Genomic DNA, 115,406 nt, shown 5'->3' on the forward strand with positions numbered 1-115,406 from the left:
GAAACAGCTCATTGCAGAGAGAGTGAGGAGCTAGATGCGGGGGGGGGAGAGGGGGGGAGAATTCCAGGGGCACATTGCTGGAGAGGAAACTGGGGTTCCAGGAACAGGGATCCAGCAGTGGAAGCGGGCCTTTAGGTCTGGCAGGAGGGAGTCTAGGAATGGGGCAAACCTGACAGGAGCAGGGGACCAGAGTGAACATGGGTATCTGGGGATGGGGAAACAAGAACGGGGATCCTTGGGCAGTAGGATTGGGAAAAGAGTCGAGTCTGGAGCCAGAAGGGGAGCAGTGGGAAGGGGGAAGGATCCTTGGGGAGCTAGGAGATGAGGACCAGTGGAAGGGAAAGAAAGGGGAAGTGAAGGCTGGAGTCAAGAGAATGGAGGCAGGAGTCCTGAAGAAGGAGGTCATAATGTGAGCGGCTTCAAGGGGCGGGACCCTGGAGACCATGTGGATGAGGAGTGTGAAGTGTGTGCAGAAGTTATATGTGCAACTGAAGAGAGGCAAGGAACAGCTACCCCCAAACTGTCAGAGGTAGTCAGGGTTCATCCCCTGGGGTATTAGAAGGTCGTATACATCCCAACGTGATACTGGGGAGTGCGCCATCTCACATTGATCTGTGGGGCCAATAGCAGCTTCTCCTGCTATTGCATGGGGAGATCAGGTGCTCCCCCTCCCAATGGCAGGGCATCAGGTGTACACCGTATTGTTGTGGGGGCAGATGCCTCCCACACCACTGCTGGGGTTCTGGGGCCACTTTTGCCTACACCACAGACTGGCGGCGTTTCTCTTTCCCATCTGTCCTTCATGAGGTGTCAATTTCTAGCTTAAACCAGGCGAATGGTGTATGTCTGGGATCATGGTATGTCCATGGGGATTGCTGCGTACGCCCCACTTAGCGCTTCTGACGGGCTGCACACCCAAGGCCATCAAAGAGGCCAGCCTCGCTGTCTGGGCTTGAGGGTAAGGAAATCCTTTCCTCCTTTTCTGCCAGCCAGCTGTCTGCTGGTACAGCACAGTAGCGCCTGCCGTGTGGGGTGGGACCTTAGGAGCCCTGCAGAGATTAAGTTTCACTTTTGGCGTAAACCATCTCGAAAATGTGCAGAATTTAGAGCTCCAAGAACTTAAAGCTCACGAGCCAAATTCTCACAGGGTGTAAATCAGTACTGCTGCATTGAGTTTAGTGGATTTACACCTGCTGAGAATATGGGCCTACAAATGCTGTAGGATTTCAGCCAGCATACCAATCACTAGGAACTGTCCTCACTCCGGCGCTGGAATGAAAATGATTAAAAACAAATCAAAGGGCATGTGCATATCAGCACACCCACTGCTGTCACTCCTGTAACTGCCACACCTGCATGAACCCTAGAACTGGATGAAATCCTTCAGTCAAAACTGAAGGATTTAGAAGCAAACCAAAAAAAAAATACTTTTTTCAAAGCCAAAACTTTCACAAAAAGCTTTCTGGTTTTCAAAGTATTTTGTTGTTGTTTCTTCAAAACTGGACATTTTGAAAATTCAGAGTTTGTTTTTTAGGACTATTTTCCTCTGGACCCTCCATCCCTTGCCACTTTCCCTCATTTTTCCCCCAGTGTTTCTTTTTGCCACTGAATTCATTAGAATAAATTATACCTTAAGGATTTATTGAGATTTTTGTTTTGTGTGGGGTTTTTTTTTTAAAAAATTTTGTGACCCTGGAAAATGTCCAGAATAGCAAGAGGAACAATGACTCTCTAACTGTAACTTTCTCCAGTTTAGTTGGAGAAGTTCTGACAAGTTACAGGGCATGAAAAGGAAAAAATGGGGACGGGCACAGGAGGAATTAAAATATGAACAGTGGCCGACAGAGAACCTGGATACTAAATTTTTGTTGCATTGAAGGCAAGAAAAAAGAAGGGAGATAAAATGTCAGTATAACAGGGTCACATGCCCCATGCCCTTTGGGGGGTAAATCTGGCCCAGTGGCAAAGTCTATACTGCCCCCTATCTGGGGTAATTATGGCCCAGTGTATGAGTCTATAATGCCCCTATCTGGGGTAATTATGGCCCAGTGGCCGAGTCTATAATACCCCTTGTCTGGGGTGCAAGTGTAGTGGGGGGCTGGGCCCTTCCTCTCCACCGGGCCCCAGCTCAGGGACCTATCGGCAGTGGGTGGTTCCACCACTGGCTCAGCGGGGAGTTACTTCCAAAGCACGCCGAGTTCTCTGGGATACCTCCTGCTCCCTGCCCAGGCTGCTTCCTACCCTGTCCCCATCTGGGCTGGCGAATGCTGCAGCGTTCGCAGCTCCAACTTGTGTGGCGGCTCTGGTTGGGGCAGCAGCTGCAACTGGCAGCTCTGGCTGGTCCCACGAGAGTGGTTGCTCCTGGGCTCTGGCAGGCGCTCCTTCCCCTTTGGTGGTCAGCCCTGACTGAGAGGCTCCACCGGCCTTTATACTGACCTTCCGGCTGGAACATGCCCAGCAGGGCCTTGCGGGAGGAGCCTTCTCAGCCCAGCAAGCCTGGTTAAACTCTGTACTGCCAGTGTGTGGTTGATACACCCCATCACCCTCCCTCCCTTAAGAGAGACTCCTGGGGAGGCACTTCTTCATCCTCCTTGGCGACTATGCAGGAGAAAAAGTCAACATTAGCATGAGCTTTCCCGGGCCGGTGTGCCACCTGGAACAAATATGGCTGCAAGGATAAATACCAGCACATAATCCACGCATTTGAGTCCTTCATGCTACGCAGCCACTTAAGTGGGGTGTGATCTGTCACGAGCATGAACGTATTTCCCAGGAGGTCGTACCGAAGGGCCTCAGTCGCCCATTTCACTGCTAATGCCTCCCAGCCTACATTGGAATATCTAGTTTCTCTAGGGAACAGTTTGCGGTTCAAATAGAAGTTGGAGTATTCTGTCCCTTCCCGTCCCTGGAAGAGTACTACCCCGAGGCCCACCTCTGAGGCATCCGTCTGTAAGATGAATCGGGTGGGGAGAGCACAGGCTCTGAAATGCAGTCTTACACTCTGTTGTCCACTCCACCTTCCGGGATCGCTGGGCTCTTGTTAAGTCAGATAAAGGGGTGGCCAATGTAATGAAGTTAGGTATGAACCGATGGTAATATCCCACCAGTCCCAGAAACTGCAGGACCTGCCTCTCTGTGGTGGGAATGGGGTAGTCCCTCAGGGCCTGTACCTTGTCTACGTGGGGCCATAGTTTCCCCTTCCCCATGGTATAACCCAAACAAGTCACCTGTCGATGTCCCAGGTGGCATTTGGCTGGATTGGCTGTGAGGTCCGCTTACCTCAGAGCTTGAAGGATCTGCTCAAGATCGTCCAGGTGGTCTGCCCAGCTCAGACTATAGATGATGATGTCATTGATTTACACAGTGGTATATTCAGTGGGGGCCCAATACTTTGTTCATGAGCCTCTGGAGGGTAGTGGCAGCCCCATGTAACCCAAAAGGCATCACAATAAATTGGTAGAGCCCAAAGGGTGTTGGGAATGCTGTCTTCTCTTTCTCTGCAGGGGGTAGGGGGATCTACCAATATCCTTTCGTAAGGTCTAGCATTAAAATAAACTTTGCCTGCCCCAATCGCTCCAGCAACTTGTCTACCCAGGGCATGGGATACGCGTCGAACCGAGAGATAGCATTTACCTTACGAAAGTCCACGCAGATCCATGCAGTCCTGTCTGTTTTGGGGACTAGCATGATTGGGCTCTGCCATTCACTCTGAGACACCTCCACTACCCCTAGAGTCAGCAATTCCTCTCGCCCGATGTCCTACATTTTCCAGGAAATTGGGTGGTGGTAGTTCCTCACCTTCTGGCCTGGAATGATATGATAGCGATATGATAGCTGATAAGCCATGTCCTCTCCAGCTGGGCAGACAGGACCTGCAGGAATTGAGCTATCAGCTCCTGCAACTGGTCTTTCTGTTTGGGTAGAAGGTCTGGGCCCACGTCCACTGGCCGGGAGTCTTGCGGATCCCCTGCTTGTGGTCCACGTTTGGGTTCTGAGGGGTACGGGGTGATCATCATGGCCTCTCATTCTATCCAGGCCTTTAAGAGGTTTACATGATACACCTGGGTTTCCCTCTGCCGCCCTGGCAAGCGTACCACATAGTCAACCAGTCCTAATTTCCAGGTGACCTCGAAGGGGCCCTGCCACTTCACCAGTAACTTGGACTCTGCTGACAGACGGAGCAGTAGTATTTGGTCCCAGAGCTTGAAAGTCCTCACCCTTGCTCCCTTATTATACTGGCAGGCCTGCTCCATCTGGGCTCTCTGTAAATCTTCCCTAGCCAGACATCCCAACTCTTCAATGCATTCTCTCAATTGCAGCACATGCTGCACCGACCCTTGGGCATCTCCTGCACCTCCCAAGTCTCCTGCTCTTCCCAATTCTCTCACGAGGTCCAGAATTCCCCGTGGACGTTGCCTGTATAACAGTTCAAATGGCGAGAAGCCCGTTGAGGCCTGGGGATCCTCCCTCAGAGCAGGCAGCCAGTTGTCCCGAAGTCGGGGATCGTCCTCCATGAATTTCCTCAGCATGGCTTTTAGTGTCTGGTTAAAGCGCTCCACCAGGCTGTCGGTCTGGGGATGGTAGACAGAGGTTCTCAGTATTTGGATATTCAATAGCCAGGGCTCGACAATTAATACAATCTACTCACCCGTGGAGAGCAGATTGCAACCCGGAAGAGCCGGGTTCGGGCGATCTGCATATGCGGGGCTCACCGCAGTTCGGCAATCCCTGTCAATAGCCAACACAGCTCCACCATGAGTTTGGAGGTCACATTTGTCCCCTTGTCTGTCAGAATTTCCTTTGGAAGCCCAACACTCACAAACACCTTCAGGAGCTCGTCCAGTATAACACACGCTGTCATGGCTCTCAAGGGGATGGCCTCCGGTTGGCAGGTAGCATAATCTGCTATCACCAAAATGTATTTATGCCCACTCAAACTCCTCTCTAAGGGTATGTCTACACTAGCCACCCTAGTTCGAACTAGGGTGGCTAATGTAGTCATTTGAACTTGCAAATGAAGCCCGGGAGTAAAATTTCCTGGGCATTTGCATGTTCCCGGGTGCCGCCATTTTTAAATGCCCCGTAGTTCAGACTCCCTGTCCACGGCTACATGCGGCATGGCTAGGTAATTCGAACTAAAGCCCCTAATTTGGACTACCGTTACTCTTCCTGCAATGAGGGTCTGGCTGCACCCCGAATCTACCAGCGCTGTCAGTGGGACCCTTTTAACTTTGACAGGGACCACTAGGTTCACCCAGTCCCTTTGCCTGACCAGTGACCCCGCCACTAGCACCTGTCCATAACTGCAGTCCATGAAAGGACATTCCCTTTTAAAATGGCCCTCCTGGCCACACTCATAACAGCAGGCCCTAGCTGGCCCCATCAGATGAGGTTTGCGCGGGGGGGTTGTGGCTCCTGATGTTGGCTTGTTTCTCCCTGGGCTGACCCGCCTCTTCCGAGCTTTCTCATTCAGCTCCGCTCGGGTAGTCAGGGCAACAGCAGTCGGGGCAAATGTGTTTGCTCAAGGCCTCCAGTCCTTTTCCTTGTCTGTCACCCTTGAGCTCTCTGGTCTGGGGGTTGGCCTCGGCAACCCCTTGGCTACCTCATACTCCTCCATCAGCGAGACTGCCACAGCCAGGGCCTTGGGGCAGTGCCACTGCACCCACTCCTCCCCTCCGGGGGCAGGACCTGCACAAACTGCTCCAGGGCTACCACCTCAGCAGCCACCATCAGTAATGGTCATGGATTCGTTGGGCCACGGCCTGGAGCCTGGCTCCTGGCGCATACTGCTTCAGCTGCAACCACCAGCAATAGGTCTCTGGACTCACCCCAGCCTGGTCTAATACGGTGGCCGTCACTCAGGGGTAGTGCCGCCTGAGGGTCCAGGTTTCAGTAAGCCATCTGAGCTAGCCCGGTCATGTACGGCACCAGCAGCGTGGCCCAATGGTCAAGGGCCCATCTGGCTGCGGTGGCCACCTGCTCAAATGTCATCAAGTGTGCCTCAGGATCATCATGAGGCCCCATCTTGGAAAGCCATATAGGCTGCTCGGCCACCCCTCCACCAGTATCTGCTCCGGTCGTACTGTGAGCAGGAAGAGGGGCTGCCTTCCAAAGTGTGGCCATTTGTTTCATCCACTGCTCTTGCTGATGGGCCGATAACTCCCTCAGAAGCTGCTGCTGATTCACCAATTGCTGAATCAGCTGGTTTTGTAATTGCTGTTGTGCTGCATGCTTCTGCTGGTGGTCCGCCAGCCATTCTAACACTTTACCGGGGTCCATCATGGCCTTCAGCCATGCCTGGCAGGGGCCCTCTCTCCCTCCCTGGTGCTGAAACATAAAACCCTCTACATTCCCCCATGGCAGGGGAGGGATTGTCACGCATGTCCACATTCTCCACCAGTGTCACGGAGGTTGCACACCCCACGCCCTTTGGGGGGTAAATCTGGCCCAGCGGGCCAAGTCTATACTGCCCCCTATGTAAGGGAAATACGGCCCAGCGGGCCAAGTCTATACTGCCCCCTATGTAAGGGAAATACGGCCCAGCGGCTGAGTCTATACTGCCCCCTATGTAAGGGAAATACGGCCCAGCGGGCCAAGTCTATACTGCCCGCTATGTAAGGGAAATACGGCCCAGCGGCCGAGTCTATACTGCCCCCTATCTGGGGGAAATATGGCACCGCAGCTGAGTCTCTAATACCCCTTGTCTGGGGTGCAAGGGTAAGGGGGGGCTGGCTCCAGCCCAGGCTCAGCAGGGAGTTACCTCCGAAGCATGCTGATGTCTCTGGGATACCTCCTGCTCCCTGCCCTGGGCTGCTTCCTACCCCCATCTGCTGGCTGACCCCATCCCCACCTGGGATGGCAAATGCTGCAGCGTTGGAGGCTGCTGTTGGTGTGGCGGCAGCAGCAGATGTGGCTGCTATAGCTGGTGCAGCAGTAGTGGTGGGTGCTGCAGCTGTGGAAGTGGCCCGTGGCTGGTGCAGCAGCTGTGGCTACAGCGGCTCTGGCTCTTGTGGCAGCTCTCTCTGGGGCGGCAGCTGCTACGGCGGTAGCTCTGGTTCGTGAGGCGGCTCTGGCGGGTCCCACGAGGGTGGTTGTTTCTGGGCTCTGGCAGGCGCTCCTTCCCCTTCCGTGGTCAGTCCTGACTGAGCTTCTCCACCAGCCTTTATCCTAACCCTGTGGCTGGAACATGCCCAGCAGGGCCTCGGGGGAGGGACCTTCTCAGCCCAGCAAGCCTGGTTAATGCCTCTATTGCCAGTGCGGGTTGATACACCCCATCACAGTCAGCAATTAGAAATTTCAGCAATTTATAAATTAAAATTTTCAACATTTTTCAAATAAAATATTTCACAAAAAAATAATTAAAAATAGTTATATTTTGAATCCTGCAAAATAGAAATATCTTCAAAATCTTTCACAAAATAGCATTTGACATTTAACCAGCTCTGATCATCTTCCTGCACTCTTCTGTATGCCTTTCAATCCCACCTTCCCATACCACTTGCACCCAGCCACCCATAGAGCCAAACCCTCACAGGGCTAGATTCATAAAAGTACTTAGTTGCTTAAGTCTGGATTTAGGCTACAAAGTCCCCGTTTTGGTTCCCATATGCAATCCACAAAAATGCCTGCTGAATCCATCTAAACTCACTTGGGGTCTAAGTTTTTGCAATGAAAATTCCCTCGAGTCTGTGTCTCTGTCTCCCTCTAGGTTTCTGGCTAAGCCCCAGAATTATGCACAAACTAAGGAAGAAAAGTGGCTACCCAGTGCCACCTAAGTCCAGTAGCCGCGCTTAAGAGGTCAGTTACTGAACGGAGCCATGCACATGAATTCATACAACAGGGCTGAAGAGGTGAAAGAAGAGGAGGAGAAGAGTCTCCTTTATAAACTCATGTTGATTGACATTACTTATATTACTCTCCTTTAATTCTTTATTAATACAGTCCTGTATCAGACACCCTGTTATCTTGCCCATGTTTGGTGGTAGGCTAACAGGCCTATTATTATCTGGATCATCCCATAAGTCTTTAAATATTGGCAAAATAGTATTTCTTCCAGTCTTCAGAAACTTCCTCAAGGTTTCAAAACACATTGAAAAATCAATATTAATAGTCTAGTGAACCTCAGTCTGTGCTTTTAAACCTCCAAGAGTGAGATTATGCAGACCTCCTGAGTTAAACGCTAGTTTTAGAAGCAGCTGTTTAACATTCTGCTGAGTTTCTATTAAAATGGCAGCAGTGGTTCAGAATTATCATAGGTGGTGGCTACATAGTATCTGTTTTCCCCTCAAATATAGAACAAAAGCTTTTATTGAACACTCCTGCATTTTCTGCATTATTATTGACAGTGCTGCCATTGCTAACCAGTAATGGACCAATAACATTCTGAGAATTGTTTTGTTTCTAATATAATTTTTAAAACCCCTTATTGCCCTTAACTTCTTGGCCATAGATTTCTCTTCATGTCCTTTTACTTCCCTAACTATTTCCTATAGTTCCTACCTTTTGAGTTATATTCTCTGCCATCAAATTCTCCTGTCGTCCATTTCCTATCAAATTATTTTTATTAATACTACTGTTATCTTAAAGATGCATTTATTTTCTATCTAAGATAGATTGACCTTTTTAACCAGTCTCTCTCTCTTTGTCAATTCTGGGATTGAGGGTTTTTGGCTATACAGTAAAGTCTTCTTAAACCATTCCTAATTATCTTTCACAATTTTAAGTTTAAATACTCTTTCCCAAATAACTTGGCTCATCATAGTTTTCAGCTTTGTGCAAATGTTCCTTTTAAACCAACAAAGTACATATGCATTTCTGGTTTGGATTTTATTCTGCTTGTGTAACCCACACACCTAGGCTATGTCTACATTGGCGGGTTATTGCGCAAGAAGGGCCGGTCTTCCGCAGAGAGTCCACACTGCCCACTTGCTCTTGTGCAAGAAGATTTACAGTAAAGAGTGGTAGGAGAGGGCTTCTTGCATAAGAGCTATGCTCTTTTCTAACAGGTGTAAGTCCTCTTGTGCAAGAGGGCAGTGTGGATGAGCAACAGGGGTTTCTTGCGCAAGAAAGCCCTATGACTAAAATGGCCATCAGAGGTTTCTTGCGCAAGAGAACGTCCACACTGCTATGGATGCTCTTGCGCAAAAGCACATCTCGCACATGGCAGTGTGGACGTATTCTTGCACAAGAACCCTTGTGGAAGATGTTCTTGTGCAAGAAACCGCCAGCGTAGACATAGCCCTAGTGTGGTTACTGAGCAATGAAAGTGGTACCTAGACCACAGCAACAGTTAAGGCCACGAGACCTCCACAAGCTGAGAAGCAGTTAGCTTTTAGCTCAGAGGGTAGAGGCTCCTATACTCCACTTCAGAGATCCCAGGTTCAAATCCACCTGGTGGCAGATACACTTGCACATAACAAAAGTATAATCAAATCATAGGACTGGAAGGGAAGGTACCTTGAGACTTCATCAATTATAGTATCCTGCACTCATGGCAGGCCCAAGCAGTGGCTAGACCAGGACTCTGTGCTCATTTAGTTTGTCCTGCTGTGTAACATAGGCCAGAGAACTGCCTCAGGGTAATTCCTGGACCAGACCAGGCCTGCTGATGTGGGGAGAGAGGACAAAGAGGACATCTGCCCTGGGGCCCAGTGATTCAAAAGGGCCCAGAGCCCTAGACCCTTTAAATGACTGCCTGAGCCCCAGGTGGCACTGAAGGACTGGCGATAGGAGGCTAGTGTTAGCCCTGCCACTTCTGCCCAAGGCACTGCTCCTTCTACAAGCCTGGGATCAGCTCCTTCTCCCACCTTGCCCAGGTGCCCAGCAAGTCTTTCATACACACACACACACACACACACACACACACACACACACACACACACACACACACACACACACACACACACACACAGATCCTTTAGAAAAATATCCACTCGACTTAAAAATTGTCAGGGATGGAGAATCCACTATGACCTTCTTACACGGGTTAATTACGCTCACTGTTTAAAATGTGCACTTTATGTCTAGTCTGAGTTTGTCTAGTTCAAATGCCAGGCATATTCGACCTTTCTGTGCTAGACTGAAGAGCCCAGTATTAACTATTTGTTCCCCATGTAGGTACTTACTGACTAGCATCAAGCCACTCCCTAACTTTCTCTTCGTTAAAACACACATTTGCCGCCTTTCCACTCCCATCCCACACTCATTTCTCTGTTCCACATGATCCCTGCTTTCCTTCCAGTCCCAACACTCACCTCACCCACTTTTCAGCATCTCCTTCCTCTTCCTTAGGAGCTTGGCTCCCCATCTCCCACTCCCTACAAGCCACCTTCCCTTCTCTGACCCTATGCTCCATCTACTCGTCCCCTATTCTGTTCAAAGCTTCAGTATTGCTATTTTCCCTATGACATTTATTTGGGCTTCAGGACAGGAGTCAGTTTTTCAGGGTGAGGCAGGAGGTGGGGGTGCAGGAGTCAGGGCAAGGAGGTAGAAGGTGAGGGGCACATGCGAGGGGATTGGAGGTTCAGGGCAGAGAGGGAGGAATGCTCCCACCCTGTGATCATTTGTGAGTGTAACTGTCCCTTCTATCACACATCCCGATTCCATTTGATGCGAAACAGTTGCATTCCACACATAGCCCATTGTCCTGGCACAGTGACCATGCTTTGAGAGGAAGCTGCATGCCATATTTTATGGTCCAAGCTCTTATCATTTAGGAGGAGCTCTTAAACAAATGGACTTAAGACCGGAGGGACACACAGACGGCCACACAAATGCTCTCAAACATATAGTAGATTGGACAAGGGAGAGCTACCCTAACGCTGCATTATTGGGTATGGGTTGTCTGGACATCATGTTGGTTACATATGATTTGTTTGTGGTAATGGTGATACCGAGTTGTGAGTAGGTATGTGTGAGAAGGTGAGCTATGTAGCTACATGGCTGTATGCTTTATTTTGTAATTTTTGCGTTGGAAATAAGTTACCCATAATAGCCTGAAACTGTAACACATTTTTCTGCATATTTGAATTTCCCTGGATTCTTTGCATTTTGAAACTGAAGATATTGCAAAGGGGGCAGAGAGACCAATTGTAAAGTTTCAAGTTGTCCACCTATCTCCTGTGACGACTCCTCTTGCCTCCATCCCCATCAAAAGTTTCATCCAACAACTGAAATGGATTGGGCAGCCTTAGACTCTCAAGTAAGAGACGCTCCCTCGCTGACCTGAAAGCCTTTTATCGACCTCCCCGTTATGCCTCGTAGGATGAGGTTTACCGGGGAGGTCGATAAAGGGCTTTCATGTTGGCAGGGGAGCGTCCAGACTAGCGCGCTGAGCCGACAAACAGCTGATCAGCTGTTTATCGGCTCAGCGCAGCAGCCATTTAAATTTAAATGAAGCCGCAATTATTTAAATTGCGGCTTCATTTCCCTTTGCCAAACAAACAAATCTACATGGCTCCGTCGACGGAGCCATGTAGTTTAGATGTACCCTAGGAGTTCCAAAGCTAAAACCTGTGCAATTATTTGCAAGTGTAGGGATAAGTGTTGCATGTATGTTTGATTGTACAAATGTATCTTGTAAATGCACAAACCTTAACAAAACTCCAAAGCTAATGATTACAACACAAAAGCCACTTCTGATTCTTTGTATGCAAAGGTCTCTATAATCTTTATTTGCTAGACACGGGAAAGAATAAACAATAAATACAAAGCAGAGTGACAGAGTTTTACATTTTGTGCATCTCTTCAGTCACTTTGCAGCATGGTGACATCCTCACTCTTCTCCTTCAATCTTCCTGTGAATCTCGCGGCTCTTCACCCGGAGTTTGTTGACCTGGGACTCCGCAATGTCAGCTCGCTCCTCAGCCTCTTCCAGCTCGTGCTGGATCTTGCGGAACTTGGTGAGGTTGACGTTGGACAGTTCCTCCTGAGGAAGGAGAGAGAGTTGAGAAAACCCAAGTACTGCCCCTCCCCCTGCATCTGGGACTTACTAGCATGTGATTGTTTCCTAAGGGGACATGGAAGGCCCAGACTGTCACCCACTGACTGTTTCTTATCTAAAATGTAAGCACAGACCTTCCAACTCTTGCTTTTTTCTATTTCTTTTAAATCATTAAAATCAAATTGAAAATAGATTTCCAAAGATTTTAGAGTGATTTTTCTTGAGATTTATACATTCAATTATAACTCCTTTTACCTAACCAAATCATTTTAAAGCAATCCTATATTTTATTTTAAATACAGATAAATGACAGTAAATGCTTAATTGTTACCAACAATATGCTGCGTGATAGACATAGAAACGAAAGCATCCCATTTAGAAACGTACTGCATCCCGTACAGCATCCTGTGAGTCCTTCAGGTCGATAATCTCCCAGGTTTAGAGTTAGACTATCAACAAATTACTCTTCCTCATAACATACATCCAGCTTCCTCCAGCTAGAATGAGGTGCACCATTCAAAGGGAGGGAGGAAGGTTGGCACTCAATTAATGGAGCTTGTGCAGTGTTAGAGGCTCTCTACCCCTCTCGCGCAGGGTGGAATGGAGCGAGAGATGTCCATTTTAACTGTGCATGTATTATATAGAAAGACAATGCTAGTAGTTTAATTGTACTGTGAAATTTCTTGTAAGGGAGTTTCTTCATTCCCCTAAGCACAGAAATCATGGGCAGGAAGTTACCCCAAAGTAGCAGAGCTGGTGTCAACTAAGCTCAGTTTGCCAGTAGGGCTGAGCCCTGCAGGGTGGCAGAAGTACAATCTTTCCCCTGAAGACTTTCTCTCAGAAATGGGGGGCAGTGGCTCTTTCTAATGTTCCCACAGGTTGGGAGATGAGGAATGGAGCTGGCAGAGCTGTCCCTTGAGTACAGTGAATCAGGGCAGGGGTGAATCAGGGCAGGGCAGGGCAGGGGTGCATGCGCGTGGCACCACCGCATATGCGCTGTGGCAAAAGGGGGCCCCGTGAAATTGTGCTGCCCTGGGCCCCGCAAAATGGTCATCTGCCCCTGAATCAGGGTAACTGCTCTGGGCCCCACAATTTGGGGGAGCCCCATGCTTCAGTGAGCATGTATCATGTGGGACTTGACTCAGTCTTTGGCAGTGGCAACGGCAATCCCAGCCTGCCTCGCTCAGCTCTGTCCTGACCAGGGTCAGAGCCAAAGCAAGGAGTCAGACTAGCATGGTCAAAATGGCCAGCTGAGTCTAACCACTCTCCATCTCTTCTACCCCAGCTACTTTTAAAAGGATCAGTGGAATTCTATTTAATATAAGGAGCAGAGCAAAACTGCTCTTTCCTTTGGGGTAGATGTCCCTGGGTAGGACTTGGAAGATGCCAAAACCATTTTTGACTATTATATATTCATCTGTTGGTTCTGTTTGTCTTGGTAGCTATGATTGTTAAAGGCTTAATTCGAGCAAGGCTCACATGTAAGCAGGAAGGGAGACAATAGCTTCAGATGGCACCATACACCCACACATAAAGCTGGTCTTGGTCCCTTTGAAGTGTCCCTCTGACCATGCTAAGCTCAACATCTGGGTTTGGTATAGAGGCATGCGGAACCCAAGGTAGGAAACTGAAACAGCAGAGCTTAGGAGTGGAAAATCCTGAGCCACTGAAGTATAGGGAGAGAAGGTGATATAAGGACTCCGTGAAATCAGTCTGCATCCTAGACCCAGAAAAGGGGATGTCTGGATGAGCTAAGCCTACAAACTGAGGGGTAACATAGCTTTGCATGTAGACTGTTGTGTGAAGAACCTTCTCCTCTTGTTATACAGCCCTTCTGCTGAGATTAAACAATACTTTGTTTTGAGATGGCTGTTGGATTCACAGCTCCTGAAGAAAATACTTGCAAGGGAGCTGAATCTGTCAGGCCTGCTGAAGAATCACAGAATCATTCCTCCAAGTGATACTTACGGACTCCTCAGATTGTCTCTTGTAAGCTTTCACTTTCAGTTGGAGCTTGTCTACCAGATCCTGCAGCCTGAGAACATTCTTGCGGTCTTCCTCAGTCTACAAAGAGTTTGCAATGGAAGAGATTCAAGTCATTTCCAAAGCATGTGTCTATGTCCTTATTAGGTAAAGGCACATTCTGTATAAAATATTTTGGTAAATATGTAAGCTGGATAATAAAGATTCAAACGTAAATGACTACCTGTTGCACTCTTTCTTTTGTTCCATAGTACTCCTGTAAACTGACTTCCTGTCTGAGAATTCTAATAAAACTCCTCCCCTGTAGGTTCAGGTGCAAACAGTTTGTGTTCCCCAGGGAAGGATGTGGCAGCACAGTGGCCCTCCCTCCTTACCTGGTAGGTCAGTTCCTTTACTCTTCTCTCATACTTGCGAACCCCCTTAATAGCATCAGCGCTGCGTTTCTGCTCATTGTCAACCTCACCTTCCAGCTCACGCACCTGAAACGAGAAATGCATTGTTGTGTTTCACTGGGACCGACATAGGAAATGCTTCCACGTGCACAAATATGAGGAACACGCACTCTGGCCTCCAGTTTCTGGATTTGCTTCTTGCCACCCTTCAGTGCCAGCTGCTCCGCCTCGTCCAGCCGGTGCTGCAGGTCCTTCACCGTCTGGTCCAGGTTCTTCTTCATCCTCTCCAGGTGGGCGCTGGTGTCCTGCTCCTTCTTCAGCTCCTCCGCCATCATGGCTGCCTAGTGAGCAAAGAGAGGAAACCGATTCAGAAAACCAACCCTGTTGGGTGAAAACACGGCCATGCTCTCCACTGAAAGGTGCCTTCAACTCACATCAGTGATTGCTTTCTTGGCCTTCTCTTCTGCATTGCGTGCCTCCTGGATTGTCTCCTCCATTTCACTCTGGAGCTGGGAAATGTCAGTTTCCAGCTTCTTCTTTGTGTTGATCAGACTGGTGTTCTGTTTAACAACAACAATAGAAAAGATATTTTTCCCATTTGCCCCAAATATCGATTCTTGAGCATGCCTCAATATTTGTATTTAGTATACAGGATACAATGAATATTTTTCCACAGCAGAATTCTCTTCCAAACACCTCGTCCCTGCCGAACATGAACAGCTAGTCAGAGATGTGCTGTGAATATTTGAAGGGCTCTCACAATCCTGACCCCCAGCCTGGGACAAGCCCTATGCACCAATTATTGTAATGTGGCCCATTACAAAACAGAATAATCTCTGGTTCAAAACACTTCCTCAGCCCCAGGGACTGACAGAAATGACTTAAAAGTATCCAATGATGCAATCTGTATGAGAGACATGAAAGCCAATCCCAGAGCCTCTGAGACACTTGCTCACCCCATCTCCTCACTGCAATTAGAACCCTTCTCACCCTTGAGTCACCTACAAAAGAATAACATGAGGAAAGCCACGGGTGGCCTGGCACCTTTCTGTTTAACCAAGGTCCATCCTAGGGGCGTTAGCATAAAGGCCATTTCAGACACAAACCTCTCCAAGCACCCCCCAGCTGTACTCTGTGGAATGGACCCAGCAGTCTCCGGCTGTAGTGTTTGTAGGGTTCTTTTCACACTAGACCCTGACCTGGGTGTGCAGGAGCTGCACTCGTTCACTTGCATCCAGAAGCTCCTGTTCAGCCACTTTCCTGGCCCTCTCCGTCTGCTCCAGAGCCGCCCTCAGCTCCTCGATTTCAGCCTGCATCAGGTTAGCTCTGCGCTCCACCATGGCTACCTGCTCCTTCAGGTCCTCTTGGCTTCGGAGAGCATCATCCAGGTGTATCTGGGTATCCTGTGAAAGCAGCGAGAGCAGTGACCTATGGGTTGCAAAGCCCCAGGAAAGCAGAGAAGCTCAGCTGAGCTATCGCACCAGGTGTGTTTGGCTGACTGTACCTTGAGCACGCCTTGTGTGTTTCGCAGATTTTTCTGCGCCTCTGCAGCTATGCGATTGGCATGGCTCAGCTGGATCTCCATTTCGTTCAGGTCCCCCTCCATCTTCTTCTTCAGCCTCATGGCTTCATTTCGGCTCCGGATCTCTGCGTCCAGGGTGCTCTGCATGGACTCCACCACTCTGATGTGGTTTCTCTTCAGCTGCTCAATTTCCTCATCTTTCTCTGCAATCTTCCTGTCCACTTCAGACTTCACCTGGTTCAGCTCAAGCTGGATGCGGAGGATTTTGCCCTCTTCATGTTCAAGTGAAGCCTTAACCAGAGCAAGCGAAGGGTCAGCAAAGGGAGAAAATGGTATTTGCCTGCCAAATAGTGTTAAATGCTACCCAAGCCTGGAGCGTAGTGCTCTGTACAGCATGGACACCGAGTCCAGAGCCTCCAGCACAGCATGTGCTGTGCCCCTGTCCCTGTCAGGTATCCCACCACGTTCACAACAGCACACAGCTCCAAGCCTTTTGGATTCTCTCTTTGCAAGGCAGTGACTAATGGTGCGTGTACCTCAGCTTCCTCCAGAGCGGACTGGATTTCCGATTTCTCTTGCTCAATCTGCTTCTTCACTTTCTCCAGCTCATGGAGGGCCTTTCCCCCCTCTGCAATCTGCTCCGTGAGGTCAGAAATCTCCTCTGTTGGTTACAGACAAATAACTAGTCAAACAAAGGGTCGAGGGGAACGGTTCCTGAGCAATGCCCCCCCCCCACCCCCCAGACAGATTCAGGTTGCTGTGCTGCCCAACTTTCCAGACGCCCCGTGTTAGGAGACGAGATCAGGGACTTACGCTGCAGGTTCTTGTTCTCCCGCTTGAGAGTTTCAAGGTGATCCAAGGTTTCCTCATAAGCATTCTTCATCTTAAACAGCTCTGTGCTGAGAGCGCGGGACTCCTTCTGGGAAGCTTCCAGTTCAGCCTGCGTTTCCTCATATTTCTGCTTCCATTCTGACAGAACCTGGAGAACAAGAAGACCTTAATCTAAGCAACGGAGATATGAGAGGCTGCGCCATCCAACTCCCCCAAAGGCAGAGCTCCAAATACCTTGTCGAAATTCTTCTGCTTCTTGTCTAGAGCCGCGCAGGCAGCATTAGATCTTTCCACGTCAATCATCAGGTCCTCCACTTCGTTCTGCAGCCTCTGCTTCGTCTTTTCCAGGGAAGCACATTTGGAATTGACAGCTTCCACGTGTTCCTCAGCATCCTGCAGTCGCTGGGCAAGCTTCTTCCTGGGAGATTGTCAATACAGCCCCCAGTTAGCGAGCAGTATGGGAAGCAAAGTGTGTGCAGCTGCTCAGGGATGTGAGACAGCACAAGTCACCTCTGCCGGGCTGTGAGCCCTGTGCGATACCCCATCTAGGCCCTTCCACAGTCACTTTTATCCAATTCATATGCGGTACTTTTTCTCCGATAATTCCTCTGCCCTCAGCGTGCGCACACACACACACACTCGACAGAGTTATCAGACTCTGCCTCTGTATACCCAAAGTGCCTAGTTGCCAATTTCCAACCCATGTCACTAAATGCATATAGTGGGACTCCTCTAGTCACCCCTCCAAAATCCACATTCTTGGCCTCTTCTGTTCCTATCACTGACATCTTTGAGTCTTCTCCCACCCCAGCACCTACTTGGCCTCTTCCAGTTCCTCTGTGCGCTGAATGGCGTCCGTCTCGTATTTGGTTCTCCACTGGGCCACTTCACTGTTGGCCTTGGACAGGGTGCGTTGCAGCTCACCCTTGGCTTCCTGCTCCTCCTCATATTGCTCCCGGAGCAAGTCGCAGTCATGGCGAGCAGACTGCAAGGCGTGGGCCAACGCGTTCTTAGCCTGGAGAAACAACAGGAGCAACACAGTGGTGTAGCTAAATGTCCTGGGAATCCCTCTGAGAGTGAGCGCCATCAGCTGATGGAGTGATAGAAACATCAGAGTGTATAGGGAACGTTTAATGCTGATCCGGCTGAATATAAACACAGTGCAGGAAATTTACCTGCATTTGTAGGGGTTGTGCTGGTAGATTAAATAGGTGATTGCCCACCCTTGTTTCCAAATCTGCATGATTTTATACGGCGTTAAAGCATATAAACCTTTGTAGACGATAGATCAGGCATCAAACGAATCCTACAACCTCCAGATCAAGACAGTGTTGTTGGAAAATTCCTTACCTTTATCTCCTCTTCTAGTTGCCTCTTCAGTTCCTCAACCTGTTGCGTGAAAGCCTGCTTGCCTCTTGAGAGCTGAGAAACTAATGTATCTTTCTCCTCTACCTGACGTGCAAATTCGCCTAAAAAAGACAAAGTGAAATAGTAAGATTTAATGTTATTCAACTGAAAATTATGGAAATGCTTCTTTTTCACAAAAATGAGACAAAATCATATGCTAATGGTATGGGAAGCTCCTCTTACATCATCCATCTTTGCCCATCTCTTATTCCCTACATTTTGCAGTAGCCTTTTTTATTCCCATGTCATTTTCTAGACCCGTGGAAGCTGACTGCAGCTTGCTGTGAGGAAGGTTTTCCAATAGTGCTAGTTATGCCTCCCTCACCTTCACATTTCCATTAAAATAAACTAGCTGATCACTTAGTCACACTGTACGTTATTAGCTTATTAAATGATTTCTCATGACTTGTGCCTTCCGCCCCTTGGTCAGAGCTGGGTTAAAGGATTTGAGGATCTTCTGCACTGGGGAAATTGGAGCCCTCATCTTCCTTAAATTAGAGACACTGCATGTGATATGCAGTCTGTAAATATGACAATATCACTTAGTCAGCTGGGATTGTGCCAAGACTCTAATGATTATTAATCCATCTGTCTGAGAAATGTGGAGAATGCATCTGAATCACAAACCTTTCCCTCTCGCACTTACTGATTTCAGTGCTGGACCATGGATTTGATTTCAGGGTTGAGCGGAAGGTTGCATCGTACTGCACAGCCACACACAATAGAGCTCAGTCCCCCCAGAACTAAAATGCATGCCTCAGCCAGCCAAACCCAAATAATCTGCTAGCTCTGCAATGAGATTTGGTTGCTTTCTTTTACTGTTGACAGTAAAGTTGCTTTCAGAACCTCAGGTCACCATAGGACTTAGCATAGCTTTTTCATATAACTGGAACTTTGGAAATAATAACGTATCCACCTGTCACTAGAGATCAGTCCACACTGCACTTAAGCCCAAGGTTTACAGAACTTGACCTAGTGGCCTTGCATTTGAGTGTCTACACTCAGTTGTTACCTTTGCTTCTTGCGCCGTAAAGCTATTCCTTGACTCTTGCAAAAAGCACCATCTGTTATTATCATTCTCATCTTCCTAATCTCTAGCTCCTTTCTCTTACTTTTATCCTTGCTGTGTTTTACAACTCTCACCATGTCAGTTTTTTCTGCAAATGTTATTAGTGTGTCTTTCCCTCTCTCTTTCTTTTTATTCTTAGCAGTAGCAGTGGTAACAGGGTACTCAATTGTGTGTTAAAAATAAAATAAAAATTGTTCTGCCTTTATTCCATTCACATGCAGTATTCAAGGAGGGACTTCTACCTGACATATGCTCATCTAGAGTGCTTATAAGCGTCACATAGAAGCTACCTGCCATTCTAAGCCACAGAGAGAGAAATCCACCATTGTCGGAAGTATCCCAATTCTGAGGCATAGACTGGCCACATTTCTATCTTGAAGCAAACACTTAGAAGTGTCCTACCTGATTCTGTCTGTAGACGAGCTCTTTGAGTGCTCAGGTCATTGATCAAGCGCTGGTGCTCCTCTTCCTTTGTCTTAACCTCACTCAGCTGATCTTCCAGAGAGCGGCACATCTTCTCAAGGTTTGCCTGCAAGGTGTGAAACGGACAAAAAAGGCTACACACCTGGCTCTGTTGCATTCTGAGATCACTTGCTTACTTACCATTAACAAAACTTTACAATGATCAGCGGGGAGGGAAGGGAGGACAGACAAGAAAAAGACGAGAAAGCAAAAGGAATGATGTTGAGACAAATAATTTGCAAAAGTTTTATTTTTTCTTGTATTATTTAAATTTTAAAAATTTAATTAAAGTTTCCAGGTAATAATAACTTTGAAGGTCTTTACTGCTAACATAGAATCCTCAGTTCCAGTCCCTGGCTCACATGGCAGGGTCAAGTACCATCTATATAATCTCTGATAGATGTTTATCTAACATGCTATTAAATATCTCCAATGATGGAGATTTCACAGCCTCCCTTGATATTTTACTCCAGTGTTTAAGCTCCCTGGGTATGTCTACACTATCACCCTAGTTCGAACTAGGGTGGTTAATGTAGTCATACGAACTTGCAGATGACGCATGTTTGCATGTAGCCGGGCGCCGCCATTTTTAAATGTCCGCTAGTGCGGACTCCGTGCCTGCGGCTACATGAGGCGCGAACTAGATAGATTAGGCTTCCTATTCCGAACTATCTGTACGCCTCGTGGAACGGAAGCCTAATCGGAACTACCTAAGCCGAATAGGAAGCCTAATCCGAACTATCTAGTTCGTGCCGCGTGTAGCCGCGGGCACGGAGTCCGCACTAGCGGACATTTAAAAATGGCGGCGCCCGGCAAACATGCAAATGAAGCCCGGGAAATTCAAATCCCGGGCTTCATTTGCAAGTTCGTATGATTACATTAACCACCCTAGTTCGAACTAGGGTCATAGTGTAGACATACCCCCTGACAGTTAGGAAGTTTTTTCCTAATGTCCAACCTAAAGCTCCCTTGCTGCAATTTAAGGCCATTGCTTCTTGTCCTGTCCTTAGAGGTTAAGGAGAATATGAATATTTTTTCTCCCTCCTCCTTGTAACATCCTTTTAGATATGTGAAAGCCGCTATCAGGAGCGGCTCGAGGAGAGCTGCAGGCAACTGGCGCCCTAGGTGGAATGCGCGATCGGTGCCCCCGCCTCCATAGCCCTCAATGGCATGACCTCATCATTGGGTGCCGCGTTAAACACGGTGCCCTAGACAACTGCCGAGGTTGCCTACATCCACGGGCTGCCCCTGGCTGGCATCATGTCCCCTCTCAGTCTTCACTTTTCCAACCTAAACAAAACCAGTTCTTTCAATCTTCCCTCATAGGTCATGTTTTCTAGAACTTTAAAATGTTTGTTGTTCTTCTCTTGATCTTTTCCAGTTTCTCCACATCTTTACTGAAGTGTGGTTCCCTGAATTGGGCACAATACTCCAGTTGAGGCCTAATCAGTGCAGATGAGAGCGGAAGAGTTACTTCTCAGTCTTGCTCAAAACACTCCAGTTAATGCATCCCAGAATGATGTTTGCTTTTTTTGCAACAGTGTCCTCCTGTTGACTCATATTTAGCTTGTGGTCCTCTATGACCCCTAGATCCCTTTCTGCAATGCTCTTTCCTAGACAGTCACTTCCCATTTAGTATGGTGCTAACCTCAACAAATGAACATAGACACATTGGCTATGTCTAGACTGGCATGATTTTCCGTTAAAAGCATTTTCGGAAAAGCACGTCTAGATTGGCACAGACGCTTTTCCGCAAAAGAACTTTTTGCAGAAAAGCGTCCGTGGCCAATCTAGACACGCTTTTACACAAAAAAGCCCCAATCGCCATTTTCGCGATCAGGGTTTTTTTGCGGAAAACAAATCTCAGCTGTCTACATTGGCCCTTTTGCGCAAAAATTTTGCGCAAAAGGGACTTTTGCCCGAATGGGAGCAGCATAGTATTTCCGCAAAAAGCACTGATTTCTTACAGTAGGAAGTCAGTGCTTTTGCAGAAATTCAAGTGGCCAGTGTATACAGCTGGCAAGTTTTTCCGGAAAAGCGGCTGATTTTCCAGAAAAACTGGCCAGTCTAGACACAGCCATTAGGACTGCAAATTTTCTTTCTTTAGGAAACATTGGCTGTCAGCCTCAGACTTTATTTAATCTCACATTGTGTTCTTATAGACAAAATGTACCACTTATTTATCATAATAAATTTGCTAAAATGCTATACATCAACTCATAGGATTCTATGTAGAACTCTTACCCTTCTTTTACATCTGCTTACATCTAAATTTGATATAATTAAACTTAAATCCTCTTTACGTGTCAGCTGCAATATCACTTAGTCTACAGACAGTATTTTCCATATGTGACTCTGTACCTTGGCTTTGGAGACAGTCTCCATGTTACTAGCCAGGTCGTCAATCTCCATCTTCAGTTCACTCTTCTCCTTCTCCAGCTTCTGCTTGACACGTTGCAGGTTGTCGATTTGCTCCCCCAGCTCTGCTGTGCTGTCCGCGTGCTTCTTCCGGAGGGCGGCAGATGTGGCTTCATGCTGCAGAGTGGCCTCTTCAAGGTCTCGGCGCATTTTCTGGAATTCTGCCTCCCGCTTCTTGTTCATCTCAATCTGAGCCGCTGTGGCCCCACCAGCTTCTTCCAGGCGCTCACTGATCTCCTCAAGTTCCCTGGAGAGATCCGACCGCTGCTTCTCTGCTTTCGCCCGGGAGGCACGTTCAGCCTCTATCTCCTCCTCCAGCTCCTCAATACGGGCCTAGGGAAGAGCAGGAAACAATAAGGCTGTGGCTTCTCCACAGGGACGACACCAATAGGGCTGTTGACAGTTATGTGGGCACAGCACCGTTAAAGAAATGCTGCCTACATTGATACAAGGGATTTCTGGTGGCAAAGGAACAACGCTTTCCTGAGAGAAGGCAGCTACTTCAGGATTCTACTGCCCTGAGAGAAATTTGGGTTGTAGAATTATAGAATCACAGGATTGGAAGAAACTTCAGCACATCAAGTCCAATCCTCTGCTAAAAGCAGGACCAATCCTAACTAAGGGTATGTCTACACTACAAAGTTAATTCGAACTAACAGCCATCAGTTCAAATTAACTTTCATGGGTGCTACACATACAAACCACTAGTTCAAATTTAAATTGAACTAGCGGAGCGCTTAATTTGAACTAGGTAAACCTCATTCTACGAGGACTAACGCCTAGTTGGAATTAACCAGTTCAAATTAAGGGCTGTGTAGCCACTTAATTCGAACTAGTTGGAGGCTAGCCCTTCCCAGCTTGCCCTGGTGGCCACTCTGGGCCAAACCAGGGAAACTCGTCTGCCCCCCTCCCGGCCCCGGAGCCCTTAAAGCGGCATGGTCTGGCTACAGTGCTTGTGCCAGTTGCAAGCCTGCCAGTACCCAACCAGCAGACCCTGCACCTGGCACAGCATGAGCCCGCCACCCGCTGCCACCAAGCCCTCCACCTCTTCCCAGGACCAGGCTGGCGGCTCCCAGGAGCCTGCCCGGGGCTGCAAGAGGCAGGCGCCTGCCTGGTCTAGTGCAGAGATCATGGACCTCATCGAGGTTTGGGGGGAGGCTTTCAACATCCACGATCTCTGCACTAGACACAGGAACGCGGCCGTCTACAGCCGCATGGCTGCCATCCTGGCCACCAGAGGCCACATGCAAACCCAGGAGCAGGTTTGCATGAAAATCAAGTTGGTCCAGTGAGACCCCCGATCCTGAGCCCTGAGCTTAGAATGGCCGTACTGGGTCAGACCAAAGGTCCATCTAGCCCAGTAGCCTGTCTGCCGACAGCGGCCACCACCAGGTACCCTGGAGGGGATGGACCGAAGACAATGACCAAGCGATTTGTCTCATACCATTCATCTCCAGCCTTCCACAAACAGAGGCCAGGGACACCATTCCTACCCCCTGGCTAATAACACTCCATAGACCCAACCTCCATGAATTTATCTAACTTCTCTTTAAACTCTGTTATAGTCCTAGTCTTCACAGCCTCCTGTGGCAAGGAGTTCCACAGGTTGACTATTTGCTTTGTGAAGAAGAACTTTCTTTTATTAGTTTTAAGCCTGCTGCCCATTAATTTCATTTGGGCTATGTCTAGACTGCAGGCTTCTTTCGAAAGAGGCTCTTTCGAAAGCATCTTTCGAAAGAGCCTCTTTCGAAAGATCGCGTCTAGACTGCAGGCGGATCTTTCGAAAGAGAAATCCGCTTTTTCGAAAGAGAGCACCCAGCGAGTCTGGATGCTCTCTTTCGAAGACGGCCTTTTTACATTGAAGAACGCCTTCTTTCGAAAGAGGAACTTTCGAAAGAAGGCGTTCTTCCTCGTGAAATGAGGTTTACCGCCATAGAAAGAAAAGCCGCGTTCTTTCGAAATAATTTCGAAAGAACGCGGCTTGAGTCTGGACGCAGGGGAAGTTTTTTTGGGAAAAGGCTACTTTTCCCGAAAAAAACCCTGAGTCTGGACACGGCCTTGGTGTCCTCTAGTCCTTATATTATGGGAACTAATGAAGAACTTTTCTTTATTCACCCTCTCCATACACCACATGATTTTATAGACCTCTATCATATTCCCCCTCAGTCTCCTCTTTTCTAAGCTGAAAAGTCCCAGTCTCTGTAGCCTCTCTTCATATGGGACCTGTTCCAAATCCCTAATCATTGTAGTTGCCCTTTTCTGAACCCTTTCCAAGGCCAAAATATCTTTTTTGAGGTGAGGAGACCACATCTGTACACAGTACTGAAGATATGGCGTACCATAGTTTTATACTTCCCCTCCTCCTTCCCCTGGCTTCCCCCTTCCAGCTCCCTCCTCCCAGGTTTCCCCCTCCCCTCTCCCACCCACCCTCTTCCCCTCTCCCACCTCCTTTTCCCAGTCTCCCCAGAGGTTAATCCCCCCTCCCAGTATTGTTAAATAAAGAGAGTTTCTATTTTTGAACACACGTGTCCTTTATTTTTTAGATCAGGAATGGGGGCTAAGGAGGGGTAAGTGGAAGGAGGTGAGGGAGGAATGGGGCATGAGCCCCCGATGGGGAGGACTGAGGTGGCTCTGTGGGCTCCTCGGGGTGGAAGCCTGCAGCAAGTGCAGCCGGGCTGATGGCCGAGTGCTGTGATGTGCCGAGTGTGGGCACTCAGGGCACTCCAAGACAGGACTGCTTTGCTGTCCCTCATCGAGTTAGACAAGCAAGCAGGGAACCCTGAGAACTGTCTGTTCGGGGTGGGGGCCGGGTCCCTTTAAGCACAGCCCTCGGCTAGCCTGAGGCAGCAGCTGCACGCTCTAAGTCCTAACCTGATGCCCTGCCAGCCAGCCTTAACCTCGGTTCAGGGTCAGCCTTAACTTCTTTCCGGCCAGCCTTAACTTTGGTTCAGGGTCCACTCAATGTGGACATGCTATTTCGAATTAGCAAAGCGCTAATTCAAATTAGTTTTTAGGTCTAGATGCACTAATTCGAATTAGCTTAGTTTGAATTAACTAATTTGAATTAAGTTAGTTGGAATTAGTGCTGTAGTGTAGACATACCCTAAGTCATCCTCTTTGGCACTCCCCTTTATGTAGTTGGAAGCTGTTATCAAATCCTTCCTCCCTCTTCTCTTCTGTAGACTAAATAAACCCAAATCCCTCAACCACTCCTCATAACTCATGTGCTCCAGCCCCTTAAACATTTTTGTTGTCCCCTGCTGGACTTTCTCCAATGTGTCCACAACCTTTTTGTAATGGGCTGTTGACAGAATTATGTGGTCACAGCACTGTTGAAGAGATGCTGCCTATTTTGATACAAGAAATTTCTTTGGCTTGCGGGTATATTATATTCATTGGGTTCGCCTCTTTCCAATTTACTTTATTTACACACAGCTTAACGATGTTCTGGGTCCCTGGTACAATTGTCCCTTCTTTCTCCCTGCTCTCATCAGCACCTACATTGATGGGAGCTTTTTTCCACCCACACAGCTTCTCTGCACTGAGGGCTAGGTCAGCAGTGCTGTGTCAGTCCCAGACGTGGTTCTCTCAAACCCTTGACCAACATAGCTATATCACCCTAAGACCACAGTTAAGAAAGATCGCTTCCTTCTAATGGAACTTGTTCTGAAGGCCAGAAGAGAAAGAAATTATGACTTGCCTGCAATTCTTTGATCTTCTTCTGGAGCTGGATGCCTAGGACTTGCTCATCCTCAATTTTGCTTTGGAACTGACTTATTTCAAAGTCTTTCCTTTTCACACACACAAACAAAAACAGTTAGTGCCAGAACCAAATCCAAACATAATTGCATGGTGCCATGACACCCCCTGCAATCCATACTTACTTCTTCAGTTTTTCCTCCAGCTGCTGTTTATCGTTTTCTAAATCCATTGTGGATTCCTGGGCCAGCTTCAAATCTCCCTCAAGTTTCCTCTTGGCTCTTTCAAGGTCCATGCGGAGTTTCTTCTCTTGCTCCAGTGACCCTTCAAGCTAAATAGAAAAAGGCCATGAAATCTCTGCTAACGAGAGCCTAACTTCACACTGGTTGTATCCTCCCCACTTGTTGTTGTGCCTACATCATCCACTTGCTGCTCCAGCTTGGTTTTTGCTTTGGTCAGTGTGTTCACTTTGTCCTCTTCTGCCTGCAGGTCGTCCAGGGTCTGCTGATGGGCCTCCTGGAGTGCTTTCTTCTCCTTGGTTAGTTTAGCGATGGTCTCGTCCAGCACTGCCATCTCCTCAGTGAGGTTTTTCACCTTTCAGGTTGAACAAAGGTAATTAAAGACCACGGATTAAAAGGTTAGTGTGTGTGAAAGGACTAGTCCATATTTTAGAACGTGTGTTAGAGATTTTGGCACATACCTTGTTTTCTGTGGCATGCTTTTCCTTTTCAACCTTGGCTAATGTTAACTCGAGGTCATCAATATCTTTCTTTAGCTCTGAACATTCATCCTCCAGTTTCCTCTTTTTGGCTGTCAGTTCAGCGTTCATCTCCTCCTCATCCTCTGCTCTTTCAGTCAGCTCCTTAATTTTAGCTTCAAGTTGGATTTTGGTTTTGATCAGCTGGTCACATCTTTCCTCAGCATCCGCCAAGCCATCAGATTCCTGTAGGGGAACCATTATTAGGGTCTTTTCTAAAAGTGTTTTGTTTTTTTATTTCACTGTTCTTTGTCTCGTTGTTTTTCACTGCCTCTGATAATTCCTATTTTCAGTTACTCATAATATTCTTCCAATAAACAACCATTTGGCTTGAAATGTCTCTGTCTTCAACACAAAACAATTAAAAAATATTTTGCAAATATTTAGTCATAAATTTGGCAAATATTTTTAGGCCTCTGGTAGCTCAATATGGCTTTACTCTGAATTTCAAAGTTCAGGCTAGCTCCTGCAAACAGGTACATTTACATGGAGACCATGATTTCATTTGACTCCATATGGGAGAACTCTGCACCCAGAGAACCCCACGGAAGTCAGTGAGATGCCATGATGCCAGACGCTCTAGCAGGACATTGCTTTCATTTGCATCTGCATAATATTAAAACTAAGGACTAATCTTTCAAAAAGCTTGTCTAAGAATCACAGAATGGTAGAGTCATAGAACTGGAAAGAAGTTCAAGAGGCCATCAAGTTCAGTCCCCTGCACTCATGATAGGACCAAGCACCATCTAGATCATCCCTGACAGGTGTTTGTATAACCTGCTCTTAAAAATCTGCAATGATGTAGATTCCACAAACCCTAGTCAATTTATTGCAGTGTTTGACCACCCTGACAGTTATAAAGTTTGTCTTAATGTCAAACCTAAACCTTCCTTGCCATAATTTAAGCCCATAAATTTTCTCCTTCCCTCTTGTAACAACCTTTTAGGTACTTGAAAGCTGTTATGTCCCCTCTCAGTCTTCTCTTTTCCCACTGAACAATCCAATTCTTTCAATCTTCCCTCATAAGTCATGTTTTCTAAGCTTTAATCATTTTTGTTGGTCTTCCCTGGACTTTTTCTAATTTGTCCACATAATTCCTTAAATGCGGTGCTCAGAACTGGACACAATTCTCCAGTTTGGACCTAATCACTATGGAGTAGAGTGGAAGAGTTACTTCTCGTTTCTTAGGGTATGTCTACACTAGCCCCCTAGTTCGAACTAGGGTGGCTAATGTAGGCATTCGAACTTGCAAATGAAGCCCGGGATTTAAATATCCCGGGCTTCATGTGCATGTTCCCGGGTGGGCGCCATTTTTAAATCCCCTTAGTTCGAACTGCCTGCCTGCGGCTACACGCGGCAGTCAGAAGTTAATCTGAACTAAGTCCTTAGATCGCATTAACTGTTACTCCTCCTGCAATGAGGTGTAACAGTTAAGCCGAACTAAGACAGTCATTTCCCATTCTGTAGGCGTGCACCTGATTGTTCCTTCCTTATTGGAGCACTTTGTGTTTGTCCTTATTGAATTTCATCCTATTTACCTCCGACCATTTCTCCAGTTTGTCCAGATCATTTTGAATAATATTGTCCTCCAAAGCACTTGCACTGGTTCTCAGGTCAGTATCAGCTGCAAACTTTGTAAGTGTACTCTATGCCATTATTTAAATCATAACAGAACTGGACCCAGAATTGATCCCTGTGGAACCCCACTCAGTAAGCCTTTCTAGCATGACTGTGAATCATTGATAGCAATGCTCTGGGAATGGTTATCCAACCAGTTATGCACCAAACAACCAATAGCCTAGTAGAATCTTAAAGACTAACAAAACATGGAGATGGTATTATAAGCTTTCGTGGGCTCATGATGCCATCTCCATGTTTTGTTAGTCTTTAAGGGGCTACTAGACTATTGGTTGGTTTTTAAGTCTTTCCTGTTACAGACTAACTCGGCTCCCCTTCTGAAGCTATTGTATGTGTAGTTAGGACTATTTTTTCCGATGTGCATTACTTTACATTTATCAGCATTACATTTCATTTGCCATTTTGTTGCCCCATCACTTAGTTTGGAGAGATCTTTCTGAAGCTCTTCACAGTCTGCTTTTGTCAATAATAGATCCCTATTGCTATATTCTTACTACTGGAGCGTGGAATTACTGTCCATAGAGATTCTATGGGACATTTTGGCTCATTTAAGATTTTTACTTCATTTGATTCTACATTTTCTTTCACATACAGTGCCACTCCCCACCAGCATGACCTGTTCTGTCCTTCTGATATATTTTGTATCCTGGTATGACTGTGTCCTATTGATTGTTCTCATTCCACCAAGTTTCCGTGAAGCCTATTATATCAATATCCTCCTTTAAAATGTGGTACTCCAGTTCACCCATTTTACTATTTAGACTTCTAGCTTTTGTGTATAAGCACTTTAAAAATTTGTCACTATTTTTCTGTCTGCCGTTTCCTGATGTGTTAGACTCTTTTTCATCCTTCCATCCTCTCCTCTTGACTAGAACATATAGAATCTCTATTAATAGATGTGTCTGTTCAATCCATGTGCTCCTCCACACCGGTCGGCTTTCCCCCACTCAGCTCTTATTTTAAAAATGTCTCTACAGACTTTTTAATGTTAAGTGCCAGCAGTCTGGTTCCATTTTGGTTTAGGTGGACCCCATCTTTCCTGTATAGGCTACCCCATCCCAAAGTTTCCCCAGTTCCTAATAAATCTAAACCCCTCCTCTCTACACCATCATCTCATCCACACACTGAGTCTCTGAAGCTCTGCCTACCTACCTGGCCCTGCACGTGGAACTGGAAGTATTTCAGAGAATGCTACAGAGAGGTCCTGGATTTCAATCTCTTTCCTAGCAGCCTAAATTTGGCCTCAAGAATGTCTCTCCTACCCTTCCCTATGTCATTGGTACCTACATGTACCACGACCACTGGCTCCTCCCCAACACTACACATAAGTCTATCTAGATGTCTCGAGAGAGCTGCAACCTTCGCAACAGGCAGGCAAGTCACCATATGGTTCTCCCAGTCATCACAAACGCAACTATCTATGTTTCTAATGATTAACTCCCCCATTACTAACACCTGCCTTTTCCTAATGACTGGAGTAGCCTAATTTCCTAATGAGTGGCCCTCTTTCAGCTCAGTGGCCCTCAAAATTGTCGTAACCAAGACATTCTCCCCAGATAGACTAGTTTTTCTAATTGCACAAGAAAATGCCTATTATATCAATATCCTCCTTTAAAACAAGGAACCCATCCTATTATTTAGACTTTTAGCATTTGTGTAGAAGTACTTTAAAAATTTGTCACTATTATCACTAGAATTTGTGGGGTGTGCTGAATGAACTTGAGCAGCACTTTGATTGGCTGGACAGGGAGCAGACAATTCTCACAGTCAATGTTGTGTGCAATCAGCAGAGCTCGCCAAGCAGTGGAAAGCCCCACTGACCAGCTGCATGGTTCGGCACGTTGCGCATGCGCAGACCGTGCTCACTGTGATGCGCGGCTGTGCCGGCTTGTAATCTACTCGCCACGGGTGAGTAGATTACACTAATTGTCGAGCCCTGGCAATCAGCATGCACATCACTTCATGTGCACTTGCTTTGTGTGTGTGTCACTTTAGTAATACCAGTAGGAAAAAAACCATGTGGATGAAAACCAGCAGAATCTGGCAACTCTGTACATGGGCAACTGTAAACAAAACATCTCGCGGGCCACACACAGAACCACAATGGACCGCATACAGCCCTTGGGACATAGTCTGTCCACCACTGTTTTAAACACTGGAAATATTTTGTCCTGGTGAAAAACAGATCCCGGTACCATAGGTGCTGGAATTGAAATGTGGGGGTGCTGCCGCCACACCTCAAGGCTTGAAGTGGTTTCCATCATATACAGAGTTTACAGTTTGGTTTAGTGCCTACACCCTACTACACAAATTGCTCCAGTGCCCCTGCCCAGTGCTGGTAATGTGCTGCTTCCTGGGAAAGTTGCATTTGGAACTTTCAGCTTGGACTGTTCCAGTGTGCAATAAGGGTTGAATTGGTTGGCGATACTCACAGACTGCACTTGGAGCTGCAGGTCGTTTTTCTCCTGTAGCAGGCTCACCATCTTTTCCTCCAGTTCCTTCCTTTTGGCCTCAGACTTAGCAAGCTCTTCCTTGGTTTTCTCAAACTCCTCCTTCATGTTGGCCATCTCCTTCTCAGATTCAGCACTCTTCAGCAAGGGCTTGATCTTGAAGTAGAGCTTCATCCAGGGCCAGTGCTTGACATTCATGAATGAGCGAACGTTGTACTGGATACAGAAGACAGACTCTCTATAATGCAATACAGATATATGATCAGTGTTATTGGCCAAACTATGTGAGTGCAAAGGCCATATTCTGCAATGCTGCTAATTGTCAATGGCATTTATGCAGTCAAGTATCCTCATTTGAGTTCAGATGGGACCAATCACATGAAAAAGGACTATTCTAAGGGTTACAAAATCTGGGTTACTTGAGTCTTAGAAAGTCTAGGGGGTGTAAAATTCTGCTCTTGGTTTCCTCAGTGGGCATGCTGAATTAATGCATGTTCTTGTAGGTTCATGCTCACGTACCAGGATGGAGTTTTCACTCCCTCTTCATACACCCCATCTGTAACTAACCCACTCATTCTGATGAGTGTTTCAGAGCCTATGTAACTCTGGAGAGATTCAACTCTCATGCTTAGGAGCCACAAAGAATGCAGCATACAAGTGCAGAACTGAAAGTTGTAAGTTAAAGTTGGCCACCTCTTGTCTAATGCTCACTTTCCTATATCTCCCTGTTCCTTGGCATACCAGTTATGCCAGACCACACTCCCAGAGAGAGCTGGGCAAATAACTGATTTGTTGGTTCACTGGAAGTTCTGAACAATAAATTCATAGAATCATAGAGCACTAGAACTGGAAGGGACCTTGAAAAGTCATCAAGTCCAGTCCCCAGTCAAAAAACATTCAGGCTGGGTTAAACTTGGGGTTTTCTTTGGAATTTTCAGTGAACTGAAAAAGTTGGAAAATTTCCTTTTGAATTAAACAAAACACATCCTTCTCACATTTCAGTCTTTCTTAAAAGACCACCGAGACCTCTGGAGCTTGAGGATTCGGCTCTCACCTACAAGGGGGTGGAGCTGTGTTCAAGTCTCTCTTTCTGTACTAATTTAATTGGTTATACTAAATGGAAAGTTTTAGCAAGAGAGACCAGCTTTGTTCCCACCTGAATAGTCTATAACTAGAACCCTATCAAATTCACAGCCATGAAAAATGTATCACGGACGGTGAAATCTGGTCTGCCCCCATGAAATCTGGACTTTTGTTTACTTTTACCCTATACTATACAGATTTCGCATGGGAGACCAGCATTTCTTAAATTTGGGGAGCCTACCCCAAAAGGGAGCTATATGAAGGTCACAAGGTTATTTTAGTGGGAGGATCATGATATCGCCACCATTATTTCGGTGCTGCTTTCAGAGCTGGGCAGCCGAAGAGTGGCAGCTGTTGTCCAGGCACCCAGCTCTGAAGGCAGCACCCTGCTAGCAGCAGTACAGAATAAGGGTGGCAAAGCCACACTGTGCCTCTCTTACTTGTGTGCTACTGCCTTCAGAGCTGGGCAGCTGGAGAGTGGAGGCTGCTGACTGGGGCCCCAGCTCTGCAGACAGCAGCACAGAGGTAAAGGTGGCAGTGCGCTGCTGCTAGTGGTGGCTGTCTCTTCAGAGGTGGGCCATCCATCACTGCTCTCAAGCTCCCCAGGCTTGAAGGCAGCTCCGCTGTCAGCAGCAGCGTAGATGTAAAGGTAGCAGTACTGCAACATTCCCCACAATAACCAGGCAACCCAGATATTTACAGCACCATACAGTGACAGATTTAAATAGCTGAAATCATGAAATTTACGATTTTTAAAATCCTATGTCTGTGAAATTGACCCAAATGCACCATGAATTTGGGAGGGCTCTGCCTATAACCTGGTGACTATGGCACTCACCTGTAGGAATGAAGACCCATGTCCATGTTGATACTTCCAAGTGAGGATTATAACCTGGATCTCTTACTCCCAGGTGCTCTATTAACAAGTATTTGAGGGGCTCCCTCTGCTTTGTGATGGGCACCTATGTCCCCTTGTGAATCTTGCTCAGACATTTCCTTGGGTCAATGTGAAACTGCATTTGCCACCAAAGAAACTATTTGTCTGAATATTTTCACCCAGCTCTACTCCCAAACTCTCACACACTGATCCAGTGGGTTAATGAGATCTAATTTAGCCTGAGAGAAAAGGAGCATATCCTATCATTTTGTTCATTTCACCTCTGGGGCTTGAGCACAGACCCAAGAGACCAGACACAGTTTATTGCTACCTCCTTTCCATCATTCTCTTGAACTCCACTCTCATCAGGAAGCCACGGCACATGGCTTGTGTGCGGGTGATCAGCTGTGCCAGTTTATCATCTCTCATCTCCTCCAGAAGACCCAGAAGTCCTGCCTTGAAGAACACCTTAAGGAAGAGAGTGTTACAGAACATCACTTTCATTCTGGACAGAACACAAATAGACAGTGTTTGAATCAGACAGTGTGTGTACCTTGGTGTGACCAAATTTATACTGGGTCTGATCAATATCAATGGACCCAAGTAGTTTCTCAGAAGCCTTTTTGCTGTCCATGAACTGTCCTTCGGGAATAGCACTCGCATTTAAAATCCTGTATCTGTAGGAAGAAACAGAATTTGACAATGCTAACATTCCTAAAACTATAATCACAATGTCACATTCCTGACTGGCCCCATTGCTGGGATTCCCCACAGCTGAATTAAGGAATGAATGGAGCTGTGAGGAAAGAATTTCCTTCTTATGCTTTGGGATGACATTTCAGGTCAGAAGGAAGCAAAGTGATAAAACTGGAAGTGACGAGGAGTCCTGTGGCACCTTATAGACTAACTGAAGTGTAGGAGCATAAGCTTTCATGGGCAAAGACCCACTTCGTCAGCTGACATGCATCTGACGAGGTGCGTCTTTGCCCCCGAAAGCTTATGCTCCTACACTCCAGTTAGTCTATAAGGTGCCTCAGACTAACATGGCTACCCCTCTGATACTTGAAAACTGGAAGTATCACTGCTTTCAGTGCATTTATACTAACTACCCCCCATGCAGAGAGGAAAATGGTCTCCAGAGCTGTCAGTCTAACAAGTTTCACAATCTCTATGTAAAGAACTTCATGTTTGCAAATATGCATGCATGTCTGGGGAGACAGGGAATCCTTCAGCCAAACCCGAGAGATTGAACTGTTCATCAGTGCATTCTAGCTGATGCTGCTAATTCAGCCCATGACAATTAGTTGTAGCTATTTCCCATGACACCCACGCTATCCAGAGCTGTGATTCAGTGGGTCACCGAATTCTGTGATGCACTGGTCATGTCACTGCCACTGACATTGTTCTCTCATGAAGCCCCTATTCTGAGTTTCCACAGACATACCCATCATGAAATTCAGCTTTATGGTATTTAAAGGGTTATTAATGTACATGGCATGGCCACTCCACTTCTCACCCACCCCTTTCCTTGCTCCATGTGCAGGAAAAGTCTGGCACTTTTCCTACTTTTTAAACTCCATCACTTTGGTTCTAAATTACTTCCAATGTCTTCTATAAACACAGCATGTTCTGGGTGCTGCAGTGACTATATCATTGTTATGGAATGAGTCTGACCTCTGTTTAAAATCTGCATAAACAACTCTGCTGGGGAATCCTTTCCTGCAAATTCTGATCCCTTCCAGCACGCCGTTACACCTGAGCTGGTGAAGTACGAGTTCATGTTCCATGGCACCTTAACAAATCACAGCATGAATTAGTACGTGATTGTGTAGCCCAGAGGGAACGGCTGCTTCTGACTAAGATCTCTGTGTGGCAGAGACGCTTACCTGGTGTCTTCGTTTCATTGGGAATGATACAGCGCACAAAGTGTGGATGGGTGCTTCTCAGATTGCTCATCAGCTTATTTAAATTCTCCTGTGACACCATAAGCAGAGGTTTAGGTTAGCCAATGTTATGCACTTACAGACAGAGTAAACCTGTTATAACGGGACCATGCACATAACAAATGTAAACAGATTAGCTTGCAGAACTTGCCAGCTGGAGTCATTCTATGCTGAGGTGCCCTCTTCCTTTGGATCTTGAACACAGTCGTTTAATAGTGATAGAGATGTGGCCGTGTTAGTCTAGTCTAGCTGAAACAAAAAACAGGACTATGTAGCACTGTAAAGACTAACAAGATGGCTTATTAGGTGATGAGCTTTCGTGGGCCAGACCCACTTCCTCAGATCAAATTGTGGAAGAAAATAGGCATGACCATATATACCAAAGGATACAATCAAAAAAAGTGAACACATATAAAGAGGACAAATCAAATTTCAGAATAGAGGAGGGATGAGGGGGGACGGAAGGTAAATGTCTTGCCAACAACCACAGGACATACCACACTAATACCAACCCTGGAACTTTTCCTTGCAACAAACCCCGTTGCCAGCTTTGTCCACATATTTACTCTGCTGACACCATTATTGGAACTAACCAAATCAGTTATAAGATCAAGAACACATATTCCTGCGCATCCAGAAATATAATTTATGTCATCATGTGCCGACAGTGTCCATCTGCTATGTACACTGGACAAACGTCTCAGACGCTTCACCAAAGAATCAATGCACACAAAACGGATATCAGACAGGATCACAAAGAAAAAACAGTTTCTTGCCATTGCAACCAGAAAGGGCATTGTCTCAACGACTTGATTACCTGCATCCTGCTTCAAAGACATTTTAACACCAGACTTGAGAGAGAAACCGCTGAACTGTCATTCATGCGTAAATTTGACACTTTACGCCAGGGTCTTAACAAAGACACTAATTACCTTACCCATTACAAATATAGCTTCCCCAATTATCACCTCTAATATCATTAGCTCACAGACAGTTACCTTCCCTCTCCCCTCATCCCCCCTCTGTTCTGAAATTTGATTTGTCCTCTTTATATGTGTTCACTTTTTTTGATTGTACCCTTTGGTATATATGGTCATGCCTATTTTCTTCCACAATTTGATCTGAGGAAGTGGGTCTGGCCCACGAAAGCTCATCACCTAATAAACCATCTTGTTAGTCTTTACAGTGCTGCATAGTCCTGTTTTTTGTTACAGTTGTTTAAGTGAGATATAAAATTGTGAAAGCAGCACTAGTTGAGCAAGCTGGAAAAGGGAACCAAGACAGGGACATCAACTGATGGGAAACAGCCACAAGGACTGAGGATGAAATTCGCAAAGACAGATGATTATCTGCAAACATCAGTCTGTCATTCTGAGCAAGGTACGTCTTTCTGTTCATTACATGTGGAGAATGCTGCAGGGATGAGCAAGGTAGGGAGCAGGTGCAGTAGCCAAACAAGGTAACAAACAATACACTCAGTAGGCAATGTGTGCCATATACCGCCCTTGAAATCCAGAGCTGAATAGAAGGCTGCACATAGCCCTGTAACAATTTCCACTGAAAGTGAAGGATGCAGGGATGGGGATATTAAACCCCTTAACAGCATCTCAGGGAGGAGGAGGGTTCTCTTAAGACTGATTTGGTTTGGTGTGTTTGTTTCTGACACCTTCAGCCTGGGGGAGCAGACAAAAGGATGGACTCTGCTTTCCACTGCACTTGTGTATATTCAGAGTAGCTGTGCCACAGAACAGAAATGCAGTCACTGCGCCCATCTCTACTGCCCTTGGCACAGATTAGCAGGGAAGCTGCACTGTTAGCTATTGAAGGCTGCCCTGAGACACAGTTCCAAGTGCCTGTAGCACCAACAGCTTATACTGACTTCCAGACATTAGCTCAGCCATGCCTCTTTCCCTCTGCCATATTCCCTGTGCTAGTTGCTGGAGAGTAGGTGGTCTTGGACCCACCTGAAGCCCTACTCCTTCTACGGATTTCCCCGTTCATACGACACATTCTCTAGTCTGGCACACTCTGGTCGGTAGCATCCGCGGCCTGCATGATTTTAGTTAGCCAGATATCCACTTATCATGCTATGGCCACATTTTTCATGGTCCCATAAAGTTTATTTACAGCCACCTGTCCTGGCTCTCAGGGTACGTCTACACTACAAAGTTAGTTCGAACTAACGCGTCTAGAACTAAAAGCTAGTTCGAATTAGCATTTTGCTAATTTGAACTAGCATGTCCACACTGAGTGAACCCTGAACAGGGCTTAAGGATGGCCGGAAGCAGTGCCGGCAGGGCATCAGAGGAGGACTTAGAGTGTGGAGCTGCTGTCTCAGGCTAGCCGAGGGCTGCGCTTAAAGGGTCCCGACCCCCACCCCGGACACACAGTTCTAAGGGGTGCCCCGCTTGCAAAGAAGTTCTGGCTTGGAGTGCCCGGAGTACCCACACTGGGCACATCACACCACTCGGCCATCAGCCCGGCTGCACTTGCCGCAGGCTGCCATCTGGGGAGAGGGGGCAATCGGGGGGCTGCAGGAGAGCTTCCACCCCCAGAAGCCCGCAGAGCCAGCCCAGTCCTCCCCATCGGGGGCTCGTACCCCATTCCTCCCTCACCTCCTTCCACTTACCCTTCCCTAGCCCCCCTTCTTATTGATGTACAAAATAAAGATAACGTTTCTTCCAACATTGACTCTGTCTTTATTGAATAAAACTGGGGGAGACTGGGAAAAGGAGGTGGGAGAGGGGAAGAGAAAGGCTGGGAGAGGGGAGGACAACTAACATGATCAGGGGTTGGGAACAGGTCCCATATGAAGAGAGGCTACAGAGACTGGGACTGTTCAGCTTAGAAAAGAGGAGACGGAGGGGGGACAGGATAGAGGTCTCTAAAAGCAGGGGTTGGGTGGAGAGGGTGCATTCAGAAAAGTTCTTCCTGAGTTCCCATAAAGAAGGGCTAGAGGACACCAAAGGAAAGGAATGGGTAGCAGGCTTCAAACTAGTAAGAGAAAGTTGTTGTTCTTCAGAAAGCAAATAGTTAACCTGTGGAACTCCTTGCTGCAGGAGGCTGTGAAGGCTACAACTAGAACAGAGTTGAAAGGGACGTGAGATCAAGTCATGGAGGTTGGGTCCATGGAGTAGTCTTAGCCAGGGGGTAGGAGTGGTGTCCCTGCCCAAAGTTTGTGGAAGGCTGGAGAGGGATGGCACGAGACAAATAGCTTGGTCACTGTCTTCGGTCCATCCCCTCCAGGGTCCCTAGGGTTGGCCGCTGTCGGCAGACAGGCTACTGGGCTAGATGGACCTTTGGTCTGACCCAGGACGGCCATTGTAAGCTCAGGGCTCAGGGTCGGGGGTCTCAGTGGACCCCCTTGATTTTCATGCACACCTGCTCTTGGGTGGCCAGGCTGGCAGCTCTCCTGCCCTAGACGGCCACTTTCCTGTGCCTAGTGCAGAGATCATGGATGAGGTCCACGATGTCCGCACTAGCCCAGGAAGGTGCCTGCCTCTTGCGGTCCAGGGCAAGCTCCCGGGAGCCGCCAGCCTGGTCCCGGGAAGAGGGGGTGGGCTGGGGGACATCGGGTGGGTGGCTCTGTGCCGTGCCAGGTGCAGGGTCTGCTGGCTGGGTGCTGGCAGGCTTGCACCTGGCACGGGCACTGTAGCCAGCCCGTGCCCCTTTAAGGGGTCCGGGGCCGGGTGGGGGGCATAGAGTTTCCCTGGTGTTGGCCAGAGTGGCCACCAGGGAAACCTGGGGAGGGCTAGCCTCCCACTAGTTCGAATTAAGGGGCTACACACCCCTTAATTCGAACTAGCTAGTTCGAACTAGGCTTAATCCTCGTGGAATGAGGTTTACCTAGTTCGAACTAAGCGCTCCGCTAGTTCGATTCAAATTCGAACTAGCGGAGCGCTAGTGTAGCGCCTATTAAAGTTAGTTCGAACTAACTTTGTAGTGTAGACATACCCTCAGTGTTCTGTGCTGTTACTTACCTATAATTTACTCTAAGTGACTTCTAAGAGCCCCACAAGAAGTGGAAGTGTTGGGAATGCTGCTTGGCAATAGTGGCCTCCCATGGCTGAGCAAATTCTTACATTTGACACCAGTCAGGTCCCAAGCGTGCCAGACTAGAGAGGTTCAACCTGTAGCACATAGTGGCCAGAATTTAACCCTACTGATTTACTCCCATTAAGAACAGCATCTGGCCCAAGTACTTTAGCCATCAGGTGTCTTCCTCCACTCTTGATGGACTTTAGATGATCCAACTGAGAGAGGCTTTTTTGACTTAAAACGTTCATAGCTGAGACCACTGGGACAATAGACTTTTTAGATTTAAAGGAAATTTCCTACCCACCTTCATAGTGAAAGTGAAAGTGAAAATGAACACTGTACTGTACCCTGAACAGAGCAGAGACGGTCTGGAAAGAGGAACCCTTCTTCTTGCCTCCCTTCTTGCCACCACCTTCTGCACGATGACAGAGAAAGAAAATTCATTTTAATTGTTTTATGTCCCTTCTGTGATTCTAGAAGAGGTATCTCTGTGTACATTGGATATTGTGGAGGAATGTGATTACCTGCATCTCCACCATATGTGGCAAAGAGCAAAGCCAGTGTTTTCATTGACGATTTCTGGTACAGCCCAATGACTGTTTCATTCAGTGGGTCCTTGTTCTTCTCCAACCAGCCGGTGATGTTGTAGTCCACAGTGCCAGCGTAGTGCACCAGGGCAAAGTGGGCCTCAGCCTTTCCTTTGGCAGGCTTGGGCTTCTGGAAGTTGTTGGACTTGCCAAGATGCTGGTCATAGAGCTTGTTCTTGAAAGAAACGTCAGTTGCCTTGGGGAACATGCACTCCTCCTCCAGGATGGAGAAAATACCCATTGGCTGAAAGGAACAGCAAAGGATAAGAAGAGGGACAGAAGGAGAATCATAAATTCATAGAATACTAGGACTGGAAGGGACCTCGAGAGGTTATTGAGTCCAGTCCCCTGCCCTCAAGGCAGGACCAAATACTGACTAGACCATCCCTGATAGACATTTATCTAACCTGCTCTTAAATATCTCCACAGATGGAGATTCCACAACCTCTCTGGGCAATTTAGTCCAGTGTTTAACCACCCTGACAGATAGGAACTTTTTCCTAATGTCCAACCTAAACCTCCCTTGCTGCAGTTTAAGCCCATTGCTTCTTGTTCCATCCTCAGAGGCCAAGATGAACAAGTTTTCTCCTTCCTCCTTATGACACCCTTTTAGATACCTGAAAACTGCTATCATGTCCCCCCTCAATCTTCTCTTTTCCATACTAAACAAACTCAATTCTTTCAGCCTTCCTTCATAGGTCATGTTCTCTAGACCTTTAATAATTCTTGTTGCTCTTCTCTGGACCCTCTCCAATCTCTCCACATCTTTCTTGAAATGCGATGCCCAGAACTGGACACAATACTCCAACTGAGGCCTAACCAGCGCAGAGTAGAGCGGAAGAATGACTTCTCATGTCTTGCTCACAACACACGTGTTAATGCATCCCAGAATCATGTTTGCTTTTTTTGCAACAGCATCATACTGTTGACTCGTATTTAGCTTATGGTCCACTATAACCCTTAGATCACTTTCTGCCGTACTCCTTCCTAGACAGTCGCTTCCCATTCCGTATGTGTGAAACTGATTGTTCCTTCTTAAGTGGAGCACTTTGCATTTGTCTTTATTAAGCTTCATCCTGTTTACCTCAGACCATTTCTCCAATTTGTCCAGATCATTTTGAATTATGACCCTATCCTCCAAAGCAGTTGCAACCCCTCCCAGCTTGGTATCATCTGCAAACTTAATAAGCGTACTTTCAATGTCAATATCTAAATTGAAAGAGAGATTACATGAGAATTTTCTAGATGCAACAATGTGACCCTCTCTTATGTCTGGTTAAAAAGAGGCTCTTACTTGTGCTGTAGAGGGTAGGTTATAGTGTTGATATAATATACTTAGATTTCTTTAAGGTATTTGGTTTTGCATTCAAGACATTTTGATAACAAAACCAGAAAGATATAAAATTAACATTGCACACAGTAAATGGATTAAAAACTGGCTACATCAATAAGTCTCAAACTCTAAAAGTAATGGAGATTCATAATTGAATGGGTGTGTTTGCAATGGGGCTCCACAGGATCCCAGTGCTATTTAACATTTTTATCAATGACATGAAAGAAACCATTAAAGCATCACTGATAACATTTGCTGATAACTAAGGCCTCACCAAATTCGGTCCATTTTGGCCAATTTCATTATCATATATTTTCATGGTGTTGTAAGCATAGAGGTCCTGACCCCAAACGAGACCTGTGGAGGAGTCACAAGGTTATTGTAGGGGGTAGTGGTTGCTGTACTACCAGCCTTACTTGTACTCTGCTGCTGGCAGGGTGCCGCCTTCATAGCTGGGCACCTGGTCAACAGCCACTGCTCTCTGGCCACCCAGCTTTGGAGGTTAGGTGCAGAACAGAGCTCAGGTTAGGGGATTTGGGTGCAAGAAGGGGTGTGGGATCTGGAAGGCAGTTTGGGTGAAGAAGAGGATTGTGACCTGGGGCTGGGGATTGAGGTACAGGGTCCAGGAGGGGGTATGGGTGGCAGGAGAGGAGTCTGACCTGGGAGATGGATGTAGGAGAGGTGTATGGTCTGGGAGAGAGTTGTGGCCATGGGCAGGAATGCAGGAGGTGATGCATAGGGTTTGGGTTGTGACCTGAGGCAGAGAGTTGGGGGAGGGAATGGGGTGCCAGGTATAGGTTCTGATCAGGAGGTGCTTACCACAGTAGGTGACTCTTGGCCAGCAGGACCCTCCGGCAGATTCCCTGCCTGCTGCAGCGCTACATGGGACATTGGCAGCTCTGAGGACCATGGTGGGCCAGATCTGAATGTTTGACAGGCCGGATCTGGCCTGAGGGCCATATTTTGCCCTCCTGCTCCCAGACTAGATCATCACAGTGGACCCTACTGGCTTTGAAATATATTAATCTATTAACTTTAATTCAATGATACTGCAGCACACAAAGCTAAATTAAATCAACTGAACGCTACATATTTTCAGCTTTGCATGTAACTAATAGAGCTGAGTGAAGAATTCTTTACAAAATCATCAAATTATTATAATTTGAAAAATGAACATTTGTTTTATAAACTGTTCATTTTATATTTTTCAATGAACCATAGATACATTAATGGTTCATGAAAATGCATTTTATTTATACTAGAAAGGGTTTGAAAAATAAAATAACTAAATTATTACTTAATTGGAGTCACAGAGGCTTGGAGGGATAAATTTCATGACTGAAACATGGATACAGAGGGGTATAACTTGTTAAGGAAGGACAGGCATAGAAGAAAGGGAAGATGTGGTACATTACAATTAAAAAAAATGTATACTTGATCTGAGGTCCAAAAGTAGATTAGAGTGGGTAAAAATAAAAGGGAGAAAAATAGGGATGATATCATGGTATGAGGTCTACTAAAGGATGCTAAATCAGAAAGATGAGGTGAATGAAGCATTTCTAGGGGGAAAAAAACAAACAACCAAGATCTGGTAGAAATGGGAGATTTTAACTCTCCAGACATCTGCTGGAAAAGTAAATTAATATGGTAAAGTCCAAAATTTCCAGTAAGTTACATACAACTTTTTGTTCTAGAAAGTGGAGGGAGTAATCATTGGGAAAATCATTTAAACTTGATTCTGATTTTTAAAAAGGAGGAGTTGGTAGCAAATCTGAAAGTGGAAGGCAATTTAGATGAAAATGATCATGAAATGACAGATTTCATGATCCCAAGAAAAGAAAGGCATGAAAGCAGCAGAATAAGGACAAATGACTTCAGTAATGCATACTTTAACAAGTTCAGAGAACTGGTGGATAAGGGTCCCATGGGAAGAAAATCTAAGAGATAAAGAAGTTCGGAGAGCTGGCAGTTTTTAAGGAGACATCATAAAGGTAAAGCTGTTCTAGATCTGATCCTAACAAATAGGGAGGAACTAGTTGAGAATTTGAAAGTAGAAGGCAGCTTGGATGAAAGTGATCATGAAATCATAGAGTTCACAATTCTAAGGAAGGGTAGAAAAGAGAACAGCAAAATAGAGACAATGGATTTCAGGAAGGAAGATTTTGGTAAGCTCAGAGAGCTGATAGGTAAGGTCCCATGGGAATCGAGACTGAGGGGAAAAACAACTGAGGAAAGCTGGCAGTTTTTCAAAGGGACATTGTTAAAGGCCCAAAAGCAAGCTATTCTGATGTGTCGGAAAGATAGAAAATATGGCAAAAGACCGCCTTGGCTTAACCATGAGATCTTGCATGATCTAAAAATGAAAAGGGGTCCTATAAAAAATGGAAAGTAGGGCAAATTACAAAGGATGAATATAGGGAAACAGCACAGGAATTCAGGGGCAAGATTAGAAAGGCAAAGGCACAGAATGAGCTCAAACTAGCTACGGAAATAAAGGGAAACAAGAAGACTTTTTATAAATACATTAGACGCAAAAGGGCCAGTGTAGACAGCTCAGATTTGTTTTCCGCAAAAAAGCCCCAATCGCCAAAAAGGCGATCAGGGATTTTTTGCGGAAAAGCGCATCTAGATTGGCACGGACGCTTTTCCGCAAAAAGTGTGGAAAAGCATCCGTGTCAATCTAGACGCTGTGTTCCGAAAATGCTGTTAACGGAAAACTTTTCCATTAAAAACATTTCTGGAAAATCATGCCAATCTAGACGCAGCCAGGAGGTATACAGTACCAAGTACAACAGGGTCCCAGCTAGTGACTGGGAGCTTGGGGGCTCCTGCAGTACAAATCATGACAATGATTAATAATGCATGTGCATGTCAAACCTTCAACTTAGCAAATAGGATTATAGTGTCTGTTAAAAAAGACATCAAAATAATCAATGTATATTTCACTGTGAAAACCACTGAGTTCTCAGCAGGTTTGATGTCCTACTCAAATCAACATGCAGAAACCAAACTGTCATTACATTAAATTTGCATAATCATCCTTGAACGTGTACAATAATTCTATCAAGACAGAAATATGTACATCTTTCTGAGGAATTATTTCTGGCTTTCCTTAGAAGAATGATGTATTCTACTGACAAAAATTAGAGAAACTTTACTTCCAGGATACTATCTCTTTGAGTTATGCTAGTGGTGTTCTCTGGGTAACCTTTAGAATGAAATCTGTATCCAGAATTCTGAAAAGCATCTGCTAATAGTAAACTCTGCTATCTTTCCACCTTTGGAAAGAAGAGGGTGCAGTATTGTTGCCATAAAACTATGTGTGGTCTTTTTAAGTTTTCTAAGGGTATGTCTACACTATCACCCTAGTTCGAACTAGGGTGGTAATGTAGGCAACCGGAGTTGCAAATGAAGCCCGGGATTTGAATTTCCCGGGCTTCATTTGCAACTCCGGTTGCCTACATTACCACCCTAGTTCGAACTAGGGTGGTAGTGTAGACATACCCTAACTGAAAAATGAGTGTATTATCAGTCAAGATATATATGGCCCTGAATCTGAAATTCATCGAATCATAGAACAATAGAACTGGAAGAGACCTTGAGAGGTCATCAAGTCCAGTCCCCTGCCCTCACCACAGGACCACGTACCACCTACACCCTCCCTGATAGACATCTATCTAACCTGCTCTTAAATATCTCCAGCGATGGAGATTCCACAACCTCCCTAGGCATTTTATTCTAGTGTTTAACCACCCTGACAGTTTGGAAGTTTTTCCTTATGTCCAGCCTAAACCTCACTTGCTGCAGTTTAAGCCCATTGCTTCTTGTCCTATCCACAGAGGCCAAGGAGAACAATTTATCTCTGTCCTCCCTGTGACACCCTTTTAGATACCTGAAAACCACTATCAAGTCCTCCCTCAGGCTTCTCTTTTCCAAACTAAAGAAGTCCAATTCCTTCAGCCTTCCCTCATACCTCATGTTTACTACCCTTTAATCATTTTTGTTGCTCTTCTCTGGACCTTCCCCAATTTCTCCACATCTTTCTTGAAATGTGATGCCCAGAATTGGACACAATACTCCAATTGAGACCTGATCAGTGCAAAGTAGAACGGATCTTTCTCACAACACTCCTGTTAATGCATCCGAGAATCATGTTTGCTCTTTTTTGCAACAGTGTCACACCGTTGACTTATATTTAGCTTGTGGTCCACTATGACCCCTAGATCCCTAAAATTCATCTAAAAATTCAAAGCCGCCCACGGTGATTAAAAAAATCCTGAAGAAATCAATCATTTGAATTGAGATACCTTCTCAATGAGTTCAATGCAGGCAGCCAGGTCCATCCCAAAGTCAATGAATTCCCATTCAATCCCTTCCTTCTTGTACTCCTCCTGCTCCAGCACGAACATGTGGTGGTTGAAAAACTGTTGCAGTTTCTCGTTGGTGAAGTTGATGCACAGCTGCTCCAGGCTGTTGTACTGCACAGAGGCAAAGAAATTGATCCCTTTCAATGTGTGTGAGAGAAGGCTGAAGAGAGCAGTGCACTTATTTTCAAGCACATCCTGGGAGAATTTCTCAATTCTTCCCCCTAGAGCAAGCAGATGTTAGGGGAGTTCTAGTCTCAGTTCTGCAGATTCAGGCCCAGGCTTGCCCAGGTTATGTGAGCTCTGGGACCCAGGCCAACTCAGAAATGTCTCAGCTCTTGGACCTGCTGCTGACCAGACATATGGGTCTTTACCTGCCCACCTTCTTCTGCACTCAGCACTTTGGCTTATACAGACATTTCAAATGCTCAGCCCTAAGCCTGTCTGACAGGTAATTTGCTGCTCACTGGGGCCATGTCTACTCTAGGAGACTATTTCAAATGTACTAAATTCGACTTCTGGACACACGATTTTACAAATTCAAACTTCTGTGTCTTCGCTACAGGGAAGAATCGAATGGAGTCTGAGGCGGGCTCCATTAATGTCGAGACGGTACTTTGGACTCAGAGCCCGAGGAAGCACTCTGGAGAGCTGCAGGAGACCTCCCGGGGGCCAATAAGTTTGAATTCATGGCTCCAGAATAACAGTAATGTGATTTCGGACTTACAAGTTTGGGAACAGCGCTATTCCTCGTGAACAGCAGGGCTACAGAGCTCGAATTCCACAGCCCCTTATTCCAGAATAAGAGACTTGGTAGTGTGAAAGCATCACTTATAAATTTGACCTTTGCGGGGGGGGGAGGTGTTATTTCAGACTAAGGTCCTAGTATAGGCCGGGCCTAGGTGCTATAAATATCTAGAATAATTTGCGTTAGGCCCAGGATAATTTCTCTGCTATTAGGCACCACCTAATCAATGTTAATGATTTCAAGGTACTTGCAATGCAGTCGCTATTGCTATATGTACCACACAACACTCTCAAAAAATTGACCCATTAGAAGGGTCACTCTGCCTTAAGGGGAAAATCAATAGACACCTGTTTCTTGTAGAAAAGTCAGGGTTTTCCAGGAAATTATTGAAATAAAAAAAATATCATGTTTAAAAAACCCTCAAAGTTCTTAGATCCCCTGCTTGTCCCTTCCAAGAACATGCTGTCAGATCCCTGCTCCTTACATCAAAGATCTCAAAGCCAGCAATGTCCAGCACTCCAATGAAGTACTGTCTGGGCTGCTTGGTATCCAGCTGCTGGTTAATACGAACAACCATCCACAGGAACATCTTCTCATAGACAGCCTTTGCCAGAGCACCCACCGAATTGTGCACCTAAACCAATGGGAGAAGGATTGGAGTTACCATGCAAAGCAGAGAAAGAAGCCCTGGGGTGTTAATTCATATCCTACTTTCTAGATCACTAATTGTTACCTGCTGCACTGTTTGACCTTTGGTCACATATTCATTCCCAACCTTGACTCGGGGGAAACACATGGCTTTGAGCAGGTCAGCTGAGTTCAGATTCATCAGATAGGCTGCTTTGTCAGCCACTAAACAATGAGAGAAATGAATTAGTAGCTCAAGGATAGGCTCTGGTGTCTTTTATAATGACTAGAAAAGGGCAATGAGATCTGTTTGTATTTCACCATCCACCACATGCTATTAATAACTGTTATGGAGTTTAGAGTGTCCTTTATTTCTTGATTTCTTGTTGAATTGTTTTGCATTTGATTGAGGGTCTCTGTAAATCAAGTGATTGTAAGAATTTGTTCACAAATAACTCAAAAGGGTCAACTAAACACCATGGCTACGTCTACACTGGCATGAATTTCCGAAAATGCTTTTAACGGAAAAGTTTTACTTTAAAGACATTTTCGGAAAAGCACGTCTAGATTGGCAGGATGCTTTTCCACAAAAGCACTTTTTGCGGAAAAGCGTCCGTGGCCAATCTAGACGTGGTTTTCTGCAAAAAAGCCCCAATCGCCATTTTCGCGATAGGGGCTTTTTTTGCAGAAAACACTACTGTGCTGTTTACACTGGGTCTTTTGGGCAAAAGTGTTTCGGAAAAAGACTTTGGCCCAAACGGGAGCAGCATAGTATTTCTGGAAAAGCACTGACGATCTTACATGAGATCGTCAGTGCTTTTCCGGAAATTCAAGCGGCCAGTGTAGACAGCTGGCAAGTTTTTCCACAAAATCATCTGATTTTGCGGAAAAATTTGCCAGTCTAGACACAGCCCATCTGTAAGGAGAAAGAAGTGGATGAACAGGCAGAATGAAAAGATGTCTTTGAAGTTCTTTCTTTGCCACTTCATTGTGCTGCCTGTCTATAGATTCTGATGTCTAAAGGAAAAAGGCTAATGGCAAAATACCATGCTAACCAGAGTCTATGCAAGGTCATTGACTTCAGCTCCCACAGCTCTTATGGCCTCCAGAGTTGGCTGAAATCACATAAATGATTTTATTACTGATAACAACGTGTGATGTTATTACTGAATGTATCATGGCCAGGTCTATAACAGCCATGTTTCCTTACAACTGCTCCTTGCAATTGCATTTAAATTCCATCCATCCCAAGCAAGTGAAACATTTTCACTCTGTCGAGAGCAGTTAGGTTTTGGCAGAGTGGACAACTGGCTTTGGAATAACATGTGTGTATGGAATCACCACTGCATTCCTTTCCAGAGGCACATGGTCAGCAGATAGGAAGGATTCTTCACTGCAATACCCAAGATTTACACCAGTGCAACACTCCTGACAAATAGACATACATCAGTGTAAAATTGATGAGAGCATGGCAAATCAACTTCTAATACAGCTGCAGCCACCAGGACAAACTCACTAGCAACCTCTGGCTGTAATCGAATCATAGAATCATACAATACTAAACCTGGAAGGGACCTCAAAAGGTCCAGTCCCCTGCACTCAAGGTGGGACCAACTGCTGTCTAGATCATGCTGTTCCGGTGATGTCAAGAACGTGGGAGCACAAATGAATTATATACTTAAGTCAAATTCATGTTGCATTTGCAATATCAGAGTTGCATGAAATAACCAGAACATAGCTGTAGATCTGGCCTTAAGTTATTGCTTAAGAATTTAGATACAGATTTTGCCTATACCTTCTGTGCCATCTGGCTCTGCCTGCTCCTCTCGCTGCTTCTGCTTGAACTTCATGTTCCCATAGTGCATGACTGCCCCAGTCAGCTTGTAAATGGCTGTTTTTTCCTCAGCACTGAAGCCCAGAATGTCAATGGCGCTCTGCCGACAGAATCAGTAACGTAAAGCTCTTGTCTAGTAAAGTTAATACTCTACATAATCATTCTTAAGTGTTACTCACGTCTGTGGCCATCAGCTCTTCCTGGTCATCGATGCTGGCTACAGTGATCTCACCTTGACTCACGAAGGGGAAGTCATATGGGTTGGTGGTAATCAGAAGCATCTCTGAAAACAAGCAAAGGATACACATTAATATAAGTTAACTGACCACGTAGCAGAACTCCTCAGTGTCAACTTCCACCAAAAGACTGAAAATAGTTCTTACCAATTAGTTCTGGCTTCTTGTTGGACATGATCTGATAAAAGATGTGGTAGCTTCTCTCCGCCTTGAGCTGGAAAGTGACTCTGGATTTCTCCAGCAGATCTGGCCAGGCAGGTAAAGTACAATTAGACACAAGAAAACACGATGAGAAAGAAAGAGAGACAGAGCACCAGGACCCTTTGAGGGACATTTCTTACATGTTTCAATGTCAGCAGAAGCCAGTTTCCCTGTGGCACCAAAGTGGATTCTGATGAATTTACCCTGTAATAGAAAAAAGCCATTTAATTAAAAACCCTCCAAGGAAGACTCCAGGAGTGGGATTTGCAAAGCTGCCTGGAGGCACTTTTAGCAGGCTAGAAATCTCAGCCTAGATTTATATTATCACATTCTGATGATAGGACTGTCAATGGCCCATTGCATTGCCAGACCGGTCAATGGGGGAGGGGACAAAGGAGGCAGTAGCAGCAGCAGGAGCCAGGAGCCCTGGTTTCGAGAGCCCCACACGGCTCTGAAGTTTGGGGGGAGTGCACCATGGTCTGAGTGGCGCTAAGGCTAGCTGTCCTTTGCCCACTCCTTCTGCCCAAGGCTCCACCCCGTGTGTGGGCACAGAGCCCCACACACAGCCCTCACTGCAGTGATTGTCAGCCCTGCTGTGCACTGCACTTGCGACTAGGAGCAATTTTTGTCAAAAAGACTTACAAAGCGCGAGGAGTTGTCATTCCTCACGGTCTTGGCATTTCCAAAGGCCTCCAGCAGGGGGTTGGCGCTGATGATCTGATCTTCAAGGGTTCCCTACAAAGCAATCATTATTGTCATACTAGCCAATTAGCCCGTCATAAGACGGGATTTTCAGGTCTCTCCTCCACCTTGGTCTTCTCTCCTGAGCCTCCGGTCTCTCGCTCCGTCTCTCTTTCTCTCTCCTCCTACTGCCTCCCCCACTCTCTCTCAGCTCTCCTCTGCCTCCTGCCTCTCTCTCCTTCTGTCTCTCTCCGTCTCTTTCTTTCTCTTCTTCCCTTCCTGCCTCTCACTCTCCCTTTCTCTTCTCCTCCTTCTCCTTCCTCTCTCTCCCCTCCATCTCTCCCCGCCCCCGTTCCTCTTCCCCTCCCGCCGTGGCGCTCAGCTGAGTGCTGCCTGCTCAGCCGGGCCGCCACGAGGGAGGGGGCGGAGCGGTGACGTACACGGCCAGGGGGCATGGCTGTGTACATCAGCCTTACAGACTCACAGACATTGGGCTACTGTATATATGATTAAGGTTGTTTTAAACCCCATAGCAATTTCGGAACAGAACATTTGATCCCATTGTTATTACGTTTGGCTCTGTGTGCGCTGTCCCAGCTCTATGCATATAATTGGCACAGCAGACCTCAACTGAAGTGCACAATAACCAGATTCAGTTTGCAGTGAAGGTACTTGGTCTGGTTTATTGTCAACAAACTACAGTCCTCATATGCTGGTTAATGGTTACAGGTACACTAACACACTAACAAAGACTAGCTTGGTTAATGCCATGACTTTCCATTATCCCCTAGGCCAGCCAAGACACCCCCTCTCAGATACATCTTTATACACAGATATCACAAGCTACGTATTGCCCTTTCAAAATGGCTAGGGGACACCGTCTGAAGTATCTCAATGACACCCATTGCCTTGTGCATGTTGGTTCAATCAAATACCATGCTGTCCTTATCTTTCAGATGGGTCAGCGAGTTCCTGTGACCCCTGGGGAATGTGTTGTTATTAGGGTGTTCTGATGCCATCCTTCTCGAATGCATTTGTGTTAGTGTTCTGTGTTTAGCACTTCTTAGGAATGTGTGTTTCTGCAATATCAGCCCTGTTCTTGCCAGATTCTGTGAGCAGGGCCTGACTTATATCAGTAAAGCTTTGGCCACTACTTTCGCCCTGACTTCTGGTTTCATACCAGGCCTCTGATACAAGGACTTATGTCTCAGGTTCTCTTCGTACTACACCTATCTCTAGTGACTGCCAGAGGACATTGTGAAGACCAGGACATTAACATGGTTCAAAAAAGCACAAAATAAATTCACGGAGGTTAGGTCCATCAATGGCTATAAGCCAGAATGGGTAGGAATGGTGTCCCTGGCCTCTGTTTGTCAGGGGCTGGAAATGGATGACAGGAGTCACTTGGGGTGTGTCTAGACTACAGGGTTTTGTCGACAAAAGTGGACTTTTGTTGACAAAACTAAACCTGCGTCTACATTACCGCTGAGTTCTGTTGACATAACGTCGACAGAACTCAGCAGTTTTGTCAACGCTGGTAAACCTCATTTTACGAGGAATAACGCCTTTTGTTGACAGAGTTCTGTCGACAGAAGGCGTTATTGCATCTAAACTGTCCTTTGCGTCTACACTGCCATGTCGCCAAAGCAGCTTGCTTTGTCGACAGAACTGAATGTAGTCTAGACGCTCTTTGTCGACAGAAGCTTTGTCGACAGTATCTGTCGACAAAACTTCTGTCGACAAAAGCCTGTAGTCTAGACGTACTCCTGATGATTCCCCGTTCTGTTCATTCCCTTTCGGGCACCTAGCATTAGCCACTTTTGGAGGACAGGATACTGGTCTAGAGTATGGCCATTCTTATGACAACTCACATGCATTTTGCCTGGCTCCTCCTTCTTCTTCTCCCCACTAGCTGCAATTGTTGCGAAGTACTGGATGACACGCTTTGTGTTCACAGTCTTTCCAGCACCGGATTCTCCACTGTCCATTCAAACAGAGAAACAGAGAACACATAACCAAAGAGTTCTCCTTGCAGTGCGCAGCAAAACCAGCACAGACCAGAGTAGGGAAGTATACATACGTGATCAGGATCGACTGATTCTCCCGATCTGTGGAAGAGACAGAACAAAGGAGACTTTTAAAAGAATTACCAGGGAACATGGAGCTGACTGAAAATGGAGTGAAACAAATAAGTGCTGGGATTTGCAAAGAGCCTCAGACCATCAGGCAACTAACTCAAGTCCATGGGAGCTGGGAATCTATCTCCCTCAGCCCCCTTTGAAGAACCTAGCCATAATAAATAATTAAAATAATTCCATACAGAACAACGGAGCCATCACAGGATACTTGTGCCCACTTCCCTTCCACACAATTCCCTCTTACAGAAATCTGATCAAGCAACTTCTCTGCACAGCAAAGGCGTATACCGAATAATAGCCTGACCCTCATTTTAAGGCCATCTGCATAGCACCAGTACAAAAAGAGTGCAACATATGTGTGAATTTACTCTCATGGTGTAAGGGAGTGGAGAATTCTGATGCACCACCTTGCACAAGTGTAAATGACATACAGCACCCAAAGTCAGGGATAATCAGAGGTCCTGGGAACAGAGTGTTAAGATTTGTTGAGAATTCTTCTTTGGATCCAGGAACAGCCAGGAGGTACAGAAGCAGATAAGGAAATTCTGTGCTATTTCCATAAACCACAAGCTTGAAACGTCCAAAAAAATTTGATTTGGGTTCTTGCTGAAGCTTTCAGTCACCTCTGAATGCCAAGCTACTGTCTGAGTCAAGTTCAGTTTGGGTTTGGATGAATTCCCGTTTGCACATTGCCAGTCTTGAAACTTTTTGGTGTCTTTAGCTGCCTGTCATATTTCCTGGCAAGAGCATTTTGATTTGCCTTAAGAACACACCATAAAAGACAAACCATGAAAAGTGAATATGGAAGTGCTATTTAACCCTTCCCATAATAGAACCAGGAGCCATACAATTAAATCAATAGGCAGCAGATCTAAAAGTAATATAATGGGAAGTACTCCTTCGCACAATACACAATCAACTTTTGGAATTTGCTGCTGGGGGTTGTTGTGAAGGGAAATGTGTAACTGGATTAAAAAACCAATTAGATAATTTCATGGAGGATAGGTTCACCAGTAACTATTAATCGAGATAGTCAGGGATGCATTCCAATGCTATGGGTGTACCTAAACACCTCTCTGCAAATAGCTTGTCCTAGACAACAGGGTCTGGCTCAAACTTTAATTCATAGAATCATAGAAGACTGGGGTAGAAAGAGATCTCAGGAGATCACCTACTCCAAACCCCTGCTGGAAGCAGGACCAGCCCCAACAAATCAAATTGACCTCTTCTGTTCATTCCCTCTGAAACATCTGGCACTGGCCACTTTTGGAGGACAGGATACTGGGCTAGACGGACCATTGGTCTGACCCAGTGTGGTCATTCTCGTGTTCTTATTAAGGTTTCACCACCATATAATTATGTTTCAGTGGCTGAGCCGCTCACCCGTTAACATGAACTGATAGGCGTTGTCAGAGATGGAGAAGATGTGTGGAGGGGCCTCTTGGCGCTTCTTGCCTCTGTAGGCCATCACCACCTCTGGGTTGTACACTGGCAGCCACTTGTAGGGGTTGATAGTGACACAGAAGAGGCCTGAGTAGGTCTGAAAGAAAGGGCGAGAAGGCAATTGGATTCCACATGGTTTAGTGTAGCTGTTTGGCAGGGGCGGCCCGTGAGCATAGGCCGACTCGGCCGTCGCCTCGGGTGCCGCCTTCAACAGGGTGCCCAGGGTGCCGAATGATGATGTCATGCCATTGAGGACCATGCAGGCGAGGGCGCTGATCGCGTGTTCCGCCTGGGGCGCCAGCTGCTGCAGCCCGCCTGAGGCCTCCCCTGCAGTTTGGGAGGCATGGGAAGACTTCGGCGTGTACTTACATAGATCATCCAGGCTGCATAACGCTCTTTGAGGTTATACAGGACACCAGGTTCATGGAGATGGGTCATCATTGCCATGTCCTCAATTTTGTCATATTTGGGAGGGTTCATGGAGAAGATTTGATCTTCCTTAACAGTCAACGTCTGGAAGGAAACAAGGGACCCATTTCTATCAGCTAGGACACAAGAGGAACAAAATGCTATTCTTTACCCCTTAGTTTTACTTACTTCTCCTTTTTCCGTCTTGACTGTGGCCTTCCCTCCTTCCCGACTCTGGAGTACACTTTTGACAAAGGATTCCTTGGGATGCACCACAAAGACTGATGTCTTGGCATCGAAAGGCTTGTTCTGGGCCTCAATTCTCTCCTTCTCTGTCTTGCGGAGGAAAGGAGCTGCCACCCCAAAGATGGCCATCTCAGCATCCGAAGACATGGCTGCGGTTTATCTAGGGCCCCTCAGCAGTGAATTCTGATGGGAAGAAAATGTGTGACATTGTTGGCGCAATGATTTAACAAAAGAATCCCCAGAGGTGGGTGAGAGGCTCTGACACATTTTAGACCCAGACACTCATTTTAATCAAACTTTTCATTCCCTCCCCTTTTTTGCTTTGTCGATTCAGATCTCTATAACCAGGACCAGGCAGTTCCATTGTGATTTACTCCATTGCTCATTGCTTTTGTTAGTAGGAACGGTGGAAATAGATCTCTACAGGAGCAATTAGCAAATGGCCTTTTCCACAAGAAATTAGGAGAGCCCTCTTATGTCCTCTCTTCTGGCTCCATTTTAGACTGTGTGCTGTGCTTGCAATGGAAAGGCAGTAGGGCCGGGACATCTTGGGAGAGGTGCAAAGGGGAGGCAACTGTTGTCAATGCTTTTGATAAAGAATTTTCCTGCATTAGGTAACAAAGTCTGTGCTTTTCCTATAACTTAAGCTCTGTCTGTCTCTCCCATCCAGTTGACCAGCTATTACCAATATATCTTCATTTGTCTTTATTCCTTTTATAATTTCCTTATTTCACTATATTAAACTATACAGTGTTTCAAGGTTGTCCTTAGGCATATGCAGCATATGTGGCTGCATAGGGCACCACCAGCATATGCTGCTTGTGTGTAGGGCCACTGCTGGGGCTAGTCATCAAGCAGGTAAGGTGGGCAGTCACCCAGCTGCTCTTTACCTGTGTGTTTCCGCTTCTGCCCATCTCCAGCTGGCTGCATAGCCACCCCCCACTCCTCCTCCTGGCCTGCAGCTTCGCCTGTGTGACCCCCACCTGCTCCCAGCCAGCCTCTCTGCCCTGCACCTGGCCCTACCCCCCACAAGTCCTTCCCCTGCAGCCCTAAGTGCAGCTCCTGCCATAGAGCTGCTCCCCCCCCCCCCAACTCCAGTTGGGTGGGGGTATGTCTTCAGCATGCATAGGGTAATCAAAACCCTTGGGATAGCCCTACAGTGTGTTAGCAGTTCTGTCAGACTGGTCAGGGAGTTGGTGTGAAAGGGCCACCAGCTGCCTTCAGCTCTGCCCAGAACCCTCTTCTGAAGGCAACTCATGCCAGGCTCTCAGAATTTATTCTGAGGACATGTCATTAGATTCAGTCCCCTGGTAGGCATCCCTCTGTTGGGCCCTCTGGCCTGGCTTGTTACAGATCTAAGAGCTGGGGCCAGGAGCTCACTGCGTACAATTGCATTGCGACGTGGGTCGCCAGGAGCGGTATCTCGAGGAGGGCACTGGGCAGCCCAGCATCAGCGCTCTGTGGTTTCAAGTCCAGCCGCTTTGGGAGCTGGCTGTCATGGCCAACACACCCAAGCACAATATGCAGTGCAGTTACACAATGGGCATAAGCCCACTGGGGACACATTGACTATCATGCAGCTATACAGATATGCCACACTAGAGGGTCATTCACACACACACACACACACACACACACACACACACACCCTTGGAAATCAGAATCTTACCTCTTTGGGGTTCCCAGGTGGATAGTATGCAGGCTGGAGGCCGGTCAGTACTGTCAAATAGAAACAGAAATTCCCTTCTTACTGCTGCATGAAACTCCAGTGATAAAGGGTAGCTTGAGAACGGATCGGTGCCTTGAGAAGTGGGTTTAAAAATCTGGTTGGCACAGGCAGTCCCTGCTGGATACGGGTGCTAGCAGCAGCAGGAATGGAATGGGATGTGTGGAATGCAGGGGTACTTTCTCTTCTCTGCAAGCCCAGATTCCCACTACACTTACCTTGAAGCTTTCTGTGCAAGCACAAGGCAGTTTCATCTTAAGGGCACTTTTATAAGGTCTTCTCAGCACATGTAACATGCCTCCTCCTCTTTCTTAGGTCAAGACATTTTTGGCAAAGCATTGTTTGGCAAACTTGACTCATAGCATAATTGTCATTCATATAAGACATAGATATATATATAGAAATATTTGTTGTCTTACCAGCTATGTGAATAAATCTCCTATAAATATTGTGACTAGGAATTTGAAAAGAGGAAGTGTTCTCTAGTAGTTAGAGCAGAGCAGTCAGATCCGTTGGCATCTAGTTCTGGCTCTGCCACTGACTGATAATTTGACACTTTAGATTTCTGTCTCACAGCATTTGGTAAAGATTAAGTGGTTATAATTATTAATTATTATGGCTTTTTGGTAACCATAGTCTGGTAGATCCTGCAGCAAAGCCAAAGGAGAGAAATTTGGAATAGTCCCAATCCTGGAATGGTACGTCTACACTTTGAGCTGGAGCTACAAATTCCAACTCAAGGCAATATACCAATCTTAACTCTGCTAGTGCACTAGCCCTAGCAATGTAGATGTGGCAGCCAAAGCAGTGGGAAGTGGAGCCAGCCAAGTACACGCCCAGGCTGTGTCTAGACTGGCAAGTTTTTCCGCAAAATCATCTGCTTTTGCAGAAAAACTTGCCAGCTGTCTACACTGGCCGCTTGAATTTCCGGAAAAGCACTGACGATCTCATGTAAGAAATACTATGCTGCTCCCGTTCGGGCAAAAGTCTTTTTCCGAAAGGCTTTTGCGCAAAAGGTCCAATGTAGACAGCACAGTACTGTTTTCCGCAAAAAAGCCCTGATCGCGAAAATGGCCATCGGGGCTTTTTTGCGGAAAACCACTTCTAGATTGGCCACAGACGCTTTTCCACAAAAAGTGCTTTTGCGGAAAAGCATCCTGCCAATCTAGATGTGCTTTCCTGAAAATGCTTTTAACGAAAAAGTTTTCCGTTAAAAGCATTTTCAGAAAATCATGCCAGTGTAGACGTAGTCCCAGTGTCTCAATCGGATACTATTATCATCATCCTTTATGTAACACCATTTTGTGTAGATTTTGCGCTTTTAAATATTTTTTTTTTCAAAATTAAATTTAAGACAGTTTTAAAGCAAAAAATTGAAACATTTTGTTTAGAAAATTTCAAACCAAAACATTTCAGATTATAAGGGTTTCCTTGGCCAAATGAATTCAGCAAAATTGACATGAATTCACAAAATATTTTGGTATTGAAGAAGCTGTGTTTTTGTGCCAAAATTATAGTTAGGTAGTCCCCTTTTGCCTGGCTGCATTTGGGATCCGCTCTCTCACACACTGATGGCTGATTGTAACTTACTTCTGAATTCCATTCATTGTTCCTCACACTGCAGATGTCAGTTTTTGTAGTGAGTTGCATTGCAAGCCCAGCCGATGGAACACAGTCTCAAATCCTGGGGGCTCATGTTACCCAGCACAGAGGAGGCCACATAACTAAGCTAACCTTTTCTCCGATCTTCATTCTGTCTTTCTGAAATTGAACTCAAACCAAAGCAGTGCTCTTAGTCTGCCAAGACTCCCACCTCACCGCACATGGTGCAGCTCCATCCGATCCAACTATGCCTCCAAGGCATCTCATGTGTTCTCTTGAGGCTGTGCAGTCAGATCTGTGAGGAGCTAGGTCACGAACAGCTGTCACATAGGAATGCAGGCTCCCACTGACAACTTGGCATGATACTTGGTTCTTTTTCAGTCAGGTTTTCATGTCTGTCTTAGACAGCTTGCTGCCTGTATTGGTGGTTGTTTTCCATTCAAGCTTGGTCTAAGCTGTGTCCCTACAAATTCGCATGGACTCTCCATGCGCAACCCTCACTCCTTACCCTCCCTCACAAGCCTGTCAGTATAGGCAGGGGGTTGGCGGCACCATCTTCCCTCTCAGCTACCACTGAGGTGGCTTTGTTGTGAGCAGTGAGCCCTAAGCACAGGCACCTGGAACGCTCTCTGCACTCTTCCATCAACAGACATACCTGTTATTGCAGAAGGGCCAGAAATCTGGAGTGCTCATGCAAATAGCTTAGTCTATTGATTTGCATGTTTAGAGCATGTTTGCACTCATTTACATAAACAGCCAAAAGAAGGCAGCTTCTCACCCACCAGGGTTCAGAAAACACTGCTCTCTAGCTAGCCTCGGAAGTTTCTACCTTTCTTATCTCACTAAGAAGAACTGTCCTTTTTCCTTCCATGGAGAACATGGGAGTGACTCAAAAAGACAGAAGAGAATGCACCTGGACAGCTTTTGGGTGGGAACTGAAGTTTGTTCAAAACACAATAAAATCAGATCATAATTATACACAATATATCTACAATCTGTGTTGCCCGATGAGACCATAAAACCATCAGAACGGCCACACTGGGTCAGAGCAAAAGATCCATCTAGCCCTGTAGCCTGTCTTCCGACAGAGGCCAGGATGGGGCCTGGGCAGAGCAGGGATTGAGCACCTCCAGGGAAATGAGGAAGCCAACACAGGACTGGAAATGGGCAAGCAAAGCACCTATTTTCTAAAAGAGTAACATTGAGGACTTGGGGAATAATAGACCAATCAACCTAACTTTGATACCTAGAAAGATACTGGAACAGATTATTAAACAATCTATTTGTAAGCACCGAGAGAATAAATAGGTGTATAAGGAATAATCCATTTGTCAAGAACAAGTTATGCCAAACCAACCTAATTTCCCTTTTTGGCAGGAACATTGGCCTAGTGGATAGGAGAGAAGCAGTAGACATGGTGTATCTTGATTTTAATAAGGCTTCTGTCACATTCCCCATGACATTCTCATAAGCAAACTAGGGAAGTATTCTGGAGGAATACATTTAAATAGTAATGGGAATTTGCATCTTAACTAATATATCAAAACACCACCGCCAAAGAACCCAAAGACCAAAAGAAGGGTCATACTGGGTCAGACCAAAGGTCCATTTAGACCAGTGTCCTGTCCTCTGACAAAGGCCAGTGCCTGGTGGTCCTGAGGGAATGAACGGTACAGATAATCATTAAGTGATCCATCCCCAATCATCTGATAACCAGAGAGTAGGGACACCATCCCTGTTCATCTTGGCTAAGAGCCATTGATGGATCTGTCCTCCATGAATTTATCTAGTTGTGTTTTGAACCCTCTTATAGTCTTGGCTTTCACAACATCCTCGGGCAAAGTGTTCTGCAGATAGTCTGTGCATTATATGAGGAAATACTTCGACATGCTCCTCCACACCTGTCAACTGTCCCCCAGCCTTTAGTTTAAAACTGCTCTATGACCTTTTAAATGTAAAGTGCCAGCAATCTGGTTCCATTTTGGTTTAAGTGGAGCCTGTCCTTCCTGTACAGGTTCCCTTGTCTCATCCACACACTGAAACCTGTCTAACTGGCCCTGCATGTAGAACTGGAAACATCATACGTGTACCATGATCACTGCCTCCTTCGCATCAGTTTATCTAATTGTCTCGAGAGATCTGCAACATTCGCACCAGGCATGTATGTCACCATGTGGTTCTCCCAGTCATCACAAACCCAGTTATCTATCTTTCTAATGATCAAATCCCCCATAACTATTACCCGTCTCTTCCTAATAAGTGGAATCCCTCTCCCAGAGAGGTATCCTCCATGCGAGAGGATACCTCATCATCTGGAAGGAGGGTCCCAACTATCAAATCATTTCCTTCAGCTCTAGTTGGATATTTTCCTTTCCTGAGACTTTCATCCTCCTCAACAGCACAGAGGCTGCTAGACCATAGGTGGGACCATTCTACTGTTTCCTGAAATCTCATCTACGTACCTCTCTGTCTCCCCAGTTCAGCCACTCTGGTCTTCAACGCCCATACACAGTCTCAGAGGGCCAAGAGCTCCTTGATGCACATGTATATCAGTAATCGTACATGCTACGTTGGGTACAATAAACTGGATGGCCCCCGTTCTACTGCTGGACTTCTGCCTGCATTGTCTTTTTACTCCTGCAATTCATTCTTTTCTTGATGTTTTGTTTTTCTCAAGGGCTGTTTTTGGCCTTAAGTATAAAAAAGACTAAAGAACATTAATAGAATCATAAATTTAATAATAACTTTAAGTTAATCTGGCCCTTCTCCCTCCCCGCTGAATCACGCACATTTCCCTTCTAAACACCCTCCCATAATTCCCCTGATTGTTAGCTCCTCTGGTTGCTTACGAGTGGGGTTTCTAAAGGCCTGAGTAGCCCCCACCACTTACGGATTGATGGGTGCTAAAGAGTTCAGGGATCAATGCATCATTAAACAGCTTTTAGCCTTGCCGTGCAAGACTCTAGGATCAGCACACAGTCCCCAAAGCAAATAGGCCCCAGGTATCTTTCAGTCAAGCAGCAAGCAAACACACACACTACAGACAACAAACTTACCCAAGGATCATTTAATTGCTCCTCTTTTACCCCGAGAACTCCCTCGCCTAACTTTGGCTAGCGCTACCAAAAGTAAACACTCCTCTGTGCACACAAGTCCTTCCTGTAGAGAGGCTGAGAGAAAGAACAAACAACCTGTGACAAGAGTTAATTCCGCCATCTAATACGTGACTGGGAAGTACTCAAATACCATGATGAGGAGGAGGATATAAGAACCCGTATGTAACAGAACAGGGCTTAGGCTGAAGTTTTAACATTGACGTGGAATTTCTTACTCTTGAGCACTCACTTTCTAAATTATTGTGTCACATTGAACACTTCCCCCTCCCCCCCGAATAATGTAATCTACTATATATTTGAGAGAGTTTGGGCATCTGTCTGTCCATGTCTGCTCCTCCTAAATGGTAAAAGCGAGGACCACCAAATTGGGTATGCCGCTTCCTCTTATCATAACTTGAAGCCAGGCCAAAGTCTGATTATTCTAGGACACTGGGATGTGCCTGGTATGGGTTTGTTTCCCATCAAACAGAAAGGGAGGGATGTGATAGCAGGGACAGTTATGCTCCAGAATGACCATAGGGGTGGGGGGGGGGGAGAAGCAAGTGCCCCAGCCCTGGGGAGCAATCACAGCCAGCCAGCATGGCCTCTGCTGCCCCAGGATGGCCCTAGGGAGTGCCAGTGGCTGGGCTGTGTATCCCTCACTGCCCTAGGCTGGTCCCTGGGAGTAGCTGACAGGTGGGCTACATGGTCCCCGCCCCGCCAGGTCAGCAGATGGGCTGCCCAGCCCCTGCTGCCCCGGCCCCAGGGTGTAGCCATTGGCCATTCCCAACCCTGTGTCCTGAGCCCTCTCCCTCCTAACCCCTGTCCTGACTCCTACACCCCCACTCTTTGCCCTGAGTCCCTCCTCACCCCCTCACCCCCACCAACCCTGACTCCAATAACCCCTTCTTCCCCAGCCTCCTACCCTGGGCCACCCGCATCTCCAAGCCCCAGCCCTGACTTTGCACCTCCCCACATGCCAAGTCCCTTGCCCTGAAGGACCTGAGCAATGTTGGGTAAATCTTCCAGTAATGTATAAGGGAGAAATATGATATTATCGTCTAATTTAAGACTATATTGTAATGGAAGCATGCAAGGGACAAGAGTTAATATTGTCACACAAACCTTAATAAGACCCCAGAGGTAATCTGCAAAAAAAAAAAGCCACTAGTTCTTTGTATGCAAAGGTCTCTATAATCTTTATTTGCTAGACACCGGGGACAGAACAAACACTAAATACAAAGCAGAGTGACAGAGCGTTTCACATTTTGTGCATCTCTTCAGTCACTTTGCAGCACGGTGAAATCCTCACTCTTCTCCTTCAATCTTCCTGTGAATCTCGCGGCTCTTCACCCGGAGTTTGTTGACCTGGGACTCCGCAATGTCAGCTCGCTCCTCAGCCTCTTCCAGCTCATGCTGGATCTTGCGGAACTTGGTGAGGTTGACGTTGGACAGTTCCTCCTGAGGAAGGAGAGAGAGTTGTGAAAACCCAAGTGCTGACCCTTCCCAGCCTAGTTTTACCTTCTTCCTGTCCTGCTCCTGCCTTAGGTCCTGTAGCAGATCCACTCTGGAAGCAGGACTGCAAGAGAGCCAGTCTCCTGCTGGCAGCTGGTCGGAAGGAGCCTGCCTGATTGGCTACACACCCTGACTGGCTGGAGGGCTCCACTGATCAGTTGCTAAGCCCAGTAGCAGCAGTTCAAGAGTTGCTCCTAGCAGTCAGTTATGTCTGTGATCCCTCCTGTTCATTCCCAGCTTTGCTCATGCCTTGCTACGCTCCCAGTCGTCTGGTCCTGACTCTGGGCTCTGATTCCTGACTCTCAAATGATAGTCTACCACCATACCTGACTCTTGCTCTGACCACTAGGGACAACTGTCTCCATCACTGACAGCTGCAGCCGCCCAGCACATAACAATACAGGAGAGCAGATACACCCTGAAGCCAACATTGCTCCGAGTGAGCCAGTGGGATCCCCACAACTGGCAGGTCCAGGCTGACATCCTGTAGGCTTGGAATGCAGTCTTGCAAGTTCTGGCTGGGCCTCCTTCAGCTCTGACCCCCCCCCCCCCCCACCCCCATGGCTCAGGAAGCGAGGATCCAAAGGCAATGCCCACAGCACCCCCATGGTTCCAGTGATACCTGTTAAATATCAACACAGGGCTGAGGTGTTTGACAAACGAAAGCCAGTGCCCTAGCTCCTCACCGCTATAACTGCCCCATCAGTCTCCAGCTGGGAACAAAGGTTCCTCGCAGGTGCATTTACTTCCTCTCCTAACCCAAACTGTAGACACTCTTCAGCCATCTCAAGAAGCCTGCAGCAGGGACTCATTTGCCTAGCTACATCCCTGGCGGAGGCTCTGGTTTAATTTTTGACAAAGAAAGAGTGTTTCTTCCAGCCTTGTGTGGACTGTCATAGAGACTGATCTATAATAAGGCTGCCTGATTGGCTGGAAGTTTCAGGAGACTGGTTCTTAAACCCAGCAGCAATTCAACAACTGCTCAGCACATGTACCCACAGCTGTGGCAGAGCCGGTTCCTGCCTTGTTCCCAGCCTAGTTTTGCCTTGTTCCTGTCCTGCTCCTGCCTTAGCTCCAACCCTCTTCCTGCCTTACCTCACTCCAGGTAAGCCAGTTCTGCCGTAAGCTCTGATTGCTGCCCCCTGACTTAGGCCATGACCGTGGCCTCTACCTGCAGCTGTGACCCTGGGCTCCAATTCCTGGCTGCCAAGTGGGCTATCTAGCCACTAAGTCTAACTAGATGGGACTGTGCTAGTCCTTCTCACTGACTCCCTTCTTCTGCCTTTGGGATAGAACTGCTTCATGCGAACAAGGCCCAGGCCCTGTCACCCACTTAGCATTTCTTACCTGGACCAAGTTTGCACTTTCCCCCGCTCACCACTTTCTAATTTAGAGAAGCCCTTAAACACGAGGTGAAATGATTTTAATGTAGAATGATGCTGCACATGCAGCTGTTGCCAGACATGTATTCACTGAGGGACAAGACGGTCACAAAGGCTGGAAGAGAAGCGCCATCCATTCTAGCTGGTGAGGTTAGGTCTGCAGTTTGTATGCTTAGGATTCAGGACAGGACTATGAACAAATTACCTTCCATTCCATACCAACTTTGAACACAAGTTCACCCAACCCCAGGAGACACAGCCTTGATGACACACTATTCCAGTGAGCAAGATGGGGAGTTAGCCCCATTAATCAGCCATTGGAACCATTATGCAATATTCAAGAATCCAGATTGCCCTGAAGAGAATCAGAACACGAGGAGCAGTTTCCAGAGAGAAGCAGGAACGTCTATCCTGTTAGAGCTGGTCCAAGCTACAGGCTTACCAGGCGACCGCCTAGGGCGCCCCATTGTAGGGGGTGCCGCACGGCGCTGCTGGACTGGGCGGTGGTGGGGCCGCGCATGTGCCGGTGCCCTGGGGGAGGGGCCGTGCATCACGCTCCCAGGGCCCAGGGCGCATGAATGGCTTGGGACGACCCTGCATCCTGTCAAACCCTATTCCTCCCTAACAGCCTGATCCAAAGTCTAATGAAGTTAACCAGAGCTTTTCCATTAAGTCCTGTGATGTTGGGATCTGGTCCTCACGGAGGAAGCACTTTCCTCCTTCCCACTTTCCCTCTTCCCTCTCCTCGCCAGGCAGCACAGACTCATCAGGCATTTCTTATCTCTTTCCTTCATGCCCAGCCAGGCAGCTACGCTCTCAGACCCTCCCTATTTGCAGCAAGCCCACTGACAGGGGGAGCAAAGAGGGCAACCACCCCAGGTCCTGGCAATTCAGAGGTGGAGCCTCAGGCCCTTTAAATTGCTGCTGGAGGCCCGTGTGGCACAGTGAAGAGCCCTGGGCATGTCTGGGCAGTGCTAAGGACCAGATCCCCCCATTCTTCTTAACCTTCTTGTCCTGCTGTCCCTGAGGTGAAGGCAGTGATTTGGAGGAGTGGGTGAGTAATGAAAATTTCACAATCTCCCTCTTGCAAATTGTCCCATTGAGGGGCCTGCGTCAGGCAACACAAAGTGCACGTTCACAAAGAGGCAAGGCCTCATCAGGCCATGCTTGCAGCTGACTCAGACGTGCATGAGTCTATTAAATTGTCTATGTAATGTACTATGAACCTAAACATTGACAAATTGTGCTTGTCAAATATAATTACATACACTGTTCTTTTATGATTTTGTATTGTTTCTTTGCTTACTCTATCAGTAATTTGTCCCTGAGGGTATGTCTACACTACCCTCCTAATTCGAACTAGGAGGGTAATGTAGGCATACCGCACTTGCAAATGAAGCCCGGGATTTGAATTTCCTATTCAATTTCCTATTTCCTAGGATTCCTATTCCGAACTACCAGTACACCTCATTCCACATACCGGTAGTTCGGAATAGGAATCCTAGTTCGAACTACCTAGTTCGAGCCCCGTGTAGCCGCGCTGCACGGGGTTCGAACCAGCGGGGTTTTAAAAATGGCGGCTCCCCGCTTATGCAAATGAAGCCCGGGAAATTCAAATCCCGGGCTTCATTTGCAAGTGCGGTATGCCTACATTACCCCGCTAGTTCGAACTGGGGGTAGTGTAGACATACCCTTAAATATCAGCATCAATTTGCAAGGTTATGTTAATCCTTACATGTTATTCTGCTGAACAAACGCAGCTTCATAATTTCTAATATCCAGCTAGTTACTACAATTCCCAACTCACTAGAATACATTATCATGTCTCCTCCAAATGGTACTTACAGACTCCTCAGCTTGTCTCTTGTAAGCTTTCACTTTCAGTTGTAGTTTATCGACCAGATCCTGCAGCCTGAGAATATTCTTCCGGTCTTCCTCAGACTAAAAGAGTTAATAAAGTAGGACAGAGGTAAGTTCATTTGCTTATCACATAACGTAAAAAATCTTCTTTCCACGTTCACAGGAACACAATTGGTGTTCCCTGAAGAAGGATGTAACAGCACAGGGGACCTCCCTCTTTACCTGGTAGGTCAGTTCCTTTACTCTTCTCTCATACTTGCGAACCCCCTTAATAGCATCAGCGCTGCGTTTCTGCTCATTGTCAACCTCACCTTCCAGCTCACGCACCTGAAACGAGAAATGCATTGTTGTGTTTCACTGGGACCGACATAGGAAATGCTTCCACATACACAAATATGAGGAACACGCACTCTGGCCTCCAGTTTCTGGATTTGCTTCTTGCCACCCTTCAGTGCCAGCTGCTCTGCCTCATCCAGCCGGAGCTGCAGGTCCTTCACCGTCTGGTCCAGGTTCTTCTTCATCCTCTCCAGGTGGGCGCTGGTGTCCTGCTCCTTCTTCAGCTCCTCCGCCATCATGGCTGCCTAGTGAGCAAAGAGAGGAAACTAATTCAGAAAACCAACTCTGCTGGGTGAAAACACGGCCATGCTCTCCACTGAAAGGTGCCTTCAACTCACATCAGTGATTGCTTTCTTGGCCTTCTCATCTGCATTGCGTGCCTCCTGGATTGTCTCCTCCATTTCACTCTGGAGCTGGGAAATGTCAGTTTCCAGCTTCTTCTTTGTGTTGATCAGACTGGTGTTCTGTTTAACAACAATAGAGAAGATGTTTTTCCCATTCGCCCCAAATATCGACTCTAGGACATAGACGCAATATTTGTATTTACTGTACAGATTATGGTGAACATTTTTCCACAGCAGAATTCTCTTCCAAACACCTCGTCCCTGCCGAACATGGACAGCTAGTCAGAGATGTGCTGTGAATATTTGAAGGGCTCTCACAATCCTGACCCCCAGCCTGGGACAAGCCCTATGCACCAATTATTGTAATGTGGCCCATTACAAAACAGAATAATCTCTGGTTCAAAACACTTCCTCAGCCCCAGGGACTGACAGAAATGACTTAAAAGTATCCAATGATGGAAACTGTATGAGAGACATGAAAGCCAATCCCAGAGCCTCTGAGACACTTGCCCACCCCATCTCCTCACTGCAATTAGAACCCTTCTCACCCCCATGTCGCCTGCAGCAGAACAACATGTGGAAAGTCACGGGTGGCCTAGGGGCGTTAGCATAAAGGCCATTTCAGACACAAACCTCTCCAAGCACCCCCCAGCTGTACTCTGTGGAATGGACCCAGCAGTCTCCGGCTGTAGTGTTTGTAGGGTTCTTTTCACACTAGACCCTGACCTGGGTGTGCAGGAGCTGCACTCGTTCACTTGCATCCAGAAGCTCCTGTTCAGCCACTTTCCTGGCCCTCTCCGTCTGCTCCAGAGCCGCCCTCAGCTCCTCAATTTCAGCCTGCATCAGGTTAGCTCTGCGCTCCACCATGGCTACCTGCTCCTTCAGGTCCTCTTGGCTTCGGAGAGCGTCATCCAGGTGTATCTGGGTATCCTGTGAAAGCAGCAAGAGCAGTGACCTATGGGTTGCAAAGCCCCAGAAAAGCAGAGAAGCTCAGCTGAGCTATCGCACCAGGTGTGTTTGGCTGACTGTACCTTGAGCACGCCTTGTGTGTTTCGCAGATTTTTCTGCACCTCTGCAGCTATGCGATTGGCATGGCTCAGCTGGATCTCCATTTCATTCAGGTCCCCCTCCATCTTCTTCTTCAGCCTCATGGCTTCATTTCGGCTCCGGATCTCTGCGTCCAGGGTGCTCTGCATGGACTCCACTACTCTGATGTGGTTTCTCTTCAGCTGCTCAATTTCCTCATCTTTCTCTGCAATCTTCCTGTCCACTTCAGACTTCACCTGGTTCAGCTCAAGCTGGATGCGGAGGATTTTGCCCTCTTCATGTTCAAGTGAAGCCTTAACCAGAGCAAGCGAAGGGTCAGCAAAGGGAGAAAATGGTATTTGCCTGCCAAATAGTGTTAAATGCTACCCAAGCCTGGAGCGTAGTGCTCTGTACAGCATGGACACCGAGTCCAGAGCCTCCAGCACAGCATGTGCTGTGCCCCTGTCCCTGTCAGGTATCCCACCACGTTCACAACAGCACACAGCTCCAAGCCTTTTGGATTCTCTCTTTGCAAGGCAGTGACTAATGGTGCGTGTACCTCAGCTTCCTCCAGAGCGGACTGGATTTCCGATTTCTCTTGCTCAATCTGCTTTTTCACTTTCTCCAGCTCATGGAGGGCCTTTCCCCCCTCTGCAATCTGCTCCGTGAGGTCAGAAATCTCCTCTGTTGGTTACAGACAAATAACTAGTCAAACAAAGGGCCAAGGGGAACGGCTCCTGAGCAATGCCCCCCCCACCCCCCAGACAGATTCAGGTTGCTGTGCTGCCCAACTTTCCAGACGCCCCGTGTTAGGAGACGAGATCAGGGACTTACGCTGCAGGTTCTTGTTCTCCCGCTTGAGAGTTTCAAGGTGATCCAAGGTTTCCTCATAAGCATTCTTCATCTTAAACAGCTCTGTGCTGAGAGCGCGGGACTCCTTCTGGGAAGCTTCCAGTTCAGCCTGCGTTTCCTCATATTTCTGCTTCCATTCTGACAGAACCTGGAGAACAAGAAGACCTTAATCTAAGCAACGGAGATATGAGAGGCTGCGCCATCCAACACCCCCAAAGGCAGAGCTCCAAATACCTTGTCGAAATTCTTCTGCTTCTTGTCTAGAGCCGCGCAGGCAGCATTAGATCTTTCCACATCAATCATCAGGTCCTCCACTTCGTTCTGCAGCCTCTGCTTCGTCTTTTCCAGGGAAGCACATTTGGAATTGACAGCTTCCACGTGTTCCTCAGCATCCTGCAGTCGCTGGGCAAGCTTCTTCCTGGGAGATTGTCAATACAGCCCCCAGTTAGCGAGCAGTATGGGAAGCAAAGTGTGTGCAGCTGCTCAGGGATGTGAGACAGCACAAGTCACCTCTGCCGGGCTGTGAGCCCTGTGCGATACCCCATCTAGGCCCTTCCGCAGTCACTTTTATCCAATTCATATGCAGAACTTTTTCTCTGATAATTCCTCTGCCCTCAGCACACATGCACACATGCGCGCGCGCACACACACACACACACACACACACACACACACACACTATCAACAGAGTTATCAGGCTCTCTGCCTCTGTATACCCAAAGTGCCTAGTTGCCAATTTCCAACCCATGCCACTAAATGCATATAGTGGGACTCCTCTAGTCACCCCTCCAAAATCCACATTCTTGGCCTCTTCTTTTCCTATCCTGGTGTATCACTGACATCTTCAAGTCTTCCCCCACCCCAGCACCTACTTGGCCTCTTCCAGTTCCTCTGTGCGCTGAATGGCGTCCGTCTCGTATTTGGTTCTCCACTGGGCCACTTCACTGTTGGCCTTGGACAGGGTGCGTTGCAGCTCACCCTTGGCTTCCTGCTCCTCCTCATATTGCTCCCGGAGCAAGTCGCAGTCATGGCGAGCAGACTGCAAGGCGTGGGCCAACGCGTTCTTAGCCTGGAGAAACAACAGGAGCATCACAGTGGTGTATCTAAATGTCCTGGGAATCCTCCTGACAGTGAGCTCCATTGGACTGTGGAGTGTTATCCCAGGGAGGTGGTGCTAGGTGTGATGGATGGCCAATAGAAAGCTAGGGCTGAGTAAAACACTTAAAAATATACTGTAGGGAGCAATGCTGCATTGGATGGTGCAGCGTTAGGTGACCCAACAGGACCTTTCCCCTCTGTTCTCTATGCTGCAAGGGCTTATTTGAGGTTAATATCTTGCCCATAACAGGAATTCATATTCAGAGAAAACACTGTTGAAAACATCCTCACCTTTACTTCCTCCTCTAGTTGCCTCTTCAGTTCCTCAACCTGTTGGGTAAATGCCTGTTTGCCTCTGGAGAGCTGAGAAATCAAAGTATCTTTCTCTTCTACCTGGCGTGAAAATTCACCTGAGGAAGATTCCATACAGGTTATACCAATTAACAACTGACTGAACTTAATGCTGGAAAAACTTAAAAAACAACAAAAACAATCTTTAAGGTGCTTCTAGACAATTCATTGTTTTTTAAGTTTTTCCAGTTACAGACTAACTCGTCTCCCCCTCTGAAACTTTTGAACATAATACTGTCATATTTTACTTTAAAACATATTGATTGGGAAGAGGCTTTTAAGGATGATAATCTGATGTAATCAAAGTGCTATTAGCAGGCGTAAAGCAGCATTGTGGATCAGATGTACATAAAATGGCAATTTTCTGCTTTTCCCACATTCTTTGTGCACTCACAGTTGTACATCAAAAGACGCTATTGTCTTACCTGATTCTGTCTGCAAACGAGCTCTTTGAGCACTGAGGTCATTGATCATACGCTGATGCTCTTCTTCCTTTGTCTTAACCTCACTCAGCTGATCTTCCAAAGTGCGGCACATCTTCTCAAGGTTTGCCTGTAAGGTGTGAAATGGATAAAAAAGGGGGATAAACGTAATAGTTTTCCAGCATTCTCAGATCAGCAGGAGCTCTGTCGTGATAAACACACATGGGCTCAATTAGTGAGGAAATCTTACCCTTCATAAAACCAAATATTATGCAAATAGGTGACATTACAACAGCAATTACTACAGTTAATTTTCCTCTTTATTATCATCTGAGACTAACACTGGAAGGTGCAAATTTGAAGGTGCAGCCTGTTTACAGAAATAAACATAGAGGTAGACAGACACACACACACAAACACAGACAGACATACTATTTCTATGTCTGTACCTTGGCTTTGGAGACAGTCTCCAGGTTACTAGCAAGATCATCAATCTCCATCTTCAGTTCACTCTTCTCCTTCTCCAGCTTCTGCTTGACGCGCTGCAAGTTGTCGATTTGCTCCCCCAGCTCTGCTGTGCTGTCCGCGTGCTTCTTCCGGAAGGTGGCAGCCGTGGCTTCATGCTGCAGAGTGGCCTCTTCAAGGTCTCGGCGCATTTTCTGGAATTCTGCCTCCCGCCTCTTGTTCATCTCAATCTGAGCCGCTGTGGCCCCACCAGCTTCTTCCAGGCGCTCACTGATCTCCTCAAGTTCCCTGGCGAGATCCGACCGCTGCTTCTCTGCTTTCGCCCGGGAGGCACGTTCAGCCTCTATCTCCTCCTCCAGCTCCTCAATACGGGCCTAGGGAAGAGCAGGAAACAATAAGGCTGTGGCTTCACCATAGGGACTATACCAATAGGGCTGTTAACAGAATTATGGAGGCACAGCATTGTTGAAGAGATGCTGCCTACATTGATACAAGGGATTTCAGGTGGCAAAAGAACAATGCTTCCTTGAGAGAGGATAGATATGTCCAAGTCCACCGAGAGAATTTTGGGTCACAGGTATATTGTATTAATTGGGTTCACCTCTTTCCAATTTACTTTATTTACACACAGCTTAAAGATGTACTGGGGCCCTGGTACAATTGTCCCTCCTTTCTCCCTGCTCTCATCAGCACCTACATTGATGGGAGCTTTTTTCCACCAACACAGCTTCTCTGCACTGAGGGCTAGGTCAGCAGTGCTGTGTCAGTCCCAGACGTGGTTCTCTCAAACCCTTGACCAACATAGCTATATCACCCTAAGACCACAGTTAAGAAAGATCGCTTCCTTCTAATGGAACTTGTTCTGAAGGCCAGAAGAGAAAGAAATTATGACTTGCCTGCAATTCTTTGATCTTCTTCTGGAGCTGGATGCCTAGGACTTGCTCATCCTCAATTTTGCTTTGGAACTGACTTATTTCAAAGTCTTTCCTTTTCACACACACAAACAAAAACAGTTAGTGCCAGAACCAAATCCAAACATAATTGCATGGTGCCATGATGCTCCCGTCCCCTGCAATCCATACTTACTTCTTCAGTTTTTCCTCCAGCTGTTGTTTATCATTTTCTAAATCCATTGTGGATTCCTGGGCCAGCTTCAAATCTCCCTCAAGTTTCCTCTTGGCTCTTTCAAGGTCCATGCGGAGTTTCTTCTCTTGCTCCAGTGACCCTTCAAGCTAAATAGAAAAAGGCCATGAAATCTCTGCTAACGAGAGCCTAACTTCACACTGGTTGTATCCTCCCCACTTGTTGTTGTGCCTACATCGTCCACTTGCTGCTCCAGCTTGGTTTTCGCTTTGGTCAGTGTGTTCACTTTGTCCTCTTCTGCCTGCAGGTCGTCCAGGGTCTGCTGATGGGCCTCCTGGAGGGCTTTCTTCTCCTTGGTCAGTTTAGCGATGGTCTCATCCAGCACTGCCATCTCCTCAGTGAGGTTTTTCACCTTTTGAATTGAACAAAGGTAATTAAAAACAACAGATAAAAATGTTGTGAAATGACAGTCCCATTTAAAGTTTAGATTTATTGCACTTCATGTTTTTAACCAAGATTTTATAAAATCAAGCAACAGATGTTGGAGACATAGAAATGTCATAGAATAAGCAGAAAGAATGGTCATATCTAAATTACTGATACTTTTCTCTGGATGAACTCAGGAAAAGCATGGAGGAGATTTTCATGAAACTAGTCAGAACAGAACTCCCACAGCTGTTGGTCTAAGGCCTGGGTTTGTCCCATTGCCGTCTGAGGGAAGAGCTTTCCCGCCATATTCAGAAACCAAACAACAATGCCCAAGCTTTAATGCCCATACTTCAAAAGACGTCACTTCTCAATCTTTAGGCACTGAAATATATGTTCAGACTTTTAAAGGTACTCAGCATACAGCAATAACCTTTGTTCCTGTCGGACAGTTTAGTGTTATGAGGACATTAGAAATTTCTATTCCAATTGGTGTTCTGGGCAGTTTTCAAAACTGCTTACCATTGAAATATACATTGGAAAGGAACCCACTTAACTTCTGGCATATCATACTGCATGAGTGCTTTAACGTACTTACCATTACTTACTTGGACAGTAAATGACAAAGGTAAATAGATTATACTGCACTGATCTTTTTATTAAATGAATGCAAAATATAAACTAGTTTTGTAAAGGAAGAAAGTGTGTGTTTGTGTGTCTGTATATTCATACCTCACTCAAAAACATTAAAAGAAAAGTTTCAAAGTCAAGCACTCCAGGGTTAGGAAATTCCTGTGTAACATAGCCATTGTGATAGAGTTTAATTACATGATTAGATACTATTTTTTTTATCACAGGACCCCAGAGGACCCCTGCCTCATTGAGTACAGACAGTGGATGGTGCATTGTCTCCTTGCTCAGATAGTTCATAGACTCATAGACTTTAAGGTCAGAAGGGACCATTATGATCATCTAGTCTGACCCCCAGCACAGTGCAGGCCACAGAATCTCACCCACTCCCTCGTAGAATAATCCTCTCACCTATGTCTCAGATATTGAAGCCTTCAAATAGTTTGAAGACCACAAGATGCAGAGAATCCTCCAGCTGTGATCTGTACCCCATGCTACAGAGGAAGGTGAAAAAGCTCCAGGGCCTCTGCCAATCTACCCTGGAGGAAAATTCCTTCCCGACCCCAAATATGGCGATCAGCTAAACCCTGAGCATGTGGGCAAGACTCACCAGCCAGACACCCAGAAAGTTCTCTATAGTAACTCCTATCATCCCTCCATTGACCTATTTCCCACTGATAATGAATGGTCAATTAGTTATCAAGATCATATTAGCTCATCAAACCATCCCCTTCATAAAACCATCTAGTTTAATCTTGAAGCCAGATAGCTCTTTTGCCCCCACTACTTCCCTTGGAAGGCCGTTCCAGAACCTCACTCCTCTAATGGTTAGAAACCTTTGTCTAATCTCAAGTCTAAACTTCCTACTAGCCATCTTATATCCATTTGTTCGTGTCCACATTGATATTAAGCTTAAATAATTCCTCTCCCTCCCTGGTATTTATCCCTCTAATATATTTAAAGAGTGCAATCATGTCCCCCCCTTAGCCTTCTCTTGGTTAAGGTAAACAAGCCAAGCTCCTTGAGTCTCCTTTCATAAGACAGGTTTTCCATTCCTCGGATCATCCTAGTGGCCCTTCTTTGTACCTGTTCCAGTTTGAATTCATCCTTCTTAAACATTGGAAACCAGAACTGCACACAGTATTCCAAATGGGGTCTCACCAATGCCTTGTATAATGGCACTAACACCTCCTTATCCCTACTGGAAATACCTCGCCTAATACATCCCAAGACCGTATTAGCCTTTTTCAGTTCCAGTTCTTCCCTTATCAGCTCTTTGTCTGATCTGTCTTTCCCTTACCCACTTGTTCCTCATAACCACATACCCCATCCTATCGGCTGCCAGTGCCAGTCTCCCTCAAGACATGCATGCACACTTCTCTCTCATATCCTTCACCTTGTTTTCTGTGGCATGCTTTTCTTTCTCAACTTTGGCCAATGTTAACTCAAGATCGTCAATATCTTTCTTCAGCTCTGAACATTCATCCTCCAGTTTCCTCTTTTTGGCTGTCAGTTCAGCGTTCATCTCCTCCTCATCCTCCAGCCGTTCAGTCAGCTCCTTAATCTTAGCTTCAAGCTGGATCTTGGTTTTGATCAGTTGGTCACATCTTTCCTCTGCATCAGCCAAGCCTTCAGCTTCCTGTGGGAGAAATGCAGGTTTTCAGTGTGCTTGTTTGATGAGTTTTAGCTCTATCTTATATTACATTCTTATAGTTCATCTCAGCACAAAATATAATTGATTTGAACTGTCTGCTTCTTTTGAGAGGCCAGGACCATCAATGGCTATAAGCCAATATAGTCAGGGACACAGACCCATTTTCTGGGTGTCCTAGGCCTCTGGCTGCCAGATGCTGGGACTGGACAACAAAGGAACAGTCACGTCCAGCTCTGTTCACTCTTAGAGCATCTGGAACTGGCCACTGTCAGAAGACAAGGTACTGGGTGGATTAGATGGACCATAGAGCTGAGCTAGTGTGGTCGTTCTTATGTTCTTACATTCACAAAAAAACAGCAGCAAGATTAATTTATACTTGGTTTATTCATAGACAAAAAATAATGTAATAACTTCATATGAATGTGAATAATCTGTACCTAAGCTATTAAGCCCTAGATCCTGTAAGCAATTTTGGGCACATTCAACCTGCAATGTGTGTGTATTCCTCCTGCCTTCCCACTGCTTGTATGGTGGTTTATATTAAGCATGTAAGCAGGGTCAATCTAGATATGCGTATAAACACCTACTGTTGGTTGGCCTGTGATTTGCATTTGAATGGCCCGATTTTCAAAAATGCAAAGCAACGAACAACACCGATTTTTCTGAGTGTGTGGAGAGTAGGTTGAGAAGAAGAAGAAGAATGGTAGCTGTTTTGAATGCTGAGATCTTTCAAACATCTTGCTCTTTGTGTCAGGGTTCTTCTTTTAGGGTATGTCTAAACTACATGGCTCTGTCGACGGAGCCATGTAGATTTGTTGTTTTGGCAAAGTCAAATGAAGCCGCGATTTAAATGATTGTGGCTTCATTTAAATTTACATGGCTGCCGCGCTGAGCCGACAAACAGCTGATCAGCTGTTTGTCCGCTCAGCGCGCTAGTCTGGACGCTCCCCTGCCGACATCAAAGCCCTTTGTCGGCAGCCTCGTAAACCTCATCCCACGAGGAATAACAGGGCTGCCGACAAAGGGCTTTGATGTCGGCAGGGTAGCGTCCAGACTAGCGCGCTGAGCGGACAAACAGCTGATCAACTGTTTGTCGGCTCAGCGCAGCAGCCATGTAAATTTAAATGAAGCTGCGATCATTTAAATCGCGGCTTCATTTGACTTTGCCTATGTGTCTAATCTACATGCCTCTGACGACAGAGGCATGTAGTCTAGACACAGCCTTAGATAGATAAGATAGATGGATAGGTTGTGTGGAGGGAGGGAGGGAGGGAGGGAGGGAGGGAGGGAGATTAGATAGATAGATAGATAGATAGATAGATAGATAGATAGATAGATAGATAGATAGATAGATAGATAGATAGATAGATAGATAGATAGATAGATAGATAGATAGATAGATAGATAGATAGATAGATAGATAGATAGATAGATAGATAGATAGATAGATAGATAGATAGATAGATAGGCACAAAAGTTACACCATCCAAAACAAAAAGTGTTCTTGATGCAGACTAAGTAAATATAATGAGTTGGAAGTTAAGCTCCATCCCCAGATATAACACATCACATATTATTATGTATGTGTATACTCCAGCTATCTGGGCACATACATTTTTGTGTGTGTTCAAATGAAAATGCCTAAATTTAAAAATGTAACATTTAGTCCTGATATCTTAGGTTTGTTTTGCAATGTTTCTCTAGCACAAGGTAACCAACACTTTGTTTGAGCGTCTCGTATTGGGAAAGCGGCCTTTAGAAATTTCAGGCTTTGTTCCAAAGCACAATAAGGGTTGAATTCACTGGTAATACTCACAGTCTGCACTTGGAGCTGCAGGTCGTTTTTCTCCTGTAGCAGGCTCACCATCTTTTCCTCCAGTTCCTTCCTTTTGGCCTCAGACTTAGCAAGCTCTTCCTTGGTTTTCTCAAACTCCTCCTTCATGTTGGCCATCTCCTTCTCAGCTTCAGCACTCTTCAGCAAGGGCTTGATCTTGAAGTAGAGCTTCATCCAGGGCCAATGCTTGACATTCATGAATGAGCGAACGTTGTACTGGATACAGAAGACGGACTCTCTATAATGTAGTTAAAATACATATTAAGTCTTATGGAATTGGAAGGAACCATAGAATCATAGAATAATAGGACTGGAAGGGACCTCGAGAGGTCATCGAGTCCAGCCCCCTGCCCTCAAGGCAGGATCAAGCTCCGTCTACACCATCCCTGACAGATGTCTATCTAACCTGTTCTTAAATATCTCCAGAGAGGGAGATTCCACCACCTCCCTTGGCAATTTATTCCAATATTTGACCACCCTGACAGTTAGGAATTTTTTCCTAATGTCCAATCTAAACCTCCCCTGCTGCACTTTAAGCCCATTACTCCTTGTCCTGTCCTCAGAAACCAAGAGGAACAAATTTTCGCCTTCCTCCTTGTGACACCCTTTTAGATATTTGAAAACCGCTATCATGTCCCCCCTTAATCTTCTTTTTTCCAAACTAAACAAGCCCAGTTCATGAAGCCTGGCTTCATAGGTCATGTTCTCTAGACCTTTAATCATTCTTGTCGCTCTTCTCTGTACCCTTTCCAATTTCTCCACATCTTTCTTGAAATGTGGCGCCCAGAACTGGACACAGTACTCCAGCTGAGGCCTAACTAGTGCAGAATAGAGCGGTAGAATGACTTCACGAGTTTTGCTTACAACACACCTGTTGATACAACCTAGAATCATATTTGCTTTTTTTGCAACAGCATCACACTGTTGACTCATATTCAACTTGTGATCCACTATGACCCCTAGATCCCTTTCCGCCATGCTCCTTCCTAGACAGTCGCTTCCCATCTTGTATGTATGGAACTGATTGTTCCTTCCTAAGTGGAGCACTTTGCATTTCTCTTTATTAAACCTCATCCTGTTTACCTCTGACCATTTCTCTAACTTGCTAAGGTCATTTTGAATTATGTCCCTATCCTCCAAAGACGTCGCAACCCCACCCAGTTTGGTATCATCTGCAAACTTAATAAGAGTACTCTCTATCCCAATATCTACATCATTGATGAAGATATTGAATAGTGCGGGTCCCAAAACAGACCCTTGAGGAACTCCACTTGTTATCCCTTTCCAGCAGGATTTAGAACCATTAACAACAACTCTCTGACTACGGTTATCCAGCCAATTATGCACCCACCTTATCGTGGCCCTATCTAAGTTATATTTGCCTAGTTTATCAATAAGAATATCATGCGAGACCGTATCAAATGCCTTACTAAAGTCTAGGTATATGACATCCACCGCTTCTCCCTTATCCACAAGGCTCGTTATCCTATCAAAGAAAGCTATCAGATTAGTTTGGCATGACTTGTTCTTCACAAACCCATGCTGGCTATTCCCTATCACTTTATTACTTTCCAAGTGTTTGCATACGATTTCCTTAATTACCTGCTCCATTATCTTCCCTGGGACAGACGTTAAACTGACCGGTCTATAATTTCCTGGGTTGTTCTTATTCCCCTTTTTATAGATGGGCACAATATTTGCCCTTTTCCAGTCTTCTGGAATCTCCCCTGTCTGCCATGATTTTTCAAAGATCATAGCTAAAGGACCATGAGAGTTCAGTCCTCTGCATTTATGGCAGGACCAACCATCATTCTAGACCATCCCTGACAGGTGTTTCTCTAGCCTGCTTTTAAATATCTCCAATGATGGAGAGTCCACAGTCTCCCTAGCCAACTTATTCCAGTGCTTATTCCTGTGCTTTATTCCTGATAGGTAGGGAGTTTATCCTAATGTCCAGCCTAAACCTCCCTTGCTGCAATTTAAGCCCATTTCTTCTTGTCCTATCCTCAGAGGTCAAGGTGAATAATTGTTCCTCCTTCCTCCTTGTAACGGAAGGAGGTGCTTGAAAGCTGTTATCATGTCCCCTCTTAATCTTGTTGAGTTTAAACAAACCCAGTTATTACAATCTTCCCTCACAGGTCACGTTTTGTTGGCCTTTAAGCATTTTTGTTGCTCTTTTCTGGACCTTCAGTTTCTCCACACCTTTCCTGAAATGTGGAGCCCAAAAATGGACACAATACTCCAGCTGAAGCCTAATCAGCGTGGAGTGGAGTGGAAGAATTACTTCTCATATTTTGCTTCTGACAGTACTGCTTATACACCTAGATTGATGTTTGTTTGGGTTTTTTTTTGCAACATTGTCACACTGTTGATTGACTACTGTTGAACTTGTGGTCCCCTATAACTTCTAGAATCCTTTCTGCAGAATTCCTTTCTTGACAGTCACTTCCCATTTTATATGTGTATATGATGACTATAGGTACTATAGACAGTAAATCCCATGCAAGATAACGTATTGCTACCTCCTTTCCACCATTCTTTGATATTCCATTCTCATCAGGAAGCCACGACACCTGGCTTGTGTGCGGGTCATAATCTCTGCCAATTTATCATCTCTCATCTCCTCTAGAAGACCCAGGAGTCCTGCTTTAAAGAAAACCTTGAAAAAGGGAATATTACAAACATCACTTGCATTCTGGACAAAATGCAGATTGGCAATGTTTGAATCAAAGAGTGTGTGTACCTTGGTGTGACCAAATTTATACTGGGTATGATCAATATTGATAGACCCAAGTAGTTTCTCTGAAGCCTTCTTGCTGTCCATGAACTGTCCTTCTGGAACGGCGCTTGCATTTAAAATCCTGTATCTGTTAGAGAAAACAGAATATAAGAATGTTCCTATCACCAAACCCACCATCACCTTTCACACTAATTGGCTGGAAGTCTCAAGGAGGGCTGGACCAGTTCTCATGCCTAGAGGCTGTCCATCTGTCAGGCTGAGGTACCATTTTAGGACAGTGTGAAAAAGCTTGTACTGCAACTATATCCTACCATGTTCTCCAGAGAGAGGAACATGGATCCCAAAGATACCAATCCCCTTGTCGACCCAATGTAAATTACTTTAACCAATATTTACAACAGAGTAAAGAGAACATGTAGTAAATACTGTTATGAACATAGTATTTAACATTATTCAGAAATACAGGCTACTCAGCATGAACATAACAGGGCAAAACAGTGAAGCTCTCTAACCTCTGTTTAAAATCTGCATAAATGATTCTGCTGGGGAATCCTTTCCTGCAAATTCTGATCCCTTCCAGCACGCCGTTACACCTGAGCTGGTGAAGTACGAGTTCATGTTCCATGGCACCTTAACAAATCACAGCATGAATTAGTACCTGACTACGTTGACGGAGCCATGTAGTCTAGACATACCGGCTGTGTCTACACTGGACCCCTTTTCCGGAAAAGGGAGGCAGATGAGACAAGTCGGAATTGCAAATGAAGCGGGAAATTTAAATATAGAATCATAGAATCATAGAATAATAGGACTGGAAGGGACCTCGAGAGGTCATCGAGTCCAGCCCCCCGCCCTCAAGGCAGGATCAAGCTCCGTCTACACCATCCCTGACAGATGTCTATCTAACCTGTTCTTAAATATCTCCAGAGAGGGAGATTCCACCACCTCCCTTGGCAATTTATTCCAATATTTGACCACCCTGACAGTTAGGAATTTTTTCCTAATGTCCAATCTAAACCTCCCCTGCTGCACTTTAAGCCCATTACTCCTTGTCCTGTCCTCAGAAACCAAGAGGAACAAATTTTCGCCTTCCTCCTTGTGACACCCTTTTAGATATTTGAAAACCGCTATCATGTCCCCCCTTAATCTTCTTTTTTCCAAACTAAACAAGCCCAGTTCATGAAGCCTGGCTTCATAGGTCGTGTTCTCTAAACCTTTAATCATTCTTGTCGCTCTTCTCTGTACCCTTTCCAATTTCTCCACATCTTTCTTGAAATGTGGCGCCCAGAACTGGACACAGTACTCCAGCTGAGGCCTAACTAGTGCAGAGTAGAGTGGCAGAATGACTTCACGAGTTTTGCTTACAACACACCTGTTGATACAACCTAGAATCATATTTGCTTTTTTTGCAACAGCATCACACTGTTGGCTCATATTCAACTTGTGGTCCACTATGACCCCTAGATCCCTTTCCGCCATATCCCCCGCTTCATTTGTATAAACATGGCTGCCGCTTTTTTCCGGCTTGGGGCTTTGCCGGAGAAAAGCGCCAGTCTAGATGGGATCTTTTGGAAACTAAAGCCTTTTCTGAAAGGTCCCTTATTCCTCTTAAAATCAGGAATAAGGGACCTTTCGGTAAAGGCTTTATTTTCTGAAAGATCCCGTCTAGACTGGCGCTTTTCTCCGGCAAAGCCCAGAGCCGGAAAAAAGCGGCAGCCATGTTTATACAAATGAAGCGGGGGATATTTAAATCTCCCGCTTCATTTGCAATTCCGACTTGTCTCATCTGCATCCCTTTTCCGGAAAAGGGGTCCAGTGTAGACACAGCCACCCTGATTGTGCAGCCCAAAGAAAACGGCTGCATCTCACTAAGATCTGTGTGGATGTGTCTAAACTACATGGCTCCATCGATGGAGCCATGTAGATTAGGCTGATCGGCAAAGGAAAATGAAGCCGCAATTTAAATAATTGCGGCTTCGTTTAAATTTAAATGGCTGCCGTGCTGAGCCGACAAACAGCTGATCAGCTGTTTGTCGGCTCAGCGCGCTAGTCTGGACATTCCTGCGCCAACCTGAAAGCCCTTTATCGACCTCCCCGTTATGCCTTATAGGATGAGGTTTACCAGGGAGGTTGATAAAGGGCTTTCATGTCGGCAGGGGAGCGTCCAGAATGCCCCGGTCTGCCAACAAACAGCTGATCTGCAGAGCAGGGCAGCCATTTAAATTTAAATGAAGCTGCGATTATTTAAATCGCGGCTTCATTTCCCTTTGCCGATCAGCCTAATCTACATGACTCCGTCGACACAGCCATGTAGTTTAGACGTACCCTGTGTGACAGAGCTTCTTACCTGGTGTCTTTGTTTCATTGGGAATGATACAGCGCACAAAGTGCGGATGGGTACTTCTCAGATTGGTCATCAGCTTATTTAAATTCTCCTGCGACACCATAAGCAGAGGTTTAGGTTAATTAATGTTACATCTGCATATTATGTTACATCAGACAGAGCAAACCTGTTATAATGGGACCATGCACATAACAGATGTAAACAGAATAGCTTGCAGAACTTGCCAGCTGGAGTCATTTTACCCTGAGGTGCCTTCTTCCTTTGGATCTTGACCACAGTTATTTAAGTGAAATATAAAACTCTAGAAATAGCACTACCTAGCAGTGGGAAATAATGTTCCTATATCACAATTTTATCATGAATCTTGCTATATTTGGTGTTTTTCTTATGCCCCAATTCTTGGAATCATTTAATTTTGGAAGGAAGTCCATTTTTAATTTAAAAATAGAAGTAAGTTTCTGAACCTCAGAGCTGAAAAAAAGTTGGAAAATATGAGGCTATCTTCTGAAAAAAATGTCTTCCCAAAGAGAGTGTCCACACTCCCAAAGCGCATTGAAAAAGCGATCTGCTTTTTCAACAGATAGCGTCCACTCTGAATGGACGCTATCTGGCATGTAAGCTGTGATTACTATGGGCAGAATGGCCACCAGAGCGCCTGTGCTTTTTCCTTTTTCCTCTTCTTCCCCGTCCACACATGCCTTTTTCAGAAAGAGCTCTTTTGGAAAAAGGCTTCTTCCTTGTAGAAAGAGGTTTACCAATGTCAGAAAAACCCCTCCGTTCTTTTGATTTTTTTTTTCAAAAGAATGTGATTGCAGTGTGGACGTAATTGAATTTTTTTCAAAAAAATGCTGTTTTTCAAAAAAAAAAAAACCCTCTGTAGTATAGACATACCCTGAGCTAAGTGCACTAAAGATCAGAGACCAGATGGCAAGGGACAAACCATTTCACATTAATTCTTGAAATTGTATTTCAGTCTCATTAGTCTTAGGGGCCCAACTCATGGCATTGGTGTACTATGAGTTGGCAATACAGAAAGTGTTCCCCAAGGCAGGACAGGAAACCAGTGACAGACCAGGCGCTGGAGCTATTCAGGAGCCCTGGAGACCCTTTGGTTTTTATGAGGAGTACGAGAATGGAAAGGGCCAGAGCAGTGAGAGAACTGAGTTTTCAGATTGTTTAAATGTAAGCAGTCTGGACTTGTAACTATGGGCTGCTCCATGTAACCAGGTATTGTTGTTCAAGACTTTGACCAGTGGATGGGCTAAGTGTCATAATATGGTGGCTTGTCACTGGTAATTACAAGGCAGCCAGTCCATACAGTGGCTCAGGGTTAGGAGAAGGACCTGGCAGGAGATATCTGCAGGGAGTGGCTTTAAGAAAGGCCAGACAACTGGGGCTGGGATTGGAAAGGAATTGTAAAGTCTGTGGGGAAGATGTGATATTAGTTGAATTGAAATGATTTGTTAATCGTTCACACTTCAAAAAGGAGATGCACCTGAATCACATAAGACTACATGCATTCTTGAGGGAGCAGAGTAAGGGAAATTGAGGCAGCAAATACCTAACCAGATAGAAGAAACGAACCCCATTACAGGGTCACATACAGGGGATCAGGGACAGATTCTGCACACAGTGAAATGGAGCTTAAATGGAGATATTGTAACTTAACTTCCCATTAGAATCTGGGCCAAAGACATCAAGGGATTTTTACCACAACTGAGTCACTTGAGAAATAATCCCTTCAGATTTAAAGTGAGCTTTTTCATTATCTTCATCAAGAAAATGAACACTGTACTGTACCCTGAAAAGAGCAGAGACCGTCTGGAAAGAGGAACCCTTCTTATGGCCTCCCTTCTTACCACCACCTTCTGCATGATGAAAGAGAAAGAAAATTCATTTTAATTGTTTTATGTTCCCTTCTGTGATTCTAGAAGAAGTATCTCTGTGTACATTGGATATTGTGGAGGAATGTGATTACCTGCATCTCCACCATATGTGGCAAAGAGCAAAGCCAGTGTTTTCATTGACGATTTCTGGTACAGCCCAATGACTGTTTCATTCAGTGGGTCCTTGTTCTTCTCCAACCAGCCGGTGATGTTGTAGTCCACAGTGCCAGCGTAGTGCACCAGGGCAAAGTGGGCCTCAGCCTTTCCTTTGGCAGGCTTGGGCTTCTGGAAGTTGTTGGACTTGCCAAGATGCTGGTCGTAGAGCTTGTTCTTGAAAGAAGTGTCAGTTGCCTTGGGGAACATGCACTCCTCCTCCAGGATGGAGAAAATACCCATTGGCTGAAAGGAACAGTAACGGATAAGAAGAGGGAGGGAGAGACTGATTACAAAACTTAGAACATAAGAACATAAGAGTGGACATAATGGGTCAGACCAAAGGTCCATCCAGCCCATCTGCCAACAGTGGCCAATTCCATGTGCCCCAGAGGGAGTGAACCGAACAGGTAATGATCAAGTGATCTCTCTCCTGCCATCCATCTCCACCCACTGACAAACAGAGGCTGGGGACACCATTCCTTACCTGTACTGGCTAATAGCCATTATGGACCTAACCTCCATGAAATTATCTAGCTTCTCTTTAAACTCTGTTATAGTCCTAGCCTTCACAACCTCCTCAGGCAAGGAGTTCCACAGATTGACTATGTGTTGTGTGAAGAAGAACTTTCTTTTATTTGTTTTAAACCTGCTGCCCATTAGTTTCATTTGGTGGCCCCTAGTTCTTATATCATGGGAACAAGTAAATAACTTTTCCTTATTCACTTTCTCCACACCACTCATGATTTTATAGACCTCTATCATATCCCCCCTTAGTCTCTGCTTTTCCAAGCTGAAAAGTCCCAGTCTCTTTAATCTCTCCTCATATGGGACCCGTTCCAAACTCCTAATCATTTTAGTTGCCCTTCTCTGAACCTTTTCTAATGCCAGTATATCTTTTTTGAGATGAGGATACCATATCTACACACAGTATTTCAGATGTGGGCATACCATGGATTTATATAAGGGCAATAACATATTCTCCGTATTATTCGCTCCCTCTTTTGTAATGATTACTAACATCCTGTTTGCTTTTTTGACTGTCGTTGCACACTGCGTGGACATCTTCAGAGAACTATCCACGATGACTCTAGCTAAATTAGCCCCCATCATATTATATATATAGTTGGGGTTATTTTTTCCAATGTGCATTGTAGGATAAACATTTCTTAGGTAGGCTATGATATTCTGTTAAGAACCTCTATTCTAAATTTGGAGTCTGGGACTGGCACACAAACATAGTACATGATGGTTGCCCCCCTACACCTAGCCCAGGATGGGAGACAGGATACGGCACATTCAATGGTGCTAGGAACAAATGCACAATTGACAAGTACTCCTAATGTCTCTGCTTTAATCCCCAGATGAACCACATCCATGCAGAGACACCTTCTTGAAGCTGACACACATATCCCCACTTAACACATAAATGATAATTGATGGCTGCTTTGTTTAAATATTTGTTTTATTAGATGTAAGGTATTATGTAAGCTATGGGCGGAAATACTATGTAACTTTATATTACTGCTCTTATTTTGCCTCACAATTAGCATCTATCCAGGGGGTCCAGGATCTTACCCTCCCCCCATCACTTTGATCTGCCCATTAAGCAGCCTATATAATTAATTGTAACCTATGGTCTGGCAGTGTTCACAAAGCCCTAACAAGCGATGTTACACTCCGACAGCGTTGTGTGTAATAAACTCTCCTGCTTGCTTCACATACGGTGTCCAGATTCTGTTCCTTCATGCATTATTTTACATTTATCCACATTACATTTCATTTGCCATTTTGTTGCCCACTCACTTAGTTTGGTGAGATCTTTTTTAAGTTCTTCACAGTCTGCTTTGGTATTAACTACTTTGAGCAGTTTAGTATCATCTGCAAACTTTGCCACCTCACTGTTTACCCCTTTCTCCAGATCACTTATGAATATGTTGAATAGGATTGGTCCTAGGACTGATCCTTGGGGAACACCACTAGATATCCCTCTCCATTCTGAAAATTGACCATTTATTCCTACCCTTTTGTTTCCTGTCTTTTAACCAGTTCTCAGTCCATGAAAGGAACTTCCCTCGTATCCCATGACAGCTTAATTTACATAAAAGCCTTTGGTGAGGGACCTTGCCAAAGGCTTTCTGGAAATCTAAGTACACTATATCTACTGGATCCCCCCCATCCACATGTTTGTTGACTCCTTCAAAGAACTTTAATAGACTAGTAAGACATGATTTCCCTTTACAGAAACCATGTTGACTTTTGCCCAACAAATTATGTTCTTCTATGTGTCTGACAATTTTAATCTTTACTATTGTTTCCACTAATTTGCCTGGGTACTAACATTAGACTTACTGGTCTGTAATTGCTGGGGTCGCCTCTCGAGCCCTTTTTTAATATTGGCATTACATTAGCTATCTTCCAGTCGTTGGGTACAGAAGCTGATTTAAAGGATAGGTTACAAACCATAGTTAATAGTTCTTCAATTTCTCATTTGAGTTCTTTCAGAACTCTTGGGTGAATGCCATCTGGTCCCGGTGACTTGTTATGGTTAAGTTTATCAATTAATTCCAAAACCTCCTCTAATGACACTTCAATCTGTGACAAGTTCTCAGATTTGTCACCTACAAAGGACAGGTCAGGTTTGGGAATCTCCCTAACATCCTCAGCTGTGAAGACTGAAGCAAAGAATTCATTTAATTTCTCTGCAATTACTTTATTGTCTTTAAGTGCTCCTTTTGTATCTCGATCATACAGGGGCCCCACTGGTTATTTAGCAGGCTTCCTGCTTCTGATGTACTTAAAAACATTTTGTTATTACCTTTTGAGTTTTTGGCTAGCTGTTCTTCAAACTCTTTTTTGGCTTTTCTTACTACATTTTTACACTTAATTTGACAGTGTTTATGCTCCTTTCTATTTACCTCACTACAATTTGACTTCCACTTTTTAAAAGATGTCTTTTTATCTCTCTCTGCTTCTTTTACATAATTGTTAAGCTATGCTGGCTCTTTTTTAGTTCTTCTACTATGTTTTTTAATTTGGGGTATACATTTAAGTTGGGTCTCTATTATTGTGTCTTTGAAAAGTGTCCATGCAGCTTGCAGGGATTTTACTTTAGTCACTGTACCTTTTAATTTCTGTGTAACTAACCTCCTCAGGGTTCCTTTTCAAACTGTGAGGATGTACTTACTAGGCTCCCACCAGGATCAGTCCTGGATCTGGTACTTCTCAATATTTGTATTAGTAACTTGGATAATGGACTAGAGAGTCTGCCAACGAAATATGTGAATGACAGCAAGCTAGGAAGGGATGCTATCACTTTGCAGGACGGTCTTAGAACTAAACATCACCTTGACAAATTGGGGAATTAGCTGATGTTGGCTGTGGTCTAGCCTTGCTAATTGTGGCTGGGAGAAGCCTCACCTATCACAAGCTCTCAACATCTTCATACAGCTGGGCTCCAACTGAAGCCCTTCTGGAAATTAAAGTTGCTTCCCTCCCCCCACGCCCAAATGAGCCATCGCACCATTCACCCCCTTTGGGCTGCATGTGTTCTCCTGGCAGGGCTGTGTGCGTTATCAGCAAGTGCCATAGGCATTATGCACTTTGCAGGATTCAGCTCACAGTACAAAGAGGAGGTGGATAGGAGGACAAGGTTTTGAGCACCATGGAGCCTGAGGAGGACACGGTACACTCACAACAGCCTATTCTTATTAGAATAGGTATGTTCAGGTGCTGCATGTTCTGATCATCTAGGTATCACTCATTGCACCTGGTCTGAAGGTGTTTCCCTTTGTCTGATCAATGCAACCGGTCCAGCTGCCGCTAGGAAGTCCATTCAGTTTGCCCCATGAAGCGTGCAATGAAGGCACTCGGGGAGTGGCTACTTGGGGAGCAGTAATTTCCTGCTGCTGCAGAGCCCAGGAGACATCCCCTCCATTTCTCTGGGCTTCTGGCAAGGAAGCTGCAGGCATTGGTTTGCATAGAGTCTTTAAGGAAAGATGGGCCTTCCTGATTTGTGGGGATTGAGAAAAGAGACCCTATGGGACTTGTCATTTTGTAAGCACATCACTAGCTATGTTAATTTCTTAAAGTAATATATAAGAGAAAGGTATTTCCAATAAAATATGCTATGTTAATGTCATTGACGTAGCTCATTCATCACACCTTTTACTATATTTTCCCCAGGCGACGCCGGGTATATCTGCTAGTCAATAATATAATGCAGTTGAAAAAAAGGTTAATATTCTGAAGCGTCATATATAAGACACAGGAGTGCGGTATGTAAATATGGGAGGTCTGGGCCACTCTATTCAGCACGGTGAGGCCTCAACTGGAGGCCCACTTCTAGGCACCACCCTTTAAGAAAAATGTGGACAAATTGGAAAGAGTCCAGAAGAGAGCAATAGTAACAATAAAAGGTACAGAAAATCCCACATGCTTAGCCTTGAAAAAAAGCAGATGGAGGGGCAAGCTGAAAACAATCTTCAAATATGTTAAGGGATGTTACAAAGAGTATGTGTCCACCTCCACTGAAGATAGGACATGAATAATGGGCTTCGTCTGCAGCAAGGGAGAGTCAAGTTAGATATTAGGGAAACCTTTCTAAAGATGAGGGTAGTGAGGCTGTGGAACAGGCTTCCAAGGGAGGCTGTAGAATCCCCCTCAGTGCAGAAAGCCATATTAGATGGCAACTCATGATCCCTTCCAGCCCTTCATTGCTATGACTGTATAACTAATGTCTCTATCCCAACATATATTAAATTATGGACCAAGGTATTTTAATAACTAGGGCTGAATGTGTGGACCTGAACAGGGAAGAGTACCTCTAAAGTTTAATATGACCCCCAACAACTAAAGAAATCTTGAACGAATCAGGCGTTTGAACTGAGGAGATACCTTCTCAATGAGCTCAATGCAGGCAGCCAGGTCCATCCCAAAGTCAATGAATGTCCATTCAATCCCTTCCTTCTTGTACTCCTCTTGCTCCAGCACGAACATGTGGTGGTTGAAAAACTGTTGCAGTTTCTCGTTGGTGAAGTTGATGCACAGCTGCTCCAGGCTGTTGTACTGCACAGAGGGAAAAACAAATGTGTGGGACACCAAGTGTGATGGCCCTTCTAACCCTACAGGCATCACCAGGTGAGGCCCTAGGAGCAAATCCCTCCATGGATTGGGGCATGAATACCAGAGAGCAAGAAGACCTCAAATCCATTGTTCCCAGGAGATTTCTTATTATTCTTTCAAGTCAATTGTGAGGTAAAAATCTATTATTTGCTCTACTGTCATGTCTCCTGGGACATCTTCAGGGTCTGCCCATACCAGAGTTTCTTTGCTTTAGGTCAAGGCTGTGGTCGTTTCCAAGCACTGGCCCAGATACACTCCCTGATGCCTCGGCATTTTGTTTGTTTGGCCTTGTCCCTGGCACTCACCCCTTGAACTCTCTGACCTGGCATTTAGGCACTATTGACTTCGCCCACTCAGGAATTCCCAGATCCTGGTCCAGGCCTGTTTGTGCCTTAGCTCTGGGCTTGCCTCTGTGTTCATTGCCTCATGCCTGCTCAGGAGCTTCTGAGCTCTCCCCTCATTGCACAATAGCTTCTTTATTAATAAGCTCGGTCTGTCGGAAAGTTAAAAGCCCGTAATATTGCAGTCACTGCTGATTTCTGCACATGCAACCTACGTCCAAAGCGAAGCCCATGGAGCATCATGGTCTACAGAAGCTGAGACAGAGGTCGGTTCTTCCCAAAAAACGGTAAGTGATGCAAAAGTTCTAAAATCTTTAGCAAAACATATTTCTCTGCATTTTCTCAACCCCTCAGGGTTCCTTCCTGCTGTCAAATTAAAAGGATCATGCTGCCTTAAGGGGAAAATCAATAGACACCTGTTTCCTGTAGAAAAGCCAGGGTTTTCCAGGAAATTATAGAAAAAAAATCATATTTAAAAAAACCTCAAAGTTCCTAGATTGCCTGCTTGACCCTTCCAAGAACTTGCTGTCAGATCCCTGCTCCTTACATCAAAGATCTCAAAGCCAGCAATGTCCAGCACTCCAATGAAGTACTGTCTGGGCTGCTTGGTATCCAGCTGCTGGTTGATACGAACGACCATCCACAGGAACATCTTCTCATAGACAGCCTTTGCCAGAGCACCCACCGAATTGTGCACCTAAACCAGTGGGAGAAGGACTGGAGTTACCATGCAAAGCAGAGAAAGAAGCTCTGGGGTGTTAATTCATATCAATCGTTCTTGATCACTAATTGTTACCTGCTGCACTGTTTGACCTTTGGTCACATATTCATTCCCAACCTTGACTCGGGGGCAGCACATGGCTTTGAGCAGGTCGGCTGAGTTCAGATTCATCAGATAAGCTGCTTTGTCAGCCACTAAATGGACACGGGATCAGGTATTGGTTGACAAATAGAACAAATAGAATGTGGTGTATGAGAGATCTCTCAATAGCAAATCAAACTTTTAACATTCCATTAATGTAATTTGACCATTGTACTCATAGAGTAGAGATTTACAGGCATAAAAATAATGAAATTCAAAATAAGCCTTCTTTGGAAGTCAGCTGTATTTAAGCACTCAGTGCCTTTGAAAATGTATCCCAAGCATCCACAAATAAAGGATGTTTTTAAGAGGCTTCTCAGACAGAACAGAAAACTAAGGCTTAACATTTTGACATAATTCATCTACAGCTTGATTATTGCTTGCTTTATTGAGAAAGTAAATTCTGTTAATACCTTCTGTGCCATCCGGCTCCGCCTGCTCCTCTCGCTGCTTCTGCTTGAACTTCATGTTTCCATAGTGCAGGACAGCCCCAGTCAGCTTGTAAATGGCTGTTTTTTCCTCAGCACTGAAGCCCAGGATATCAATGGCACTCTGCCAACAGAATCATTAACATAAAGCTCTTGTCTAGTAAAGTTAATACTCTACATAATCATTCTTAAGTGTTACTCACGTCTGTGGCCATCAGCTCTTCCTGGTCATCGATGCTGGCTACAGTGATCTCACCATGACTCACAAAAGGGAAGTCATATGGGTTGGTGGTAATCAGAAGCATCTCTGAAAACAAGCAGAGATACTGGCCACACAGTTTGGTCTTTGGTCACATCTACATTCACAGCCTTGCTCTCGGTAACACAGGGCTTTACGGGTAGGTCTACTCTGCACTCCATTGCACACCTAGGTCTCTGACCCCACTTACAAACTCCGTGTTTCCAAGTTTGAGCATATGCAATTTACACTTGATGGACTTAGTTCTCAGAACCACACTGATGTATCCATACTGCTCACAGACCCAGATGCTCTGCTGCTGGGGGCCCAGGCTTGAGCTGCATCCACACTGTGAAATGATGGAGCTTGGCCCAGAGTCGCAAGGGGACTTGAGGTTGGACCAATCCCTAAGGGCATATTGACCCATCTCAGATTTGGACATGAACTCTATGGGAGGGGATGGGCTCAAACCTGAGTCTGAGCCTGGGCTAACAATGCAGTGGAGATAGAACCATAACTGCCCATGTAAGCAAGCCCCTTAGTGAGTGTGACTCAGTGTCAGCTTCCACCAAAAGAATTAAACGTTTCTTACCAATTAGTTCTGGCTTCTTGTTGGACATGATCTGATAAAAGATGTGGTAGCTTCTCTCTGCCTTGAGCTGGAAAGTGACTCTGGATTTCTCCAGCAGATCTAGCCAGGCAGGTAAAATACAATTAGACACAAAAATACACGATGAGAAAGAAAGAGAGACAGAGAATCGTGACCCTTTGAGGAACATTTCTTACATGTTTCAATGTCAGCAGAAGCCAGTTTCCCTGTGGCACCAAAGTGGATTCTGATGAATTTACCCTTTAATAGAAAAAAACAGTCATTTAATTTAAAACTCTCTGAGGCAGACTAGGGATGAAATCCTTGCCCTGCTGAAGGCAATGAGAGTTTAGCCTTTTATTTCAGAGGGGCCACACCTACAGCCCAGATGTATATTATTAATATGCAATAATATTTTAGCCTATGTCACTATTTAATGTTTAGAAAATACCTATGCTTAAGTGACCAGTGTAGCCAGAACTGCACAGCTCACTTAAACTGAGCCCATGGGAAGAAGGAAGAACTGAGTTTACAAAAGTACCCAGGCAGCCAAGTCCCTGTTTTAGGCACTTGAGACCTGGTTTCATCAACACGATGATGCATGAACCCCTCAACAGAATCCTGTAGGTTCCTAAACTCTCTTGACACCTTTGTTTTTTTCAGTAAAAGTTCGCCATCCCCTGTGTTCCTGCCTCTGAGCACACACACTGCTGCCCCCCTGAATCTGCAGGTGCTACTCACATGTGGGGCCAGATCCAGTATACGTGCTCAGACACCCCTCCTGGATCAGTCCCCTCAGATGAGTTCACACAGAACAAACAGGGAGGAAGGACTTCCCTCACAAGCTTTCCCCCAGTGCTCAGGGGGCTTGAGGGGAGAGGGGCTTTGAACAAATACCTCCTTTCAGGGGAGTTAACCACTGGGTTCCAGACTCTTCTGATGTGTGGCTCCCTTACCTCTCCTTGTAACTGCTGTGGCCTTCTGGATAAAATGCGTCACTAGAGCAAAGGCTCTCCCATCTGGGACTCCCATTTCCTGACTATAACCACTAGGCTACAGAATCACATTCAGCCATTCTCTTTCCCGGCCTCACCGCCTGACAGAACACAAGCTTGAGAATGTCTCCACAGCTTGGGGATTAGTGCACTCGCCTACCGGAAGACCCAGGAACCCACTCCAATGACTCTAATTATTGATACAGTGAGACAGCTTCAATAGGAGAGACTGAAGAAGACCACGTAGAACCATAGAAACCCTCAGGAGTCATCGAGGCTCCAAGCAGGACCAAACCCAACTCAATCATCCCAGCCAGGGCTTTGTCAGCCGGGACTTAAAAAAAAGATGGAGATTCCACCACCTCTCTAGGCAACCCATTCCAGCGCTTCTCCACCCTCCTGGAGGAAAAGGAGCAATAGTCTCAAGTTGCAGTGGGTGAGGTCTAGGTTGGACATTAGGTTAACTCTTTCCCTAGGCGGGTGGGGAAGCTCGGGTTTTGAAGATCCAGCTCGACAAAGGGGTATAAATATAAATTGGAGTCGATGCCTGGCGGGAGGGTAAGATAGGTAGAGGTAGGGGAGTTGAGACTGGGGCCACGGTTGGCGATGGGTCTGGGCGGGGCCAGGCTCTGAGGTTGGGGGTCGGGATGATAGCCACAGTAGCAGCCAAGCTACAGTGGGGGCTGGCAGCCGGGCAGCTCTGTTCCTAGCCCTGCCTCCAGCTCAGCCCGAGGGCAGGAACACAGCCACAGCCAAGGCTGGGGGCTGGTGCAGCACCGGGATTGAAGACACAGCTGGGCCACAGCGGGGGTTGTCAGCTGGGCCCCCAGCCAAATGCAGGGCTGCACCGAGGCTGGAGACGGGGCCAGGTGCAGGGCTGGGAGCCAGAGATGATGGTGGCAGCAGGACTGGAGCAGAACTGGGCACAGGGAGGGTCTGAGTGGTGCTCCTTCCCCATCCCCATTGGAACTGGCCCAGGACCCCCTGCACTCCTCCAGATGGTCCCCCACCATTCCCTAGAGGGGCATGCCCCACACTTTGAGGATCTCAGAAACAATCAGAAGTTCAATCTTCATAAACCCACAAAAGGAGCAGAGCTCCAGCTATGCAGACACACGTGCACTATGGCATGCCCTGGCTTTTGAGGTCTTTCCAGTCTTACCATACCACTCCTGTAATATATTTTCTTTGGATGGAATCTCATTTTGAAAGTGAATGATGATGCTGACAAATGCGTATGGTAGATCTCTAGCAGTGTACACAGGTCAGTGTGAACTATGGGACTGGGAGAGGAGAGGAGGGCAACCCATCAGGACTCTCTGGCTATGTCTACACTGGCAGCTTCTTGCACAACAACATCTTGCACAAGAACTCTTGCACAAGAAAATGTCCACACTGCCATGTGCGCGCTGTGCTTTTGTGCAAGAGCTCTCATGGCAGTGTGGATGCTCTCTTGTGCAAGAAATCCCTGCTGAGCGTCCACAGTGCCCTCTTGCACAAGAGCTCCTGCACAAGAGGGCTTACACCTGTTAAAAAAGAGCGCAGCTCTTGTGCAAGGAGCCCTCTCTTACCACGCCGTACTGTAAATTTCCTTGCGCAAGAGCAGGCAGGCAGTGTAGACGCTCTGCAGATTCTTGCACAAGAATGACCATACTTGCGCAATAACCCACCAGTGTAGACATATCTAATGTGTAGAGTGTGTGTTTGCTTGTCTGCTGTAATTTCTAGATCCACGGATCCTATCCATGCCTAGCCCAACAGGGGAGGTGCCTCGGCCAGAGCACTAAATGCCCCAATAGCAAGGATGGGTGAAAGCACAATCACTGGGCTCTCCAATGAACTCAGCCAGGAAAACGACAGAAAACAGCACCTCCCAAGTCCCTGGGGGTAGACACTTTACAAAACCCCTCACTGACTATCCTGGGAGCCTACATTCCTCACTTTGCCAGACACTAACAAACATAGACTGAACCCAAACACTGGATTTGTGGTTTATTACAACAAACTGTAACCCACTAGCTCACTTTGTCCTATGGATGCAGAAGTGCACTTTGAATGGCCCTTTGAAATAACTGCTAACTACTTAAGCTTAACAATCTGTTCTGCCTGGCATTTTGCTGGAAGGAGCTTTCCCAGAGTTGAAGAGCTGTGTGTGGCTCCAATATTTGTCTCTCACCAACAGCAGTTGGTCCAATAAAAGATATCACGCCTCCCACCTTGTCTGTCTGCTACAAAGTCGGTCATTTATTTGTACGTTTAATCTGTCACTGTGTGGAAATCAGTAAAGACACGGACAACGTGAATACACATTGTCCCATCGCTGCACTTGAGTGGCAGACATTATACAATACTAACATTTACCTGGAATCAAGAGCATTTCTGACTAAGACACTTACAAAGCGTGAGGAGTTGTCATTCCTCACAGTCTTGGCATTTCCAAAGGCCTCTAGCAGGGGGTTGGCGCTGATGATTTGATCTTCAAGGGTCCCCTACAAAGCATAATTATTGACAAATTAAGGTTGTTATAGACCTGTAAGTAGATAGCAGTTTCAGAACAGAGCATTTAATTCCATCTCCAGTTTCCAACTCACATGCATTTTGCCTGGCTCTTCCTTCTTCTTCTCCCCACTAGCTGCAATTGATGCGAAGTACTGGATGACACGCTTTGTGTTCACAGTCTTTCCAGCACCGGATTCTCCACTGTCCATTCAAACAGAAAAGCAAAGAACACATAACCAAAGAGTTCTCCTTGCAGTGCGCAGCAAAGCCAGCACAGACCAGAGCAGGGAAATGTACATACGTGATCAGGATCGACTGATTCTCCCGATCTATGGAAAAGACAGAACAAAAGCCATTTTTAAAAGAGTTACTAAGGAACACTAAACTGAAATGTGTTTCAAGTAAACATGAGACTGACAATTTTTATATGAAACTTTTTTCAACAAAAACTAGCCTTTTTTTCTTCAAACTAGACACTTTTTCTAGCTCACTTCTTCAAATTCCTGAGATTTTGTTTTTTTATCAACATTGTAAATTAGTTTTGAGGAGAGCCTACTTTGGTGTCCAGAGTGTGTTGGAGGGATTTTTGGTCACTTTTTCTGTTTTCTTTTGTTCATCTTAACACTAGTCTTTCCCTACCCTTCATTTTCACTATTCTATAATGTTCCAGAATTGAGGAAGTTTCCAAAAGCTACAAAGTCAGAAAAGGAAAAAACAAAATGAAAATATGAATATAAAATAAAGCTAAGGAGATCATCCACTCTACTGTATTCAGCAGTGAAAGAGAAAAAAAGAGAAAGGAAGAAATAGTAAAAATTCATTTCATTTTAGAATAAAATTGCTTCACATTTATTTTTTTCATGAACTATTTTATCTCTCTCTCTCTCTCTTTCTGTTTCAATCAATTCCATGATATCTAGATTTTGAGTTGAGCTCTCATGGACTGTCAGAACCAATTTATATACATTTTCATTCACCAAATTCTATTACTCAGAAATTCAATCACGACTTACATTTCTGTAAGACAAATGATTATGCAAAAAATACTCTGAACTAAAAAACAACTAAGTTTGCAAGTTCACTCAAAGTTCTTGGAACTGACAATACATGAGATCATACTAGTGTGTTCATCCTGCTATGCTGAAAATACCATCAGACCAACATTTGATCAAAGCATTTTGCATTTTTGTTCTAGACCCGATGGAAACCTGTAAATAAATTTCAGAGGTTTTTTTGATTAGTTGGCTGTTTGGTTTTTTTGGTTGTTATTTAAGAAAAAGTAATCCAACTTTCCAGAACACTAAAAAGGGTCTGTGTGAAATTTGGGGTCAGAGATAGAATCAAGTGTTGGGCACAGTCTTGGGTTAGTTTCAGTACAAATTTGAATTAATAATTTTCATCTGAACTACATTGCCTATTACTACCAGCCCTTCCAGTCTCTTTGCCTATATGTTAGGGGGTTGATTTTTAGACAAAATAAGTGCAGAAATGTATCATTTGCATTGGTACTCATGCAGAGGATGGATAGGAAGAAAATATGTCTCACAGACATATGTCACAGGTGCATGCACCTAATTCTGCTAAAATTCAGTCACTGTGATTCCTCATTTAAAATTTTCACCATATAATCACGTTTAAATGGCTGAGCCGCTCACCCGTTAACATGAACTGATAGGCGTTGTCAGAGATGGAGAAGATGTGCGGAGGGGCCTCTTGGCGCTTCTTGCCTCTGTAGGCCATCACCACCTCTGGGTTGTACACTGGCAGCCACTTGTAGGGGTTGACAGTGACACAGAAGAGGCCTGAGTAGGTCTGAAAGAAAGGGAGAGAAGGCAATTGGATTCCACATGGTTTAGTGTAGCTGTTAGTTTGGGAGGCACAGGAAGGCTTCAGCGTGTACTTACATAGATCATCCAGGCTGCATAACGCTCTTTGAGGTTATACAGGACACCAGGTTCATGGAGATGGGTCATCATTGCCATGTCCTCAATTTTGTCAAATTTGGGAGGGTTCATGGAGAAGATTTGATCTTCCTTAACAGTCAACGTCTGGAAGGAAACAAGGGACCCATTTTTGTCAGCTAGGACACAGGAGGAACAAAATGCTATTCTTTACCCCTTAGTTTTACTTACTTCTCCTTTTTCCGTCTTGACTGTGGCCTTCCCTCCTTCCCGACTCTGGAGTACACTTTTGACAAAGGATTCCTTGGGATGCACCACAAAGACCGATGTCTTGGCATCGAAAGGCTTGTTCTGGGCCTCAATTCTCTCCTTCTCTGACTTGCGGAGGAAAGGAGCTGCCACCCCAAAGACGGCCATCTCAGAGTCTGAAGACATGGCTGCGGTTTATCTAGGGCCCCTCGGCAGTGAGCTCTGACAAGGAGAAAATGTTACACTGATGCATCAGTTGGGCTACCTCTGACATTTTCTACCCGTGGGATGCTTTAATCTGGGTAAATTGTTCAAAAACTTATGTTGAAAATCAGCATGAATAAAGTTCCTCACTGGCATGCAGAATGAGGGGCAAGGTGATGAACTACAGTCCTGAAGGTCTGAGTCCTGCCTACTCTCACACTTAAATGCCACCTTGAGTTCACTTAGCAGCAGACTGGCTCCCCATTCCATTGGGCTGGGGTAGTCCAAGTTAACCAGACATGATGCTCCCACTTTATTCCCTTGTGTAGTGTTAGCTATGAAACCGACCTGCTTTAACTGAGCCAGACTGATGATGAGCCATTGGCTTGCTGGCATCTGACTTCTGGCTCAGTTAGGCATTGCAAAGCAGAGCAATGTATAACAATCTGGGCTCAGACTATGGAGAAGACCCTTACTACTTTGCACATATAACTGGTGACTGATTGTGAATTACTGAATTGTGTGAATTCAGTGATTCAAACAAAGTGAACAATCAAAATCATGAATAACACAGCTTTGAAATGAACTGTCAATGTTCTATTTTAATTTATTCTCACACTTAGTACAGTAGTAAATGTACCAGAGTATAATTTACAAAAATCATTAAAACCAATACTTTCAAAAATAGGACTTGGAATTCTAAATCATTCTTAGGTTTTTACATAAACTTTGGATTTCTAACAGCAGGGAATGGCTGAGTTCTGAGCAATAGTGAGAATCAAGCCTTTGTAGTACATGTTACAAAATTGCTTGTATTTTCAAATGACACATTTCAGTAAGTTTGATATAGCCAATTCTTGACAAAGTGATAATTATAATAATACCTGTGTCTGAGGGGGGGAACAGAGTAAGATTTCACAATATTTTCTCAGCTGGAGGGCTCTAGTCACTTCGGATACAATGATATTAAAGACCTAACATCTAGAACTGATCACTCAGATTGAGAAGCACCAGCTGTCAGTGGCTTCAAGTTCCATCTACTTTGGAGACCTGTACTGGCATAGGCAGCACAGCCCAAGCACAGGACTCAATGCATTTGGACAATGGGCATAACTACTAGCAGATATATCAAGTAACTCCGCCATGAAACCTTTAGGAGTTTCATGCCAGTCCAAAGCCTGGATAAAGGAGGAGGGTTGGTCAGATAAGTGTCAATGTGCTGATTGTAAAACAACAATATGAATGAAATCTGATGCCAGTACAACTAACTAATAAAAGATGCCGGCTCGGACGTTGCCCAGTTAAACAAGGTCCACGATACCAATCGAGCGATTGGGGTTGGGTCGATAAGTTGGCTACCAACAGGAAGCTACAACTAACACATATACTATCAATTAGAACGTGGAATGGAAGGAAATAGTGAGGGAGGCATCAAACACCAACGGGCGTTGAGCCCATGGTTGTTGTTGTTGATGATGATGATGATGATGGTGGAGCAAGTGCCCATTCAGCTCTACAGAAATCCCACTCTGCATAGTCTCTTATCCCTTGGAATTAGTAAATCAGGGTCTTACCTCTTTTGATATCCAATGGATTGTATGCAGGATCGAAGCTGACCAGTGCTGTAAACAAAAAAATAGAAATTTGCTTCTTACTACTGAATGAAACTCCAGTGATAAATTACACATTGAAGATACATAGGCAACTTGAAAAGCAGATTTGAAAACAGAGCCAATCCCTCATGGACATGAGTGCTGGTGGCAGATGTGTGGAATGCAGGGGGAAATTTCCCCTCTACAAAAACTTAGATCCTGCCGTATGCTCACCTTAAAGCTTTCTGTGTAAGGACAAGGCAAATTTTTTCCCAGGGGTCCTTTTATAAGGTCTGATCTGCATTCGCAACAGATCTTCAGTCAAAGCATTTTTGGCTAACCTTTCTCTGGCAAAGTATTGTCTGGCATACTTAACTAAAGGCATAATTGTCATTTGACATGACTAGATATAATTAGAAATTTTTGATGTCTTACCGGCTATATGAATTAATCGCCTATAAATAATTTGACAAGGGAATTTGGCCTAATGGGTCAGCTAGAGAACTGATCCAGGGCTTCAAAGTTCTATTGCTGGCTTTCCACTAACTCTTGGAATGTCCTGGGGCAGATTACTCAGTATTGCTCTCAATTCTTCTCACCTAGAACATTGTCAGAACGATATTTATCCACCTCGCGGCTTTTGTGAAGTTTATGAAGAAATGCTTTAAGACCCTTCTGGCTCTCTCCACTCTATTAAACCAGGTCTCCTTTCCCCATTGTGATAAGGATCTCCTTTCTTTCCCTTGTTCTTTCTCCCCCCCCCCCAACATTCCATGTGATCTCATCAGTAAATAGAGCAAATACTTGAGTGACAGAGCTCAGCCCATAGAAATGTTTCACATCCTAAAAGATCGTGTTACTTACTAATGGGGGTGTTACCCAGGGACCATATCAGCCAAAATTCTTCTGCTGCCTCTCCTATCCTTGCATTGTCCTTCCAGAAGAAAATCAATTGAAGCATAAAGATGATTCATGCTTTGGTACAGACATTCCCCAAATACATGCTTAATCCACAAACACCTCCTAACACACAAAAATACCCACTCCTCAAGACTCCACCTCCTATTTCCACACTCCCATGGTTAACACAAACAATTCCCTCAGGCAAGTCAGCAACACATGCTCTGGCCAGCCACTCCTGAGCTATATTACCAAGTGACCCCAGCAAACTCCAAGGAGCAGACTTTCCCCACAAATGTGCATCTTGTACTGCCCACCAATCTCCTGGACAACACAAGCTCATAGAAAGTCCATTGTTTCATTAATCGAATATAAGAACAGTCAGACTGAGTCAGACGAAAGGTCCATCTAGCCCAGAGTCCTGTTTTCTGACAGGCTTCTTTTGGAAGAAGCTTTTCCTGAAGAGATCTTCTGAAAAAACTTCTTCCGAAAGAGAGCGTCTACACTGCCAAAGCACATCGAAAAAGCAATCTGCTTTTTCGACAGACAGCATCCACACTGAATGGGTGCTATCTCACATTTCAGCTGTGTTTACTATGGATGGAGTGGTCACCAGGGCACCTGTGCTTTTTCCTCTTTCCTCTTCTTGTGAAAGAACTCCCTCCTCCCCATCCACACACAGCTTTTTCCAAAAATGCTCTTTTGCAAAAAGGCTTCTTCCTCATAGAAAGAGGATTACCAGTGCCAGAAAAAACTCTCTCTTCTTTCAATTTTCTTTCAAAAGAACACAACTGCAGTGTGGATGTAAGTGAAGTTTTTTCGGAAAAACGGTGATTTTTCCAAAAAAACTCTGTAGTGTAGATGTACCTACAATGGCTAGTTTCAGCGTCCCAGAGGGAGTGAACAGAACAGGGAATCATCAAGTGACCCATCCCATCACCCATTCCCAGCCTTTGACAAACAGAATCTAGGGCAGTCGTCCCCAACACGGTGCCCGCGGGCACCATAGCGCCTGCAGGGGCACTTATGTGCGCCCGCCAAGTGATCAGGGCCGGCCGTGCCCAACCTAATTAATAGTCATTGATAGACCTATCCTCCAGGAATGTATCTAGTTCTTTTTTTTAACCTTATTATGATCTTGGCTTTCACAAAATCCTCTAGCAAAGTGTTCCACAGGTTGACTGTGCATTGTGTGAAGAAATACTTCCTTTTCTTTGTTTTAAACCTACTGTCTGTTCAGTTCAATTTAGTGAGCCCTAGTTCTTGTGTTATTAAAAGGAGTTCATAACACTTCCTTATTTGCTTTCCTCACTCCATGATTTCCTCCATGATTTTATAGCTATCAGTCACATCCCCGCCTTTGTACCTAACATTATTTTGCTATTACTTTATGCTCCTTTCTATTTTCCCCACTAGGATTTCCACCTTTTAAAGGATACCTTTTTGCCTTTCACTGCTTCTTTTACTTTATTGTTTAGTCAGTAGGACATTTTGGGGTCTTTTACTGTTTGTTTTTAATTTGGGGTCTTTAAAAAGTTTCCATGAAGTTTGAAGGGATTTCATTTTTGGTACCGTACCTTTTAATTTCTGTTTAACTAACTTCCTTATTTTTCTGTAGCTCCCCTTTCTGAAATTAAAATGTTACAGTGTTGGACTGCTGTGGAGTTTTCCTCACCACCGGGATTTTAAATTGAATTCTATTATGGGCATTATGACTAAGTGGTCCAGTTATATTCATGTCTTGAACCAAATCCTATGCTGAATTTTGGACTAACTCAAGAGTTGCCTCTCTTGTTTTGGGTTCCATGACTCAGTGCTCCAAGAGGCAGGCATTTAAGGTGACAAGAATCTTTATCTCCATATCTGGTCTTGAGGCAACATGTGCCCAGTCAATATGGGGTAGCTGAAATCCCCCATTATTTTTGTGTGGTAGATTTGCCATTTCTTGACCTCTTTAAACCAAGACTGAGTGCCTTTTGGGGAGATCTATTGTAGCCAAATTCATCACTGGGCTCGAGGAAGACTGCTTGGTTGAAATTCTATGGCCTGTGCAGGACAGAAGATCAGGCTAGATAATGAACTTAATGGTCCCCACTAGCCTTAAAACACATGGGTTTATTAATCAGATGTGAAGCCTGTAATTATTTCTGAAAAAACTGTAAAAAGTTTTCCTATACATTGGCAATGTGGTGCTAGGAGGTGTGGGACGGAGAAGGCTGCCCTTTGCATTGGGGTTCTCACTCTAGTATCTGACAGCTCCCATGGAAGGGCAAACAGAATCACCCCGGGGTCAGCACAATCATCAAAACAACCCAGTGATCCAATTTTCAAAGCCTTCCTACCGTCACGCTGTAATGAACCCACTTGCCTGCTTCTCGGTAGCCTGTCGTACCCCTTCTGTTTCCAGGTAACTAGTCTCTCTCCTTCGTGGGCTTCATTCTAGAAAAAGGGATCTGGATAAAGACAGCACACTCATTCAATAAGGGGGCAGAAAGGGTCCCAGACTGGGCAACCTTTCTCCACCTGTAGCAGAAGGCCACCTCCATTAAGTAATCAATTTTGCTTGATCCCTTGAGGCATTAACTTATGAAAATTGTTCCTACCTAGTGGGTTGTTATTCTCCTAACAGAGGTGCGAGCACTCTTATAAGTTAGCCTCTCTCTTAGCTTTATGTGCAGCGTGTAAGGGCGGGGCTCCATGGTGGATTAAAGCACAGCAAACCTGGATGTGAATCTACAGCACGCTAATCTACTGGCAGCAACTCGCTGTGTGCACATTGCTCCAGTGCACAGGCCTGGGCTGTAGCGTATAGATTAGCAGCACACTGGGACTTTCCTTGCCCTGGAGCAGTGTTCAAATAATCCGTCACTGCGTAGCAAGCTGGTGCTGTTGTAACCCACACACCTGCTGGGGGTGGCACTGTCCCATCCAGTGGCATGGAGACCGCCTACAGAGAGCAGAATGAGCCTGCTCCACAGCTTTAAATCCCTATGTAAAAGGATAAATGGACACAAATCAGATATTAGGTTACACAAAAACCTGTAGGAGACACTTCAATCTCCCTGGACACACAATTGCAGATCTAAAGGGAGCCATCCTGCAGCAAAAACCTTCAAGATCAGACTTCAAAGAGAAACTGCTGAGCTACAATTCATCTGCAAGTTTGACACAATCAACTCAGGATTAAACAAAGACTGTGACTGTCTAGCTAACTACAAAAGCAGCTTCTCCTCTCTTGGTAGTCACACCTCCAGATCAGCTACTAGAAGTGGGCCTCAGCCTCCCTGATTGGATTCACCTTGTTATCTCTAGCCTGATTCTGGCCAGCTTATTTATACTTGCCTCTGGACATTTCCACTACATGCATCTGATGAAGTGGGTCTTTGCCCACGAAACCTTACGCTCCTACACTTCTGTTAGTCTATAAGGTGCCACAGGACTCCTCACCGCTTTTAGGCTATGTCTACACTGGTGTGATCTTGCTCCAGAGCTATGCAAATGAGGCTAAGCATGGAATATTGCCAAGCCTCATTTGCATATCTAATGAGCTGCCATTTTTGCGGAAGAAGCTCTTGCGCAAGAAGGAGCTGTCTACACTGCCCCTTCTTGCACAAGAAAAACTCTCTTGCGCAATGCTGTTACGCTGATTATTTTCAGGCATAACGGCATTGCGCAAGAGGGTTTTTCTTGAGCAAGAAGGGGCAGTGTACAGCTCCTTCTTGTGCAAGAGCCTCTTCCGTAAAATAGCGGCTCATTAATATACAAATGAGGCTTGGCAATATTCCATGCTTAGCCTCATTTGCATAGCTCTGGTGCAAGATCGCGCCAGTGTAGACATAGCCTTACTGTCTAGATTGACACCATGGCTTGTTGTGCAGCAATCACGTAGACAAGCCCTAAATGAGCTGTAGCATCAGATTCTGGAAAGACCTGATCCAGGCTTCATCCCCAGTACTAAATCAAACATTTCCTGCCTACTGTAATACGGAACCAGCTCTGGTTAGGCACATGAGATATTGTCATTTAAAAAAATCTGCTGCTCCCATGGACTAGTATGGTGGAGAGTGGAGGCCCCAGACTTTGCGCAGTGAGGGAATGGGAGGAAAGAAAAATATAAACAGAGCAAAAAGAAAAGGGGAGAGGGAAAGCTTTTGTCTGGCCTGAGGGAAACTATTTATTTCTCTGACTCTTCACTCCACAAGTGGTCAGATGATCAGAAAATGGATTTGTGAGTTTTCTAAAGAAGTCACCTTTTGGCTCATTCGGATTTGTGGAGAGAGATTGTTTGTTTTTACAAGCATTTGGACAGCTGCTGCTTATTTAGCAAAGGCTCTGTGACTCCTGAAAGCGTCATTCCTCCATGCCATAAGCTAACCAGGAATAGCCTCATTTAACCTTGAAACAGAGCATCCACCCAGGGCAGGTGTCAGTGTCAGGAAATAGGGTTAAAAGCTCACCTTTGGTGAAACCAGGACAACTTTTTCATGTGTCTCTAAATTGTAGGACTTAACATGTCCACATGCCCTCTCCACTCTGAGAAGAGCTGTTACCCTCAATGGAGAAAGTGTAAAAAGCTGGTGAGGATGAAGCAATGGGGTGAGATGACCGCAGAGAGGCGACCCGACTGGCGTGCCATCATGCTCATGAGCACAATGAATCCTGGGTGGATGTAATGTTGCTGAATGAAAAAGTTTGTAGGAAAAGACACTTTTGCCTTGTTGATGACACCTGGGCCCAGCTGGCAGAAAGAGCCACATTTTCAAGGAATTGCACCAGTAGAGGCTTTTTGAATAACTCTGTACAAAGACACAGTGCCACTCGTTACACCTCTCTGCCAACAGCATTTCCATCTGTTCCCGGGCCCCACTTCCAGCTCTCAGCTCTCCCCTGGCTCTGCCAGCATTTCCCCCGGTGGTAGCCCACTGCTGCCCAGCAGTAGCTCACCTCATGGGAAGAGAACATTTCTGTGTAGACCTTCTAGACTAGGGGAGAGTGAGGATTGGGGCTCCAGAACCAATGTGATCTCCTATCCCACTTTTTCAAGGTTGCCAGTGGTTCTCTTCTCAAGGATGGGCTGGGCAGAGGTTCTACGCACACAACAGCATCTCTTGCTAAGAACAAGATTTAGTGACAATGGAAGAAGTGGAGAGAGAACAAAACAAGTAGTGTGATTAATATACTGGGGTTTGCATGTGACAGGCGGACAGCCACCACAGAAGAACCAGGAAATGCACAGTTCAGGGGATACTTTGCATACAACTTTAACACACTTCTTATTGAAAAACATGTGCTTCCATATGCCCTGTTCTGCTGCCTGCACCAGAGCCGTCTCTTCTCTCTCCAGTCCCTTGTACCTACCTCCTCCTTTTCTCCAGTGAAAACCCACCACCACACACCTGAGGAGCTGCAGTTAAATGCCAACACTAAGAAATCAAGTGATCACTACTGTGTGCTTTCCTGTCCCTGCAAAAATCACCTGCTTCACAACCCATGTGTAAATGTTAAAAGGGTTAATTTGGGGGTTAATTTCTTTGTCATTAATTATGTAACCAGTTGTCTTTCTCATGAAAAATTAAAGATTTAGAAAAGCTTGTGGGGGCTTGTGCCCATCTGCAAGCATGGATTTGTCACAAACCCAAAGGGAGAAGAGGAAGTATGTGGTGTGAGATATGGGGTTTAACTGTGAGTTATGAGATGAAATAAAGAAGGAAGAAATGCAAAAGCACCAAGGTTAAAATAGTATAATGAATGTAAGCAATTTTCATTAGTATTTTAGTGTCACATTCACTGTATTTTAGGGTATGTCTACACTACAGCACTAATTCGAACTAACTTAATTCGAATTAGTTAATTCGAACTAAGCTAATTCGAATTAGTGCATCTAGACCTAGTGTTGTCCGCTGTCGGCAGACAGGCTACTGGGCTAGATGGACCTTTGGTCTGACCCAATACAACCATTCTAAGCTCAGGGTCGGGGATCTCACTGGACCACCCTGATTTTCATGCACACCTGCTCCTGGGTGGCCAGGCTGGCATCTATCCTGCCCTAGATGGCCACTTTCCTGTGCCTAGTGCGGAGGTTGTGGATGAGGTCCACGATCTCCGCACTAGACCAGGTGGGCGCCTACCTCTTGTGGACCTGGGCAGGCTCCCGGCAGCCGCCATCCTGGTCCCGGGAAGAGGTGGAGGGCTGGGTGGCAGCGGGTGGCTGGTTCGTGCCGTGCCAGGTGCAGGGTCTGCTGGCTGGGTGCTGGCAGGCTTGCACCTGGCACAGGCACTGTAGCCAGCCTGTGCCCCTTTACAGGCTCCAGGGCCGGGAGGGGGGCAGACGAGTTTCCCTGGTGGTGCCCAGAGTGGCCACCAGGGAAAGCTGGGGAGAGCTAGCCTCCCACTAGTTCGAATTAAGTGGCTACACAGCCCTTAATTCGAACTACTTAATTCGAACTAGGTGCTATTCCTCGTAGAATGAGGTTTACCTAGTTCGAATTAAGTGCTCCGCTAGTTTGAATTAAGTTCGAACTAGCGATTTGCCTGTGTAGAACCTATCAAAGTTAATTCGAACTAACGTCTGTTAGTTCAAATGAACTTTGTAGTGTAGACATACCCTTAGTGACTTAGCTCAAGAATTCTGATAAGTCTATGTTTTATCACTCAAAATAGAATTTCAAGTTAAATAAGTATTCCAGAAGAGAAAAGAAAGATAGTTATTTTATAGTGTTTAAAAGCTGCCTACCTATTAATTTAATATTGACTTAAATTGTGTCAAGCACTAACAGCTTACACAGCCTCCAGCTAGTCCCTTTTACCCAGAGCCTGCAAAGACTTGTGCACATGCTGCACTATATGCATGAATACAGACAATGAAGGCAATGCACAGAAGTGAGCATTAATGGAAATCTTTGCAGGATTGTGAGATACAATCCACTTCCAAATTATCTTGAACTGCACCAACAGTCATGGCTGTAGGTAATCGATAGACCTACCCAGAGGTTACTATAAGATTTTATAATTACAATGACCAAATGATAAAACAAAAGGCAACTCTTCATCTTGTTGCTCATTGCACACTAATTTGGGCATTGAGTATTTACCAGAGAGCCTCTCTATACCGTGGCTATGTCTAGACTGGCATGATTTTCCAGAAATGCTTGATTGGCATGGCATCTACATTGGCTTTTCCGCAAAAGCACTTTTTGCGGAAAAGCGTCCGTGTCAATCTAGATGCGCTTTTCCGCAAAAAAGCCCCGATGGCCATTTTCGCGATTGGGGCTTTTTTGCGCAAAACAAATCTGAGCTGTCTACACTGGCCCTTTTGCACAAAAGCTTTTGCGCAAAAGGACTTTTGCCTGAACGGGAGCAGCATAGTATTTGCGCAAGAAGCACTGATTTCAGACAGTAGGAAGTCAGTGCTTTTGCGGAAATTCAAGCAGCCAGTGTAGACAGCTGGCAAGTTTTTCTGGAAAAGCGGCTGATTTTCCGGAAAAACTGGCCAGTCTAGACACAGCCCATGTGATTCCACAAACAGACTTTAGCTGAAAATTGGGAGGCTCCAAGCTACAAAGGCAGCTGTGCTGGCTTTTTACTCCATGTGTGGAGCTCTCTCAACCAGTCCTGGGCAGCTGAGGCAACGTGGGAGTGCAACACTCATACCACTGGGGACACGGCCAACCAGCTCTCCCATGGCACGAACGGCAGCAGGTAGGCCGAGACTGCACACTTGGAGCATCCCAGCAGGTGGGCTGAAGGCAGTGACACCCTTTGGGCCAGTGAAAGGTACTCATTCTCATGCCCATCGACCTGGGAAAATCACTAGAGAGGCGCCAGAGGGAAAGGGAGGCCTGGCATCCCCTCTCCACACTGGTTCGTAGAGCTGGCCTGCTGTGCGGGAGAGCAAAGTGTGCCATGGCAGGGCATGGGCCGCGGGCACGCGCTGGCTGGGAACTTGGTGTTGTGGAAAGGACACGTGGTCTCCTCTCTCCCAACACCTAGGGTGTGTCTAGACTACATGCCTCTGTCGACGGAGGCATGTAGATTAGCCAGATCAGCAGAGGGAAATGAAGCCGCGATTAAAATAATCGCGGCTTCATTTAAATTTAAATGGCTGCCCCGCTCTGCCGATCAGCTGTTTGTCGGCAGACTGGGGCAGTCTGGACGCGCTGCGCCGACAAAGAAGCCTTTCTTGATCGGCACAGGTAAACCTGGTTTCACGAGGCATACCTGTGCCGATCAAGAAAGGCTTCTTTGTCGGCGTGGCGCGTCCAGACTGCCCCGATCTGCCGACAAACAGCTGATCGGCAGAGCGGGGCAGCCATTTAAATTTAAATGAAGCCGCGATTATTTTAATCGCGGCTTCATTTCCCTCTGCCGATCTGTCTAATCTACATGCCTCCGTCGACGGAGGCATGTAGTCTAGACACACCCCTGCAGTGCGGCTCAGCTCAGCACTAACCCTCAGACAGGCACTGTGCAAAGCACCCGGCCTGGCCCGCTGCCGTTAGACGCTTGGACCTGGCTCCACCTCACCCACTTTCTGAAAGGCCCACGTCAGTTACAGTACCTCTAGTGACCCTGGCTCACCTGTAGCTACTGGCTGCTGCCTACTGTCACGCCCTTCCCTGAGCTCTGTCCAGACTGTGACCCCTCAGGGCGGGCGCTGTCCGTGTTTGAAAGTGCCCAGGGCAGAGGGGGTGCTACACAAATACACAGTAAATAATGGCTGTTTTCATGGGATTGACTAGTAGTGTCCATGGCAGCAGTTCTCTGCCCACTGGAAACTGTAGCTAGCTCCAGACAGGAGAAGCTGAAGCTTTAGTCAGTTGCACTGAATTTTGCCTGGGCGTGTGCTCTTGACCTTTTTAATGCTGAACATTTATTTTAGCTCCTTCTCAGCGTCTCTTGCCAAAGAGCTGTAAGTTACAGTTGCCTCTTCTCAGGTGTCAGTGGCTCTGCTCAAGTGAGCCAGCCAAGTTGCACAGAGGACCTAGAGTCTTTGAATGTCTTCAAGCAGTGTATAAACCTAAGGCAAATGTCCTGACAGAATCCCTTCACCCTCTGAGCAAAATACTCTCAGCCGCATCTGAGGGGTCATTTTAAAGTTAAATGGAGGCCAGGCAGCCTTCAGTCTGTAAGCTCAGCAACAGGCACGCTGGGTGCAGTAGCAGCGCAATAGCATCTCAGCATAGCATAATTATTTGTATTGGCACACGCTGTGATAAAAGTAACTGAGTAACAGCGCTGGATCCATTACTCACTTCTAACCACCTCACTTGCTAATTAGAAGCTGATGTTTAAGCAGCTGCACCGTTAGTCTAATATTAATGGAAATGCATTTAGAAGTCACCATCTGTGACTACCAATTCGTTGCACTTTAAAACAACAGACTGGAACAGAAGTTAGCTGTTATTTCAAAATATTTTTAAAAGCTCCAGAAAACTAATTCCAAACTCATCAGAAAAATGAGTGACATGGTTAAGGGACTGCTTTCATGTTTTCATTGCATGGAAGGACGGCTGCTTTTCCTTTAAGGGCTGACCAGCTTGTCCCTTGGTGCAACATGCTTCTTTCCGACCACAGCGACAAATCCATGATGCAATTTCCACCCCAATGAACAGCCCCGCACTGAGAAACCTCCTCAAAGCTATCCCCATTCAACAGCAAGACTGCAGAACCCTTCACACGGCCTCCCATCTTTGCACTAACGCCTGCTGCCTGAATGTTATCTCTTGCCTGCTTTACAACAGCCAGACCTCCTGTCAGAGCACAAGCACCATGCTGGAACAATGCATGCTTGACTCCCCAGGCACATGGTCAGCATTTTAGTTCAAGGGTGATGATTTCCAATCCAGTGCGGTTCCAAGGCAAAATCATCCTTGAATCATCCGAGAGAATAAAGTACATGAGCAATTAGGTTCTAAGTAGGAAATTCTGTTGCATCTTTTCTTGAATAATTCAGTTTTGATTGAGACCAAATATCTCAACCAAAATAAACACCTGAAACAATGGCAGCAGAAGCTGAAAATAGATATTTAAAATGGAAAGAAGGGTCTTCTCCCCCTTGCCTACCAGAACCCAGCCAGCCAGGCTGCTAGATGGCATCAGGGGGGGAACAGGACTTTGTCCAGCAGGAGACTCTGGATTCTTGAGGGTCACAGGAGGGAGTTATGTGTCCAATTTCCCCTTTACTTGCCTAAGTCCAACATTTAGGTGCCATTAACAGTCACAAAACCTCAGTTCAGCAACTTGTAAGCCTTTAAGTGCTGACATTTCTACCTGTAAAGTACCCCAAGTGTCTCAGGCTAAGTCTACACTGCAACACTATTTCGGGATACTGAAGTATCTTGAAATAACTTTCCCACATCTTCACAGCAAGCCTTTTATTTTGAAATATAGCAGGTGTGCTATTTCTACGTCCCTGTAAACTTCATTCCACGAGGAGGAAGGGACATTTCGGAATAGCAGATTATTTCAAAATTTGGTACTGCCTAGACAGCGGCAAATTTCGAAATCGGCTCTCTCGAAATAAGCTTGAAATGTGCTATGCACTTTGCACAGCTCCAATTGTGTAGCTTATTTCAAGCTAGTGCCACTGGGAAGACGCCCCCTAAATTTCTTCTGGGGGCTCTGAGAGCACCAAGCAGCTCACAAACCAGCCACATCTCCTCAGCAGGGCCCAATCTGTTAGGCATGCACAGAGGCCACTTGAGAGCATGCCTAATGAAGGCCCCACAAAACACGCAGCCATCATGGCAGTGCCTCTAGCAGCCCAGTGGCTCGTTCATGCCCCGAGGCTCCAGTCGATCAAGGCCCAAACCCCCGCTCTGTTTGATGTGGTGCAGGGAGCCATTCTGCGACAGGGCTCTCTCATGCTCTAATTTGTATAAGTCATGAAGCAAGAGGAAGCAAGAGGAAGACCAAGGACAGGGTAGGCCCACTGGTCAGTGAAGAGGGAGAAACAGAAACAGGAAACTTGGAAATGGCAAAGATGCTTAAAGACTTCTTTGTTTTGGTCTTCACTGAGAAGTCTGAAGGAATGCCTAACATAGTGAATGCTAGTGGGAAGGAGGTAGACGATAAAATAAAAAAAGAACAAGTTAAAAATCACCTAGAAAAGTTAGAAGCCTGCAAGTCACCAGGGCCTGATGAAATGCATTCTAGAATACTCAAGGAACTGATAGAGAAGGTATCTGAGCCCCTAGCTATCATCTTTGGAAAATCATGGGAGACAGAAGAGATTCCAGAAGACTGGAAAAGGGCAAATCTAGTGCCCATCTATAAAAAGGAAAATAAGAACAACCCAGGAAACTACAGACCAGTCAGTTTAACTTCTGTGCCAGGGAAGATAATGGAGCAAGTAATTAAGGAAATCATCTGTAAACACTTGGAAGGTGGCAAGGTGATAGGGAACAGCTAGCATGGATTTGTAAAGAATAAATCATGTCAAACCAATCTGATAGCTTTCTTTGGTAGGATAACGAGTCTTGTGGATAAGAGAGAAGCGGTGGATGTAGGATACCTAGACATTAGTAAGATGTTCGTTACGGTCTCACATGATATTCTTATCAATAAAATAGGCAAATACAACTTAGAAGGGGCTACTATAAGGTGGGTGCATAACTGGCTGGATAGCCGTACTCAGAGAGTAGTTATCAATGGTTCACAATCCTGCTGGAAAGGTAGAACAAGTGGGGTTCCGCAGGGGTCTGTTTTGGGACCGGCTCTCTTCAATATCTTCATCAATGATTTAGATATTGGCATAGAAAGTTCGCTTATTAAGTTTGCAGATGATACCAAGCTGGGAGGGGTTGCAACTGCTCTGGAGGATAGGGTCATAAATCAAAATGATCTGGACAAATTGGAGAAATTGTCTGAGGTAAACAGGATGAAATTTAATAAAGACAAATGTAAAGTGCTCCACTTAGGAAGGAACAATCAGTTTCATACATACAGAATGAGAAGCGACTGTCTAGGAAGGAGTACGGCAGAAAGGGATCTAGGGGTTATAGTGGACCACAAGCTAAATATGAGTCAACAGTGTGATGCTGTGGCAAAAAAAGCAAACATGATTCTGGGATGCATTAATAGGTGTGTTGTGAGCAAGACACGAGACATCATTCTTCCACTCTGCTCTGCACTGATTAGGCCTCAGTTGGAGTATTGTGTCCAGTTCTGGGCACCCCGTTTCAAGAAAGATGTGGAGAGATTGGAGAGGGTTCAGAAAAGAGCAACAAGAATGCTTAAAGGTCTAGAGAACATGACCTATGAAGGAAGGCTGAAAGAATTGGTTTTGTTTAATTTGGAAAAGAGAAGACTGAGGGGGGACGTGATAGCAGTTTTCAGGTATCTAAAAGGGTGTCATAAGGAGGAGGGAGAAAACTTGTTCATCTTGGCCTCTGAGGATAGAACAAGCAGCAATGGGTTTAAACTGCAGCAAGGGAGATTTAGGTTGGACATTAGGAAAAAGTTCCTAACGGTCAGGTTGGTCAAACACTGGAATAAATTGCCCAGGGAGGTTGTGGAATCCCCATCTCTGGAGATATTTAAGAGTAGGTTAGATAAATGTCTATCAGGGTCTAGTCAGTACTTGGTCCTGCCATGAGGGCAGGGGACTGGACTCGATGACCTCTCGAGGTCCCTTCCAGTCCTAGGATTCTATGATTCTATGAACTGTCTCTCAAGCCAGAGGAAGTCTGACTCTATAGGCCAGCGCTCAGGAGTTCCCAAAGGTCAAGTCCTTGCTCCACATGGGGCAGGGTGGGGTTTTGAAGCCAGGTTTCCCGCGTTCCCTGCTTTAACCAATTGGCTATTGAGTGTAAGGGGGCACACTCCCCAGGGCCGCAGTTCTTGTGAGAAAGGGCTGGGCTGGCTTAGTGCCTGCCTCTAGGAGAGCGCTCATGGTTGAGAAGACAGGATTGCCTGAGGCCGATTGCTTGTGGCCGTATCTGTCACCGGTGCGTGGTTTTCCAAACAAAAGAAACTTCGAGTCTTAATTTGGGGCCAAACCATATATTGTAAGGTTAAAATACAGAACAATTGTAAATTTAAAATAGAGAACAGCATGTAACAACAATTTAATACCCAAATCCCAGGAAATAAAGCAGACAGTGAAGACCCCTAGGCACAATAGGGTTATACTTTACACACACTCTCGTGGCCTAAGGCAGAGGAGGTGCTCACGACCTCAATGCCGTAGCTAATTGGAAGCCGTGGCAGAGGAACTGTGAGGAGATCCCACGATGTCACAGGATCTGGCCTTCTAGTCAGGCAGCGGGTGAGGAATGGACTATGGATCAAAGGCCTTCCGCTGCTTGATGGTAGCCCAATGGGATGTAGCCGGTAATCCCCGGGAATTCTCCACAGGTAATAGGCAAACCCAAAATACCCACCACGCTCACACCAACCTTACACCGTCCAGGCTCACACTATCACTCACTCATTCACCCTACCATGCACACTACAACAGAGGGACATACACAGAACCGCACGCACTGGAACCCAGGTAGGAAAAAGAAAAAAAGGGAACCCAACTGCCACTGAACTGGGGTATTTTTAGCTCTCTCCGGTGGGAAGATTCCCAAGGGGCTGAGTGCTCTCTTTTGCGGGTGGGGTGCATAACATTCTGAACCGTGAGCAGCTATTTGGTACCGAGTGCAAAGAATTAGAATGGGGTGCAGAGCACTAGTACCATGTGCAACTAGGGAAAAGGCGGGAACCCTCCCTCCCTTATGGCAGGCTTCCTTAGTTCGAATTAGCATTGATAGTTCGATTCACTGCCTTAGTCGGGTCAGGACAGCACTCATAGCACTACACCTTCCCATCCGCACAATCAATAAACATATAACATACAAACTGAGGTAACAGCATAGGGAGCCAGGGCACCTCTCAGGCTTTACGGATCCCACTCATTGTCAAGGTGCCTCAAAGTTAGGTGTGGGGAAACCTAAGTTCTTTTCTTGGTCCAGACCTAAGTGCTGGATTATGCTGGCCATCGACTGCTGGAGCAACATTTGATCTTTCCTATGGAGGAGATGACACCTAGGAGCCCCTTTCCTTCCATGAGCCTCTGAGAAATCATTGGTTCAATGAACAGCAAGACAAATGAGTTTGGGGACCAATGTCAATGGAACTACTCAGAAGCTGCTCAGATGCCGGAAACCCGCGTGATTTGTGGAATCACTATTTGTAGTTCTGTGTATTTGCAGGGGTCTCCTGGCCTGGCCTGGGGGCAGCGAGGGAGGGGGATGAACGGAACTCACCAAGGAGGCTGGGCACCACAGCATCCAATATTCTTTCATTTCACCATGCGTGGTGGTGCCAGGAACGCATCCACCATGCATGGCAAGGGATTCCTGTACTCCCTCTACAGTCCAGCAGATACCTTTGTGTCTGTCTGTCTGAGGTATTTATATCTCGCCGTGGCTTCATCCATCTAGCATGCCTGCTTGAGCGCTGAGCTCCGTGGCTTGGGGTCCGGCTGAGACTCACTGTGCAGACAGACTCCGAGAAAGCAGGAACTGGGCACATCTAGGTACATCCAGCCTAGTGAGGATGATTTTCCTTACATCTCTTGAACAGCCAGCAGCCTGTGCTTGGGCACAAGGGCCCTGATGTGTGTGACTCAAAATGTCTATTGGCAAAGTCCAAGAAAGAGCCTTCTCCACCAGCTGCTTCCATTGGCCCTCTCAGCCCCTCTCTGTTCCAGGGACAGGGGCATGGAGAGTGATGATAACATGGAGTCCATGCCAGGGGGTCCTGGGAATGCTCGCAAGGCTTGTTCCTGGAGGCAGAGGAGTGCCTGAGAGCTGTTGCCTTTAGAGTTTTCCCAGTGCTAAGAAGTGGAGTTAGACCTGTGGAAATCTGTTCCACAGAGAACTCCCACCCATGCTAGCCCTGGTGCAGTGGTGCGGCTGGAGCAGAGAAGGTCCCACGGGTAGTTTAACCAGTATGTTCTCCAACATCAGCACTTGTACCAGGGTTGCACTGGCAGGAGCAATACCTGGAAACGTTGGGCCAACGGGTCTGGTGTAGACAAGTCCCCAGTGAGCAGAATTAGGTCTCTTTTTATTTATCATATTCATTGGTGCACTGTGCCAGAAGCAGAAACAGTACAAGGGGACCTAGAAAAATTGGAAACTTAAGCAGGAAATAACAAAATGAAATTCAGCCTGAAAAGCCACCTAATACCTTCAGACAAAGATCCTCTGACCCTCCCATTGCTAGGGCTGGTGATATATTACCAAAATTGGGTTTTGACTAAACATGTTTTTTTTCACAGAAAGTCTCTGCTTTCCTTGAATCTGAGTTTTTGTTAGAATTCTAAAACCAAAATAGCTTGAGCTGTTTTTAATGAAAACATTTTCTACCGAAAATTTTGATAAAAACAAAAAAAATGACGACATTGAAATTTCCTGCAGAAAAGAAACATTTTCTAACTAGCTCTTTTCTCAGAGCCCATGGGAGAGGAACTTGGACAGGAAGCGTGAGGTGTCAGTAACAAGTGAGATGTGAGCTTGCTTTGTAGTCTGGTGGGGAAGAGGCTCATGTGGGCTGGGGGGTACCTGGACTTCTGGGGGTGTATGAAAAGGTGGCAGGTAAGTCCCCAGTAAAATGTCCAAGGAGAAGACTAGTTCTTAGTTCAGTTCCTCTGGTGGGGGAAGATACAAATCCAGCTATCCTCAGTAGTGAGAGGAAATGACGCTCCTCTTTGGGAAGTGGTGAACATTGTCAAGGAAGTCTGCAAGCAACATTTATGCTGAGTCCTTTATTCTATAGAGCAGAAAACTTGTGCCAGAAAAGTGGGTTAGTCAGTGAAGTGGCCACTCTACGGGGTATCCCCGGGACTGCCGTGCCTACTGATTCATATCTGCCGTGTGGCCAGGCAGAGCCCATTGGTTTCTTCCCCGGGAAAGCGCTGCGATTTGTAGGGTTTGATCCACATTCTGCTCTGGAGTAACTACACTGACTTGAGTGGAGTTTCCCCAGGGAAGAATCTGACCTAACGTGCCCACATAACATTTCCAGACGGGGGATGGGCCGGTCACTGTCAGGTGTATTTTTTAGGTAGCAAAGGGAATGACAAACAGAAGTGGGCCTGGTTCCTGCCACCCGCTGCTTGGGTTCCAGTTCTTGTGCCCAGCTTTGCTGATACCAGCACCCCAAGCACAACGAACACCACCAACAAAGTGACAGAAGAAACGGCCACATCTAGCTACAGCACGTCCTGCACAGTCACGCTGGGTGGGCAAGTGGCTGGAATGCTGACATTCTCCACTGAGGAGAGAGGATTCAGAGACACTGAAAATAGACCCTTCCTTGAGACAAAGATCAGCCAGCTGCTTTGCTTGCTGCCTGCCGTAAGATGAGACTTCCCCCTCCCCTGAGCTCGGGGGCCACAAGAGAGGCTAGAGGATGGTCACACTTGTTAGCGTGGAGACAAAGCTCAAGAGGGAAGGCGGATAGATTGGCAGACGCCTCAGCCATGCCCACCCTGTGTGTTTGCTAGGTGCTGTTGCCACCTCTCAAAGGACCCTCCCTATTGACAATGCGCCACTGTGGAGGGCACCAAGGTCGGAGCAGCGAACTGTAGCTCTAATGCAGCGACTCTCCACATTCTCCACTCAGAACTAAACTGATGCTCCCAACTCTTCTACCCAGGCCATGTGACAGAGAGGTGGGTGGGACAGTCATAGCCTGAAGTAAGCCAGCACCGGTCCGTGATGCACTGAGCAGGGGCAGGACCTCACTCAGCACCTTCTCGGAGCTCAGACAGGTGGCTGGAGACTCCTCCCCATGAAAGAACCTGAGTGTGGAAGAAGAGCCACCAGCAAGCGCCCTTTTCTTCTTGTCAAGCAGCGCAGCAGTGACATGCCTTGGGCTCACCTAGCCTCTGCCAGGACCTTGCTCAGTCCCACAGGCTTGCTCGTACCATCTGCGCTTCCTGGGGAGTGGGCTGGGGAAAGGCACAAACTATTTCACAGAACTGCTTGCCTCTAGCTCAGCAGGACACCTTGTGGGTGACATCGGAACAGGGACTGTGCGCTTGGCTCCTCCCACTCGCACGGGGCAAAGGTTCTAAGTTGGGCAGAAGACGACGACATCTGCAGTTTCACCCCACTGCATGGCGCAGTACAGGGGCTGCTGAATGTCTGCACTCACGGCATCAGTGTGTCCCGACTGCACCTTGGCTAGCAGCAGCAGCCCCCAGCCCAGGCTCTCAGAGGTCATAGCGCCACTTTCCCCAACTACAGTCACACTTGCTAGCTCTTGCCAGTCACAGTAACATGAGGCCTGATGCTCAGAGGCCCTTCC

The 115,406-nt window shown here is 45.9% G+C and overlaps 2 protein-coding genes across 2 annotated transcripts; both read right to left on the bottom strand.

The window, feature by feature from the left end:
- Positions 1 to 11,640: 11,640 nt before the first annotated feature.
- Positions 11,641 to 55,403, bottom strand: LOC102445983 (myosin heavy chain, skeletal muscle, adult). Its single transcript, XM_006130512.4, has 40 exons — positions 55,301 to 55,403; positions 55,026 to 55,075; positions 53,300 to 53,539; positions 53,072 to 53,215; positions 52,643 to 52,799; positions 51,202 to 51,229; positions 50,993 to 51,101; positions 49,083 to 49,175; positions 48,581 to 48,644; positions 48,387 to 48,485; positions 48,183 to 48,286; positions 47,965 to 48,103; positions 46,276 to 46,394; positions 46,027 to 46,176; positions 44,738 to 44,908; positions 39,035 to 39,341; positions 38,858 to 38,925; positions 34,416 to 34,503; positions 34,204 to 34,321; positions 33,083 to 33,206; positions 32,861 to 32,997; positions 30,552 to 30,807; positions 26,425 to 26,667; positions 26,142 to 26,318; positions 25,910 to 26,055; positions 25,726 to 25,816; positions 21,969 to 22,358; positions 19,548 to 19,674; positions 18,020 to 18,138; positions 17,488 to 17,684; positions 16,904 to 17,087; positions 16,652 to 16,817; positions 16,375 to 16,499; positions 15,821 to 16,129; positions 15,516 to 15,719; positions 14,751 to 14,876; positions 14,487 to 14,657; positions 14,299 to 14,403; positions 13,910 to 14,005; positions 11,641 to 11,926 (listed from the first exon to the last, which is right to left on the bottom strand). Exons 3-40 carry the CDS (start codon positions 53,501 to 53,503, stop codon positions 11,774 to 11,776), a joined length of 5,808 nt encoding a protein of 1,935 aa, XP_006130574.2. The 5' UTR covers positions 53,504 to 53,539; positions 55,026 to 55,075; positions 55,301 to 55,403; the 3' UTR covers positions 11,641 to 11,773.
- A 5,547-nt stretch (positions 55,404 to 60,950) lies between these two features.
- On the bottom strand, positions 60,951 to 97,540 carry LOC102454405 (myosin heavy chain, skeletal muscle, adult-like). The gene is made up of 40 exons (XM_075903410.1): positions 97,437 to 97,540; positions 97,185 to 97,232; positions 95,389 to 95,628; positions 95,161 to 95,304; positions 94,912 to 95,068; positions 93,558 to 93,585; positions 93,349 to 93,457; positions 93,154 to 93,246; positions 89,960 to 90,023; positions 89,766 to 89,864; positions 89,139 to 89,242; positions 88,921 to 89,059; positions 88,442 to 88,560; positions 88,193 to 88,342; positions 87,077 to 87,247; positions 82,120 to 82,426; positions 81,942 to 82,009; positions 80,145 to 80,232; positions 78,310 to 78,427; positions 77,801 to 77,924; positions 77,580 to 77,716; positions 75,040 to 75,295; positions 72,966 to 73,208; positions 70,749 to 70,925; positions 70,517 to 70,662; positions 70,327 to 70,417; positions 69,415 to 69,804; positions 68,969 to 69,095; positions 68,484 to 68,602; positions 67,967 to 68,163; positions 67,329 to 67,512; positions 67,077 to 67,242; positions 66,802 to 66,926; positions 66,248 to 66,556; positions 65,943 to 66,146; positions 65,211 to 65,336; positions 64,947 to 65,117; positions 64,759 to 64,863; positions 64,522 to 64,617; positions 60,951 to 61,240 (listed from the first exon to the last, which is right to left on the bottom strand). Exons 3-40 carry the CDS (start codon positions 95,590 to 95,592, stop codon positions 61,088 to 61,090), a joined length of 5,808 nt encoding a protein of 1,935 aa, XP_075759525.1. The 5' UTR covers positions 95,593 to 95,628; positions 97,185 to 97,232; positions 97,437 to 97,540; the 3' UTR covers positions 60,951 to 61,087.
- Between the last annotated feature and the right edge of the window lie 17,866 nt (positions 97,541 to 115,406).

This window comes from Pelodiscus sinensis, chromosome 20 (assembly GCF_049634645.1).
Source record: "Pelodiscus sinensis isolate JC-2024 chromosome 20, ASM4963464v1, whole genome shotgun sequence".
Taxonomy (NCBI): Eukaryota; Metazoa; Chordata; order Testudines; family Trionychidae; genus Pelodiscus; species Pelodiscus sinensis.

What these genes read in the sequence shown, in the direction of transcription:
- LOC102454405 (XM_075903410.1), bottom strand. Translation starts at nt 95,592, where the DNA reads ATGTCTTCAGACTCTGAGATGGCCGTCTTTGGGGTGGCAGCTCCTTTC. An exon ending in AATCAGTCGATCCTGATCAC is followed by an intron (nt 93,458 to 93,557) that starts GTATGTACATTT and finishes TTGAATGGACAG; the next exon opens with TGGAGAATCCGGTGCTGGAA. An exon ending in TGCAGCTCCAAGTGCAGACT is followed by an intron (nt 73,209 to 75,039) that starts GTGAGTATTACC and finishes TTTCTCCCACAG; the next exon opens with GAAGCTGAAGGCTTGGCTGA.
- LOC102445983 (XM_006130512.4), bottom strand. Translation starts at nt 53,503, where the DNA reads ATGTCTTCGGATGCTGAGATGGCCATCTTTGGGGTGGCAGCTCCTTTC. An exon ending in AAGAGAATGATGGAAAGGAG is followed by an intron (nt 30,808 to 32,860) that starts GTAGCAATAAAC and finishes ATTGCATTATAG; the next exon opens with AGAGTCTGTCTTCTGTATCC. An exon ending in AGCATGCCACAGAAAACAAG is followed by an intron (nt 26,319 to 26,424) that starts GTATGTGCCAAA and finishes TCAACCTGAAAG; the next exon opens with GTGAAAAACCTCACTGAGGA.